A 144179-nucleotide genomic window follows, 5' to 3' on the forward strand; every position below is an offset into this window, starting at 1 on the left:
TTGACCTCTGAGCTGCATCCGACTTCGTTGAAACTTGTGAAACCGGCAGAGGCTAATGTGTGGAGGGGCTGGGGGCGGAATGGGTTGCCTTAACTTTCTGGCTAAGCAGCAAATACAGAATTGTTTATGTAAGTTGGCAAAGGAAAAGGCTGTAGGCCCTCAGGGGTTTATTACACTAGAAGAGTGCGTTTTCTGGAGGGCAGCTGAGTGAGGAGAACCGAGGGGCCTCAAAATAGTGAGCAAGTCACGCTTTCAAAAGTCACAGTTATAAAGGGATCAGGTTTGGGAAAGTGGTGGCATCAGACTCCACAGCCATGTTGGTTAATCCACGGCTCAGGAGAATAAAGGCTATGTGGCCCATGCCACATACTCCCACTCCTCCCACCCCCCCAACATGTCCTGGCCATAGTTCAGGGGCAGTTGGGGCCCCAGAACACAAAACAGCAGTGTGCTTCACTACTCTGAAGGAGAATATATTAAAAACTTCAGGGTTAAGACACCAGAGATAATGAGGCAAATCATCTCCCCCGGTTAGTCCCCGCCCATTATACTGAATGCCTCTCTCACTGCAACCACAGGTATCAACTAATGTGAAGAGCATACACGGCCTTGTTATTGTAGGGTTGCTTATGGATGCTGGGACTGCACATGCAGGGTTGGCATTATACAGTTCTTACAGAAGCGGGGCAGCATAGAGAGTTGTTCACAACATAGGTCTGCTTGTACTGGTCTCTGGTAGCACACTGGGTTGCTGCATCGTGGCTTGTTATTATAGGTTTGCTTCGCAGGACTGAGCTATTGAAAGTTTTCCTCCTATTCCCCTGCCCTCCCACCAGTCTTTGTTTGGAAAAAGATACAGGGAGAACCACCCAGACCTGACATTCCTGGGTCAAGAGAGCAAAGGACCTAGTTTGAGCCTCCTGAGCTTAATGCTAGCTCTTTAAGCTTGCTGAAGTGTCAGCAGAATTATTCTTAGTGTCTTTATGTGACACAGACTTGAAAGCTTTTGCTCTGCATTTGGCCAAGGCTCTGGATTGAGAGGTTCTGCCAAAACTCCTTGTTTGGACTGCGAACAGCTCAGCCACTAGACCCATTTACTATTCATTAAACTGTTTGGAGTATAGATTAACTTCTGGTCCGCCAAGTACAGATGAACTCCGGTCTCAATTTTTATGACTTTTTCATCTGCCAGGAAAGAGGAACCTAGGACACTTCGACAAGGGCTGACTCATTTCACTGTAGCCTCTGCAGGTTTCTCAATAGCCACCACAGAAATGCAGTTCGTCTTATAGCAATACTTTCATTGCATTGCAATAATACACTTGTTCTGCTAAACTTTTTTCAGCAAGCTAGTGATTCCCTACACCTCCCACGGTACGTGCCAAGAGGAACTGTTTTCCTCAATCATCAGCAGTGGAAATGAACCACTGCTGCCAAACTGGTGCCATACTACACAAATATCAATAGCTCTTGGGCTTAAAGTGCAGCCTTCACAAAGAATAACAAACAGATTGTCTATGCTGATTAAAGTCAAGTGCTAAAGTCAGACAAGCTGAATAGTTCTGACTGCTTTCATAAGTCAGTGAAAAGTAATTTGTGAGAGAGGTTATGACAGCCTCACAACAATCGAAATGGCCAAATTCTTCCCTGGTGCAACAGCCTTGTTGTCAGGGATTAATCTGGCCCAACTGTGACAGTTAAAAAATAAAACTGAAGCATACTGGATGGCTCAGACAACTGGGCTACAGAGCTCACTTAATGTTTAGCGGCCTGACTGAAATCTACGCTAGAGCCGAAATGACCTAAAGTTGCAATTGTCTCACAGAGATTCAGTGAGTGCTTTGAAATGAAATGATTGGTCTTAGTCCAGAGCTCAGTGACCAAACATCCACAGCACAAACACACAACTGGCACCTTTCTCAACGGAGAGGCCAAGGGCTGGAAGGAAGGAAAGAGGGTCATTGACCTTGGGCAAGTCACTTACTCTTTATTGTCCATCTGTAAAGGGAGCTTATTGAGTCTCCCTATGTCCAAGGTATAGTGTGAGGATAAATGCATTAACTATGGGAAAGGGCTCAGATTGTATGACTGTCTGTCATATCCAACAATGACATCACAGCATTTTGCCTCTCGTGGCTAGATAGGCAGAGCTGCGAGGAGCCAGGGCACAAACAGATGTCACATAGACAAGTGTAGGCTCCTACTGAAGAGTTGGCATGATGATTGGCCCTTTTTCTAGTCTGTCCATTCCTCTGTTGGAATTCAGGTAGTATAGTGCTAAAGGCTACAGAAGTAACTAGGTAGCTAGAATGGGCACGGGGATGCAACATTACTCCTGGAGGAGGGGCCTTCCAGCTCACTGGGCTGGGCTCAGTGTTTGTGTGTCTGTGAAGTTTGTATTGCTGCTGCCCAGACCATATATGGACTGTGGAGCAAGAGAAGACATCAATCCCAGGGCTGTCAATCCAGTGCCTCTACTCAGCTACTAACTACTGTAGAACTAATGACAAGGAAACACTAGAGGGGTGCCAGGCATTAAATGACAAACAAAGCTGTGTTTCTTTTATTGAAATAATTACAACCATAGCTTGGGAAAAGAAGGTGTACATCTCTTCAGTGAGCATGTGTGAGGGAAACGATCGTGGGCTTTTTGTAGTACAATTATATACATCTTTCGTCAGGCAAAGGCCATCAAGGTTAGCCAGGAATAAGAGGAGCCACAGATTGTGTCAAAAGCTACATGTACCCAACTGAGCTCAGTACACCTTGGAAAATGGGCTATTGTGCTCACCTTCTCCTCTGATGACATGCAATTTACCAGGAACAGCCAAAGAGCATGGGACAAGCTTCTTCCCTCGTGATTTCCAGGGGCATTGATCAGAGCAGTGATGGTGATTTCAACTGATTAGACATTACCTCCCTCTGCATTAGGGTCCAATCCTGTGAGGTGCTGAGCAGCTCCAGCAGTGGGAAAGGGAAGTGCTCAGTCACTTGTAGGAACCACTTAGCACTGTGAAGGATCAGGCCCTAAAGCAGTGAACAGAGATGCACAAATTCCTTGGGCTCTGCTTTTCTCTTCTCTGTCCTCCCTACTTTTACTTTAACATGATGGGTGTGGCAGTGTGGGGACCAGCTTTGAAAACTCCTGCAAAACATTCAAACCAAACACCCACAAACCTTTAACCTTTGTGACTTCTCCCATCTATAGAAACTTGTGATTCCTAACCTCCATCAAACTAAGGTGGCAGCCTCTTTGGAAGTGAGCTGCAGCATCCTTACCTTCTAAACAAGTTTGAACGGATCTGACCTAGCTGAGGATTTCAGGACGGCTCATTGAACGCAGTAGTTCAGATGCTCTGAGACTATGTTTTCACGTTTCCTGTCCTGATGAATCACTGGCAGCTTCATTATTAAATCCTCTCTAAAACTCACATCATTTGTACTTATCCCCAGATCCAGGCCTGCTGCAGTCAGTCGACACATTGGTGCATGCACTTCACTGAGTGGGAATTAATCACTACTCGGGGAAGCTGTAACTGTCTAACAGCTGCTGTTTTCTCAGCGGTATGCAGTCCAGTACTCGGACTGCATGGCAGCTTTCTGGCCAGAGAGGATTTTACTTCAGTATCCACTCGGCAACACTTCTCAACTACTTCCACAACTCCTTGGACATCATGCCAAAACCGAATCACACTCAACTCCTCATAAGAATGGTTAAGGATTTAATTAGGATCCCCACATTCACTGCCTCTATATCTGAGAAGGGAGTTTTTGAAATTTCACCATCAGTTAAAGTCCCCAGGAAATAATTATTTCATCCAGGACACTTATATAGGACCAGCCACTCGCTGAGAAGAACCAAGGAGCAGACCCTCAGCTAGTGTAAATTGTCATAGAGTAGAACCTCAGAATTACGAACATCAGGGTTACAAATTGACCAGTCAACCACACATCTCATTTGGAACCAAAAGTATGCAATCAGGCAGCAGCAAAGAAAAAAAAGGCAAATACAGTACAGTACTGTACTGTATTAAATATAAACTACTAAAAAAATAAAGGGAAAGTTTAAAAAGATTTGAGAAGGTCAGGAAACAGTTTCTGTGCTTGTTTCATTTAAATTAAGAGGGTTAAAAGCAACATTTTTCTTCTGCATAGTAAAGTTTCAAAGCTGTATTAAGTCAATGTTCAGTTGCAAGTTTTTGAAAGAACAACTATAACGTTTTGTTCAGAGTTACAAACATTTCAGAGTTATGAACAATCTCCATTCCCCAGATGTTCGTAACTCTGAGGTTCTACTGTAGTTCCATCGAAGACAGTGGAGCCATAACCGTTTACACAAGCTTAGGATCTGAACCAAATACTTGCTGGGAAAAGCCAGAAGAAGAGAAAGTGGATGCACAATAACAGATTAATATTGCAATTTTCAAGGTGCCTAATCCTTTAACTCAATGGAAATTGGGCTAGTGATTCCCTTAGGTGCCTTGGAAATCCCAGCCTCAATCAACAAAGAAAACTGTTCAATTTTAAGCCAAACTATGGGGGGGACAAGGAGGTTAGAGAAAGAAGAACTAGCTGTGCATTTTGAGTTGGGGTGAAGCATCATACTTTGGATTTCAATAAAAATTGGTGACAAAAAATTAACAACATTGTGGAGTTTTGTACAAACTTAAAAAATTTGCAGGGTGACTCAAAGCTTTGCTCCACTGTCAAGGATCCATCATGATTTTTTTTTTAATGAAATGTAAGATAAGTTTGCTGTTCAAGCCCTCCACTCACCCACACACGCTTATGACTTGAGACAAAACTATCAGGAGAGCTTGAAATTCAGATGAAGGTCTCTGTACAATTCAGTTAATTTAAAACTCTAGGGGAGGATTCAGCCCACTGGGCACTGGTCAGTTAAGTACCTTTTGTAGAAAAAAGGTAGCAAAGAATAAAAAAAACCCAAACCCAAACATTAATTACACATTAGCATCACTTCACACTTACTGACCCCACAGTCTGTTAGATTCTTCACACCTTGATTGTATTTTACAGAACATTTTCCCAACATGCTGTACAAAAAACAATCACAGTTCCCACTCTCTCCTCTCCTAGACAAATGTCTCTTCTGCAAATGCCACTTTCTCGCACTCCTCTGGAGATACATCCGTGTGTGGTTGGCTTTTGAGCCACTCCACTCTGCCCCGGATGAGTTCGCTCTCCACAGCTTCTGCATCCGCTGCATGGCAGTTCTTAGCCTCATCGTGCTTGAAGTATTCCCTGACGGTGTTGCGGATGGAGGCTGGGAGGATGATGCGGATAGTGTGGCTGAAGGCGTTGACGCTTTTCCTGTGGCTTTTGGCAGATTCCACTTGCTGAGCATCGTCCATCAGCCCCTCTGCAGGGGGAATGCTTTGGGGAGTCTCTTTGCACTCCACCTGCAGCCGCTGGCTCGTTGCTTCATGATGGTATCTCCTAGAGACAGACTGCAGCACCAAAGGGGTGTTCTGCCCATAAAACAGTGTCTGGGGTATTTGGACTCTTACTGTTTGTTGACTCTTGGACTTGTTTTGGTCACTGCTGCTGTTTGATTTGGTGCTATGGACGCTCACTGAGAAACCCTCATCCTCCTGTTCCATTGGAGACCCCTGTGGGCTTCCTTTATTTGGGGCCATGTAAAAGGTTATCTTGGTGCGCTTCAGGCTTTCCTGCCTGGGAGGGGAAACCTCCGGGCCTTTTATCTCAATGTGCTTAACTGATTTCTCCCTGGGCCCTTGCTGGCCAATCGCTGATGAGCTCTCATTGGTTGGGATATGAGTGGGGGGGTCTATTTTACATTCAGACTCCTTGAAATAACATTGGTTTCTGAGAGCTTGTCCAGAGCCCCTGGCACATTTCACTTGTCTTTCCTCTTCCTCCCAGTCACTCTCATTTAACAGGCTTCCCATGGCTGCCCCATTGATGGGCACAAAGCCCTTCACTTCCTCAATGGTATGACTGCTCCCCATGTCCCTCTGCTCAGACTTGCTCCATGAGTCCAAGTCACAAGGGTTCAAGGGCAAAGGAGATATCAAGGGCTTTTTCCATTCTTTCAGGGACCTCTGTGCTGTCTTTGGAGACAAGGCGTGGAGTCGGGTGGAAGTGCCAAACATGAAAGGCAGGGAGGAGACATCTGTGGGGCTGAAGGCTGAGGACTCAGAGCAGTAGGAGAAAGCGCTGTCTAAGGAGCTTAGTGAGGACGCTGAAGGGGAAGTGGTTGTCGAGGAAAGGCTGGAGAAGCTGGACCTGTTGGACAGGCTGGTTTTCTGAAGGCTGAGCTTCTTCACCCTAGAGCTGGTCTGAGGTGATTGACAGAAATTCTGCCTGGTCTTATTCAGCCCAGGGCTCAGGCCCTCATCAATCAGCTTCTGACTCTCCAGCTGCAGCTGCTTGAGCCTCTGGATGTAATCATTGTGACTATGCATGATGGTGGCATCACAGCTGGACTGGCGAGCCACCGGCTCATGGCACTGGGTGGGGAGCTGAGAGCTGAGGCAGACACTGGGCTCAGAAGAGCACCGATCCCTCGCAGGACTCAGTGAACGTATCGAGTCAATGGAGCAGAAGGAGCCCTCTTCCTCGAGGAGGTCATAGCTGTCTGCACTGGCATTCTTCCTGGTTTTGCTTTGGTAGCAGGCAGTGATCTCACTAAACAGATCCCAGTCTTCCTGCTCCTCTTCAAGTAACAAACCACTGGATGGGTCAAACATGGAGACGGCTTCAGGCACGCGATGATGGTTTGGTCTTTCCTGGTCACAGGCAGCAAACTCCATCTCATCAGAGGAATCAGTGTGCTGAGCCATGCCAATACCTGGGGAAGACATGCAGAGAGAATGCAAATTAACTCTTTGCAATTCTACAGAAATGCACATAATTATCTGTGTTCCTATCTACATGCCAAAGTGCCTATCAACTAGGTACCAAAGGGTATGTCTGCACTTAGAGCTGCAGGCGATATCCAGCTTGAGGAGACAAACCCATGCTAGCTCTGATTGAGCTAGTGTGCTAAAAATAGAGGGTAGCTGTGGTGGTGTGAGCGACAGAAAAGGCCAGCTGTCCTGAGTGTGTGTCCAGCATCGCAGATTCTCACTCCCCCAGCTCAAACTGCAGCCATACTCTACTGCATTTACTACTACAACTGAAACAACCGAGTACCTGCTCTTTGCAGATCTTCAAGTGCTTTATGAATGTTAATTAATTAATTAATTAATTCTCACAAGACTTCCGTGAGGCAGAAAGAGAATTATCCACCGTGTTTTACAGTTGGGGAAACTGAGGCCTGGAGTGGGGAAATGATTTTCTCAAGGCTACCCGGCAAGTCTGTGGCAGAAGTGGAAATGGAACCCCAGAATCCTGGCTCACAAGACTCAGGCTCTCATCATTAGACCACAGTCTGTGTGTATTCAGTAGAGGCAAATGGATCCCTTTAAATTCTGACTTACCAAGTCTAATTTTAGAAAATCGGTTTAAACTGTTTCACTTTAAAAAAAAAAAGCTGTTGGGAAATGGTGCTTGCTCCATGAATTCTGAGGCAAATTGTCTGTCAAACCTGGAGGAGCTGGAAACAGCAGCAGGGTAATGGAGAAGGGGAAAGCCAGCCAAATAGGGATGCATATCCGAGGTGCTGTGCCTGCATCCTCCAATGCCCTCGTCAAAACATAGGTAGGAAGTAGGGGGAAAGGACTGGCTGAGAATGAGTCCCCTCTTTTAGTTTTCACTGGACAAGGAGTGTGGGAATTGTAGCCTTCTTTGTAAGAGGCATTTGACAGTGGTTGTGAGTGACCAGACATCTCTGGGGAAGTGCCACAGCCTTACCCAGGAAATCCTCAGAGCTTTTTGACTTTTCTTTGTCTGGTCTTTGAAACAGCGAAGTGATGTCACCTCCAAAAATTTCTGCTGAGTTTTCAATCAGGAACTGCACTAACATGGCCACCTGCCAAAGGAGAGGAAACACTAGGGTCAGTTCGGAGAAAATATATCCACCTTTATTATCCTCCAAGACAAATTAGCCCAGGGAGAAAATATGATGATGCCTTTCTCTGCACAAATGCAACACTTAATCCAGAAGCTTCTTTTTGGCTCAGAAAGCTAGGAAGCATCTCTTCTAGCTTGGATGCTTGTGTATTAGTCATAGCCGGAGGCAAGAAGCTGGACTAAAGAAGGGTGAGCTGATACAGCAAATCCTGTGGTCCTAATTATTATTGTCATCATATCACAGGCAATATGTGTCATGATGTTAGATTTGTTCCTCTCTGCAGGATAGTGCCACCATTATTAGATATTCTAGATGGGAACACAGTTCGAGATGCTAAGTGCCCTCCTAGCCACTCCCAGCACAAGACGTCCAGCAGGGAAGTCCATTTGTTAGAGCAGATCATAACTTCTTTTGGTGCCTCCATCCCTGGAGAACCTTGGTGGTCAAGTCACCCCACAACAATCTGCACAGGGTGGTGGGGCTAAAAGGGGGTAAATTACTACTTATCTAAAGTAGTTTAACCCTATAGTTCCTTTGTAGGCTGCAGAGGAATATGTCATAGGAGACGGGAAGAAAATCATGGGCAGAATCCCACCAAGAGTATTTACCTTTTTTGTAGACCTGCTTTCCTCTTCAGGCCCAGTGGGGCTAGGAAGCCATAGCATGTTGGGAGCTATGCAAAGAGCCAGGTTAAATGCATTCATCTGATTCTCCCCTGAATTCTGCTCAATCTGATGCAGGACTCCGAACAGGTGTCTGAGTAAAATGAGGTTGGCTTCTGGGAGCTGCTTCACCAAACTGTCCAGGGAAAAGAAACAAAGCAAAACAAGGAGCTTGTAAAACCTGGTCCCCAAAAATGACAATTGACTTTCAAAAGCCCTGCCTATACTACAGGTACAATGGCATTTTTGTAACCTGTTTGTGACACACTCAGCTGACCCCTCTACAACAAATAGGATTGAGTTACATTCACCACACAGTTATGTCGCTATCATGTTTGTGCAATCACCCCTACCATGCTGTCTAATGCATTCTGGGAAAATTTGGACTTCAGTCCATAGTGCCTCAGCACATGCTGGAGGACACACATACAGACTAATGCCAGCAGCACAAACAGTGATGCATTTTGCTAGGACTTATGGTACAGAGATCTGAGGGGAAGGAGGACCAGCCAAACTTACCGTTTAAACCCCTTCCCCTGTGCTCAGCCAGGTATAGGAAGAGATTTGATATATAGGTTATGCCCATGTGATGTTAATGGACAAGTACTGCTCAATGTGCCGGTCTGAGGCAGGTAAATAAACTCATCAGGTCCTGATACTATGTCTGGCAGGCTACTCCTTCCTGACTATCACACTGATGTGGCTATCATTTTAACTTTGTGCATGCAAGAAAGAACCACCACAGTTAAGCATCTAATTCCATTTATACCCAATGGTACCACTGAGATCAAATCACTGTCTTTTCTTTGCTTGAATTCTAGTAATTATGGCTGATCATCAGAAAAGATTTTTTTTTTGGTAGGGGGCAGGGCAGAGGTTTGGTAAAGAAAAAAAATCTCATGAACAATTTTGTCAAAAATGTCAACACCTTTCACTAAAAAATTGTTTTGACGAAAATGTTCTGACCAACTCTGCTAGCAACTGGCATTCATAGGCATCAGCAGCCAGTGGATCAAGAGGAGTGAGCTGGACTAGAGCAATATGAGGAGTCTCTTAGAACATGGTAACTATGCTGTGTGGGTGGAAATGATACATGCCTCCTCAAGAGAGACACAGTGGGACATTTACATACCTTTTGATGGCTTCAATCTTATGCCCTCGATTTACTGTGTCCACGGCTTCCATCCACAGCCCGTGCATGTCTGAGGATAGAACACTATCAGGTATATTTCGTAGAAAATCCTGAATTAAATATATATATGCAGAGTAGTCTGGTCAGTTTTGAATTGTTTGTTTCATGATGCATAAATGTTCATTTTTATTAAACATAAGATAAAATGAAATGTGACACAAATCAATTCCCACAAGGCCTCCCTGCTCCCCATGCATGCAGCACTGCAAACAGACTTGGTCTGTGTATCGTAGAAGGAAAAGGACCATCTAATCCATCCATTGGCCAAAGCTGGATTATTCTTCATAGTACTGTACATTTGCCACAGGTGTGTCTAGTCCATATTTAAATGTCCAAACAATGGAGTTTCTATCACTTCCCTTGGGATACTATTCCACAGCCTAATATATGGCTTGAATTGGAATCAGTCTGAATGCCCCCCTCAAGCAAACAGTGACCTGGGGAGATTTCTACCCTGTAGGCTGGCCAACAAGTGGAGAACTGGGAACAGATTTCAAGTGCAGGCCTGAACTATTCTCATCTCATTTACACCTCAGTCCTCTAGTGCCTTCCCACAAGTTCTTCCACAATTCACTGGGAAATAATTCACAGAGCAGCTCCGCTTGCTGTAGCACAAAGAACTCCCCAAAGTCCTAGCGACATACACCAATGAAAGCAGTGCCGTGTGGACACAGCAGCTCAAATGTTGTACTGCAGTCTGGCTGCTTGCACTTGAGCTAGGTTAACTTGACAGGAATAACTTGAATGTAGGTAATTCAAGTTAACTCTGCAGTGCAGACATAGCCCTGATCAGTTTAACCCCTTGCTGTCTGAGGTTCTGCTGTAGTTTTGCATTAGAACAAGGATTCTCAAACTGGGGATCGGGACCCCTCAGGGGGTCAAGAGGTTGTTACATGGGGGGTTGTGAGCTATCAACCTCCATCCCCAATCCCGCTTTGCCTCCAGCATTTATAATGGTCTTAAATATATAAAAAGTGTTTTTAAGTTATAAGGGGGGTGGGGTCACACTCAGAGGCTTGCTATGTGAAAGGGGTCACCAGTACAAAAGTTTGAGAAGCACTGCATTTGAAGGTACAAAAAGGGATACTGGCCTGAGGGCAATATTCCTTTCTGCATGTTAAAGACCATTAAGGCAGCAAATCTTCATTCATGCAGGGGCACGTCTCCTTTCTTACATGTACCCAGCCATGAGATGGGGGCGGCGTATGCAGAATGTGCCCAATTAAAAATGCTTTCCCCTGGCTGGCAGGATCATGTTACTTCCCTCACTGAATGCAAAGTGCTGTGCTAGGGTATGGTTTTAGCCCAGAGGGCAGTATTGCTTGGAGTAACTTACAGTGATGACTGCTGCAGCCACAAAGACTGACTCGCCATCCACCTGGACATCATCTCCAGAGTTCAATTTCTCTTTCAGTTCCTTGCAGATCTTGGCATTGGCGGAGCGCCTGAAAATGCCCCTTGTGGAGGGACCTTCATGGTACAGCAGAAGCAGCATGTCCTAGGAGAAAGCCCAGCCCCAAGATAGATTTAAAAGGGTTTATCAACTGAACCCATATTGTGTCAGACCTCACAAACTAAGCAGGGCTAAGGCTGGTGTCATAAACAGATAGCTAAGGGTTAATGTCTCTTCCACCTGAAGCACCTGACCAGAGGACCAATCAGGAAACCGGATTTTTTCAACTCTGGGTGGAGGGAAGTTTGTGTCTGGTTCTTTGTTCTCTGTCTGCCTGCTTTCTCTGAGCTTTGGAGAAGTAGTTTCTACTTTCTAGTCTTCTGTTTCTAAGTGTAAGGACAAAGAGATCAGATAGTAAGTTATATGGTTTCTTTTCTTTGGTATTTGCATGAATATAAGTGCTGGAGTGCTTTGATTTGTATTCTTTTTGAATAAGGCTGTTTATTCAATATTCTTTTAAGCAATTGACCCTGTATTGTATCATCTTAATACAGAGAGACCATTTGTATGTATTTTTCTTTCTTTTTATATAAAGCTTTCTTTTAAGACCTGTTGGAGTTTTTTCTTTACTTCAGGGAAATTGAGTCTGTACTCACCAGGGAATTGGTGGGAGGAAAAAATCAGGGGAGATCTGTGTGTTGGATTTGCTAGCCTGATTTTGCATTCCCTCTGGGGGAATAGGAAAGTGCTTTTGGTTTCCAGGATTGGGAACGGAGAGGGGGAGTCACTCTGTGTAGTTTCACAGAGCTTGTGTCTGTGTATCTCTCCAGGAGCACCTGGAGGGGGGAAGGGAAAAAGGATTATTTCCCTTTGTTGTGAGACTCAAGGGATTTGGGTCTTGGGGTCCCCAGGGAAGGTTTTTCAGAGGGACCAGAGTGCCCCAAAACACTCTAATTTTTTGGGTGGTGGCAGCAAGTACCAGGTCCAAGCTGGTAACTAAGCTTGGAGGTTTTCATGCTAACAGAGGGACCAGAGTGCCCCAAAACACTCTAATTTTTTGGGTGGTGGCAGCAAGTACCAGGTCCAAGCTGGTAACTAAGCTTGGAGGTTTTCATGCTAACCCCCATATTTTGGACGCTAAGGTCCAAATCTGGGACTAAGGTTATGACAGCTGGTCAGCATTAGATAGGAGATCCTCAAGGAAACCTAGATGGTACAGGAAGTGCTATGGGTGACTCTGTAGGGGATGCTTTTGTTCATGATTTTGAATGAGTACTGAATCAATGTTATCGCACAGCAGAGGACTACTCCTCCTCCCCCCATACACACCTGGGTGATGGGAGCCTCAGAGATACCACAGATGACTGAGACAGAGGTGGGTTGATAGATGATATAGTCAAACTCATGCTGGGATTCATGACATAACCGCCCTCTTACCATAATAGGCTTGGGGAGGATTCCATCAGGACACACAGAGGACAAAGACAGGCCGAAGAGTTTCCGTGGAGTGGGGGGAGAATGTGATACTGGGCTGCCTGTGGGGGTGCTGGTGGTCCGGCGCAAAGCCCAGTCAATCAAAGATTTCTTCCTCTTGGTGTGCTTCTGCAAGGATTCTGAAATAGCCAAGAGCCCCTTGCGTTACAGTGTGCTCATTGTGCAAGGACTGTGCATTAGCCACAGGGTGGGGGTTAGAGTCATGCAGATGGGTTTATATCTATTACAGGGACATGTAATGTCAAAGTTTCTATGTCATGGACTGGAACTATATGGGAGTCTTGACTGGGAGAAGTCTCTTAAATCCAGTGGGCAGAGTAAGGTCAGTCACCCAATGAAAACCCACAGGGCAAATAGTTTACAAATATGCCATTGCATAGACAGCATCTAGCACGATGGGGCCCATTCTTGGCTGGCCCTTCGGCACTACCATAATAAACGTTAGTAATGATAACAACAGTCATTTATCTGCGGCGAAGAAGGGCTGCGCGGCCTTAATGCTGGGGACGCCATTCAGTCATGTGTCTCCTTACTGCAGTGCAGCGAGTAGCTTGGGGCTGGGTATATTCCCTAGCACTTTGAGGGCTGAATGTTCCAAAGGAGTTAGTCGCTGTGATGCAGTGTGCCACGATGCGTCATTTTTAGGGGCTTGGGGAAATCACTGCTATTCACAATGCCCGAGTTAGGTGCCTAGGCTCCTATACAGTGACGGGGGAGAGCTAGCCACCTTAGAATGCAAATCACAAAAGCCAGCAGGCTGGGTGGGGAGCCAGTGGCGGGGGGGGGGGTTGGTACTAATCTCCACCCCTTTCTAAGAGATAGGTGCCTAAGTCCAAGCTGCTGGGAAGTGCCTAACTCTGTTCCTGATTCTTAGCTGGGAACCCCCTTTTGATTTAAGGAGCCTGTACCATCTTAGCAACACGCAGGTGGGAGATGGAGGAGAGGAGGAGCCCAGTGGTCAGGGTACTCTCCTGGGATGCGGGAGATCAACAGTTCAAGTTCCCCTCTTTGAAGAGAGATCTGCCACCTCTCAAGTGAGTGCCCTACTCACTGGGCTGTGGGATATTTTACATATACAGGGAGTCCTTCAGTCTCCCAAGTAGAAGCTGTTGCACTGTGGGTTAAAAATGTTATTGGGGGGAGAGGCTACTGCATCATGTAAGCTCACCTAAGGGGGGTGGACCTGGTAGGCAGCCCCTGAGCACACCTATCAGATCAGGTGAGTTAGGCTGGCAAGTGCCTCTCTTCCCCTGTTTTGGGAATCACTCCAGGACTTAGTTGGGAGACAGGCCCCTGAATGCCCACAGGCAGGCAGCCATGCATATACCCAGAGTGAGAAACATAGGCACCTAGGGAACTTTAGTGCAAAAACTTAGGTGGTAGATGAGTTTAGGCACTTTCAAGGTTCAGCAGGAGTTTTGTTCATCACAGTGAACCTGAAATTGGAACTTAGGCGTCTAAAACACGGACTTCAGCACCTAACTTCTTTTGTGCATTCAGCCCTGAGTGATTAACTTATTCTATCTGTTGGTGACAGGGCCGGCTCTAGCAATTTCGCCGCCCCAAGCATGGCGGCATGCCGCGGGGGGCACTCTGCGGCTCGCCGGTCCTGCGGCTCTGGTGGACCTCCTGTAGGCGTTTCTGTGGACGGTCAGCTGGTCCTGCGGCTCTGGTGCAGCTCCACAGGCGTGTCTGCGGGAGGTCCACCGGAGTCGCGGGACCGGCGGACCGTCCGCAGCCACGCCTGCGGCAGCTCCACCAGAGCTGCCTGCTGCCCTCCCAGCAACCGGTGGAGCGCCCCCTGCGGCATGCCGCCCCAAGTACGCGCTTGGCGTGCTGTGGCCTGGAGCCGGCCCTGGTTGGTGAATACGTTATCTGTGAATCATCTTTTTTATTACGTGTGCAGCTCTATAGAGGGTCAAATAATATTCATCTAAGAAACTACTGGCGCATTTTTTGTCAATTGGCAAATAAATTTGTCATGGATAATTCTTGTATCATTTGAATGGCTCTAACATGGCTGTTATTACATGCTGAGTTCAAGGCATCGGTAAACCATTAGCCAGTCAATAAACAAAGACCTCAGAGACAACATGTCTCCTATGCGTCTTGGGAAGACCTGGTCAGAGAGCTGTATATGGTCTCTTTGGTGACACTGTGTGTGGAGCATAGCAATTCATCCAAGGGGATCGTAACTTTCTTTTGAATGCTAACCAAGTACCTAAAATTTGGTAATGAGAGCCAAAGTAATGGTTAAGGGTGAAGTCCTGCTACCACAGAAGTCAACGTATGTTCAGAGGGACCAGGAACAGGCTCTGATTTATGAAATGACAAAATCAACCCTCCTTTCACTGCAGATATAGTCAAGCTGAGAGTGTCTCTCTAAAATAAAAACATAATGCAACAGAAAGTCAGCAACTGCCACAGGGAGAGCTCCCAAGTCCTTTGAAGGGACACACAGTATCATCTGGGCTCTCACCTCTCCTCAGCTGCCTTGGAGCTTGGGGCCTGGGTTTCAGGATGAACTGACACTGCCTGTCCTTGGGAAGCTGATCCAAGATGGCAGCCTCTGTCCCATCAGCTAGGAGTGTGTTGTTGTTGGTTCCTTGGTGTTGGTCAACAGAGTCTCGGAGGCAGCTAAGTATGATGCTGAAAGGATGCTCATGACCTGTTGCGACAAGAGCCACAGAAAGACCAGGTGAGGATGCAGAACTCATGAATTTTATGCTGTGAAAGCAATTAGGGGACCCAGTTTGGTTTATAGTTGTCAGACATCCACATCTCTCAACTTCCACAGCAGTGAGTTGGTGGCAATCTCACCAGAGTCCAAGGACTGAATGGGCCATGGAGACTGAGCCCTGCTATTACTCCTTGATGTGCTTTCCTCTAGGTCAGAGGTGAGGTGCACTGCTGAGTGGCAAGGATTTGGGGAAGCCAATTGGCTCTGCTGTGCCAATGCTGCACATGCTCTGGGGTAAAGAGAAAAGTTTGGCTGAACAGGGTTTCAGCCTAGAACCTTGCACGAGCGCCAGTGTTCTCTCTAATTTTTCCCACGCATGTGCGGAATGAATTTTGTTATGTGCACCAATATGGAGGTCATGTGTGACAAATCACCTCCTTATTGGTGCACATAACAAAATTCATGTGGTGGGGGTGTGGCTGAGGGGTTTGGAGTGTGATAGGTGGCTCAGGCCTGGGGCAGAGGGTTGAGATGCAGGGGAAGAGAGGGGATGAGGACTTTGGCTGTGGGTGAAGGCTCTGGGGTGGGGCTGGGGATGAAGGGTTTGGGGTTCAGGCTGCACCGGGGCTACAGGGGGGAAGAGAGGACTCCCCCCAGCTCTCTGTCCCCGCAGCAGCACCTGAGCTGGGGCAGATAGGTGCCTCTCCCTGCCACGGTAGCTCCAGGGCTGGTGCCGTGGGATAGGCACCTCTCCCCTGGCTGCAGCAGCTCTGGGGCAGAGCTGGGTTGGTTGGGGCTGGGGGAGGGGAACCTCTCCCCGCTGTGGTAGGTCCAGGGCTGGAGGAGAGGCATCTCTCTTCACTGCAGCTGAGTGCCTGCGTGGGGCTTAATAGGCTGCTGCATGGCCACGCAGCTTAGAGGGACATTAGACGAGAATGACATTCAGTAGGGGAAAAGAAATCTAACGAAAAATGGAGAAGGATAAAAGTGAAGGTTCAGTTGCTTTTTCAGATGTGAGAAGTTGCCTTGAAGAACACAGACAGGAGTGTAAAGATCAATGCAGCAACTCTTAGATTTAAAATGATATGCTGGATGGCCTCACTAGGCATTCATGCCTCAGCCTTCCCAAATCTGAATACAGAGGAACACATCATTATTAAGATTTGAATTACAGTAGTGCTTAGAGGCACCAACTAGGATTGGGCCCTACTGTGCTAGGCCTGCATAAAAATAGTGAGAAATGAACCCCATTGTGAAGAGTTTACAGTTTAAATGTAACCCACACACCTCCTGGGTGTGGTGTTCTGTCCCCTCGAGTGACACTGAGACCACTTAGAGAGAGATTAATGAGTCTACTCTACAGCCCTAGCTAAGTGCCATATGGCTTGAGGCTCATGCATTTAGCTCCAGAGGCCCCAGGTTTGAGTTACATGAACAGATAGGACGGACAAGGGTGGGAGGGAAAACAGAAAGGCAAAGTGACTTGTCCAAGGTCACACAGCTGGCCAGTGGCAGAGCTGGGAATAGATCCCCCTTCTCTCCTGACTCTCAGTCCAGTGCACTATCTATTAACCACACACCCCTCCCCGAGGCACACATTCTGAGCTTGTTTATTTGTAGTGGCAGTGGAAGGTGGAAAGTTTACTTTAAGACCTTCCTGGGTTTGGTAACCCATTGTAATATTGGCCATTGGAGATATGAAAAAGGTTCCTGAAGGATGGAGGCTGACTCTTGCTGAGTGTGTGAGCACATGTGTATGTATGCACTGAAGGATGGGGAGAATTGTTTTCTTAATGGTTTCACATTATCAGATGTGAATACAATCTCATTTGGAAAGACAATATAATTTTATTTACTTTAAACAGACACCAAAGGGACATGCATCAAGCTTGATCCATCTACCTTTGGGCACACATTTGTGTTTTTATGGGGGTGTCACTATTTACATCCCCCCCATAAATAGGTCAGGACTGTTTTTAAAATCAATCAATCAGTCAAAAGCCACCAGCCCAATCTTAATTAGCCACCCTAGATAACACTCTATGTGCACCCCTCTATGTAACAAACCAGAATGTGTGTCCCTCTACCAGGGCCGGCTTTAGGCCTATTCCACCAATTCCCCAGAATTGGGCCCCGCGCATAAAAGGGCCCCGTGCCCAGTGAGAATCCCTTCCCTGGCTAGAGGCGCCTTTTTAATTTTTACTCACCTGGCGGCGCTCTGGGTCTTCAGTGGCACTTCGGTGGCAGGTTCTTCGCTCGCTCTGGGTCTTCGGCTGGCACTTCAGCGGTGGATCCTTCGCTTGTTCTGGGTCTTCGGTGGCACTTTGGCAGTGGGTCCTTCGCTTGCTCTGGGTCTTTGGTGGCGGGTCCTTCAGTGCCGCCAAGGACCTGGAGCGAGTGAAGGACCTGTCGCCGAAGTGCCGCCAAAGACTTGGAGCACTGTCCAGTGAATACAGCCCCACATGTTTTTTAACATGTTTTTTTTTTAAAAAAAAGAACAGGAGTACTTGTGGCACCTTAGAGACTAACAAATTTATTTCAGCATAGGCTTTTGTGGGCTGAAATATGCTGAAGTATGCTGAAATAAATTTGTTAGTCTCTAAGGTGCCACAAGTATTCCTGTTCTTTTCGCAGATACAGACTAACACTGCTGCTACTCTGAAACATTTTTTTTTTTAGTCATCCCTGCCAGGGGCCTGTTGAAACTGTTTGAATTGGGCCCCGCACTTCCTAAAGCCGGCCCTGCCCTCTACTCACAAGCTACCCTACTACAGCAACCCATTGTGTGAATTCTTGTGTTCACGAGGTATTCTACAGTCAACCAACTGGTGTACATAGCCTATACTAACTTTCACTATCCTGTGCTCACACACTGTTTACTTTAAACAGACACCAAAGGGACATGCATCAAGCTACCGTTGGGCACACATCTGAGATTTTATGGGAGTACATATCCTATACTAACGTTCACTACCCTGTGTTCACACGCTACTCTACAATAAAAATCCAGCAGGTGCTTCCCTTCACTAATGACCATAACAAGTAAGCATGCTCAGACAGCACTTGCGAGAAACACCAACAATCACAAACCAATGTGTGCTGCTAAGTGCTCACAAACAACCCTACAATACAATCTTATGATGATAACAAGCTCTTAAGAGCAAGCCTGCAATAACAAACCAGTGCGTTCAAGCCCTAGAGGAGAATGAATCCAGAAAGGAAACCACATCTCAATTTCAGTAACAGTGGGAAAGTAACTACTTTTTAAAATGATGAAATACTCATTAGAGAGAGAAGGTGGGTGAGGTAATATATTTTATTGGACCAGCTTTTGTTGGTGAGAGAGACGAGCTTTCAAGCTACATAAAGCTCTTCTTCAGGTCTGGGAAATGAAGAAGAGCTCAGTTTAGCTTGAAAGTTTGTCTCTCTCACCAGCAGAAGTTGGTCCAATAAACAGTATTAACTCACCCACCTTGTCTCTCTAATGTCCTGGGGCCAATACTTCTGCAACTATGCTGCATATGAAATACATTTTGACAGGCATCACTGGAAGCTGACTGTATCCAAGTGCAAAATTTATCCATTGGGGTATCACTGAAGCCATTACATGTTATGGTTGAACCTCAAAAGATTTAACCTAGGTAGCTAATCATCAATTTAGCACTCAGGGTATTGGTCAAAATATTGGATGTGATGCTTGGACCTTAAAAAGTTCTGTTCAGATATGCAACCCGCAGTTTAGATCAGTGCTTCTCAAAGTTGGGCCGCCGCTTGTTCAGGGAAAGCCCCTGGCAGGCCGGGACAGTTTGTTTACCTGCTGCATCCGCAGGTTCGGCTGATCGCGGCTCCCTCTGGCCGTGGTCACTGGTCCAGGCTAGTGGGGGCTGCGGGAAGTGGCATGGGCCGAGGGATGTACTGGCCGCCCTTCCCGCAGGCCCCATTGGCCTTGAGCGGCGAACCGCAGCCCGTGGGAGCCGTGATCAGCCTAACCTGCGGATGCAGCGGGTAAACAAACCAGCCCGGCTGACCAGTGGGTTTCCCTGAACAAGCAGTGGCCCGACTTTGAGAAGCACTGGTTTAGCTGCTTCAGAGCAACTTTGATCTGGACATTGTAACACGCAATAACACAGAGTGATTCTTTGTTCCCTCCCCACTGCTAGATCACATGTAGAATTCCAACTGTGTTTACGAGAGTAGCACAAGGGCAGCCTGTCTCTTTCAAAAGGATCAGTACTTCATAGCTCTGGTCATGTTAAAAGTATCAGGAGGACAGTGTACCTTCTGGTATTTTGGGGATTCTGGTCTCTGATAGGAACCGCAAAGATCTGAACATATATTAAAATAAAACCTAAAACAAATAACCAAAGTTTTCTGAACTTCAGAAAAAGTTCAGGTTGGGTTTGATTCTTATTTTATCCAAATGGCCCTTCCCTAAATATGATTCTATCACAGCGTCACACATAATAATAGAATTTGTTATGAATTGCTATGGGAAAGATTGGAGAGACTTGTTTCATACACTTTGCCAAAGTAAATACCCTGTCTAATTTTAATTGTACATTTAATCTTACTTCACTGTCTTGTTTTTGCCAATGATGCAAATATGAAAAAAATATATTTTTGCAAACTTCAACTTCGGTACTTTCTAAGATTAATGCCTGGAATTAATTAGACAAAAAACTGTGTTTTATTTTGTTTGGTGGTGATATATTTCTGAAATCATCTCACGTAAAGCTCTGATAGTGCCCTGGCTCTGAAACCCCAATATGAACATTTATTTTCCTTCCAACCTCCCAAAGTTTTTATAATCTAAACAGAAATTGTAAAAAAAAAAAAAAAAAAAATCAACTTTTCAAGTAAACAATTTGCAAAGGACAATTCCCCAAATGCCCTGTGTCTCCTTATGAGATTAGAGTGGGTATTCAGACTAAAGCAACACAAAAAGCCTTGTGAAATGAACCGTCTACTTAATGGGCTATGACCTCTTGCCTGAAAAACAATTTCTTTAAATCTGAGTTGGACTGCTTTGAAAAATAAATACCAAACAAGAAACATTAATACTTTGGGCTCTTGATAGCAGGCTTAAACATCACCAACAAATACATTTTAAAACACTTCTTCCTTCACTTACCTACCTGCCAAGACCTGCTTCCCCTGCAAGATTGAAAGCCATTGCTACCATTTAACACAACATGCTAAACGCAGTCCTTGTTATGCTTTAGGTGTTAGGGTGTGATTTGCTCCCCCAAGAAGTCAATAATAGCTGAAGGCACTCTGGACCTAGTGGGAGATGCTCAGCCCAGATTGATAGAGTCCAGTCTGGCAAGTCCTTTGTGTGTGTGTGGAGCAACCAACTGAAAGTGATAGACAGATGCCAAGAGCTTACACCCAGGGGTGCACAGCATTTCTTAACAATGGATTGTGAGTGCAACACTAGATCTTTAAAGAGTCAGTATGCAGGTTGAGATGGATTTTGCAAAGAGACAGAGATGCTTCCCTTATTCATTGATCATCATCATCATCATCATCACTGACCTGCTACATCAGCACCTACATGCTGCCATACTTAAATGAAAAATGGAAGTGCTCTTACCAATCAGGGGATAAGCAAGGTCATCCTTTCCTGATATTACCCAGAGATGGTAGTCACTTGGTCTACCCTGTGGATTGAGGAAGAGAAGGGAAAAATATAAAAGGGACCAAGGACTGAAAAGAAGGACCAGAGCAGCTGGACACAGCACACAAAACAACTGGAAGAGGTAACAGTGGAACAGGCCAAGAGTCAGGAAATGAATAGCTGTAAACATCTGGGGAAACAACCTGGTTAAAAGTGACAAGCTCTCAGAATCTGTTTGTCTGACATGCAGAGGAAGGTTAAAGGTTTGGGAGAGGGAGAGAAAGGTACTCAGAAGGATGAAAACAAACTAGGGTTTCCCCAACATCCACATAGAAGGCTCAGATTCAGGATGTCTCTTGACATATTGATCAGACATCATCACTCAATTCCAAGACCTCTCAGGAACGGTGGCATTTACTTGCTACAAAAGGGCGAGTGCAACACTCAGTAGGACCTTCAAGTTCAGAAGGTTTCTACGTTTTGCCTTGACTGACATGTCAGGTTACAAATATTGCTATTCAAATTCACACAGACACAAGTATTTCCTATCTCCCATCAGCTTGCATAATGAAGTGCAAGCAGACTTGCATAGTATTTTGTGTTCACTCATTATGCAAGTTGAAGAAAGAGATGAAATATTCATTTCTGCCTTAGACTGCAAGCTCTCTGAGGCAAGGAACATGACTAGCTATGGCAGGGGTAGGCAACCTATGGCACAGGTGCCGAAGGCAGCACGCGAGCTGATTTTCAGTGGCACTCACACTGCCTGGGTCCTGGCTACCAGTCTGGGGGGCTCTGCATTTTAATTTAATTTTAAATGAAGCTTCTTAAACATTTTGAAACCTTATTAACTTTACCTACAACAATAGTTTAGTTATATATTATAGACTTCTAGAAAGAGACCTTCTAAAAACATTAGAATATATTACTGGCACGCAAAACCTTAAATTATAGTGAATAAATGAAGACTCGGCACAGCACTTCTGAAAGGTTGCCGACCCCTGAGCTATGGGTATGTAAAGTTGCATGTTAATTTATGACACCATAGAAATGATTTTTTTAAATAATTAATAAGAATTGAGGCTTCACATATATGTATAGTCAATGTATTGCACAGCTACCCTTGGCATTAATCTGTTGGGATATTGTTTTGCCTCTCTTCAATATTGTGATGGACCACTACTGTTAGCAAAGGCTCAGCTGATACTAATAATGATTTGTTCAGTAATTTCACAGCTTTATTCATAACTGTTTGGAGATTCCTGGCCAAGATCAGCTGTGGTAGAAGTGGGTATAAATCTCTGGAAATCAATGGAGTTGCATCTACTTACACAAATTTGGTCCCTTACATGGAGGTGTGTTTTTATAAAGCTTTATATCTGCACAAACATATTATCTGTAGTCTGAATAAGACTAGTGTTCTAATGGCTAACTAGAGCCAGTCATTGTCCATTTTTACCAGACTTCATCATATCTGTACCGTACTGTAAAACAGATGTTGCCAACTTTCCAACAGAATATCTGGCAAGATGTGCAGTGGCTGCTTACAGGAAGTCCAAGCTGATTAGCTGTCCTCTTGATCACATTGTCTGCCGTTTCTGTGTTGGACACGTTTATTGTAGCGGTCTAGGCAAGGAAAACAAAGAGTACTTAGAAAGCTAATGGGCTGGAAATGGCGAGGGTTGAGGTTTGGTAACATTGTCATATGGCTTGAAAATCAAGGCAAGATGCTACTTTCTTGTAACTTGTTTAGGCAGAGTAGTGTCTGACATTGCCAAACATGAAGCAACGATAACACCATGAAGGTTAAGGTTTTACCACTAATTTATTAGCTTGATAATACACTGGTATTTTTACTGGACGTGGAAGGTTTGGACCAAGCTGGGAATACAGTAGGATCATTCCTAAGCACAATTATATTACAATGGAACAACAATGCTCACCACCTTCTTTCTATCACTTTTTTAACATGGTACACAAAAATAACACAATGGAAATGCAAACCACAGAATCCCAGTGGGACTTAAACGTCATGCTGCTAGAGATGAAACCCAAACTGGCAGCTCCACTGTTAGCACAGGAGTGAAACACAGTGCAGAACTCTAGCAATGCAATGGGATTTTGTAGAACTTAGTGACAGGAATATGAAAAAGGCAAGAAAATGCTCCAGCAGATAAACCGAGGTGACCCTGCCAATGAATCTACCAGGAACAAAGTATTCCATCTATTGCACCAGAAATGAGAGTTATTAGGCACTGCCCTGGTTGTAGCCACTAAAGATGAGGGGTAACACAAGGCAAAGAAATTAAAGCAAGTGGCCAAAAATAACCTCCAGAAATAGCTTTTTTGGTGACGCTAATTATGCCTGAGCCAACACTTCCTAATTTCCTGAATTGACCTGTCTCTGAAAGGGGCTCCCAATGGAAGAATCCAGAGGATAGATTGTGAGTCCTCTTTCAACACCCTCTCAAGTAGGGCCTAGCTCAGGAGTGGTCAACCTGTGGCTCTGGAGCCACGTGCAGCTCTTCAGAAGTTAATGTGCGGCTGCTTGTATAGGCACGGATTCTGGGGCTGGAGCTACAGGCACCAACTTTCCAATGTGCCAGGGGATGCTCACTGCTCAACTCCTGGCTCTGCCACAGGTCCTGTCCCCACTCCATCCCTCCCTGCCCCCTCCCCTGAGCCTGCAGTGCCCTTGCTCATCCCCCCTCCACCCCAGAGCCTCCTGCAGGCCACAAAACAGCTGATCAGGAGGTGTGGGGAGGGAGGGGGAGGTGCTGATTGGTGGGGCTGCCGGAGGGCATGGGGGGGTTGATAGGGGGCTGCTGATGTATTACTGTGGCTCTTTGGCACAGTACATTGATAAATTCTGGCTCCTTCTCAGGCTCAGGTTGGCCACCCCTGGTCTAGCTACTTTAGCAAGGATGCTGGATACATTATCAGCATAACAGCCTCCCCATACCCTCTAGATCTCTATGCAGTGTTGGTCTGATGAGTAGGTTCTGAGTTTTACTCACAGAAGTACAGTTGTCAGCATCCAGAAGGAGGATTTGGACTGTTAGGTTCTTTGGATATTCATTCTGTTTCATTTCATTGATTTGCCTGAAAATCAGGGGTGGAAAAAACAGAAACAAACACATCATAACAGAGTTTGAGAAAATAACTACAGAAAATGCATGTTAACACCCAATAAGGTAACTATCAAAAAGTGACCTCTTCAAGTTGAGGGTGTTGGTTAGTCCCACAACAGGAGATCCAGATGGATGCTAACCTCACAGAGAACGGATTGGATATGAAAAAATCAGAATGTATTGTGGATTATTTGGAGAATAGAGGTGACCTAAGAGTTTCAACTGCCTCTAGGATAGCTTGGGAGATTGTTCGGACTATCTGGGCCAAACTCTGCTCTCAACAGAAGGAGCATAAGTGACTATGCTACTGGAGAGGAGCTCCCAGCCTCCTGCTTGGGAAGTCAGTGCCTATGAGCAAGGAATTGAGAGGAAACAAGGCCTGTTGTGTTGAGACAAATTGGTTTAGAAGATTTGTTCAATCCTAGAAGACTCATTATATCCACCCATCCACTTGTCCATCTGTGTTCTAAGGGGCTTTTTCAATATAGTCATGGATTCATAGAAGTGATGGGCTGAAAGGGATCTCGAGAAGTCAACAACTCCAGCCCCCTGTGCTGAGGTAGGACCAAGTAAACCTAGACCACCCTTGACCTGTGTTTCTCCAACCTGTTCTTAAAAACCTCCAGTGATAGGGATTTCACAACCTCCCTTGGAAGCCTATTCCAGAGCTAAAGTACCCTTATAGTTTGAAAGTTTTCCCTAATATCTAACCTGAATCTCCATGCTGCAAATTAAGCCCAGTACTTCTTGTTCTACATTCAGTGGACAAGGAAAACAATTGATTTCTGTCTTCTTGATAACAGCCATTAACATATTTGAAGACTGTTATCAGGCCCCCCACACAGTCTTTTTTTTCAAAACTAAACTTAACCTCTAAGAAATGCTCCCAGTTCCATGCGCAGGGCCAGGTAGACAGTCAGAGATGATGGTGTAGAGAGGAGGGGTTTACATTCATTAGAAACTGGGGAAACTTTTGGGATGGGGGGAGTCTATACAGGAGAGCTGGGCTCCACCTAAACCAAAGTGGAACCAGACTGCTGGCACTAAACATTAAAAAGGTTGTAGAGCAGTTTTTAAACTAAGAGATGAGGGAAAGCCGACTGCTGCAGAGGAGCATGTGGATCGGACATAGACTTCTCTTAGGGGAGAGTCTGATGATAGAGAATCTCCAGGTTATAGTCAGGAGCAGAGGATGGAAGAGGATAATGTAAAGGCCGGATCAGATGATAAACAGTCACATAAAAAAGAATCTGGCACATCAGAAAAGGGAAGACAAATAAACAGGGAAAAGTTTTTAAAGTGCTTGTACACAAATGCCAGAAGTCTAAATAATAAGATGGGTGAACTAGAGTGCCTTGTGATAAAGGAGGATATTGATATAATAGGCATCACAGAAACCTGGTGGACTGAGAGCAATCAATGGGACACAATCATTCCGGGGTACAAAATATATCGGAAGGACAGAACAGGTCGTGCAGGGGGAGGAGTGGCACTATATGTGAAAGAAAATGTAGATTCAAAGGAAGTAAAAATCTTAAGCGAATCCACATGTTCCATAGAATCGCTATGGATAGAAATGTCATACTCAAATAAAAATAAAACATTAGGAATCTATTATCGACCACCTGACCAGGACAGTAATAGTGATGATGAAATGCTAAGGGAAATTAGAGATGCTATCAAAATTAAGAACCCAATAATAGTGGGGGATTTCAATTATCCCCATATTGACTGGGAACATTTCACTTCAGGATGAAATGCAGAGATAAAATTTCTCGATACTTTAAATGACTGCTTCATGGAGCAGCTGGTACGGGAACCCACAAGGGGAGAGGCAACTCTAGATTTAATCCTGAGTGGAGCGCAGGAGCTGGTCCAAGAGGTAACTATAGCAGTACCGCTTGGAAATAGTGACCATAATACAATAGCATTCAACATCCCTGTGGGGGGGAAGAACACCTCAACAGCCCAACACTGTGGCATTTAATTTCAAAAGAGGGAACTATACAAAAATGAGGAGGTTAGTTAAACAAAAGTTAAAAGGTACAGTGACTAAAGTGAAATCCCTGCAAGTTGCATGGGCTCTTTTTAAAGACACCATAATAGAGGCCCAACTTCAATGCATACCCCAAATTAAGAAACACAGTAAAAGAACTAAAAAAGAGCCACCGGGGCTTAACAACCATGTAAAAGAAGCAGTGAGAGATAAAAAGACTTCCTTTAAAAAGTGGAAGTCAAATCCTAGTGAGGCAAACAGAAAGGAGCACAAACACTGCCAGCTTAAGTGCAAGAGTGTAATAAGAAAAGCCAAAGAGGAGTTTGAAGAACGGCTAGCCAAAAACTCCACAGGTAATAACAAAATGTTTTTTAAGTACATCAGAAGCAGGAAGCCTGCTAAACAACCAGTGGGGCCCCTTGACGATCGAAATACAAAAGGAGCGCTTGAAGACGATAAAGTCATTGCGGAGAAACTAAATGGATTCTTTGCTTCAGTCTTCACGGCTGAGGATGTTAGGGAGTTTCCCAAACCTGAGCCAGCTTTTGTAGGTGACAAATCTGAGGAACTGTCCCAAACTGAAGTGTCACTAGAGGAGGTTTTGGAATTAATTGATAAACTCAACATTAACAAGTCACCAGGACCAGATGGCATTCACACAAGAGTTCTGAAAGAACTCAAATGTGAAGTTGCGGAACTATTAACTAAGGTTTGTAACCTGTCCTTTAAATCGGCTTCGGTACCCAATGACTGGAAGTTAGCTAATGTAATACCAATATTTAAAAAGGGCTCTAGAGGTGATCCCGGCAATTACAGACCAGTAAGTCTAACATCAATACCAGGCAAATTAGTCGAAACAATAGTTAAGAATAAAATGGTCAGACATATAGAAAAACATAAACTGTTGAGCAATAGTCAACATGGTTTCTGTAAAGGGAAATCGTGTCTTACTAATCTATTAGAGTTCATTGAAGGGGTTAGTAAACATGTGGACAAGGGGGATCCAGTGGACATAGTGTACTTAGATTTCAAGAAAGCCTTTGACAAAGTCCCTCACCAAAGGCTCTTACGTAAATTAAGCTGTCATGGGATAAAAGGGAAGGTCCTTTCATGAACTGAGAATTGGTTAAAAGACAGGGAACAAAGGGTAGGAATTGATGGTAAATTCTTAGAATGGAGAGGGGTAACTAGTGGTGTTCCCCAAGGGTCAGTCCTAGGACCAATCCTATTCAATTTATTCATAAATGATTTGGAGAAAGGGGTAAACAGTGAGGTGACAAAGTTTTCAGATGATACTAAACTACTCAAGATAGTTAAGACCAAAGCAGATTGTGAAGAACTTCAAAAAGATCTCACAAAACTAAGTGATTGGGCAACAAAATGGCAATTGAAATTTAATGTGGATAAATGTAAAGTAATGCACATTGGAAAAAATAACCCCAACTATACATACAATATGATGGGGGTTAATTTAGCTACAACAAGTCAGGAAAAAGATCTTGGCGTCATCATGGATAGTTCTCTGAAGATGTCCACGCAGTGCGCAGAGGCAGTCAAAAAAGCAAAGAGGATGTTAGGAATCATTAAAAAGAGGATAGAGAATAAGACTGAGAATATATTATTGCCCTTATATAAATCAATGGTACGCCCACATCTCGAATACTGTGTACAGATGTGGTCTCCTCACCTCAAAAAAGATATTCTAGCACTAGAAAAGGTTCAGAAAAGGGCAACTAAAATGATTAGGGGTTTGGAGAGGGTCCCATACAAGGAAAGATTAAAGACGCTAGGCCTCTTCAGCTTGGAAAAGAGGAGACTGAGGGGGGACATGATAGAGGTATATAAAATCATGAGTGATGTGGAGAAAGTGGATAAGGAAAAGTTATTTACTTATTCCCACAATACAAGAACTAGGGGTCACCAAATGAAATTAATAGGTAGCAGGTTTAAAACAAATAAAAGGAAGTTCTTCTTCACACAGCGCACAGTCAACTTGTGGAACTCCTTACCTGAGGAGGTTGTGAAGGCTGGGACTATAACAGTGTTTAAAAGGGAACTGGATAAATTCATGGTGGCTAAGTCCATAAATGGCTATTAGCCAGGAAGGGTAAAGAATGGTGTCCCTAGCCTCTGTTCATCAGAGGATGGAGATGGATGGCAGGAGAGAGATCACTTGATCATTGCCTGTTAGCTTCATTCCCTCTGGGCACCTGGCATTGGCCACTGTCAGTAGACAGATACTGGGCTAGATGGACCTTCGGTCTGACCCAGTACAGCAGTTCTTATGTTTTTATGTTCTTTCCTCATAGGTCAGGTTTTCTAAACTCTTAATTATTTTTGTTGCTCTCCTCTGGACTCGCTCCAATTTGTCCACATCTTTGCTAAAGTGTGGTGCCCAGAACTGAACACAGTACTCCAGCTGAGGCCTCAGCACTGCCAACTAGAGTGGGACAGTTATCTTGTGTCTTATATACAACATTACTGTAATATACCCCAGAATGATATTGGCCTTTTTCACAGTTGCATCACATTGTTGACCCATATTCAGTGTGATCCACTATCACCCCCAGATCCTTTTCAACAGTACTATCATCTAGCCAGTTACTCCCTATTTTGAAGTTTTTCATTTGATTTTTCCTTCCTAAGTGAAGTACTTTTCACTTGTCTTTCCTGAATATCACCTTGTTGATTTCAGACCAATTCTCTAATTTGTCAAGGTTGTTTTTAATGCTAAACCTGCCCTCCAAAGCATTTGCAACCCCTCCTAGATTGATGTCATCTGCAAATTTTATAAGCATACTCTCCACTGCATTACCCAGGTCATTAATGAAAATATTGACTAATACCAGGACTGATCTCTGTGGTACCCCACTTGATACACCCTCCCAGTTTGACAACAACTCTTTGAGTCTGGTCTTTCAACCAGTTGTGCATGCACCTTATAATACTTTCATCTAGATCATATTTCCCTAGTTGGCTTATAAGAATGGCATGTAAGACTGTGTCAAAGCCTTAGTAAAATCAAGATATAGCATGTCTATTTCTTTTCCACTATCCGCTAGGTCAGTAACCCTGTCAAAGAAGGAAATTAGGTTGGTTTGGCATTATTTGTTCTTGACTAATCCTTGCTGGCTATTCCTTATAACCCTATTGTCCCTTAGATGCTTACAAATTGATTGTTTAATTTGTTCCAATATCTTCTAATATCAAAGTTAAGTTTTCTAGGTGACACGTTGGAGGGACACATAGGGGGACACCAGCTAAAGGGGGGCACGCGACCTCCCATGTGACCTGCACATTAAGGACAGCTACAGTATTCTGTTGTATCTGTCCCACTGGTGACTGGAGATAATTTTTAAGTCTTCTGATGCTGGAGAATGAGTTCAGGATGATACAGGAACAGTAAGAAGGACATTTGCGGTACTCTGTAAACATAACGCTTCCAGGGTACTGCAAATGACTCCAAGATCTCTTTCTTGATGGGTAACAGCTAATTTAGGTACCATCATTTTTTATGTATTATTGGGATTATATTTTGCCACATACATTACTTTGCATTTAACATTGAATTTCATCTGCCATTTTGTTGCCAAATCACCCAATTTTGTGTGATTCCTTTGTAACTCTTTGCAGTCTGTTTTGGACTTAACTATCTTGAGTAATTCTGTATCTGCAAACTTTGCCACTTCACTGTTTACCCATTTTTGCAGATCATTTATGAATATGTTGAACAGCACTGATCCCAGACCAGTACAGACCCCGGGGGATACCTCTATTTACCTCTCTTCATTCTGAAAATGGACCATTTATTCCTACCCTTCGTTTCTTGTCTTTTAACTGGGAATGTTTTCAGGATCATCTAACAATCCTTAATTAAACTTAATGAGAAGCTTTTTGTTATCTTAATCACCCTGCCTCTTTTATAAACAAAATCCCTGCTCCAAGGGCAGAAGATGTTAACAGCACAGAACTCATCACATTCCGCACTCAAGCTCTGACTCCTGGATGCTGCTGGGCCCTTGCCCCCGGCCCCTCCCCCAGATGATTGAGGAGGGGCAGGTGACCCTTTGCCCCTCTCCCTCCCATGTCTCCCCTCTCCATTTGTCTGGGACCTCACCTATCTTCCAAGGGAAGATAATGGTTAATAGTTCCAAGGTTGCTTCAGCTAGTTCCTCAAGAACTGTAGGATGAATTTCATCCTGTTCTGCCAACTGGAATACATCTAACATATCTAAATATTCTTAACATATTCTTTCCAGATTTTGGCTTGCCTTTCTTCTCCCTTATTGATAATATTAATTATGTTGAGTATATGGTCACTATTATATATTTTTTAGTGAAGTCTGAAGCAAAATAGGCGTTAAACACCTCTGCCCTCTTGATGTCATCAGATATTAGCTCTTCTTCCCAACTAAGTAGAGGAACTACCTTTTCCTTTGTCTTTTTCTTGCTCCTAATGCATTTAAATAACCCCTTCTTATTGTCTTTCCTGGTTCTGTTAAGATTGCCTTTTTCTATGCTTACTTGTGGGATTACTGTGGGCTTTTGTCACTTGCCCTTTTGAGTCTCACGTGCCCCTTTGAGTTTCGCGTAATAGCTAAAGGCTCACACTGTAACCCAGATACTCTTACTGGCCCCCTTCTCCCTTCACAGCTCACATGAAGGCAGAGGCTGCTGACAAGGGATTCTCAAATGCATAAAAGGCCATTAGGAACACATTGAAGGGCAAGGGGAATGGGGTATCTAGCATCTAAACTCTCCCCCTAGCTGTTTATAAAGGATTATCAAGGGACAGCATAGCAAGAGGAGAAGGATGCAACTCTTACCACAGTAATGTTGAGAGCCAGCGCGCCTTCTCTTCGGGTGAGCTGAGAAGAAAAAGGCAAAATATTGAATAATGGCTAAATGACTAATGGCGTTTGGAGACTCTACCAGGCTTTGCTTATATTTAACCGTAAGTCTCAGTTCCTTCCTGGAAGCCCTAGAACAAAAGTGCAGTCTTTCCTGGTTCTGTTCTATTTTAACAAAAAGAAATAATAATAATAAAACCCCAAGAGCAGCTGAGCTGAACTAGATTTCCTGGCCAGCCAAAGGGGTGTTCAGATAAGGAACAAATATCTTTCTGTGACGGAGTTAGCAAGTCATGTGTGTCTTTATTTTATTGTAATGACCTTTAATTGATATTTTGTTTCTACTGTCATTTCCTTTCCTATGCTTACAATTCCTAGAAGCCTTCGCTGGCAGTATTGGTCACTAATATCTCCACTGCTATGGTTTGGATTAAAAAAAGGTCTATCTAGGTGACAGATGCCTGAGGCCTCCAGTGCAGGAATTGAGTGCACATGGCATAATAAAGTGAAAAGCAGCATCCCCACTGTTCAGAGAGGATGGAACAAGTGTGAAATGAGTTGGTGGATCCCAATTCCTTTGCTACCGAGCCGGTCGTTCAAAGCACAAACATCTGCAGTACCTTAGCACTGACTAGCACTCCTTGCTGGCTATCAGCCAAAAGGGCCAGGATTGAATGGTCCATGGAGACCAAAATACTCTCTTATCCCTGCATGATTGGAACACACTGGTGGACAAAAGTGTGTGAAGGAAGCTTGCAGTGTAGCTTCCCACACTGTACCAGGTGTGTGGTTCTCCAGGGCTGTCATTCTGGCATCTTTCACCCGCATAATTCATCTCTCCCTAATAATAAAATGTGGGCAGAAAAACGGCTGGAAGGGGCATACTCAAAGACAAAAAAGCCATTCTCACTGAACAGCCTGGAGTTCTTTTCAGAAAGTGCCATATGTGCCCTGTTCTCGTTTGCTGTCAGGTTAGTCAAGATGATCTTAATATGTGAATATTTACCCTGTATTTACCCTGCAAATGTTTTATTTTAAAATAGATTGGATGTTTTTAATGGACCAGGAAAACAAGTGTCAGTTGAAAGAACTCCTTCTCATGGGGAAGCAGAGATAAGGAGGGACGGGGGAAGAATTCATTGCACTCTTTAGGGTCCAGAGAACCGCACTGAACTGGCTAGTGTGCATATGCACCAGAGGCCTATTCTGAGTGGAATCAGAGCCTCTCAGTTTTGTGCCATAACCCCACTCCATCTAAGGTACTTACACAGCCACCATTACCATTGTATCTGAGCAGCTCACCGTCTTTAGTGCTTTTATCGTCACAATGTCCCTGTGAGGTACAGATGTACTATTAGGAGGAACTGAGGCCCAAAAGAATCTAGAGGTGTGTCTACATAGCCTGCAGCAGCGAGCTCCCAGCGAGCTCCCGAGATGACAGACTTGGGTTAGTGAGGCCTGTGCTAGCGCTCTGAAAATAGTTGTGTAGACAGGGCTTTGAAGCTGCAGTGGGGCTGAAGCTCAGGCTCAGAACCCAGCCTCCCACTCCTAAGCTTCAGAGCCTGAGCTCCAGCCTGAGACACAACTTCAAAGCACTGTCTACACAGCTATTTTAGGGCACTAACCTAAATCTGTTGACCCAGGCTGGGAGGCTCATTGCTATGGGCTGTGTACACAAACCCTAAGTAACTTCCTTAAGATCACAGAGGAAGGTTGTGGTAGAACCAGGACCTGAAGCTAGGTCTTGCACATCACCCCTGAATGATCCTTCTTCACTTTTCACTGTGTTGCTAATAGTTAACAGAAATTCTTCTTTAGCTCACTTAATGAGGATCTGTATTTTTGGAACAGGGGCTCAGAGTTCTAGACTCTCTGTCATCATTTAGTTCTAAACATGCAGAATAGTGATAGCTGCGAGACTGCAATGCAGTGGGTTTGTTACTGTGCCATATACCTGAAGGAGACAACAGAGTTGGTGGTAGGCCAGCCAATGACAAATGAATTCTCAGGGCTCATCTTTTTCTCGGACACTTCGTTGAGACAAGAACCAATCCATACTTCACTCAAGCGCACCTGCTTCTTCAGCTTCAAGCTGGAGGAGGACCTGGAATTCAAACCAGAGTTTGCTTAGGCTAATGAGACTGGCTAGAGAGAGGCATAGCACATGTACAGACCTGCTTCTCCATCTCCATTGATACATCTGAACTGATATCTAAAGTGTCCCGGTGCTGGGCCTCAGTCTTACCAAACCATGTGCCATACCATGGTGGTTTTGTGATTCAGACAAATTATTACCACAAACAAATAAGCATTGTTGAGACCAGCTAAGCTATTTACCTATCAGCTAAGTAGGAACTGAAGAGAACTAGCCAAAAGGTGAGTTAATTTTCTGTCTTCTGCATGGAGCCCCTTTCACTCGATTTCCTCAGCACTAGTAAGAATGCCATGTCACTTCAAGGAGTCACATGAAGCAAAGGGCAAACAAACTTAGTTCAGCTCATGTTGCTTTATGAAAATACAATGATAAATTAAGGGTAGACATTCCCAGCAGGGGCCAACACATTTCTGGGGGTGGAATGGGGAAGTTGCAAACTTTTAGAAGCCCCTTTAAAGATGAGGCTGTCCTGGTATCCTCATCCACAAATGCCCTTGATCTTGGCTGACACTGGCTACTAGGTGTATAGACATAACCCTTGTGTAGCTTGCCCACATTCTCTTACTTGGACTTGGCAATGACCAGCATGTCACTGAAGAGGATCAAATGTCTCTCCTGGGTCTGCAGTCCCATGGTAAGTTGTACCCTCTCATCCAAGATGAAAACAGAATTTGGGCTACTGAAAGCCCCGGCTAGTAGTCCATTGTCTGGATGAGATGAGGACAGAGTAATTTCCCTGGAAAAAAATCATTACATGAATTGTGCAATTATTGCAACTCCTGTAGATTTCGTTAATAACCCAATAGACCGATGGCTATTTCATTTCTTCTCACATAGGCTCAGACTCAGCTTAATGAAAGCTGGCTATATATTTTATACTGAATATGGAGGAAATCCTGAGGTCCTTACTCAGTTTTCATTTTATTCAGGCAACAGCAGTGGTGAGCTGGAGCCGGTTCACACCGGTTTGCACAAACCGTTTATTAAATTTTGAAGTAGTTTTAGAACTGGTTGTTAACCCGCTTCCCTGCAAGGGGGCTCTGTGGCTTTGATGGGCTCTGGCCAGGAAGTGATGTAATTCCTCCTGCGGGTACTAGGGGCGCTGTGCTGTGGGAGCCATGTGGGCTGCCGCCTGGCCCTGGGCACTGGCCCTGTTGCTGCTGCTGCTGCTCCCCCAACCCTTGGCCCTGGGGCTACCGCTGCAGCCTGGTGGGTCCCTGGGTGCTCTGCAGTGCCTGGGCTGTGTCCTGCTGCTTGGACTGCTCTGAGCCACTTTCCCTGTGAGGACCTGCCACCCTGCCCACAGCGAGTCCCTGTCTCCAGCCAGCCCCTGCTGCACCCCCTGCCCTGCTCGCACAGCTCCGCACCCCCTGCCCTGCCTGCAGCCAGTCCCTGCCACACCCCCTGCCCTGCCTGCACCAGTCCTGCATCCTCTGCCCTGCCCTCACCAGCCCCATACTCCCTGCCCTGTCTGCAGCCAGCCCTCCACCCCCTGCCCCCAGCCAGCCCCTGCCGCACCTCCTGCCCTGCCCGCACCAGCCCCGCACCCCCTGCCCGCAGCCAGCCCCTGCCTCCCCCTCTGCCCTTTCTCTAGTCAACCCCTGCCACACACCCCCTACCCAAGGCCAGTCAGCCCCGCACTCCTCTGTCTCCAGCCAACCCCCATCGTACCCCCCTGAGGTCCTGCCTGAAGCTGGCTAGCCCCACACCTCCCTGTCGCCAGCCAGCCCTGCACCCCCCTGCCCTGCCTGCAGCCAGTCCCTTCCTCCAGTTAGCCCCTGCCCTGCCTCCAGTCAGCCCCACACCCAAGTCTCCAGCCAACCCCGCATTCCCTTGCATCCAGCCAACCCCGCACCCTCCTGTCTCCAGTCAGCTCCGCACCCCTGCCCGGCCCACAGCCAGTCCTGCCTGCCCTGCGTCCAGCTAGCCCTGTCCCATGCCCTGTCTGCAGCCGGCCCCACGTCCACTGGTGCCCTGCAGTTCCCAGGGCAGTAATCCTGCACGCCTGCTTCAGTGAGGGGGGAAGGAAGCAGCTAGGACCCAATGGACCTCATTTCTAGTTCAGGCCCATCTTTTTAAAAAATAACTTTAGGTGGCGTTAACATACATCCATATTTTCCTGGACATGTCAGGCTTTTGGTTCTTAAATTGCTGTCTGGGAGGAATTTTTAAAAAAAAATTTAAAAAAAAATTCCTCCCAGGAAAATATGGACATATGGTAACCCTACTGGTACAAAAAATACATACTGTGGCACATCCCTTAAATCAGAACTTTTTACAGGGAACCAGTTAAGATTTTGGCAGCTTATCACTGGGCAAGAGGACTGTTATCTGAGTAAAGATCTCAGATTGTGATCCTATAAGTAGAAAAGGGGCTGAGATCCATGCATGAGGTCACTCATTAGCAGGGAGTGCAGGCAAATTTGCAGTGTAGTTGATCAGTTCCATTTTTATCAATGCTAGTTCCATCCACACCAAATTGCTTGTCCGTGCCTGGGCTGTAGCAGGATGAATATTTACTATGTATACTAGTTTAGTTCCATGCACCTGATTCAGGGATCTAGCTATAATTTTATAAAAACACTTTGAAGTTTACTGATTAAAAGCATTATAGAAGAGTTAGGTATTATTGTTATTGTAATCCAACTATTTTTTGTTGCTACCTTAGGCTGATTTGGGTGCAATATTTTGCCAAAGAAACAATGGCTGCTATATCTCTATTGCACTCAGCAAGCAGTTGCTGGGATTAAACTCGATTCCTTACTCATGCAAATGAGCAAAATGTAGTAACGCCACCATCTTACTATTCTTTTCCCTTCCCATCTCAAAATTCTCAAGTATGAATTGCGTATGCTCTCTCCTACTCTATTGATTTAGTAATAAATGCAGCAATGACACGTTGTGAAGAATCATCAGTAATGAGAGAGGTGGGACAGAGCTTCACTCTCTGCTGCTACCCTAGCTGTAGTATGTGGGATTGCCTCTGCTGAATATGCACAAGCGCTCTGCCCAGACTGTCTGCAAGGTCGAAGCATCCTTGGTGGTGTGAGTACACAATCAGTCCTCTTTGGATTTATTAGTCTCATAGAAATGGCTGTAAATGCACAACAGGCCAGACTCTGCCACCTTTACTCCTGTTGAGTAGTACTTTAGCATGAGTGGTCCCATTAAAATAAACAATACTGAACAAACTTTTGTATTTATAGGGTGATATTTTCAACAGCCTAACTCTGCAGCCAATACTCAAGAGCAAAGCCGCTCACTGGCTTTAATGGGAGCAGGGCTAAGCCAACACAAACTGCTTTTGAAAACCCCACCTGCAGAGTCCCCAAACACCTGCATTCTTGCAAGCCGGAGTCTCTGGCTTGTCCCAGCCTGACACGCTTATGCTCACAGACAAACACATAAGCCTGGTGCCTCTACAAGTGAAAAGATCAGTTCACTTTAAAACATGCCTATGAAAGCTTCCCGTGTGTGACAGTGGAGCAGTGGAGACAGGAACACCAAACGATCTCAGCAGTGACTTCTTAATGCTGGAGAAGTTACAAGGTTTGGTAAATACAACAGAAGAGTAGCAACAACAAAATAAATAAATAAATAAATAAATAAATAATTAACCAGTGCTCTGGTGGCCCAAGTAAAGATGGCATTGTACCAGCTCCCTCTGAGGCAATACATCATGAGAAATGTTTAGCGCTTCCCTCCTCTTGCAAAGATGTTCTCCAGCCAAATAAAGTCAAGAATTTGTTTCTCTTTTTTGAGTCAGTGTGATATGGGGGGATAGTGCGGATGGTTGAGGGAGAGAAGCAAAAGCATTTCTGAGATCACATTACTTGGGCAAGAGACGTAGATGACGGTATTTCTGCCATTTATTTTAAACCACCCTAAAACATTGGCTTCTGTCTGAACATTTCACAAAAGCAGGACTTACTCCCAAGCAGTTAAATACAGGGTGAAAGGAAATTGCTGCTCTTGGAAAGAATTGCCTGGTGCAAAATTTAAATCACTTAAGTTTTTATCTTTTAAACAAATATTTATTTTAACTAAACAAATCACTGCAGCAATGTTATTTATGAGGGTGTTATCAGAACCAAACAGAGAAAGAGCATGACATTCCTTTATCTGTTGTCTAATTGTTACACTGTGCAGGGTGGGGAGAAACTGCCTGAGCTCTAAGATGGTTATTCTCTCATCAAAGGGCTGTGAGGCTTGACTACTGTACAACACTTGATATTTCAGCACAGGAGTTGGAAGGTCAGTGTGTTCATACTTGACTATAAACACTGGAAGTCTGGGTGCTTTATAGCTGAAGAAACTAAAGTCAGTGGGGGCACTGGGTGGTTCCAGACCATGTAAGTGGGAAAGGGAGCTTTTCACATGAGGTCACCAGTTAATACATAGCCCGGGTTGGTAGCAAATTAAAGCTGTTACCATCTGAAAAGCGACTTGTATGAAATGAGTCTAGAAGAGCCTGTCCAGTACCTAGCGGAAATGTGCCCATAGCTCAAAACCAACCATCGTATTGACAGTTTCAGCAGAGAAGGTGAGGACAGAAAGGGTCACAAACACTGGATTCCCATCTGTCCCATGGAATGGCTGGGAATGGAAGCACATTGGTGGAATGATACAGAGAGCTCACTGCACCTGCTCTGAGCATAGGTGCTGACTGCTTGGATGCTCCGGGGCTGGAGCACCCACTGGCAAAAATTAGCGGGTGCTCCACACCCACCGGCAGCCAAGCTCCCCCGCCTCTTCCTCCACTCCTCCCTTGAGCATGCCGCATTCCTGCTCTCCCCCTCTCTCCCAGCACTTCCGCCAGCCACCAAACAGCTGTTTGGTGGTTCTCCAGGAGGGAGGGAAAGAAGCAGGGACACCGTGCACTCAAGGGAGGAGGCGGGGAAGAGGCGGAGCTGGGGCAGGGACTAGGGGAAGGGGGTGGAATGGTGATGGAGTTGAGGTGCTGCAGGGGTAGGAAGAGGCAGAGTGGGGTTGGGGACTTGGGGGAAAGGGTGGAGTGGGGGCAGGGCCAGGGGAAAAGTGGGGGTCGAGCACTCACCACTGGAGCAGAAGTCAGTGCCTATGGATCGGAGGGTAACTAACCAGGGCTGCCAACCCACCCTCTCTCACAGCACCTGCATTCACTTCCAAAGCTTATGCCTTTGGTATCACTGTACATCCCTACCCCTCTTGCTGGGAGACTGAATAATTGTCTCTGTGTGTTCCTCTCATCTGGGTGCCATTTTGATTCTTCTCATTTTCTAGATTTGATTAAGAGTTTCCAGACTCAAACCATTGCCTGTGATTGTAGAGAAAGTCCCATGTGGGCCCTGACCTGGGCCTTATCTCTCCTAAGCAGGTTGGCAATTGACTTCAGCAGGAGGAAGCCCAGCCCCTAAGGGCTTCTCTGTATCAAGAGACTCTGTTTTGACACTTGCCAATGCTGTTTTTCACCGATGGCTGCACATCACTGGCACCAATAACCAAGGACAGAGGAGTCCTTCAAGTGAAGGTCTGCTCTGGGCAGCTTGTATTTCCAAAGTTTGCTTCTGTCCACTTTTCCATTACATCAGTAACTTAGTTTCTTAGGACATCTCTGTTTCGGCTTCTCATACTCTTGCCTGTTGCTGGTTAGATGGCAGACTAAACAGCAATGAATCCATCAGGCAAACATTCATTGACTTCCCAGTTGGAATTACACAGAGAAGCTGAGAGAGGGTTTATCTCATTTAGAGCAGGGCAAGAAAGTGAAACGGATGACTGGAATTTTTGTTCTTTGTTGGTTTTTGATTTTTTTTAAAAGTAAAAATTCCTGATTTCTTTTAAGGGACTCACTGGTCATCTGTTGCTTGGCTTCCAGAGAGATTAAAGTCAGGCTGCTATAACTAACCAAATATTTATCATACGTGTGGTTTGGCTACTGACATACAAACTTCACCTTAATGTTGGCTGCTTTTCCATGCAGTAAAGGCTAGATCCTGACTTGACTTACACCAGTGTAAGCCCCGAGTGACTCCACTGAGGGCAACTGAGTTATGCTGGATTTACATCTGTGTAGGTAAGATCACAGTCTGGCACTACATGTTTTCAGCATCACATTTTTAAAGCATGTTCCAAAAAGGAAACTGGAACCCCTCCAGATGGGAGGTCTGTCCTGACACTAATGGCCCCTGGTATTGGCAGCTGAATTAAAACATGGATTAGCAAATCTATTTGATTTGATTTTTTTATTTGTAAAAAGGAGGCTAAAGAACTGGTGGGGATATTGGGGAGATGATTCCTTACCTGGAATAGGATTTGGACTTGCTGAGAGCTTTGCTAATGGCAGAAGAGGTGGAGCGTCTCCTTTGGACTATGGGCTTCATCTTCTGTGGGAGAAAGATATATTCCAGTTAGTGTAACCAGCACCCGTTCTGCACTCAGTTTACCACTGCAGCTCTGTTTACTGCCTTCTGTTTTTTTATATGCAGATTCTTTTTCTCTAGTTACCACTCACTGACCCTAGACCAAGAAAGCAACACGAATTGTGCTTCCACTGAAGTTTCACTTCCTTTCCTTGCTATTCAAATGGTCATCAGTTTTCACATTTACTCAAGAGATTCAAGATTTTCCTAACTGGAAATATATCCAGTTTTCACAGCCAAAAATCAAAGTGAGTAACAGTAATGGGCTGAAATAGAGCAGAGGAGAATTTAGGCTGCATATCAGAAAAAACTACCTAACATTCATGTCTAGTAGACAGTGGAACAGTCTGGTAAGAGAAATAATGGAAACCCCATTTGAAACTGGACTGGACAAAGCCATGGAGACTATATAGGGAGCAATCATCTATTGGTTGGAGGGTTGGATGAGATTACCTAATAGGTCTCCTCTATTTCTAATTTTGATGATCCATGGATTCAGCATACAGCCTGTTATTAACACCCCTAAGAGTGTGCCTTTCTTCGGAACACTCATCATTTTTAATTGTCTGAACCAGAGAAATCTTATCTGCCACGTGAAGTGACTATTGATCCTTGTCAGTTTGAAGGGTAAGGCCTCCAGTGAATGTGTGTGTGTTGGGGACAGGTCTTTTATTGTTTCAATAAATTTTGTGCTGAGGAAAGATGCCAGATTTCCAGCCTGGTGACAAATCCTGGTGTCATTAATACTACTTGTGGAGTAAAGCACTACTAACTGAGAATAAGGGTGGCAGAAAAAGTTACCTTTAACAGCTCAGCACCTCTATTTCCAGCTTTAAGAACCCAGTAGTAGAGAGTTTGTTCAGAATTATAAATCACAAGACATCGACATGGAGGGGATGCTCGATTAGAGAGGCAATGTTCCTTCTCTAAGGGAACATTCCACCAGAAGGACCACTAATGTCCCCACCATCCATGAGGTCAGCCAGGGATAAACTGGTTATCAGGGAAAGACACCTCTAAGCTCAATGAAAACACTTTTCTTGATAACATTTTTTTTGAGAATGCAGGGGAAAGTAAGTTTCTACCCTCCTTGTTTTATATAATAAAATAATAAAATAAATAATAATAACAATGAAAAAGCATATTTCTTTGTATAAAGCCAAAAGCTTGTTAGCTGTTTTGCAGTCACATAGGATGGCAAGGTTCCTGCCCCCAAAGAGGTAGCACTTTAAATACAATGTGAATACACTGCACGATCTTCCTCAAGAAGGCACCTTTTATTATCTGTCTATTGCCTAAACTATGCTCATCACCATGGTAACTGAACTCCTTTTCTCTTCCTGTAATCCCTGCCTCATTCACCACACACTTTTCATCATCTACAACAAATGAGGTGGGGAGTCCTGCAGATGAAAGTCTTCTTTACTTCACAACCCCGATTCATCCCCTAGAGCAGATCCATCCTGTGCACTAAATAAAGCAGGAGTCCTGTGGAAAAAATAGCGTGTGATCATGTAACTAAAGACTGGATCATAATGCATATGCACAAGGGGGCTGAATTAAGGTTGCCCAGACAAACTTAAGTCAGGTATTTCCTAACTTTCAAGTGTGTGTATATATATATATATATATATAATTATTAAGGTTGCAAAGTCAAACACTTGAAAATATATATATGTGTACCTCCCTCTTTCCCCTGATGTGACTCTGCTAAGCCAAGAGCCACTTCTGTCCTAAGAAGTTTCACAGAGGGAACTGAATAAAAATAACATCAGCTCAAAAATGTTTGTTTAAAAAAAGAAGAGGTCATGCTGAGAGGGAACATCTGGCTTTCAGAGGTACCCTAGTGGGATAAAATGTTCTTACAAAACATGATACAGTAAAGCAGCAGTAATGTAACATCTTAGGAAGGGGAGACTAGGAGGGGAGACCAGGGTTGGGGGTGGGCTCCAGCAGTCTTCAGTTAGAGATGTGACTAGAGTTAATGCAGTAGAGCAGGGGTAGCCAACCTGAGCCTGCGAAGGAGCCAGAATTTACCAATGTACATTGCCATGGTAATACATCAGCAGCCCCTGCATCAGCTCCCACCCCAGCTCTCAGTGCTGCCCACCCACAAGCAGCCCCGCTGATCAGCGCCTCCCTCTCCTTCCCACATCTCCTGATCAGCTGTTTCGTGGTGTGCAGGAGGCTCTGGGGGAGGGGAAGGAGTGAGGGCACTGCAGGCCTCACGCTCCCCCCTGGCCCATTGCAAAGTTGGCGCCTTTAGCTCCAGCCTGGGAGTCGGCGCCTATACAAGGAGCTGCTTATTAACTTCTGAAGAGCCGCACGTGGCTCCAGAGCCACAGGTTGGCCACTCCTGCAGTAGAGGATCTGTGAAGAGTTGATGTATATAGCCAACACTTTGGGGCACGGAAAATAATGTATCACCTAAAACTGTTTTAATAATATTAAATGAATCTGGCTCCTTTCAGCCCCCCAAAATCTCAAAGCACATTACAAACCACTGGTATGTAAAGGAATCATCTTCCACTGAAGTGCAGTCTCATCTGTGGCATAATGTGGCAGCTAGGGTGACCAGATGTCCCGATTTTATAGGGACAGTACTGATTTTTGGGTCTTTTTCTTATATAAGTTCCTATTACCCCTCACCCCCGTCCTGATTTTTCACATTTGCTGTATGGTCACCCTAGTGGCAGCTGTTTAGTAGTGCATATCAACACCACACAGGATAGACAGTGTGGAAGGATGTCTTACATCAATTAAAGTTCAGGCAGTCTGAATGTAATTACCCAAAGTGGAGTGTGGCCAGAATCCTTGGGAATAGCATTGTGGGTTTTTGGATAACCATACATGGTTTTATATCTTATCTGAACACAGGCAGCTCCAGCAGCACAGCAGTGTCAGAAGCATTGGATCCATTATGACTTAGCAGGAAGAGCATAACTGACCAATTCATCGACATCACTCCCAGCATCAGGTAGGTTACTTGTGGAGGTCTCATATCCATGTAGTGACCAGGCTTAATCTGAGGTGTTATGGCTACAGGAGGATATGTCTCTCACTCACTGACTTCAGACAAAATCCTTTTGCTGTATTGAGGCTGTTTTATTTGGGTCAGGCTCTAATTCAATAAAGAAAAGGTAGCCTGGATTGGATATCCATTTGAGATACAACGCTGGCTCTTGGCAAACTAGAAAAATCTCTTTCCCAACCCTGTACCAGAGTCACAAATTATTTTGCTGCCCTAGCCAATCACCTGTTCTGCTTCTGATAGCATTACCCAAACACCGCAATAAGGTGGTACAATGGGCAATCTGACAGGGGCATAGGAGGTGGACCTAATTGGCATAACTTTAGAAATATTTACGCTTTGGCTCTTATCTTCCTTGCTAGATGGAAAGAAATTACTGTTCAGTAGCAATATACTATAAACCTACAACTGTTCAGCTTTTCCTCTCCTTCCAGAGAGCATCGGGCTGTGCATCCCATTACCGCGCAGTCGCAGCTACCCCAGCCTGCCCCTTGTTCCCATGGCTCATGAAGCCTGGACAGTAGTAAGGAGCAGTTCAACTTGTGGAATGACAAATCCAGAATGATGGATTGCACTCTATGGGCCACGTTAAGATTATTTCAGAGTCCTAGATAGCATTTAGTCCCTATAAAAGGTTCATGAAAATTTTCCCCCACCTCTAACAAAAATGTTAATTTATCAATTCAAAGTAAAATTTCACAGCGCAGTCTGTTTTAAGACTAAAAATGCAGGAGGGGAGTCAGAAAAAGGAACAGTTACCTGTTTCTGCCTGGTTTTGAATTGGGGACATTTTGAGTGTTAGGTGAACATGGTCACCACCACACTACAGGGCTTTTGCATGTTAGGTGAATGTGATAACCACTACACTACAGGGTTTCTCTTTTTTTGCCACAGACTTTGCTGAATGCACAGGAATGTTTTCTCTAGCTACAGAAGCTACCTAACACAATGTCTATATCTATGGCCTTTCTGCTCATAAAGCGGTCATGCCCCTGCCCAAGACTCACACAGTGTGGAGTGCATGTGACACAGCAACCTGGATCGGTCAGGATCCCTAGTGAGGCATGATACTTTTGCCATTAAGCAAACACAGCAATTCTTTCCTGGCCTCTGTTACTGAATGCCTCCATGCATTACGCTGTGCCCTGTCAGTGCAGGAAGACTGCATGAGCTCGGAAAACATGTCATCGTGAGTGCATTTTTTTTCGCCTTCTAATCTGTGATAACCCCAGGGATGAAGATGATAGGGGGAGCGTAGAAACATTCCAGGGGGACTGCAAGGTCACCTGTGCTGCTGAGTTTGCCACGCTGGCCAAGCAGGAAATGAGATTCAAAAGTTCCCAGGCCTTTTTCTGTGTACCTGGCTAGTCCACCTGAGTTCAAAGTGCTGTCCAGAGCGGTCACAATGGAACACTCTGGGATAGCTCCTGGAGGCCAATACCATTGAATTGGGTCCACACTACTCCAAATTAGACCCGCAATGTTGATTTCAGTGCTAATCCCCTCATCGGGGGAGGAGTACAGAAATCAATTTTAAGAACCCTTTAAGTTGACAAAAACAGCTTCTTTATTTGGATGGGTGCAGGGTTAAATTGATCTAACACTGCTAAATTTGACCTAAACTAGTAGTGAAGACGAAGACTGAGGCAAGCAGGACAGCACAGGGAATCTCTGATGAACTCCCTTCCCCACAAAGGTTAAAGGAGGCTTTGAAATACTGTGGGATCTAGTGCATGGGTCAGGCAGCAATTCTAGGCCTACAGAGACCAGTGTTCCAAGTGTCAGAGACTTGACACACTGCCAGGTCCCAAAACCCCAAAAGGACTCCCCCACTGCCTCCTCTGTGCCAGCAAATTTCCCTGCTGCAGGGAGCTGCTGGGATCTTTCCTATAGTGTTCAGTAGAACTGGTCAAAAATTTTCAGTTGAAACTTTTTCTCAATGAAAATTCATATTATTGTTGTAAATGAAAATTTTAATTTCTTATGAAATTTTCCTTTTATTATGAAAAAAACCTAAAAAAATTGATTTTCAATAAAATTTTGAGGTTTAAAAACTTTTTTTTATTTTACAGTTGTATCTGTGAAAAATGTTTGATCATTGCTTTTTCATCGAAAAACCTGAAAAAAAATCTGAAAAATACTTGCTATTTTCCAATTAGTTGTAGTGTCTAACATTCACTTCTAGTCCTTTTGTGGTACAGACATGGATCATTAAGCACTCATTGCTCACTCAGACCAGGAGTGATATTTTGGTAATGGTTCAGGATTTAAAATAGCAAGTCCCAGATCTCTGAACAGTGCCATTTTCCTGTGAACATTTTATTTCCCAAGAATGCTATTATATAACTTGTGTTACTTATAGAACAAGGATATTATACAGCACACGTGAAGGCTGTCATGTTCTAACTCGTAAGCATGCTAAGCTTCAGTAATAAGGTGTTCAACAAGCAGCTTTATTCAATGCATGCAACTTGACTACAGCACTGCTATAGAGAACTGACTAAACACTCCCACAGTGGCCTGTGCCTGTATGTACTGGGTGTCACATAAAACCTGAGCTGGACTCTTTAGGAGGCTGTCTACTCTTTGGTTGTTCCAAAGTCCTCACACAGCACATGGACTGGAAAGTTACCCTCCCTTCACTATGTTCCATATTAAATTAAAACTTAAGTAAACAGTCAAAGCTCCAGTATCTTGCTTCAGACTTGTGTCTAGTTCACAAGAAACTCCAGGAATAATCTCAGGCTTTTTTGAATCTCTGGATGAATACAAGGCGAGTTCCGAGTATTCTCTGCCTTCATCAGGGCTGGAAATGCCACAGAACAGTCTCTCCCATAGTACCCCGGAGCTACTGCCTTTCTGTTGAAACGAAGAGTGGAGTGGCAGCATATACATTAAAATATAGCCCAGTCAAAACAAGTTAATCTCACTTTTATCACACCAGAAACCATTTGGGTGAAGGCACAGGTCAGTTATTTTATCACAACTGGCTCTCTGGAGGTTAGTTCTCACGTATGCTATTTCATTGTGGCCCAGTAGAGTACAGGGCTATGAGGCTGAACTGCTGGACTCTTTCCTTCTCTAGTAACAAATGGGGACCTCACACAGATGTGATGAGGATTCATTAGTTAAATGTGTTCTTTGAGTTTCTTGGGTAATGTGCTATGGATGTTAAGAGCTGGGCTCAAGAAGCCATCTGCAGTGCACAACAATAAGAATATTTATTGGTTCTACAAAAGCCAGCAACAAAGTTGTATATTCTTCAGTGCCATCCACTGGCACCTTGTCTATTAGATATTTGCATATCTCCTGACCTCTCACATACAGTGCACTCCTATGACAATAGAAGTACTAGTTCTGAACTAGCTAAAGTGCACGTGTATCATTGCCTTCTACTGGATAGAACCAGCAATGGTAAACTGTATGTCACAGACCCCATGCTGCTAACAACTAACAGCCATTCTCCTTTACCTCAGCTGGCAGAGGCTTATGCTTCTAAAGCCGGAGGATCTGAGTTCTACCTCCACTGTCACCACTCAGTTCCAACTGGCCCAGTGAGATGTCTGGCTCTGTTCCACAATCGTTATTTGAAGAGGTGGAGGGAAACTCTCTCCTGCATCATCTGGCATTATGTTGAGCAGCTGTTCTAGACTGAAGTGAGCACACTTCAAATTAACCAGGCACTTGAATCTGAAAGCTGTCACAGAGAGGCAGTATGATCTCTCCTCTGTTTTGTTGCCATCGCAACAGATTCACGTTTACTTAACATACTTCCAAAGTGCTTGAACACTTGCAACACTCCAGGCTGTGTTTGTACATTACTCATCCCAGAGCTGCCAATTTTAGCTGTGTATTTCTTGGCACTGGCAAGAGTTGTGAGTCTAATATCCCTCATTCCAAACCCATGTATGGCCTACAATATCAAGTCGACCTGCCAGTGCAAACTGGGTGTATTTTTTTACCTCCGCCCTATTGACCCCTGTGCTCAAGTGTTATTATCCAGACCTTTAACTTGGGATGGAGCAGAAGAAAAATACACCTGATGAGTACAGGGTCGATTTTCCTTCTGACATTGTACGGATAGAACAGACTTCAAGCAAGACATACTCGATGTGCCTGTGCCTTTATTAATGCATGGGTCACGAACTTTCTCCATCTGCCTTTCAGGAAAGAAGCACTGTGTGCTGACGTTATTCAATTTCTAGAGATGATACAAAATTCAGAGTTCAGATGTGATTCCAGACCTGAGCTTCTCTAGAGTTCATGGATGTTTGGATCTGGGTGTTTCCTGCACATCTTCACTGCAAAGAGATCTAACCAGGCCTAACAAGCCAAGGAGAGTCAGCCCAGGGCACTATTTGTGAATCCAGGTGCTATAGGAAGCAGTGTTGGTTAATCAATAAATGGTTTTAGAGAAGGGAGCCCTCTTTTCTCTGGGTATTTCTTCACTACCCACCAGATCTGCGGGTAGCGATCGATCCAACGGGGATCGATTTATCACATCTAGTCTAGACGCGATAAATCGACCCGAGTGCTCTCCCGTCGACTCCTGTACTCCAGCGCCGTGAGAGGCGCAAGCAGAGTCAACAGGGGAGCAGCAGCAGTTGACTTACTGCGGTGAAGACACCACAGTAAGTCGATCTAAGTACGTCAACTTCAGCTACATTATTCATGTAGCTGAAGTTCCGTAACTTAGATCAGTCCCTCACTAGTGTAGACCAGGGCTTAAAGTCAGTTCTCAAATACCCTGTAGAGGAGAGGCTATATTGTATATAACTAGATATATAAAATATCTAGGAGAGAGAGAAAACTAGTGTCACAGCAAGATGGTAGCAGTGGAGGTGTGCAAATTCACAATTTATATTTCACATGAATATCACCCCTCCTCCCCAAATTTCACTTTTCCCCAAATTTTAGGCGATATGAGTCAGTCTACAAAGAAAACTTGATAAAGCTCATTTCCTCCTTTCCTCCCCCCATGTCTTTGAAGCAAAGCCAAAGCCAGTTTGAACAATTGGTCTATTTTTCAATGGAAAAATAGGTCCACTTTGCTCAAAAGAATTCATGTACTAAAGCAAGGTATTTTGATTTGTAAGTTTGCGAAGAAATGTGAACTCTTGAGTAGTTTTGCATTCTATTACTAATATTACACCCCCTCCTGTTAAGAGGCACCCTGCTGCCAGAGGTGCTGTCTTTCAGATGAAACACAAAACCAAGGTCCTGCTGGTTCTGCATCATTACATTACATTACAAAGCACTTTGGACTAGAGTAAGGATGATGTTAGTATCATAAGTGACTTTTTGTTAAGTGCTTTCTGCCTACCAAACTGTTCCCTGCAGTTTCACTTGGAGAGTGTTTTCTGTGCAGAATTGTGGAATAATGTTAATTAACTAATGACTGTCACCCCAAAGGTGGCTGTATCACATTGATGGATTCCGTGATTAATTTATACACTGTAAAGTCACGGTGCAGATATAACATCATCATTCGGCTTTTAGGAAATTTCTAAAGGGGCTTTATTTAAGAATCAAGTAAAAGTAGATGAACAATAAACCAAAAACTTGGTTTCAGAGCCATCCTTATGAAATCAGTTGCTGCTTCCCTTCCAGTTAATAATGACTTTGTGTTACCAGCATCATTCCAACAAAAGTGTCTTGACGTGAGACTCTTCTGCCATCTGCTCCATGATGTTTTCTCTTCTGTTTATGTGAACAGAGGACGGTCTCGCAATGTGCTTTTAGATGTTCTATTTGCCTTTTATTTAGAGAATCAAGAGACCGAGGGAGTGAAAGAGATGAAGGCTTTGTGTGAATGGGAATCTGGAATTGGATCACCTTGAAAACAGTGACTGGTCATTTTTATGATGACGTATGTCTACTCAGTTTCCTTTTAAAGTGGCTTTAGGGCTGGGGAAAAGTGCTGACTTAAATACCATGGAGAATGAAGACCTGCTATTTACTTGCAGTGTGGAGTATAGGGCATATGGAGTAATAGTTAGCATGGGGGAATGGGAGCAAGAAAATCTTGGTTCTAGTCCTGACTGCTATGGTTCACTGCATGACCTTTGGGAAGTCATCTGACCTATCTGTAAAATGGGGATAGCAGTTCCCACACCTTCGAGCCCTCAGATATTCAGATGAAAAGCTGCTTCATCAGTGCAGCACAATCTACACACACTGCCACATGCCTCACTCCTGTCACAGCAGGATCCCCGCTGGTGGTATAAGAGGAGTGTTTTCACAGTCTTGCTCTCCTTAGTGAGCTGCTATTAGAAGAAGAAAAGACCCCCAAATTCTCATCCAAATGTGATTCTTCAAATAGATTTGTTGTGAGTTTGGGTCTGGAGCAGGGCAAAGGAGTGTCTGTTTTCTCCAAATCCTTTCCCCTATGCCTATCTGGTGAAAGAAACTATATTCAGCACAACCATGATGATGATGATCATTATGATGCATTGTTAGTTGATTTCCTTGCATTTGTCAGCAACAAATAGGTCAACGTAACCTGTATGGTGACAGAGCCTGGCCAGGAGCAGATTTTAATGAAATAGCCTGTGTGGGAAAATGTGTTTTGTATGAACCAGTTCCTGACACCAACATCTGCTTCCTGTACCAGCCTGCTAGCATGCACCTCACATCCTTCCAGGATTCTCTCACTAAATGCCACTGATCATGGAGAAGGCTGCACTGAGGTCCCAGTGGCCAGGGCGGGGAGATGCTGGCTCAAAGTGGAGGGGCTGAACCCCACCCCCCAACTTTTGATATTTGCTCTCAAGTGAGGAAGCGACGGTTGAGTGGGGGGAAAAGTGGAGGTGAAGATGACAAATTTCAACAAACACCTCCGAGTTAAATCCCAGGCTGGTCTACTCCACAAAACAAAGGACAAGGAACCAGATCCTGAGCTGGGTCAATTGGTATATAGCGCCATTGAAGTCAATCGCCATCAGCCAGTTCACATCTGCTGAGGAGCCAACCTGAAATCAGTGGATTCTCAGGCAAAACTTTAATTTCCCCACAGCTCAGAACATTCTTCTTCTGGTTTGTAAGGATAAGTAAAGACAATAAAAGAGAGAGAGAGAGCTTTGGAGAGAGGGGTTTGGAATTACACTGCTGCTTTGGCAGTTCCTGCGTTATCCCAGTGCCAGCACTGGGATATTTATGCTCAGATAGGAAAGTGAAGTTGATCTTCAGTAACAAGCAATGGCCAATAGTTGTTGCCCCTTTTGCCAGGACATTTCAGTGCCTGGCTTGTATAGGCAGCATAGGCTATAGTGGTAAAAAAGCCTCCACAATTGCTCCTGAACATATCTGAGAGTGCATTTTGGGGACAACAATCACTTGTAGGTGCAGATCAACAGAGCCCGATTCTCCCATCTTGAATCTTGAACTTTCATTTGCACATCTGAAGTGCTTGCAAAATGCCAACATGCAGCTCTGCCTCCTCTCTGAAAAGATGGAGGTGACAGAACAAGGTGCAAGGCAGGGGACAGTCAGGCCCCTAGAATTTAGACATTTCAACAACTTATTGTTCTTGCAAGCCTCTGCCCTTCCCAGCCCCGGGGAACTGCCACAACTAGCACCCCCCAAAAGGATTAAAGAGACAAAGAGCAAGTGTAACTCTGACCTCATCCCACCTGCTGCACAGACAGGGACAGGGAGCACACACTACCTCTTCCTGAGTTGAGAGGCAGGAGGTGAGCCCCCTGCTCAGTGAGGTCCTTCAGAAGGCACCGTCTCTCAGAGAAGCACAATGCTTCCCATTGTCTCACTTGAGTGGCTCAGCTCTATTCTTTTGCCAGTGCATGCCTCTGCCTCTATTTTTCAGACAGATTTTGCTGCTTGATGGTGTGATTACTTTGTGTTTGTGCAGCTAGAAATCATTATTATGACCAAAAATAAACCCTCATAAGGCCAGTGAATAGCTCAGGGAAATTTCTTCACGTACCTGAGCAGTAATGCTCAGGAGAATCATAGGTTGGGGAGTGCTGGCTCACATGAAGTGAAGACGATTAAGGTTTGTGCAATATGGGCCTCCATGTGCTAAAGGAAAGGAACTGGGGATGCTTTATATTTCTGCGTATTACATTCCCATGCACAGCATCCCTGGGGCTGTCTGCCCCTTGGCCATCCTGCATTCAGGGGCAGACTCCTCTGGCTGATAAGGCAAGGGATGGGAAATCAGGATCCCGAGTTCTGCTTCCCACTCTGCACTGACCCACTTTGGCCTAGATGCAGCCCAGACTTTATGTGGCTGCCAAGTGACGGGGAAGGGAAAAGAGGCTCCTTTCCTTGTGCAGCCAGTGGCAGGATCAGACAAAACAAGTGCCGGGTTTACAATGGCTCCAGTAGCTCCATGGAGCCGGGTCCATGCTGAGAAGGGGTCCTGGCCTGCTCTGCTTACACTGCGCCCCGAGATGCTGCTGTCTCCCCCCTCCCACCAATTGCTCCTCTTGGCCTGCCTGCTGGCTGGCTGAGGGCTCCTCTACACCCCTGGCCCCACTCCCTGCTCCTCTCAGCCCCCTGGCCGGACCCCAGTGCACCTCTGGCTCTGGGCAGTCTCTGCTTCCCACCACCTGTGGGGCCCCACCTATCTCCCTGGAGCTGAGCCACCTGGGACTGGTGCAGAAGCTTGGCCAGTCTCAGCCAGATGTGTGTGTGTGGAACAGTGTGGAGGGCTTGGTTTGGCCCCTCCAGGCAAGTGCGTCTTGAGGGACCCTGGCCGGGGCAGGCCTGGCCTGGCTGATCGCACCACTCCTGAGGGGATGGAGTGATTCCTGGCTCTGGGACCAGCCCTGGCTGCACTGCTGGCTCAGCCCAGCAGACACAGTCACCTCCCAGCAGGGCCGGTGAGTGCGGACGGGAGGCAGAGCATGGGGAGGTGGGTCTGTGGGGCGTCTGGGGGGGGTGCTGGGCTGTGAAGGGGCAGGGAAGAGCTATATGTGTTGGGGCACTAGGCAGTGGGGGTTTTGTGGGTGGTGCTGGGCAGTTGTGGTGGGGCTGGGGGTAGGGGGTGCAGGGCAGGGGTGGTGGTGTGCAGGGCACTGTGCATTTGTGAGTGGGCCCTGAGGGCCTCTGGCCATAGAGAGTCAGGGGGTGTTGGGAGGAGCGAGGGGCTGTGTAGCACAGCATGAGCCTGCCCCTGAGGGGAAGGGACATGCTGGCAGCACAGGGCTGGACAGGCCACTGTGCATCTGGCAACTGCCGGTTTGTAAATAGTGTCCTTGCACTGGGCAGAGTGAGGCCACCCCTGCCATGCAAGGCCCCATTGCCTCTGGCTGGCCGCTTGCTCTGGGGACTGACCTCCCTGCACCATGCTCCACTGTCTCCATGAGGGCCCACAAAAGGTTAATCCAGACCTGGCCAAAACTGTAGCCCCCGCTCTCAGGGAAGTGCAATGTTCTCACTGGGAGCACAGCTTTCTGAAAGCTTGTGAAGAAGGCAGCATCCTCCCCCCCTAGGGTGACCAGATGTCCCGATTTTATATGGACAGTCCCGATATTTGGGGCTTTTTCTTATATAGGCTCCTATTACCCCCCAACCCTTTGTCCTGATTTTTCACACCTGCTGTCTGGTCACCCTCTTCCCCCAATGCATTGGTGGGGTAGGGTATGCTGCAGCCTTCAAAGAAGTGTAGAATCTGTGTGCTCCCCTGCACTCAGGAGCACACTGGAAAGTACTCTGCCCTGTGCAGGCACCACATCTCTGATACTTCCTCTGGGGCACTGCCATTTCTCTCTGTCCCCAATGCAGGGCTCTGCCTATATGGCACAATCTACCCTTACTGACTATGGACAACTTACTTCACCTCACTTTCCCCATCTGGGGTTAATAATGTACTTCCCTGCCTCATAGGGGTCTCTGAGGCCCAGGTCATTAAATGTCGTGAATCTCGTTTTGATCCTGGGTTCACGGATAAGCCCGGGAAAATTCCTTCTTCCTCTTTGGGTGCCCAGAATTCTGGCTCTGCTTCTATTATCTGCAACCTCTGCTATTCTGCTCTCTCTGCCTCTGTGCAGTGCTGGACTTTGCCAACAAACATCACCCCTGTGTCAGATATTCCATCCCACAGCAGTGGTGGGCCTCTTCCCAATATTCAGAATACCCAGGAGAAAATGAAACGGGCTAAACTTGTGGTGTTAATCTGCCAGGTTTTCATTTCAGGGATAACAACATTTTACGGGCTGGAGGAGTCTCTACTTGCATTGAACTATGATTCTCTTCTTTCTTCAGCTACTCCAGCCCCAGGAATGAATGCCACATTGGGGTGTTTGTATTACACAAGGCTATAACCTCTGTTCCAGTGGCATGTGTGTATGTAAGTAGGGAAAGGATAGCTTTATAATAGACAAGCAAACCCCTTCTTGGAAAAAGGATGACTTGTTTTTAAGAGTTCCCTTTTAGTACATTACCTGCTTGTGGGCCAGCATCCAAACTGGCACAACTCTAGATGATCATGATCACGTTTCCACCATTGCAAGAAGTGGGATGCTGCCCAGTCTCAGCAAAGGTGCCATTGGTTTTTTTATATCTTCTCTAGACATACACTAATACTTTGCTTTTCTATATAGTCTTCCATCTGAGGATCTTAAAGCACTTTACAAATATGAATCAATTAAGTCTCACAGCATCCTTGTTACATACATTAGATAGGCATTAGAGTGCCCACTTTAAACATGGTGAAACTGAGGCTCAAAAAGGCTTAAGTAACTAACACAAGATAGCACAAAGAAGCAGTAGCAGAGTTAGAAAGAGAACCCAGGTCTCCTTACTCTAGTCCCCTCCTCTAATCACTAGAAACATTCCCCCACAATTATTATTACAATTTATTAATTGTAAACAACCACAAGTGAGACCAAGCCCCTGCCCGAGGACTTTACATTCTAATCCAGACAGACACCACACTAATAATGTAAGGAGTGTATGGGAGGGTAGGAGCAGACAGTCAGAGAAGATTAATCTTATACAATATTGTAACTAATCTTTGGCCACTCAGAAATTCCTGGCATCAGGGAGGATGGAACTCAGATTATCCTGCTTCAAAAATACAGACCCTTGCTACTTGAGCTGAAGGAGAATCTACATTAACAACAAACAGTATAGGGCATATGACATGGAGTTAAGAGTTCTGAATCATCCAGTAGAAGGCTGTGGCTCACATACATACTAGCCAATTCATATGACTATCCTGTAACTGTTGCCCATATTGTTGTTCTAAAAATCTTCCAATCACAACATCATCACATTTTCAGTGCTTTACTGTCTAACATCACACGTTAAAAATGGACTAGCCTAGCTGTGCCATATTGCTTCATGTCAGGTAAGGACATTTTAGTATTTCATGTTATTTCACTTTGAAAGGGAAAACTATTCTGTACTCAGAAGGGAGATGCCAGTGGAAAGCAGCCATTTTATTAGTTCTTGGGATGGATTTTGCCAGCAGAAGCATATGGTAAAGCATTAACTTTTCCCTACGAAGAATAGTCAGTCTTCTTTAACCCTTCAGCCTCTTCTTGGAGCCACAATTAGTCAAAGAAGGAAGCATAAATAATACTGGGTGGCAACAGCGTGTTATCTGGGGACGAAAGCCCCATCAGAGAGAGAGCCAGCTGAGGGTGAACTGAGAGCTAAGAAGATTGGTTGCATATATTTATCTGAGCTGTTTTACACAAGCTCATTTTCACTTGGCATTTTACTAATCGCTTTTCTTTACTTTTTTATTTCTCCAAAAGAAAAATCCAAATCCAAACATTTCTTAAAATATGCAAAGCCCGACGGTGCTAAATCACATCTGAAGGACGTGCTTTGAAAATAGCTTCATTTCCTTCCAAGAAATGGAACCCGACCAATTTATTTTAAAATGTTCCATATCAGCGGGTCAGGGAGGGGCGGAATTTATCTGCCAACAGCCAAGTGGGTTTTCCAGGACTGGGGAATAGTTTGACCCATACTATTCTGTTCCATTTCATCTCTTCAGCTCCCATGAATTGTTTATACCTGCAGGGTTATGTTCAGGATCCCTGGAACAACATAAAAATGGATGGTAAAAATGATGTCCTCAAAAGGACAAAAGCTGTTGCTGATGTAAGCAAAGCTCAAGCAAACAGACCTTCCGCTGGAGAGAACTCTGCCGAGGGCAACTTTGGGAAGGGTCAGATCCCGATCCAAACATCATGGTTAGGAACTGCCTCAAACTTGGCTAAGTTTGGTTCTGGGCCAGTGGCTACTAAACACAGCTTGATTGTATGAAAGCTTTGGATGCCTTAAGAAACACCTAGGGTTTCTCCCAGCAGACTCAGTGTTGCAAGGCGAGTTGTTCCCAATGCAGCAATGCTATACAAGCATCCTCACTGTGTATCAGTATGTACTGCTGTTTGTATCATGAGGCTGCAGAATTGCACTGCTGATATTAGAACCCTAAAAACAAATTCAGGAGTCTTAATTGCCCTGCAGGCTGCGGGATAGTTCTATGAGAAGTGTAAATGACCCACAAACTTGGTGACTGGCCACACCACCTAAACCTAAATAAGTTGAAGTTCTTTAGAAAGGAATCCCATAGTTCTGAGCAGAAGAGTAAGGACAGATATTATTATTATTATTTATATTGCTGTATTGCTTAGGAGTCCCTGTCATGGTCCAGAACTCCATGGTGCTAGATAGCAGTCACTTCATTATCTGGCATCACAGACAAAAAGATGATTCCTGCTGCAATAGAGAACTGACATACTAAGGAAGCAAAACTCCTGATGTTTTCAGGCTTCAGCCCATTGACACTGTGGTGATGGACAGAATCTGTGATAATTTATGAGCGCCTCTACTGCTGCAAACATCCAAGCCTTCTCTTTTCTCCATAACTCTAGAGGTTCAGCACTTGGATGTGTCTATCTGTATTTCTGGGGACATCCTATCAGAATAAAATACCATCCTGTACAGAAAATAAAAGATCAGACTGGAAGATACAATGGCCAATTATAGACATGGTGACTCTTAACAGATAAAGTGATGTTTTAGAATTGTTTATTTTCTTTAACAAGTAGCCAAGTGCAGCCTTATTCCTAAGCTTTAAAGGTTTTAGATCCTGGTTTTAGAGCCTTGTTTCTAAATAACTAGGATATTTCATTCTGTTCTATGTGTTTACCCCTAATGAACCAACTAATTTATGGTGCAGCTGGATGTAAAGTTTCCTTGCAATCCTCAGGGCATTGTATTGCTGTGCACTCTGCATTGTTATTATGTGGATTGTGATAGAACCTAGAGTGCCCAGTTAGAATCAGAGCATTGTATAAGTACAAGGTAAGGTGCCCTCTTCCTAAGAAGAGGCAGCTTGAGTACTTAGTCATTTTTTTTGTTTTTTTCTTGTATGTGTAATTTATTCAGTGGCTTACATTCTAGGATATTTATATTGGTGGCAGATGACCCACTAAGTGTTTGCTTCTGTTCCCGCAAGGTCTTACCATTGATTTCAACAGGATCAGGTCCTGAACATTTGAGTTTCAGTTTAAAGAGGCACTCAGAAATTCAGAAGCTTTTCTCATCCCTATCTGCCTGAGTAATTCGGCTGAGAGTCTCACAAGACCAAGCTTTTCACATCTTTCCACTTTGCATCAAAGCAATTAAATCAGAAGTTGGCAGGCACTAAAGAAATCAATAAGTAAAGACATCTTAGAAGAGCCCAGTTCTTCCTGTTTTTGGCCAGGTCATTATACAGCAAAAGAAGCCTCTGGAATGGGAGTTCATTGGTTTCTCCTCAAATCCAAGTTAAGAGGGCCACAAGAAGCAGAAAAAATGAAACATTAGTTTGTAAACTTAGCTAAATATTTAACATGCATAAAGCGCCCACAGGCTTTAGTTCAAGCCTTGAGCAGTTCTTAGTCTATCCAAACTGAGACTCATCTCTGATCTATAGGTATTAATATTTGAAATATTTGATACATTCCCTCTACAAAGGAAGGTTCTATTCTTCTGAGGTTCTACTGCCATACCTATTACTGTGGTATCTGAGTGCCTCACATGGAGATGTTTTTTTCAAAGATTCCAGGAAGTCTATTTTTTTTTAAATATTACCTTCCCTTGTCTCTTGTCTTCCCAAGAAAGACCAAGACAGACTCTCTTGACAGTGCAAGAGCAGCAAAGAGTCCTGTGGCGCCTTATAGACTAACAGACGTATTGGAGCATGAGCTTTTGTGGGTGAATACTCACTTTGTTGGATGCATGTCAAGTGGGTATTCACTCACGAAATCTCATGCTCCAATATGTCTGTTAGTCTATAAGGTGCCACAGGACTCTTTGCTGCTTTTACAGATCCAGACTAACACAGCTACCCCTCTGATACTTGACAGTGCAGTGTCTCTACTCTCATCTTCTTACTGCCTCCCTCAGGGTTGGAGGCATCTGTCAGTTACTTGGGAATGTTCTTTCTTAGGGAACTGTTTCTTGCTTCTCCAGTTGTGAAAGAGTATCTTTCATTTTTTTACATATTTATTATTTTTACCATTAGGCTTGGATGATTTCCAGTAATGAATATGCCCTTAAACAATTCCAAAGAAACAACCAAGAAGCCCTGCATGGGAAATCAATGCAGACAGACTTAAAAAATGCCTTTTAAACCTTTAATGAAGGCCGGGACTTTGGAATAGAAGCCCCTACTGTGAAGTTGGATGTATATATAATGGGAGGGAACTTATTGAATTTCTAGATATAAAAATTTATCAATGAATCCAATGTAAATTATGAACAGAGTTTTTTTTTCTGAAGTGCAGATAAATTCTTCACTGAACCAAGATTTAGCCAAATGAAAAAGTTGTGTAGCCGCCAAACCCAAGGAATGGAAGAATGTAACACATGCCTTTGTGCCTTTAAAAAAAACCACACACACTGTTTTTTCATCTAGCACAATTCTCTCCACTGCTTCCATATTAAAAATACAAATGTATGGACAGTTGGGTGGGCAAGTGGGTTTATTTCATGCTGCTCTACATAGGGAATCAAAGAGCAGTATGATTGCTCAAAGCTCCAGTATGAAACTGGAGACAAGCCTGTTGAGAGTCTTTGGATTAAGTTTAGAGGCGAGAGCAACAAGGGTGATGTCATGGTGGGCGTCCGCTATAAACCACCAGACCAGGAGGATGAGGTAGATGAGGCTTTCTTTGGACAACTAACAGAAGTTTCCAGATCACAGGCCCTGGTTCTCATGGGGGACTTCAATCACCCTGGCATCTGCTGGGAGAGCAATACAGCAATACAGTACACAGACAATTCAGGAAGTTTTTGGAGAGTTGGGGACAACTTCCTGGTGCAAATGCTGGAGGAACCAACTAGGGGCCATGCACCCTTGACCTGCTGCTCACAAACAGGGAAGAATTGTTAGGGGAATTAGAAGTGGGTGGCAACCTGGGCAGCAGTGACCATGAGATGGTTGAGTTCAGAATCCTGCAAAAGGAAGAAAGGAGAGCAGCAGAATATGGACCCTGGACTTCAGAAAAGCAGACTTTGACCCCCTCAGGGAACTGATGTGAGGCTAATATGAGGAGGGAAAGGAATTCAGGAGAGCTGGCTGTATTTTAAAGAAGCCTTATTGAGGTTACAGGAACAAACTATTCCAATGTGCATAAAGAATAGCAAACATGGTAAGGCAACCAGCCTGGCTTAACAGAGAAATCTTTGGTGAGCTTAAACACAAAAGAAAGCTTACAAGAAGTGGAAATTTGGACAGATGACTAGGGAGGAGTATAAAAATATTGCTTGAGCATGCACGGGTGTGATGAGGAAGGCCATAGCACAATTGGAGTTGCAGCTAGCAAGGAATGTAAAGGGTAAACAGAAGGGTTTCTACAGGTATGTTAGCAACAAGAAGGTGGTCAGGGAAAGTGAGAGTTTGGCTACACTGGAGAGTTGTAGAGCTGTAACCCGCCACCAGCGCTGCAACTTACTCACCGTCCACACTTGCAGGGCACATACAGCGCTGCATCTCCCTGGCTGCAGCGCTGGTTGTACTCCTGCTCTGCCTCGGGTATAAGGATTGCAGCGCTGGTGATGCAGCGCTGCTCCGCAAGTGTGGCCACCAAAAGCGCTGTAATTGGCCTCCAGGGTATTAGGAAGTATCCCAGAATGCCTGTTCACAACAAACCGGAAGAGTGGCTGAACTCCAGGCTCCCCGGAGCTGCTTATCTAAAAAACAAGCACAGCTCCTCTTTGCTCAAGAAGAGGCAGGCAAGGGAACTGCTTTGGAATATTCACAGCTGTTTGCTTGAGTAGAGAAGCCACACGGTGGAGGGGGTGGCGGGAGTCCGTGTTAGAGCAGCTGCTTATGTGGTCTGAAGGCTATTTAGGAGTGCATAATTTGCATTTAGTGAATAAGAGAGGGGTGGGGGAAGGGGTCGAAACTTTTAAAATGATTGAAGGTAGGTGCTGTGTATCTTCCAGTCCTTACAACTTGCAAGACAGGGAGCTGACACAGTGTCAGCTCCAAAAATCCACTCTCTCTGTTTCCCCCACGCTCCCTGTCACACTCCACCCCACCCCGCTCTTTTGAAAAGCACGTTGTAGCCACTTGAACGCTGGGATAGCTGCCCACAATGCACCACTCCCAACAGCGCTGCAAATGCTGCAGATGTGGCCACACTGCAGCGCTGGTAGCTGTCAGTGTGGCCACACTGCAGCGCTTTCCCTACACAGCTGTATGAAGACAGCTTTAACTCCCAGCGCTGTACAGCTGTAAGTGTAGCCATGGCCACAGGGACCCTTACTGAATAAGGGAGGCAACCTAGTGACAATTAATGTGGAAAAAGCTGAAGTACTCAGTTTTATTTTTGCCTTGGTCTTCACAGGCAAGGTCAGCTCCCAGACTGCTTCAATGGGCAGCACAGTGTGGGGAGGAGGTGAGCAGCCCCCAGTGGTGAAAGAACAGGTTAAGGACTGTTTAGAAAAGCTGGACGAGCACAAGTCCATGGGGCTGGATGCAGTGCATCCGAGGGTGCTGAGGGAGTTGGCTGATGTGATTGCAGAGCCATTGGCCATTATCTTTGAAAACTCATGGCAATCGGGGGATGTCCCAGGTGATTGCAAAAAGGCAAATATAGTGCCCATCTTTAAAAAAGGCAAGAAGGAGAATCTGGGGAACTACAGACTGGTCAGCCTCACCTGAGTCCCTGGAAAAATCGTGGCTCAGGTCCTCAAAGGAATCCATTTTGAAGCACTTGGAGGAAAGGAAGGTGATCAGGAACAGTCAACATGGATTCACCAAGGGCAAGTCATGCCTGACCAACCTGATTGCCTTCTGTGATGAGATAACTGGCTCAGTGGATATGGGGAAAGTGGTGGATGTGATATACCTTGATTTTAGCAAAGCTTTTGGTACGGTCTCCCATGGTATTCTTGCCAGCAAGTTAAAGAAATACGAATTGGATGAATGGGCTATAAGGTGGATAGAAAGCTGGCTAGAGTATCCGGCTCAATGGGTAGTGATCAATGGTACGATGTCTAGTTGGCAGTTGGTATCAAGCAGAGTGCCTCAGGGAGTTTTGTTCAACATCTTCATTAATGATCTGGATGACGGCATGAGTTGCACCCTCAGCAAGTTTGTGGATGACTCTAAGATGAGGGGAAGAGATAGATATGCTGGAGGGTAGGGATAGGGTCCAGAGTGACATAGACAAATTGGAGGATTGGGCCAAAAGAAAACAGATGAGGTTCAACAAGGACAAGTGCAGAGTCCTCCACTTAGGACGGAAGAGTCCCAGGCACAGCTACAGGCTATGACTGACTGGCTAAGCGGCAGTTCTGCAGAAAAAGACTGGGGATTACAGTGGAAGAGAAGCTGGATATGAGTCAACAGTGCACCCTTGTTGCCAAGAAGGCTAACAGCATATTTGGCTGCATTAGTAGGAGCATTGCCAGCAGATTGAGGAAAGTGATTATTTCCCTCTATTAGACACTGGTGAGGCCACATGTGGAGTATTGCGTCCAGTTTTGGGCCCCTTACTACAGAAAGGATGTGGACAAATTGGAGAGAGTCCAGTGGAGGGCAACAAATATGATTAGGGGGATAGGGCACACGACTTTTGAGGAGAGGCTGAGGGAACTGATCTTATTTAATCTGCAAAAGAGAAGAGTGAGGGGGGATTTCATAGCAGCCTTCAACTACCTGAAGGGGGGTTCCAAAGAGGATGGAGCTCAGCTGTTCTCAGTGGTGGCAGATGACAGAACAAGGAGCAACGGTCCCAAGTTGCAGTGGGGGAGGTTTAGGTTGGATATTAGGAAAAACTATTTCATTACAAGGGTGGTGAAGCACTAGAATGGGTTACCTAGGGAGGTGGTGGAATCTCCATCCTTAGAGGTTTTTAAGGCCTGGCTTGACAAAGCCCTGACTGGGATGATTTAGTTGGGGTTGATGCTGCTTTGAGCAGGGGGTTGAACTAGATGACCTCCTGAGGTCTCTTGCAACCCTAATTTTCTATGATTCTATGACCTGAATTTGAGAGTCAGGCTTGTTCCTTTCTCTTCTGGCGGGCAGGGGCTGAGACTCTACAGTACACCAGGAGAGGGGTGAGAAAAAGGAAAATATAACCATGCAAAGGAGAGAAAAGGCCAACAATAAACACTATGTGAGGCAGTAATACTTCAGGTCCATTGGGAACATGATATGATACCCCAGCTCCATCCCCATTTCCCAAAGATTTCAGATATCTCATTCCCATCCACTGAAATACAACCACCTCTGGGGTAGAATGCTGCAGCACCAACCTTCCCTTGCTCTTCCCCTAGGGGTGAGAAGCAAGTTCTCTTTGCATGAGCCATTGAATTTTTAGTCTCTTTCAGTACGTCTACACTGCAGTTAGTCACCCGTGACTGGCCCTTGTCAGCTGACTCGGGCTCACTGAGGCTAAGGGGATGTTTAACTGCAGTGTAGATGGTCGGGCTTGGGCTGCAGTCTGAGTCCTGGGCTTCTTATATTTTGCAGGGTCCTAGAACCTAGGGTCCAGACCAAGCCTGAATGGCTACACTGCAATTAAGCAGTGCCTTAGCCTGAGCTCTGCGAGCATGAGTCAGCTGGCATGGGCCAGCCATGAGTTTTTAATTGCAGTGTAGACGTACCCTCGGATGAGATTACCATCAAAAAGGCCATCTACTGCTATTTGCTCTGGTGGTTTCAGTGATGTGGACACCTATCTATTCGGAACTGGGATGAGACCCAGCAGTTCATTACACAGACATTTGCTTTCTTTGATTCATAAAAGCAACTTTATTCCTCTGCTAGGTTTCCCCAGCTCTATTGCATCAGAGCCCTTTGCAGAAGGTCATAAGGTTTATCTCACGAATGAATTATTTGCAAATGGAGTTGGTTTGTGGATAACTAATTCTTCCCTACCGCATGAGCTGTCAACAGAAACCCAATGGCCTTGGTACCTTGTGGGTTTAAGTATGTAGTAGATATTATCGCTATTCTGAGTCTGATGCGTCCCATGTATTTACATTAATTAAATCATTTCATTTGCAACTTGGCAATGGAAGAGAGCTTGAAAAGAGGCAGCTGTACACATCTGGATTTCATTAGAGTTGAACATTAATCTCTTTATGCCTTATAAGCATCACGTTAGTGTTATACAATTTTGGATTTACTAAATGGCATTCTCAGAACTGGCTGGTGGAAAAAACAGGCTAATCAGCAGTGACCCTTACAAAGTACACAGCATGAAAAGAAGTCCCCTGCTTGCATCACTCACCCACCTGCCAACTGGAATGGGGACAGCATGAATACTTCCAAGTAGAATCCACCTTCCAATGCCTGCTTAAAACTTGAGATATGCTTACGAAAGATTCAAGCAACCCCAAACTTTGGAAAGCAACATTCCAGAATCAAAACCTGGATCTAAACTTCATAATCCTCAGGGGAGTAACTCTGGATTTTACACAACCATTGTAAATAGAGAGAGGATTTGGCCAAAGAAGTGCCTTTTATTTTTGCTAGTTTTTGAGAGGGCAGCAAGAGATGGGTGGAATTGTAGGAGAGGCAGTTGGAGACATATCACTGAACAGGTGGTGAAAGACTAGGGTGGAGACAGAGGTTTGGGAGTGATCAGCATAGAGGTATTATTTGAATTCGTGCAAGGAACATGGAGTAAAAGAGCAGTGAGAGGGCTGAGAACAGACAATGGGAGAAGCTAATATAATGAGGTGAAGGAGGAGTTGCCCACGGAGGTGGTGAAGGAGAGATTAGAGAGAGATAAAGAGATCTGAGAGTATATAGTACTGCTAATTCTCAATAGGCTCATCTCAGGAAGACATTTTTTTCCATAGGATGAACTTGTATAAAAGAGTGCCATTGTGAATGGGGAGGTAACACCTTCTTCTAGAGCACCCACAACTGGCCACTCTCGAACTGTGTCTACACTACAACAAAAGGTGTGTTCTTAACTAAGGTTAGCTAAATCAAGTTAAAATAGCATTGAAGACTCGGCAACTCAGGTTAGCAGCTCGAGATGACAGATTGCAGGCCATCGGGCTGTTTTGATATATCAATTCTTATGTCTTTATTTCTAGTGCAGCATTAAAGAACTGTCAATGGGCAATGGGAAACATTGAGAAATGTTTTATTTCAAGATGATTCTGCTATTTTTCATATATTATTTTCTGTCTTCTGCTTTATCTGTTTGTTTTGTTTAGTTTTGTTTGATCACTGGGGGCATTCTTGTGAAAACAGAGTCAGGTGAAATTGGGAACAGTGCCATGGTACATTACCAGGTGTAGAAGGCCCAGGAATGATGGGAACAAACCCTAAAGAAGTGTACTGACTACCCCCAGAGTTCCACACAGCTCTACGCTTTATCAATCCCGCCAGTGTCTTGAGTGTTTTTGTTGCATTTCTCTGAATTCTTTGCAACTTGTCAAAATCTGTCTGGTATTCAGTACTGAGAACCTCAATACAACATCCCAGTTGCATTTGTACCAGACATATAGAGAGGGACTATGCTCTGTGATATGCTAGTAGTCATTAAATTACTCTTGTCTGCTATCTACCGGTCCTGGCAGTATTTCCCCACAACATACACCCCCCACACACAAATCCACAAAGTTCTTTGGCTTGTCATATCTCCAATAAAGGCTGCAGGCAACTCCAAAAACAGAACAAAGCAAACATTTCAATGAGAATGATGAAAAATAAGTTATCACAAAAACATCCTGTTTTCCTTCAGATTCTCTCTCTCTCTCTCTCTCTCACTATAGGCTATACTCCACCCTGCCTGTTTTCACAGAGACTGATTATGGGCACTGGGTTTTGGAAACTTTCTCAGTCACTTTTCCAATTCTTATCTGAACAGCCTGTTTGTTCACTATGGGGTGGGGGATGAGAGGTGTAGAAGGGGAAGAGAACGGGGTGAAAGAGAATGGCTCCCCCTCCCCCAGCACTTTCACGGGTAGTCTCTGACAACCTCAGTGAGAGGGGAAATAGGAAACAGCATCATTTTCTGATCCCAGTGACTGAAACATTTACTGGTAAATCTGGGCCCCTGGCAGTGATATATATTCCTGCTAAAACACACATGCCAGGCCAGCGCCTGTGTAATGGGGTTGATGATATCCTCTTGTACCACGGTGATGAGGGTACCCCTGAGAATATATATACATTAAAGCTCTAACCAGGGGCACCTACAGAAGGAGGGGTATTTGCTGACTTGCAAATCTCCAACTTTCATCCATGGGCAATGAATGATGTGCAGATCAGGCCATTCTTTAGGGACCATCTCTGAAAGACCACACCTACATTTTAGTTGCCAACCACTAGAATGATACCAGCTGACAAACACCTACTGGCTGGCACAATTCTATTTCCATTTAGAGATAGTAGTTCTGGAATAAAGTACTGGAGCACAGTGGGTGTGATGACTGCAAGTGAGGGTAGCATGGGAGTGAGTGAATGAGTGTAAGATTGGGGGCTGTGTGAATGCGTGTAAGTGTGTACTAGTACAATGTGAGTGTAAATAGGAGTGGATGTTTCTGACTGTACTACAGAAGTGTACAGATTTGAATGTGTATGTAGATTTAGTAGTGTAATATCAGCATGTGGGTTTCTGGAATGGTAGCATAGGTATTCGTGAAGGAGTGTGTAATTGGTCTGAGTAAGTGCACTGGTGTAATGTAGGAATGTGTGCAGATGTAATGTAGGTGTTTATGAGTGTACATGTGAATTGGTGTCATGTCGGTGTCTGAAGATGACAGTACAGATGAAATCAAGGAGACTATGGAGGCTGATGTCATATAGGTGTGCTGATATCAGATACTCTTGTGGCTGTGTCTAGGTGTGAGCGGCTGTAACATGCATAGTTGTCTGAGAACAGCAAATCAGCTAAGCAGTTTCCTTCCTTATTTCTCATACCAAGATGCAATTTGTATAGAACTAAACAATTCTACATGCAGCACAACAATCAGCGGTTAGACCCAATGCTTCCCCTAAGGAGCCTGGGGTGGAAAAGGACTAGTTTGCTACTATGGATTTTTTTTTAAAAAATGCACATATTTTAAAAAATAAGTCAGAATCCTACATAGATTATGAATAAGGGGACTTAGCATCTCTTGGCTAATTAGAGTGAATGTCCACTAGGTCTTCAGACTGGTGGCCAAAAAAAATTAAAAAAAACACTGATGTGTTCATCATCTGATATATGTAAGCAGAAGATGCAGTCTGACTAGTGTTTGTTTAGAATAGAAGCCCTTGGCTCACATCCATTGAAGTCCTGGTAGCAGTGTAACACGTTACCACATAGGAGATTTGTGTGCAGTGGGGGGGTAGTCCCTTAGGTATGTGTCTCCTTTCCAAGGCCTGTGCAGCTAAGGCTCAATGAAGAGGGGCAGATTGGAGAAGCACTCCACATTCAAACATTGACCTCAGCCTCATGCAATTGGAAATTTCAGGAGAACCTGATATTTTCTATACTTATTTTGGTTCTGGTCCCAGTTGGAACTCAGATACTGAGATGCTCAAAAATAACTTGAAGAAAAAGATAAGCTATATACAATTTTGTTCACCAGCAGAACTTTACAAAGCCTTTGACAACCCCTTTTATTTAGTTGCTAGAACACAGAGGAGCCAGAAGACACTGCCAGTCACTATATCTCCCATGCTGGCCATGTTCTAAAAACAACCAAGAGATTTCATTTCTAAATGTTTGCTATGTAATTCATTTTTGAATAACATGACTCAAAGCTAAATAGTAATACCCTGAAAAAGTTGATTTCAGCAAATTAAAAGTTTTTTTAAAGAGTAAACGTGATAGATTTTCTCTTCTCTTCTATAAGGCACATGTGTAAATTATTGGGAGTCACTAAAATATGCTATTACAAATTTTCTTTCAAGATCCATTTGACTGACTGTATGGACAATTAGATCTTGGAGAAATGTGTTTTGTTAGTTAGGATATAGTTCTTTTGAGAAGCTGTGCATATTACTAGTGAAGCTCCTTGCTGCTTTAGTGTGTCTCTCAAGTGAATTCTTTATTATCTGCAGGGCCACTGCCTGCAATATATACCCAGTCAAGCCAACAAAAACATTATGTGAGGCCAACATTACATGACACAGTGTTGTGAGGTGAGGTGGTATATCAAATCAGGCCTCTGATTTTTTTTTTACAGTTTAATTATTTTTCTTGTCACATTCCAGATGATGATGATGATGTATTATTTTAAAACTAATAAAGACATTACAAAATTAACCCAGCTTTTCTTTCAATTTTAGAAAATGTTCAAGTTTTGAACAAAAGTTCTGGAAGGTTATTTTGTTTGAATCAATTTGCCCATCCCTAATCCTGAAATTCCAGGGGCAAGGAGATACACATATTAATATTCCCTCCTACTTGCCTTTGCTGGCTGGATTTGCTGTCAGAATGATAGAGGAAAGGTGCTGCTATGGAGGATGAAAAGGTAGTGATGCCCCAATATGAAAGGGTAGGAGAAAAGATCAGTTCTGGCCTGGACACAGAGAAAAGGAGACCAGAAGTTGAACTTCAGTTCTGATGATATCCCCTCCAGCACTTTGTAACAACTACAGAAGAGACTGGCCCCAGAGAACCCACTGTGCCTAGTGCATAGTGAAACAGGACTAGGGAGGTATCATTAGTGCTGTGTGGATATACAGGCAGGGCAGCAATAATTAATAACATTTTTAGTTCTGCAAAGCTGTAGAGTCTCAGTGCCTTGATTTTGAGATCCCAGACACATGGGGCAAAACCGATAATCAGGCCATTGAAAACATAGCTATCACTAGGATTGCATTGCAAACAGGAAGCTGCAGAGCTCTGACATACCTCTCTTAGCTCAGAGTTCATAATAGGTTTAGATTAGGGTAGCCATGTTTTTGCGTTGAAATTCCCCCTCTCCCCCTGCCAAAAAAAAAAGTTTGTTATTTTTCAATGTTAAGAGATATGGCAGAGAACACAGTACCCTCCACCCCCAGCTGCTAGCATAAAGAGCTCCCATTGGCCCACTGCAGCTGTCCTGCTAGCACAATAGATGTGAAGCTTAACCTGCTATTTATGGATGGAGAACTGAATCAACCAGCATTTGAAACATTGTCATGTGATATTTATCTAGTACTTTACATCCCAAAGGATCCCAAACATTACTTAACATAGGAAACACTTCACCTACCACTGAAATGCAACCACCTCTGGAGTGGAACACATCAGTTGTTTCACAATAAACAGGTACACCACAGAACAGTTTCAGAAAGGAAGAAGAAATTTGTAGCCAAGTGAACCTGCAGGAGGGATTTGGGTTTGTAATAATCCAAGGCAGAATTTTGGTTATCCGGAGACCCGGGCTAATATCTTTACCAAAAATCCCAAGTGAAAAGCATAGAGTGGTGAGTTAAGCATTTCAAAGACTGTTGATGTTACTCTGAATCTAGTGGCATCTACACTTCTCCCTTTGACGCCAAATACCGGATTGTTTATATTACATAGTATTGATTAAATTATATCATGCCATCATTTGTATAGAAATAAACTATTAAGATCAGTGTGACACCAACAGAAACTGCATCTGCTCCTTTCCAGATTTTAGGGATAACTCACATCTTTTATTTTTAGCCATAAAATAGCCCAAGGGCTGATGGAGATTCATTGTTGAATATTAGTGCACAGTGAGATGGAGTAGGGAGATATTTGTATGACCTCCTGTTACAGCTTTCTAATGGAGAGAATGACAGGCAGGATACAGGCCAGCTGAATGGCTTGAGAAGTTAAACCTACCATGTGAGACAAAATAATACCTAACAACTTAGATGGAGGCACTGCAACTTGTGGACACTCAGGAAAAAAGACAACAGTTTTCAGACAGATTCTAAGTGGGAATAAACATGGGCTTAGTAAACAGAAGTGGTGGAAAGTTAAGCAAATAAAGCAAACAATGAAGTGGGTAGAAGGAATGTGAAAAAGACCAAGGGATTTGCTTACTGGTTCCTAGCATGGAAACACACAGTTTCTGCAGACAAATTAAAGCACATACGGGAGCCCCAAACACAACTCAGCTGTGCTTTCATCTCCCCTTTAACATGCCAGCTTTGTACTTGCCTTCCCCCACTCCTGCATCCACAGTCTTGGGTCTTCTTTGCTCTCTCCCTTGGGCAGATTAGCCTTCTGTTGAGGAGTCATCCTCCTGGCTGGGTGTTGGTCCTCCTGAGTACATGATTTATTCCCAACCTCACATGTTTGTCTATTGCCACAGTTAGAGGGGAGAGGGAAAAATCCCAAGGGGGGGGAGTTGTTACTGGGTCTATTTTACAAGTCCCAATTGTTGAAGTATCAGTCAGATAATCCTTGGATTCCGTTAGGTTCTGCCAGCTCCAGAGCACAGGAGCGAGTGACTAGAGCAAGTAACATTGCCTGCTTGCTTTTTCTGATCAGCTGAGAGGGGATCCAGCTAAGTTCCTCCTACTTGCACTGCCTAAATAAGGACACTGACTCACAGTTGGCTACACGGTGCTCCTTTCTGAAAGCACTTACTGCTAACAGCAATCTTGCTCTTTAACTAAAATGCTGCACAAAGTGAGCATAGAAAAGGAACCTGAACTCGGAGTCTGAGATCACAAGGAGATCCTTCATTCTTGAAATAAGGGGCAGGAGTCCTTGCTTTGCCAAATGCAGAACCCCTTGAGGACTGAATAATATCGATTCAGAACAGAACACGACACTCCTGAGGTTCTGGTTCTGACAAAACATAGCTCTGGGCTGCTTCCTGCTTTTTTTAAAAAAAGGAACACTGCACTGCCTTGATTGCTGCCAAGGCTGGGCAAGAATGACTTTCTAACAGAAAGTTTTCTTGTTTACACAGCACAGGCTTCCAGTGACTTAAAAATACATGTTCGTTATTCCACCTTCTTTGAAAAGCAATGGTTTGAATTATACCCTCCATTTTATTTAGGGTCTAATTCAAAGCCCACCAAAGAAAATGGAAAAAAACTCCTCCTGGCTTCAGTGGGCTTTGGATCAGGCTTGTATGAACTCAGAAAGTTTTGCAAACCCCTCAAAAGTTGAGGAGGTATGGGAAGGCTCTAGCAGTACCTCTTTTTCGCCTGCTGAATCCTTCTGCACATTCCAGATATTAGGAAACAACCTGGTCTTTATTAGAACAGCAAGCCCTTCCCCTAGCAAATCAGCCAGGCATTTCCCATTCTGTATTCTTTCCAGATAAACTCAAGATGTGAAAGCAGAGTGGAAAAATTCACACCACTGATGAAACCAGGAGGAATGTCATGTTTCAGGGTTGAGTGTGTGAGACAAACAAACCTTCATGTTTTCACCTCACATTTTTCTCCGTGTGGCAAAAAACTAAATAAAAAATAATAATAAAAAGGAAGGTAGTTTACTGGGGAAAAAGCAGACTATCTGTCGAATATGGACATTTCCACACAGGGTAAAATCTGCCATTTGTTCCAGAGTAGAAGCTGCACATATCTTTCTTTGACAAAAACAACCAAACAAAACCAAACAAAACAAAAAATCCACCACACATTTTAAAGCATTAGTGACATTGACCAAATTCTTGCCCCATAGTGCAGAATAAAAATTCACAAAGCCAGAATTGGTACCATTCGTGACTTGGTCTAGCAGCCAGTGGACAGCTATCTGCATCTGCATCATCCCAGAGTTGGCGCTAACAGGTACCTTTTCTGAGCAGACTCAACTGTGAGGCCAGGGACTGAATGGGCCAGAGATAATGAACAATGTCCCCACTCTGAGAAGTGGCCCCTCCATGTCAGGGGTGAATCATGGTGGCATTGCCCTGCTACTGCCCATGCTGTTCCCATTCTGGAATAGAAGACTACAGTCTCTGAGGCTGTTATCCTGGTACCCTTCACCACCAACTCTAGGTTCACTTTACCTTGTCACATGTGTTTGTTGAGTCTTCTCCAAAAAGAGTTTGCTATCTAATTTGAGAGAAGATACCATATCTTCCTCTAAGTTTGTGCAGCACCTAGCACAATGTAACCTCAATCCTGACTGCAACTTCTAAGTTCTACCACAATACTATGCAAATAAATAGATAGATATGCATGGATGCACGTGTTGGCCACACATTCATTCCTTAAAACACTATGGTGAGAGTGCTACAGAAATTCTTTTGAGAGCATAAATCCATGCAGTGATGACAGACATTCTTCCCTGAGACTATTTACATAATTCCTTCCCCCATGTCAATAAAAGTCATAATTACAGCACACTGCATGGATCTGAAACAACCTGCCATGGGAGACTCCCAATTTTCCACTCTTCTGTTCCTTTCATGGAGAATTTACAATCCACTGACCCTCTCCTTGAGGCTAAACATAGGTATGTGTCTTTTTAGTAACACTGTGTGAGAGAATCAACGAATGATAAACACAGTGGATCATAAAGAGCAGATTAATGGGAAAGTGAATGCATTTAAAATGCAGATCCTTGCTTTTGGAAAGATCTCTATGGATGTCTATTGCTTTGCTCCTTGTTTTTATTAGGCAAACATTTTTGGGAAGCTGTGGCTCGGCACTGGTCTTTGCCAGGCCAATGTCTTTCCAGCCTGTTTGGATGCCAAGACACACTGGTGAGGCCAGTATTGTTCCCTCTGGGTATCTACTCTTTTCTACAATTGGATATTTGACAGGAACATTGTGTCACTTGAGTAACTCACCACTTTTTTCCTCCTTTCTTTAAAACCAAAAAACCCAAAAAAACAGTGAACTCTGCACTGGTGAAAGGTGCCAGCTAGACACCCTTGGAGACTGAGCCCTGGAGTGGAGGAACCATCTCTGTATGTGAGAGAGTCAGTCAGTCTCCTTGGTCTATTCAGCCCTTGGCCTCTTTTGGAGCCTGCCAACAAGGAAGCCAGTTAATGTCAATTGTGTTTGTGGGCATTGTCATGAAGTGATTATTTATTAGTACTACCAAAATATATGAGGCTGGGGTTTTCAAAAGACCCTAAGGGAGATAGGTGCACAAATCCCATTGAAAGTCAGTGGCAGGCTAAAATCCTTAGGCACTACTTTAAAATACCAGCCTGGTTTTCTAATGTACCCCCCATCAACACAGTTTCTTGACCCATATATGTAGCTAAGGGATATGTGTGACGTTCCCCTGGTGTTATCTGGACCAGTGATCCCATAGATGCCCTGATGAGGTGTGAACTGCCCCTCTGCTCTTGGAGAGTTTTTGCTTGGGCTTGTTTTAAGCCATGAGGACACATTTTCAGCCTCATAACTATATACATGAAATTACAATCTATAATATTACTATAACAACAATTACTATAACATCACTATAACAACAATGCTCAGTGCATCATGAACCTTCTGAAGACTCCCGACATGACAAACTTTGCATTGGATACCACACAATCATTTTATAAGGATGAACATGGGGGTGTAAGGTGTTATGTCAGTTCCATCTGAGACTGGCCCAGATTCCTTGCATACCTCTTTTACCAATGGTCTCTAAAGTGGTCTCTAAGGTTCAGAGTTGCTGTCTGACAGGGCAGAGTAGTTTCATAGATTCTAAGGCCAGAAGGGACCACTGTGATCATCTAGTCTGACCTCCTGTACAGCACTGGCTATAAAATTTATCCCAAATAATTCCTTATGAAAAGGACATGAGAACTGATTGGATCCAAGTTTATTTATTTTGAAAAGTTTGTATCTCATGTGAAGTTTCCTTTTGAAATTTGCACTACAGGGAAACCTCACCTGTGTGTGGATGTCCCTTTTTGAGTCATTAAAGATGCCACTTGAGAAAATATCTTCCAAAGAAAACAAATACCAAGGCTGGGATACTTTCACATTTCCATCACTTAGATGGATTTCAATACTATAAAACATCTTCTAGACCTAGACTGTGATTAAAAATAGACTAGAACCTGAACTATAATATACTCAGATATCTTCCAAAAGAAAAGCTTAATCCTTGCCAATCTCAAGCATTCAAAAATCATGGGTCAGCTTCCTCCCCCCTGCCCCCAAATCGTTAGATTTAAAAAATAATAGTACATTTTGGGTTCTTTTTATTTGCCTTCTGGTACATCCTAGTTATGTTTTCAAGCTTTTCTCCCAAACCATGGGAATTAGAAATTTACTTTTAAAATGGAAGTTGACAGTCTCACATAAACATAGTATCATAAAAATGTAGGGCTGGAAGGGACTGCCAGATGTCATTTAGTCCAGCCCCTTGTGCTGAGGGAGGACCATGTAAACCTAGACCTTCTCTGAGAGCTGTTTGTCCAACCTATTCTTACAAACCTCCAGTTATGGGGATTCCACAACCTCCCTTGGAAGCCTATTCCAGAGCATTAACTATCCTTATAAAGTTTTTTCTTAATATCTAACCTAAATCTCCCTTGCTGCAGATTAAGCCCATTACTTCTTGTCCTACCTTCAGTGGACATGGAGAACAATTGATCACAGTCCTCTTTATAACAGACCTTATCATATTTGAAGACTGTTATCAAGTTCCCCTATTTATCTCCAGGAACTGAGGCCTTAAGAAGCATATCAAATATAATGAGACTTGCAATAAAATCTCAAGAGTTAGCAACATTGGTTGTCATCATAAATATTTGTATTGCAATACGTAGCCTCATTAAGTCCTGCATGGGAGCTAAGTTACACATAGTAGTAACTGTTTGCAGGTCTGGCTTTTATTTATTTTGCTGAATTTGCATGTAGTAGAATGAAAATGGCTGTCTCATAGCAAGATATGTTTTCATTAGAGCTAGGTGGCAAGTTTTATTCAAAACCATTTTTTTTAAAACAAAAATCAGCCTTTTCTTTAAGGAAATATTTTAATAGAAAAATCTCCATTTTGCCTGAAATCTTTTCAGCAAAACCTCCAAACCCTTAAAAAAACATGTTTTGTGAAAACAGAAAAACAATTTTTTCCACAGATTTTAGTTTCAGTTTTACATAAGACAGACAAAGCAAAACTACCTCATTCCCCCCCCCCCCGCAAAATGGAAAATTAAAAATAAAAAACATACAATCAACATATTTCAAACAGCTCTAATTTTATTATTTATTGTTGGACAATATTTATGAATATTAAGTTCTAGGCAGTGTTTGCAATAAGGCAAACAGGAAAAACAGGCCAGATGTATTTAGGATCCAAGACAATGACAGAGTTGATTGATATGACGTGGATTAATGACACCTAGGTAGATGACATCCTGTGTTTTTGTGTGTGTTTGTGCAGTGCCTGGTGCAATAGATCCCCAATCCTGATAGGGGCCTCCAGGCACTCTTCTCTCTCTCTCTTATGCCTCTTTATTCCATATAAAATATAGGGACTTCACCATTGTCTTCCAACTTTGGCGATACCCTGCTGCAGTCTTAGTTTCTGCCCATGTCACTTTGACAGCTTTCACTTCTGTTTCTATTGTACATTTCTATGTTATCTTTGGCCTACCTCATCATCTCTTGCACTGGGGGTTCCAGTCCAACCTCTGAGCACTACTACAATATTAATAATTAATAATAGGACCAAGTTTTGTGAATAAAGTGACTTTACAACTCCCTGAGGAACTCTCCAATTAAAATTTAAATCTCCTGCTACCTCTCTCCTAGCCTGATGGACAAAGAATGCTCTTTTTCTAACATTAAGTTCTTCAAGCTATCAGAGTTTGACAACAACTTTTACATTAATTATCAAGGCCCAGATCCTCAAAGGTATTTAAGCACCTAACTCTCATTGAAATCAACCGGAGTTAAGCACATAAATATCTTTGAGGTTCTGGGCCCAAAAGCTGTAGGTACCGTTTATTTACTACAACCCCAATAATAGTCTTGTAGAGTTCAGTTCTTTACTATGTTACCTGACATTAATTTACGAGGGGTGGGGTACCAGGTTTACCATTGTCTTGCAGATTAACGAAAGAGTATCAGCTCCCTGACTGCCTGTTCTCATAAACATCCACCCAAAGAATCCTCCTAGAAAAGCTCACAAATTATGGTTTTACATGTCCAGGTTGACGATACTCACGGTAGAGGGTTCAGAAATAGAAGAGCATTTTCTCAGAGAAGTTTGTTTTATAGTGTCAAAGCAGCTGTTTTTAGAATCAAATATGAGGAAAGGAAACAGATGAATCATGTGAAGGGCTAGAGTACAAAGGCTGGGGCACAACTGCTTCAGAGTAGAACTGGTGCCATGGAATTTAAGAAGGTTATTTCTTCATGGATTGTCTTTGCTCATGACTTTGTTGATGCAGTCCATCATCTGCCTGTCTTTCTGAATCACTCCACAATGTTTTTTCATGCTGTGTTCACCCGAAATATGAACACTTAAAAAACATTTTTTTAAAGATACGAGTGCTTCAAGCCAGCCATATTGGCTTCAAGCCTGGATATTACATGGAGGAATTTTCAGTCTTGGAAACCTGACAGCATCTATGGTCCCCAGGCCTTTGGTGTCTTTCAAAGGGACATTAAATGTCAGTGCTCAGTTGAAACTGCCTGTCCGTGAAAGCTCAAAACCAACTCATTCAAATTGTCTTTTTCCATACAAGTTTTTACAGAGTCCTGCAAAAATGACTTGGAAATCGTTTAACGTTCTGTCTCATTAGGACATTAAAACAAATTGTCTGACAATGCTTATTCCAAAGACACACACCGTGTAGTGTCAGATTGAAGGCAGCTGATATTAATGTGCTTCCACCCTCTGGGCCTTGCTATACTACAAATACAGTCAGCCAAAGGACCTAGTTACAATACAGTTCTCCGCTCTACTGGTTACAGCACTGTTGCGAGTTGTCACCTAGATTGGACTGAACCATATTCTGTTGCCAGGGTAAAACTTTGGACGTTTACCTTGATTACGGAACACAATTGAGATCCCATTTACTCTATAGATTAGAATAATTTTGTAATTGGATAGCGAGACAACACTGCTGTAACCAGGTCTTCTTGACCCAGTTGTGTTTGCAGTGTAGCTGTGCTCTCTATTTGATACGAGTGACTCAATAGCAGACTGATGAATGCTGAACAAAGGAGGGTTGCTTGGCAGGTATATGTATTTTTATTCATGAATTAAGTTGTGTAGTCATTATTTGCCTGCGTGAAGAATGTATTTCAATCGATTCTACCAATGTAAATGATAATTTGACCAGTTTCAATAAGGTCCCTACTGTGCCAAGGAGTCAAATACTGTAGCTATCCCTACTGTCCCTTTATGGAAGCCTTTAAGACTAATAATTGCATTTTCCATTTTGCAGGCTAAGCTAGGAGACAACTCTTATCATTATTTACTGTTTGTATTGTGCGTCACTGCCCAGAAGTTCCAGTCAGGTGTGAGCATACACAGGGGTCAGACAGCAATGTTTCCCTCCATTTATGGCACTTCACTACTAGCTTAGCTTCACTTTCACAACTAGCTAGCTCCACTATGTGGGATTTTTGCCTGCTCCTGAACCCTGAAGTAATAGGTTACTCCTGGAGGCAGGAAACTGGATTAGATAGACTACTGACCTGAGCTGGGGTAGACTTCTCTATCTTCCTATGACTTAAATTCATCCAATACACTGGATCTGATCTTTGATACCTAGAGGTTCACAATGCTGCATCCTTCCTGGTCAATGCTGCTTATAGAATATAGAGACTTGGTGACTGTGGCTGAATCTGATTCTCTAGCTAAATGTCCAGTCAGTTTCTGCTACAGAAATAATACATCCTATATGCGTTGTATAATCTGCTGGAGGAAACACGATATAAATCAAGTAGAACACATTAGCATCCTGTTTGCCTGGTTGTTCTCTGAGGCAGAGCTGAACTCAGGGCAAAGACTATAGGGATTTCTCTGAGTCTAACATCTCTTAAGGTCACTAAAGTCATCACAAGGCAGTATCTTTCCCTATGGTAAACATTCCCTTTGATTTCCTCCCTCACTCCAAAGAGCCAGTTTTCTTGCCAGAGTCTGTAATCTCTGAACCAACATTCTAGTTACATATTTTCCATGCAGTTTTCAGTAACTGATTTTTCTTAGGGTATGTCTACACTACTCGCCAGATTGGTGGGTAGCTGTCGATCTATTGGGGATCGATTTATCGCGTGTAGTGTAGACATGATAAATCGATCCCCAGTCGCTCTTCCGTCGACTGCTGAACTCCAGCTCAGTGAGAGGTGGAAGCAATGTCGACGGGGGAGCGGCGGCCATCGATCCCGCGCCGTGAGGACGCAAAGTAAGTGATTCTAAGTCGATCTAAGATATGTTGACTTCAGCTAAGCTATTCTCATAGCTGAAGTTGAGTATCTTAGATCGATCCTCTCCCCAGTGTAGACCAGGCCTTAGTCTTGATCTGTTACCTCAAACCACATTGTCACAGAGATAAGCATGCTGCCATAGAAGAGGTTTGCTGTGAGCTCATAAGGTATATATGTATGCATGCATTTTGCTATGTGTATGTGTGTGTCTGAGATAGCATACATGTGCAATCATGTTCTTGGGCTGACCGTCAGGCGGCTTCACTCTTTATGATGGGACCAGGAAGAAAGTGCAGCGCAAGACTATATCAAACAATCTGAAATGTACACATATCCTGGCACACCCAACTAACAAATGTAGATAGTGGGCATACATCTGGGGTTCTGAAGTACAGTACGGGCACAATATAAAGCTGGAAGGGCTGGAATACTGTGACTGACAAGTGAGTGTATTGCACAATCTGCCTTGCAGAGGCCAATGGGAAGGATGCTAAATGCACACAGCACTTGATGAAGACAGGCTGATAAACACAAAAAGAATCAAAGCACAAATAGCAATAGCCTCCCTCACTGCTTCTCTGGTCATCATACCAAAGAACATAATAGAGGGTTACACATATAGTCCATGGCCATCATGTGGGGGCGGGGGGAGAAGCTATGTTTTCTGTATTAAATGCAACCCCTCTATCCCCTTCCCCATACTAACAACCTATCCGCAATGATTATGGTGTTCAAATTGTACATATAAAACAATGACGACAAAAAAAAATCAGACTGCAAAACAAAAACAACCATCTTACTATGTCTGAGTTGCACATGCTGTTCAATGTAAGGGCTTGTCTACATTTGGGAAAATGCCTCAGTAGCTGGTGTGCACTAGCTTTTCTGCACTAAATCCCCGAGTGAACACTTGCCGGATCGGTGGGTAGTGATCGATCTATCGGGGATCGATTTATTGTGTGTAGTGTAATTAAATTGATCCTCAATTACTCTCCCATTGACTGCTAAACTCCAGCTTGGTGAGAGGCAGAAGCAAAGTCGACAGGGGAGCGGTAGCTGTCGATCCTGTACCGCAAGGCCTGGTCTACACTGTGGGGGGATCGATCTAAGATACACAACTTCAGCTATGAGAATAGCGTGGCTGAAGTTGACGTATCTTAGATCAACTCAGAATCACTTATTTTGCATCCTCGTGGCACTGAATCGATGGCCTCCACTCCCCCATCAACTTTACTTCCGCCTCTCACCGAGCTGGAGTTCAGCAGTGGACGGGAGAGTGATCAGGGATTGATTTATCACATCTACACTACACGCGATAAATCAATTCCCCGATTGATTGATCGCTGCCCACTGATTTGGCGGGTAGTGTAGACGTACCCTAAGTGATTCTATGTTGATCTAAGATGCGTCGATTTCAATTACACTATTCTTGCAGCTGAAGTTGCGTATCTTAGATCAATTCCCACCCCCCACCCCCCCCGGTATAGACCAGGCCTTATTCCACACTAAAAACACCTTTGTGAACAGTAGCTTAATGCGCTTGGAAATGTACTAATCTAAGTGTGCGGAGGAGCTAGTGTGCTTTAAATTCAGATTATAGCTTACTGTGCACTAACATCCCCATGTAGACAAGCCCTAATATAGTAAGCTACACTGTTAACCAGGCAAACAGGATTAGAAAATACTACATGGGCACTATGTGGCCAAATTAGTGTGGCTTTTGGGACCTTGACTTTTGCACTTCCGGCCTTTTTGTGTCTAACTGCAGTGTCAGTACTGGGTTAGGCTCCAATTCAGCAAAGCATTTAAACATGTGCTTAACTTTAAGCATGTCTGTAGTTCCTGTCCCACTGAAATCAAAGGCATTACTCATGTGCCAGCCCCTGTTCATTGTATTCCAGACGCTAACCTTGCAAATGGTTTCCCCATCTGTAAAATGGGGATAATGATACTTATCTTCTTTGTGAAGTGCTTTGAGATCTACTGATGAAAAATGTTACACAAGAACTAGTTATTATTAAATGAGAAGGATTTGGACCAGGTTTCAAAGCTTAAATGACTGATTCCCCAGTTCCTTGCAGCTTGTGTCATCATTTACATCTGTGCCAAGTGAGTGTAAAAATGCCATCAGATCAGAATACTTGTGTTTTACAACCCAGTTGGCACAGGTGCGAATGAGGATGCAAGGAACTGGGGAATCAGGTCCTACATCTGAGAGGTGAATGGAATAGAGGAAGACTATATTCACATCATATGCATATCCTGATAATACCTTATACCATTATCTGCCACATGGTAATTGCTCCAAGGTTGTGTGTGTATAACGTTAGTATAAATTAATAAACAAAATGATTAGAGGGAAATCAGATGTGTGACTGCTGTGTTTTCCCAGAGCAAGCACATACTTTTCTAAGCATGAGTGAATCTGAAGTGTGCTTACTCCCAGACTTTGTTCTCGGACCATGTGTAATGTCAGGGCACTTGTTATCCACGTTGCTGAGTGTCATCCCATGGGTAAGATGAAGGTGGTTTTTACAAACAATGAGTGGACACTGTCTGGCCCTGTAAAAATGCACGATGTGAAGGGAGAGAGCGCATGGAACCATCCTGGTCCTTCTGCATGCACAGCCCGGCTGGGAAGGAATCACAGTGACACCTGTTGTTCTAGCCTTCCTGAAGCAGGTTGGGGTTGGATCCATAGCTCCACTTCCTTGCATGCTGGTCTGACTGCTAGGGCTGGCACAGGCAGAAACAAAGGGGGTGGCAGAAGCAGCTGCATGGTGTCTGTCCTCCCAGTGTCACTAGAGGCATTTCAAAGGCAGCTGGAGTGTCTCAAGCCACAGCTGCTAATGAGGTGCCCCTCTAAAGCGCCCTCCAACTCATGCCAGCAGCTAAAAACTTACCTCAATTTTTATCTGGCTGTTTGAACATCTCATCAGCCAATGCGGCTGCCTCCTGAGGGCTCCCCACATGCCCTTATTGGTTCCAGATAGGTCTCAATGACTGGCCATCAATGGGAAAGTATGTGCTTTTGAGAGTACTTTTATTACACCAGGACACAGCCCATACGCCCTGGGCTGTCCCCATTGGCAGTTCCCCACCGCTGCCTCCTAAACATAATTTAGCATTTATAATGAGAAAAAAAAAAGTGAAAACTGCATCCTTTGGGCACCCTGGGAGCAATTAATGGAGGTTCATGAAAATGAGTTAGCTCATGTATTGTGCACCAGAAACGTGAAGCAGGTGTGGCTTAGAAGGCTCCTTCTGGGATCGACCTGCTTTCTTTGTAGGTCCTGCTGGGACTGACTCAGAGCAGCCAGCTCTGAAGAGCAGGTGGCTGGGAGGAACGAAGGGTCAGAAAAATCATGAATTCCTTTCTCCCTTCAAACCTTTGTCCATTTCTAGGATCAAAGTCTCCTGAGACTCTGAACATCCTCCAACCCCTGGCTGGTCATTTTCATGCAATTACAGATTCTGGCCAGCATAGGCCAGAACTAATACAGTATACCATGATAGCCTCTCAATATTTCTGGTTGAATTGGCAGGCTTAATAGGTTTCCATTAATCATCCACAAGGCTGGGTTCTGCTGAGCACTGAATCTTTCTAGATACACCCTTTCCTACAGCTGCCCTTATTTATGTTCAGTTAGAGATGGGTCCACTCTCTACTGGATAATGAACCTCAAAGTTTGTGTGTATTTGGATTTTGTTCAGCCATTACAGAGAGTGGGGTTGGCTGTGAAATAAAGATCTGAGATTGAATTTCAACTTCCCAAAGTTTGGGGATGTTTGTAAGCTGGGGTTTAGGGTAAGGACCATACCTTCTATGACCACAACTTCCACAGGTATCCTTGAGGGGACAGTATACCCCTCACCCTGTCAACAGGGCACATAGAGTCCCCATCCTGAATGGGATCTGTGGATACCTCTCTAATATAAATACTAAGCAACAATATCGGTAGGAAAGGCCATTTCTGTCTGAGACGTCTTAAAGGAGAAAATAACCATTTCATTTCACGGTCTATTTGTCTCTGACATGGCTGTGGGCAGAACTCAAGAGCAGTCACCGTTTAGGGCACAAATGTCTAGCTTCAGGAATTTATTGTGGGCTTCCCTATGTTGTGCGGAGGATGCAATACAGGGAACATAGCATAAGAGCCACAAAGGGTGGGCCAAGAAAAGGGAGTGTGGCTTAGACAGAAGCATGAAATGGCAGCAGAATGGGAGAGCAGCAGAAGCCACGACAAAGTAGAACTAGTGTCTCAAGTTGTACTGATGGCCTGTGACCCCGGACCCACCTCATCTTCCTCCCAAAAGTGGAATTGTATGTGAAATATTTATCTAGTTGTGAAACAAGCTGAAAATAGCATAACACTTCCCTTCCTCTTGCTATATCAGGCCTTCCCTGTGGACAGCCTCAGAATGGCCTTGCCTAAAAGGACATTAGCATGCAAGAGCAACTGACACAGGCAGGGCAGACAACTCAATTGGTGGCAGCAGGGCTTTCACTGGAGCCCTTCCAATCCCAGCTGGCTTTTGTTCACCCCAATCTAAAACCTGATGGGCCAGCCATGCAGACGGTCTTCCCTAGAGCTTCAGGGAGGAGCCATGATGTTTCTTAAGAGCTGGGCCCCTCCCACCATAGACCTGTGGGCATTCAAGCAGGTTTTCTGATCCTTTCATCCCCTCGCCTGCGAGAAATGGGGGGTAAGTTTTCTAACAGTGAGCTGCAGTGGCAGTATAACAACATTGCTGTGGGATACTTGCTGTTGCCCTTTGCATGTTTATTCTGTGCCACTTTCCTGATTTTTATGACGTGAACCTTTTAAGGTGATGAATTATTTGCTGGGGAAATGGATGGGTGGCAGTGATGGCTTCCTAGATCCTGTGTGACACAGGAGAGCTTCCTTCTTCCATGACTCTGCTGTGAGGGTTTTGACAGATTTCTAATGAAAGAGTGATTAATACATGATTCATAACCCTGATTCGTGACACCTTTTGTGCTGGGAAGCAGTACGTTTGCATTCCCAGCACACCTGCATTTTAGGGGAGTTGTGATTTTCTTGCATTATTCATTTTGTTAGATGTCTTTTGCATTGTCACCTTCGCTGGGATGTTCTCTCTTCCTCTGTTTTATTCATCTGTCATGTCAGTATCTACCCTATCTTCCACCACACTCTAATCTAATCTGTCTGCCTGCCTATGTGAACATCTGACTGACTATCATACAGCAAGACCAGCCTGGTAAGTGCTTCAGGAACTGTGGGCAGAATTAGACACTGCCAGCGGGGAAAGGCAATCTGCAAGCTGGACTGGCTGGCACAAAAACAGTTATTTCCCAAACCAAGAAAGTCTCATTGTTGCGCTAAGGGCAGGGCAGGCAGGAGGGAATGCGTGCGTGAGTGCAGAAATGTGCTGTCCTTCATGTTATTGAGGTCAGAGCTGCAATAAGTCTCTGCACTGACACGGACAAAGAACTCAAGTGCACACAAGCCCTAACATAACTAACTAGACTGGCTGCTCACTTCCTCTTCTAGGACAAGAGAGGCAGAGTGCTTCCTGGAAGCCTCAGCAGACTCCCTCCTGAATCTAAGAGCTTCAGATCCATAATTCCTCTGCTGGGGACACCTACTCGAATCACAAACATCCCAAGATTAAAGTCTTGCTGGGACTGCCCCTGAAAAGTAAGATAAATCCTTCACTATTATTCAAAGTTCCAGCTACAATCACATGCCCAGGTTTCTCATAGCCCTCTGCTGAGACTGCTCTTGGACCTAAAAACCTTCTCAGCTGGCCTGATTGAATCTGGCTAGTGGAAATGGTATAAGGGAACAAACTGTGTTTTGTGCACAAATATATAATCAGGGAGTCAAATCCTAGCCTCATTTACTTCTATACAACTTCTTTGAAATCAGTGGGACAGTAACAGAGTAACCTGAGATCAGAATTTGGACCAACATGTATAAAAACAACCCTTACCAGAAGGTCTGTTTCACATGGGCCTCTGCTTTTAATGTGAATCATGTTTGTTTCAGATATAGGGGCAGATTCAGCTGCTTTGGTGATGTAGTTCATCCATAAACCTGGTTTAACAGGCATACTGGGATTCTTATTTGAGATTACACATTATCCTCTTACACCAGATTTTATTTTATAAAATAAAATCACATGTAATAGTAAATGCTACAGGATGCAGACTAAAGTCATGTGAGTTACTAGGGGCCAGGTTCTGCTTTTGATGAAACCAGTGTAAATCAAGTATAATATGATTTAAATGGAGTTGCTCTGGAAAACAGAGGGAGCAGAAGGAGTTATTAGTATAAACTGGTATAACAGGAAATAATTCAGGTCCTGATTCTCCTCTCACTTTAAGCAGGAATAATTCTACTAGGTCAATGGAGTTACTTGTACTAGTTTTCATAAAAGTGGAGAACTGAACTCAGCAACTCCACACGGAAGATATTTGTGGATGCCCATGTCTCTTTTTTATGGTAAGAGTAAGGGATGAAAAATTAGATTTCTTTCCATGACCTGCCCCAAACTCCTCCTGTATAACTCTGCAATTACTCCTATTACAAAGATCCTGAAGCAACAAAGTCATTGTATTGATTTACTACATAAAAGATGGAGAAAAATTAGTGTAAAAGGAATGATGCCGCTCCAATGAATAAAATGGGACAAACTCAGCTCTGCCATGAGCTGAGATGCAACTCTTCAGAGTTTAGAGAAGTTGTGATTTCTTACAGCAGGGTGAATGTGACCTAGAGTAACAGAAGTGGAAACTAACAATCAACAGTTTAGTGGTTAAAAAAAAAAGGCGCATAAACTAACCTATATAGTCCCCACAGAAGTGGGTACACTCTGTTTATCTGCATTTACCCTCAACTACACTATTGCTGCTATTGTACTCCACTAGGCGATCTGGCCACATGAGTCACACCCACCCACAAGGTAACTGCATTGAACAGCATGTTATAGGCTGACAGGCCAAAATTTGTCAACTAGTTAACATTATTTTATAGAGAATGAGTTGTTCATAACCCACACCTTGTCAGCATTCCTGAACTGGGTAATGAATGGCTCCAAACACTAAAATATTCAAATATATGTTTGGACACAGTCTTCATCAGGGGAGTGTGTGTGATGTTTGTTTGTGCACCCATTTGTGATGCATGGTGTGTTATGTATTGTGACAAAGTTCCTCCTCTACCTTGGTGGGTCCTGCGCTTATTGGTGGGTTTGCTTGCCTCACAGATCCACCCTATGGGTCGGGAAACAGCCCAGAGACCTTCCCCTCTGGTAGAAGCCACAGTCCAGGTCTATTCCTCCTGTGTTTGATCAGGAGCTAGGAGGTTTGGGAGGAACCCAGGCCTGCCCTCTACTCCAGGTTCCAGCCCAGGGCCCTGTGGACTGTAGCTGTCTAGAGTGCCTCCTGGTACAGTTGAGCGACAGCTACAACTTCCTGGACTACTTCCCTTAGCCTCCTCCCAACACCTTCTTTGTCCTCACCACCTTCCTTCTGATGTCTGATAACGCTTGTACTTCTCAATCCTCGAGCAATACACCCTCTCACTCTCAGCTTCTTGTATGCCTCTTGCTCCCAGTTCCTCACATGCACTTTCTCTCCTCTGGTTCCCTTTGGCCTGACTGGAGTGAGCCCTTTTATAGCATCAGAGGGGCCTTAATTAGAGTCAGGTGCTTAACAGCCTCACCTGACTCTTAGCAGGTTAATTGGAGTTAGGTGTTCTCATTAGCCTGGAGCAGTCCCTGCTCTGGTCACTCAGGGAACAGAAAACTGCTTGTCCAGTGGTCAGTACATCTCCCTTCATCTACTTTGGTGTTCCCAGCTGGACTGGGTCTATCACAGTATGTTCAGATTTTTTGGCCCACTCAAAATATCTTTGGCTGGAGGCAGCTCTGTGAGTTTGAAGCAAGTCCAACACACCTCTGATGTCACTTTTGCCATTAGGTCACCATTCAGGCAAAATGTACAAGGCCTTTGAACACGTTGTTTTAACATTTTGTCTCTTATTTGATCCTGCTCCAGGCCAATTAGACTCCACCAAAGGAAGAAAAAACCCTCTGCTAACCTGGATTATAACAGCTGGGCACACAAATCGCATTCAGGGGCTTCTGAGATGGAGTGTCATCACTAGAGTGTGAGTTCGAGAAGGGTTCAACACCCACTGAAATTAATGGAAGACACTGCTGCCCAGCTAAATTCTGGTGAGGAATCAGTGGAATACTTTATTTGGACAGAGTATAACAAGTCACCAGGCAGCTGATTTTCCCTCTACAGGATGCAAATAACACATCAGGCCTGAGGGTTCTCTCTCTTCATTCTAATTGGATTCTATCTACTAACATTTTTATACCACACTTGAAGCATGGTGAGAAAGAGTCTGATTTAGAGATGGATCCAGTCCAAAAGCCCAGATTTCAGCACCCTGAAAGCTTTGAGGAAGTGCGGATCTGAGTCCAAGCTGTGTACCTTGGGGTCATTTCAGATTCAACTCATCTTCTTTGAAATCAGAGGGAGAGAAGCACAAACCCACAAAGGGTTAAAGTAATATGGAAAAGAATGGCCAGTGTCATGTTATGATGATGCAGGAAACATTGTTTTCTCCATGATAAACAGGAAACTTTGAATGAATTTGATAAAACCTTTTACATTAAAGAGAGAGATACCAGCTGGCAGATTTATATTTTTATTTTCTTTTAACACTCCTCAAACCACCAGGCACAACAGCAGCTCTACAGCTCTGCTGCCTCCAGAGAGCTTTCCAAAGATGCAATGTTTATTTGTTTGAAAGGAAAGCCAGTACTGGCTGAACTCTGTCACCCTCCCTCGCCTGGATCAAAATGACTTTTCTGCTTCAGATGATGATGCCAAATTCGTATGCACAGTTAACTGGTAAATAATATTGTGACCCAAAAGCTCTCAGCTAGAAGACACAACATGAGAGTGGGGTATCCCATTAGTCAGCATGGGGCATCTACCCCCTCCCTCTCTTACCCTTCCCCACGATCTTCTCCCATCCTCCCCTCCACAAATACACATACGTGTCTCCCTCACACAACACCCTGCCTTTCACACAGACACACACACGCCCATCCCCTACTCTCACACATATGTACCCCTCCCTCTCTCTAGAGCATATGCAAAGAAAGGAATTTCCTTTGATTGTCCATACAATCATTGTAAGCTCCACCCATCTCCTGTTTATTTGTTACAACAACACGTTGAGTAGTCCTGCTGAGGGGCACCCCATTGATAGCCCTACAGAACAAGTCTTCTGATTTCCAAACTGTGGACCATGGACTTCTCTGCCACTCCAGAGAATGAAACATGCTCAGAAGGGCACAGTGAGGGATTGAGGTGTTGGTAGGGTCTCTCCCTTGCCAGAGGTCTGCAGATTGAAAGTCTTTCTTTATCCCCAGGCAGGTATAGCACAGACAGCAGCAAGAAAAGCTTCTCCCAGTCACCCTTTAGGTCACAGACCCCCTGACAATGACATCCTCTGTGACCTAAAGGGATCATGCTTGAGGGTGAGGAGTTCACTCTCCGTGGAGCACGCAACATTTGTCACTCTCAACAAAAGGGCCAAGGGGGGCAGTGAGCACTGACTGTGGTGACTGTAAACTGCTCCAAGCCCACCAACTCATTTCACGTAGGCCACCAAATGGCAACCAAGGGCTGGATCCTCAGCCAGTGTATGTAGGTCAATAGAGCTACAGCAATTTACACCACTGAGGATCTGACCTAGAATGTCCTTTTAAAAAGCATATACTTTGGGATGAAAGCCACTCTGCAGAAAGTTGTTCTCAGATCATTATGATGGGGCACATATCACCCATATGTTCTAACACTCTCGGGTCATCATGATGGGACACACCATCTCTATGTTCCGATGCTCTCAAATCATTGTGAAACTACACATTTTCTTAAGTAAATTCTCCTTCCTCTCTGAAAAGAAAGTTCCACAGTGCATACTGTTTTCCTAAACTGTTAGGAAGCAGTGTAGCAGTGTTTACTACAACTTTCTCTGAATAGTTCTAGGACAGTGGTGTCAAAACAGTTCTTCCCTGGAAACTAGAGCAGAACTATTTCTAGTTTTCTCCGAGTTCTATTTGATCTCCCCCAGTATAGGTCCCAATGACAGCCAAAGTCAGAAGAAGTCATTATGTAGATGATAGCAATGCCTACAGGCCCCAACCAAGAATGGGGCCCCCATTGTGCTAGGTGCTGTACAAACATATAGTGAGAGACTATGCCTGCCCCCAAGACCTTACAGACTAGATTGGCAATGCAGAGGGAGGGTGGTGAGGGAAAGAGAAGCACACATAGGTGGAGTGGTTTGCCCAAGATCACGCACCAGGTCAGTGACAGGACCGACTTCTCCTGACTCTCAGTCCCATACCTGCTCCCCTGAGGCATACTGTGGAGGAGTGCAGATGGGTTGAAGGAGCAGAATCTCAAGGCTGAGACATGTCTTTACCTTGCCACCCTCCTCTCCTCTTTATCTGTTTTGTTTGATACATTTTGCAGGGGATCAACGCCCAGCTGAGATAAGAAGAAATGAAATCCTCTTCCCTCAGTCTATTGTTTACAGCTCCTTCCTGAACTTTGAGGTGGCAGTAGTGGCAGGAGAAATGGAATAAAAATCAGGCCGAACCCATACAAAAGCAGCGAAAACAAAATGCACATGGCAAAGCTGATTGTCACCTGGGAATAGTTTTAATAGACAAACTTGGCATCACCATCACTTCCTGCACATGAACATCTCTTTGAGATGTCTATGTCCTGAAACAGGGATGGGGGCAGAAGGAAGCAGGAATTTTTTATAATGAGTTGAAGGCCACAGAGATTCTTGAAGCTATTCCCTGGAAATGCCTGACCACTGCTTTTCTTAAACACTGCACGCAGGAACAGCCACAAAACCCATAGATCTTTCATGAACCCAACATCCATCCATACACTAGCTGCTGACATCCTGCCATGCCAGGGCATTTCCCAAATTCCTACTCCAAAAGAGGGAATTGAACTGTTTTTGAACAGTGATTAGCACAGTCAGGTTCTGGTCTATGATGGGTTCCTAGGCACTAAATACAAATAACTAAACAACTACCCACCCATACACCCACTGCTTGATAAACAGGAACATGCTGAACACATTAAATTCCTTGAAGGGACACTGTGTCTGTGCCAGAGACACTTTTTGGACAGTATTTGTGTTCTAACACATTGGGCCAGATCCCTAGGTAGTGTCAGTTGACACTGCTCCAATGACTTATCAATTCCATTTCTGTCACTGTGCTGCACACAGGGGCTTCTTAATACTTGACAGCAACAGCAGGAAAAAGACTCTCATCCTACAGCTCTAAAATCACAAGCCCCTCCCCTGGGAGCTGATGGAGAATCTCCAATGGCTGCTTATAGTACGGGATCTGTGTCTCACAGCCAGGACATTTCTCTGTCTGGGAAATGTCCTCTCTCCTGTACTTAATAGATTGAAATTCCAATCCATCTGATAGCTAGTGCTCACCACAATCTGTCAGGTAAAGGTGTTGTTGGGGCCAAACATACACCTCCAAGTAGTGCAGATTCTGATTCCTGGGACACCCTGGACTATTCTAGTCTATGGAAGACATTTGGGATTAGCTTCTGTGGCAGGAGGAACTAAATAAACTTCTCCACAAACGTCTTTCACAAGCGAGCCTGCTGGAGCAGCTGCACTGAGATGAGTGTGGGTGTTGGGGGAAATGGGTGCAAACACATGCAACAGGATAAGAAATTGTTGTGCCAGATTACCCTGCAGGCATGTTTAGGACAGCTTGCTGCCTGAAGGCTGAAATGAACATATTAATCTGTATCGCTAGCTGCCTGCTGGAGCACATGTGCATCAACAAAGAGAGACCTACCATACAGGAAGCATTTGGATAACTGCAGGGATAATTGTTAATTTCCCTAGCCATTAGATGGGATCTCTTTGATTGTTCGTGTGGGCAGAAACACATACACAAAGCAATAATATGTAGGAGTGTTGGTCTGACTGTCTTAGAGACTGAGCCAGAGCCCATTGCTGTCAAATGAAAGTTTTCCCATTGATTTCAAGAGGCTTGACTCAGGGTCTTCAAGAAAGAACGAGCGTACATACACACACACACATTCTTCTAGTCTAACTGTTTAAACAACCAGGATTACATTTACAAACGTATTTAGGTACCTAAAGATGCAGAGAGGCCGGGCTTTAGAAGAGTAACTAAACAGGTTAGGCACCTAAACCCAAATGAAATTTAATGGGATTGAGGCACTGAACTCCAGAACATTATGAATCCCACTAGGTGCATATCTACATCGTCAGGTGCCTAAATAGCTTTGTGAATCGGGCTCCTTGTGTTCTCTGTCTTGCTCAGTATTGTTGATGGAAACAAAGTGAAAACAAGGTTCTTTCTGTTTCCCATGTGGCTGTGCCCTAGGGGAGCTCTGTTCAGAAAATAAAGCTAAACCTTTGTTCCAAATTCACACTAAAGCCAAAACTTTGAGATTCAGCAAAGTTTGTTTTGGGACCCAGGACAAGGGGTCCTGCTCTAGTCTGTTCATACCTAGAGATCTACACAGATCATTTGGTAATTCAATAGTAATATAATAAAATGAACCTGTGTAATCTATAAAACTAGAGTGGGAGAAAAATATTCAAGATCAATTTTTTAATAGCCAAAAATGTCCAACATTTCATCCAAGAACCCATTTGGGCCAGAAATTTTTGATTTGAAAATGTCACCATAGTGTCTCATGGGAGATGTAGTTCAGGAGCTTGTACCCTCATTGTCCTCAATGTGTCAGGCTTCTTGCCTGGACTACTATTCTCATGATGCACCATCTCCCTGTACTTGCTAAGCTGCATCATAGGATATGTCGTCCAGATAACAATCCTTACATATAGAGGAAAATGGAGGCATGAGGTCTCTGAACTACAAGTCTTATGAAGCACTGAAGTAGTATTACAGAATTTAAAATTTCTTTTTTTGCGTCAGTCTGTCATCACCTCCCCACCCCCAATTTTGGGGTGTTTCCAGTTTTCCTATACAAAAACAGTTTTGAAGTAAAGTTTCTGGGCTAGCATTATATAATTTCCATGTGTCCCCATCGCTCACACTTGGAAATGTGACATTAGGATAATTTTCCAGACCAATTCAATTATTCAGAAAGGTGTATATAGCTCCAAGTTCTGACCTTGTGCAGAGAAAATGCTATGAAAAGTTATTCTCACAGGATTTCCTGCCTTGTAGGAAGAAGGAAATATCAGGACTCTAAGGACAGATCTGCTTCTCATAGGATTCTCAGCCCAGTTCTTCAGATGCCAATTCTTTCAAATAAGTTTGGATTAGAGATGGGTGTGAAGCAAACCGCGCTGAACTGTGGAAACATTGGAATCCAGATCACAACTCAGAATCCTGCCCCTTGGATGTCTCTCTAGTTCTGATCAGTATCAGAGTTGAACCCCATATTCAGCCTTTTGTAAGTTTGCGCATTAGGATTGTATACGTGTGGGTGCTTTCCCAAGGCAGTTTAAAAACTTCACTTGAAAAATAGCTTCTCGGGTTACCTTGAGAATAACTCAGTCAGCAGAAAGTGATAAAATACTGATTAAAAAAAATGTAGAGCATAGACTGGGGCAACAAAGATAAACAAACTAGAAATTCATTTACAGGGTGTGCTTTGGGCAAGCAGATGTCCCAGCAGCAATCAGGTTTTCTAAGAATGCTGTTCCTTTCTGCCTCCGGCTTGGGGCCTCTCATTCGGTCACCTTTGAACAATATTTTAGCAGGTGCAGTCCTTTTCCTGTGCTTGTTATTGCTGTGAAGCCCGTGCTGGGAAAGGGCTGAATGAAATGTTTATGCATTTACCTGCTGAGGGACAGGACAACAATGCTGAGCTTTGACTCCAGGATCACTAATTGGGAAACAATAACTAGGATTTTGACTCCAGATTTAACTGATACTCTGCCTCAGGTTCAGAGTTTGCAGTTTCAGATTCAGTTTTACTTTTTTAGGTATTTAAGATCCTTCATGCTTCCACTCCATCCTAGGTAAGCAAAATAGCATATGTACAGTATACGCACCCCTCTCAGCTCATTGCTGTCCATCACCAATATATCTTGTTTTTTACATCCTGTAGTCAAATCACCTTGTGATCTCAGAAGCTTAATAATGGTTCAATCTGGGGAACCTTACTCACATGAGCAAGTCTTACACATACAAGTGCTTTCATTGATTTGTTGGATTGGGATCCAAGTTAAGCTAGGTTGGTACTTGGACGGGAGATTTCCAAGAACCATTTAGAAGAAAAGTTGGCAATTCTGCAGTTGGCTCATTTCCTCTGAGTTAGTGTCATAGCAATGTTCGAGTGTGGTGCTACTGTGCACTATTGTTCTGGAGATGCCATTTTCTTATTAGGTGTAAAATTGTGGTATTAAACATTTGTTATAATTAAAGACAGCGTAGCACTTTCCACAAATATAGGCAGGTGTTAACCCAGTGTCCTCTTGAAAAAATTCCCACTTAGCCTAATTCAGTGCATCAAAAACTCCCTTTTAGGGCCGTCAAGCGATTAAAAACAATTAATTGCAATTAATGGCATTGTTAAAAAATAGAATACCATTTAAGTATTTTTGTATGTTTGGATTAATATATTAATTTCAATTACAACACAGAATACGAAGTGTGCAGTGCTCACTTTATATTTATTACAAATATTTGCATTGTAAACAACAAAAGAAATGGTATATTTCAATTTACCTAATACAAGAACTGTCGTGCAATCTCTTTATAATGAAAGTTGAACTTACAAATGTAGAATTATGTACACAAAATTGCATTCAAAAATAAAACAGTGTAAAACTTTAGAACCCACAAGTCCAGTCAGCCCTACTTCAACCAATTGCTCAGACAAATACATTTGGTTGTAATTTGCAGGTGATAATGCTGCCCACGTCTTGTTTACTATGTTACCTGAAAGTGAGAACAGGTGTTCACATGGCACTGTTGTAGCCAGCATCGCAAGATATTTACATGCCAGATGCGCTAAAGATTCAGATACCCTTCTTGCTTCAACCGCCATTCCAGAAGACATGCGTCCATGCTGATGACCAGGGCCGTCCTTACCCATACACAAAGTACACAGCTGCATAGAGCACCAGGAAACTGTGTGCTGCTCCAGCCTCTGCCGCACCTCTTCCCCAGGCCCATTGCCTCTTCCCGCTCCTGCTCCACCCCAGCCCTGCCCCTGAGGACTGCAGCAGGGCCAGGACTGCAGTCACTGGCGGTGGGAAGTGCAAGGACCCGGCCTCAGCCGTGCCACCGGTGTGTGCTGGGGGGCAGTTCACCCCTGCTCCCCAAGCCAGCCCGCCTCCCCCCCGTGGAGACCTGGGGCCCCACAGTCCTCCCCCTGAGGGGCGATGCATAGGGCCCCAGATGGCTGGTTCTGCTCGATAACAATCCAAAGCAGAGCAGACCGAAGCATGTTCATTTTCATCATCTGAATCAGATGCCACTAGTAGAAGGTTGATTTTCTTTTGTCATTCGGGTTCTGTAGTTTCCGCATCAGAGTACTGCTCTTTTAAGACATCTGAAAGCATGCACCACACCTTGCCCCTCTCAGATTTTGGAAGGCACTTCAGATTCCTACACCTTGGGTTGAGTGCTGTATCTGTCCTTGGAAATCTCACGTTGGTACATCCTTTGTGTTTTGTCAAATCTGCTGTGAAAGTGTTCTTAAATTGAACATGTGCTGGGTCATCATCCATGATTGCTATAACAAAAAATATATGGCAGAATGTGGGTAAAACATAACAGGAGACATACAATTCTCCCCCAAGAAGTTCAGTCAGAGTTAATTAATGCATTTTTTTTAAATGAGCGTCCTCAGCATGGAAGCATGTCCTCTGGAATGGTGGCTGAAGCATGAAGAGAATATAAATATTTAGCATATCTGGCCCGTAAATACCTTAAGAACATACATAACATAAGAATGGCCTTACCGGGTCAGACCAAAGGCCAATCTAGCCCTGTATCTGTCTACTGACAGTGGCCAATGGCAGGTGCCCCAGAGGGAGAGAACCTAACAGGCAATGATCAAGTGATCACTCTCCTGCCATCCATCTCCATCCTCTGGCAAACAGAGGCTAGGGACACCATTCCTTACCCATCCTGGCTAATAGCCATTTAAGGACTTAGCCACCATGAATTTATCCAGTTCTCTTTTAAACGCTGTTATAGTCCCAGCCTTCACAACCTCCTCAGGTAAGTTCCACGAGTTGACTGTGCGCTGCATGAAGAAGAACTTCCTTTTATTTGTTTTAAACCTGCTGCCCATTAATTTCATTTGGTGACCCCTAGTTCTTGTATTATGGGAATAAGTAAATAATTTTCCTTATCCACTTTCTCCACATCACTCATGATTTTATATACCTCTATCATATCCCCCCCTTAGTCTCCTCTTTTCCAAGCTGAAGAGTCCTAGCCTCTTTAATCTTTCCTCATATGGGACCCTCTCCAAACTCCTAATCATTTTAGTTGCCCTTTTCTGAACCTTTTCTAGTGCCAGTATATCTTTTTTGAGGTGAGGAGACCATATCTGTACACAGTATTCAAGATGTGGGCGTACCATGGATTTATATAAGGGCAATAATATATTCTCAGTCTTATTCTCTATCCCCTTTTTAATGATTCCTAACATCCTGTCTGCAACACTGTTTACAAAAGTGCCATGTGAATGCCTGTTCTCACTTTCAGGTGACATTGTAAATAAGAAGCAGTCAGAAGTAGCTCTTAGGAGTCCAGTGGCACCTTCAAGACTAACAGATTTATTTGGGCATAAGCTTTTGTGAGTAAAAAAACCTCACTTCTTCAGATGCATAGAGTGAAAGTTACAGATGCAGGCATTATATAATGACACACGAAGAAAAGGGAGTTACCTCACAAATGGAGAACCAGTATTGACAGGGCCAGTTCAGTCAGGGTGGATGTAATCCACTCCCAATAACAGATGAGGAGGTGTCAATTCCAGGAGAGGCAAAGCTGCTTTTGTAATGAGCCAGCCACTTCCAGTCCTTATTCAAGCCCAAATTAATGATGTTAAATTTGCAAATGAATTTTAGTTCTGCTGTTTCTCTTTGAAGTCTGTTTCTGAAGTTTTTTTGTTCAGGAATAGCTACTTTTAAATCTGCTATAGAATATCCAGGGAGATTGAAGTGTTCACCTTCTGGCTTTTGTATGTTACCATCCCTGATGTCCAATTTGTGTCCATTTATTCTTTTACATAAAAATACATACATTTGCAAGTTACACTTTCACAATAAAGAGATTGCATTACAGTACTTGTATGAGATGAACTAAAAGATACAATTTCTTTTGTTTATAATTTTTACAGTGCAAATATTTGTAATAAAAATATAAAGTGAGCACTGTACACTTTGTATTGTGTTGTAATAGAAATCAACATATTTGAAAAATGTAGAAAAACATCCACAAATATTTAATACATTTCACTTGGTATTCTATTGTTTAACAGTGTGATTAAGACTGATTAATTTTTTTTCCTTGCAGCTAATTTTTGAGTTCATCGCATGAGTTAACTGTGATTAATTGACAACCCTACTCCCTTTTCATGTAGATACAGTAGTATGCTCCACTCTTACATATTGTTACTTGAGAGCTTGTGGATCCCATTACAGTGGGAGAAATGATCACTTTAGTAACCCTTCCTTATCTCACTGGAGAATATTTTTAGGCTCAATTAATACATGCAAAGTGATTTGATATTTTTTATGGGACGAGTTTGAAGTATCAAGTTCATTTGTTTGATTCCCTGACTCTACCAATCTTACCATAAGGATGATGAACTGCCCTCAAGTTATTTTTCTGGCATGTTAGGCTCCAGACTTCCTTCAGCAGCAGACACATGAGTCTTATTGTTCAACTGATTTTCTTCTTGAACCACCAAAAAAAAGTCTTTGCTGCAGCAGATGTAAGAAGGAAAATATTCCTTTCCACATTTGTTTGAATTCAGGTGTGTTTTGAATAAGATTCCAGGGCCACAATGAGGTCTTTGTCTATTGGTGAGCAGCTTGATCCCCAGTTCCAAGACTAGATGGCAAATCCTGACATTGTGTGGTACTCTGCCTTACCGAGCTAGTCCCTGAACCTGTTAAGAGCTTGTTCTGTTCATGCCATAGAGGCATGCAGCATGTAAGCTTGACCTCTTTTTCCATGGATGTGAGCTAGTAGGGGATGGGAATATTGAAGTAGGTTCCACTAGGGTACTAGGAATGGCTGTATGAGGAACCAAATAAAAAGCAGACTCCGATGAGGGGCTTTCCCTCCCCCCCCCCCCGGAACTTGTGACAGTGACTATCTATGCACCTCTGCCATCTACCCGGACAGAAGATGTTAGACCTGCTCATATGTACATCAGTGTCCTCTGCTGACAGAGCTAGTAGATTTGTTAATTTAGGTTCAGAGTGCATTGGGTTATATGTCTGTTAACTGCTGCCCAATATGGATGGGAGGGTCAACTTGCTTCTGGATGCTACACAGGTTGGCTGAAATTGTTGGCAGAAGTTCTCAGGGAGCTTTGAGGCCATATACTCCCTGTACTGGTATTCCTTTCCCCTTCCCACCCAGTTAAAGTGCTACATATTTTGCATGACTGAGAACGTAAGCAATGGTGTTATACTGCAACTCTTACTCATGTGAGTCATTGTGCTGACTTCAGTGAGGGGGCATTGACATAACCAAATAGAACTGCAGCAGTGCACCCAACAGCAATGTTATTGAAAAGATGAATGTAAGAGCAACATCAGAATTTTTGTGATATTGACTCCAGTTTTATATATGTTTTTATATAATGCTGAGCACATGATCAAAGCTCACACAATCTTTTATGAATTTTCCCAGCTTCAGGCTGAAGCTAGCCAAGGCACGGCCAGGCTAAAAGGCTCCTCCCAGACCTGGAATTCACTGGGGGAAAAAGTCTCCTTGGGTGCCTTATGGTCAGACCCTGCAGCCTATACTCACCCAAGTAGTTCCATTGAAAGCAATGGGATGATGCACATGAAGGGCTGCAAGACGGGACCCACTATGATGATGGTTAATAGAAGGCACAGAACTTTACAGGGCAAAAAAATAAAAGCTCCATCCCCCTGCCCAAAACTTCATCTAATTCAGACAAGCATAATGCACATGAGAACAGATAAAGCTAGCTTAGTTCAGTGTATTTAATGAGTCAGAAAGCCTTAATGACCATGACAAGTGGCATGGCAGTACAGTCAGCAGGAGGATCAGTGTAGAGAGAAGTGGGTTTTAAGAGAGCTTTGAGGAGCAAGACCATTCTTTAACTTAAGGCTCTTTTACAACCATAATGTACCAGTCAATATTTGTCTGGCTGACCAATTCGAAGAAGAGAAGGGTTGATTTCAATTAAAGTGGATTAACAAGAGGAGGAATTGTATTTATATTACATCGACTTTTGCTTGTGAGTGTAAGGTCAAGTCTTAGATGACTAAGACGTCCTTTTAAATAGGTTTTGTTTTAAAGAAGACAAGAGACATTTGAGGCCCAGAGTGAAAGAGGATTAGATCCCTTTTAGCCACCCCTTGGGCTATGACTGCCAGGTATCTCAGAGCGGGCTTGTCCACTGCTAGTTTCTGTCCTCTGACTTTAACTGACATTTCTCCCACCAGGGTGAAACCTGGGAGAGACACACTATCCCATCTAGTTTCAGTCAAAAGAGGTAATGATACTAGAAAAACAGCACTCATGCTGTGGCAGCACCACACTACATCTCAGGCTAAGTTTGACAGAACCAGACACTTCTCTCTCAAGTGTCTACCCTGGTCTATCAGGCTAGATAGGCCCTTGGTTTCATCCAGTATAACAATTCCTATGAGAGGATCAGTACTGACACAGGAGACCAGCTTCATCAGAAGTGGACAATTTTAAAACCATAATTTACATAGCAAGTCACTTTTTTGATTTGTTAAAATTTGATAAACAGTGCCAAGTTCTACATCCACAATAAATAAGGGCCACATTTTCAGTGGAGTTCGCCCTGGCCTTTACAGGCAACTCAGGTAGTTTGAAATCTGCATGCAATCAAGAAATGCAAGCGAGCTGCATGCCCAAATTGCAAGGATGTTTGCTGTGTTATGTACGTATTGGGTTTTAGTGTTCCAAAGGGTGCAGAACACTTTACAGGACAGATGCCATGGCTAAGGTTAAAAGAGAGCAGGGGATACGCAAGAAGAATACAGTTGATGAAGATCACTTGAAATGTATAGCATGGAACAACTCTATACCTCATTAAAATCAATGGTCATGCCCATGCCTGTCACGTGTTTACAAGTTAACTCAATCTTTTTTTTCCTGAGTTTTTGCATTATATATACTAAATCACATTGTTAGGAGTGTACACACACACACACACACACACACACACACGTAAGGCAGTCAAAAAATGGTTAGAGATGTTGAAAGTCTAAATGTTTTGGCAAAGGCCCCTTCTCACAGTGATTCACAACACTTGTTTGCTAGTCAAACTGTTACAAGCAAGTTGTCCTGGAAACCAAACAAGTTTAGTATTAAGTGACAGTTACTTAATAGGTGTTATTTATTTCTCCTAAGCAGCATGTTGCTGGCTTAGCTGCTCCATCAGAACCCAGTAAACTTCTCAGCATGTTGTTGGACAGTTTTCAAAAGGTAGATGTGATGGGCCAAATTCCTCCCTAGTAGAGACAACAGCACAATAACTGTAGGTCTTCTGGGAGGTTCAGGAGAGCTGGGACACCAAATCTCATCTAGGAATAATCTCTGGTGGCAAAGCAGGTGCACCATGGCAGAGGCAAACACTGTAAATGCTTCAGCTTCTAGCACCTTGGGGGACCCCCAATATGCATTCCCCAACTGCCTTCAAACACTGCTCTGTCCCCATAGCCCAAACACAGCCTGTGTGACCCACTGTTCCCCCTCTGGCTTCCAACTTCAACAGAATCTGCCCCCACTGACCATCCATCATTTCCCTGCAGTGGAAAAGAGAAGCAGCAGGTTCATCCAGAGAAGATTTGCCACGTGCCCTCTGTTGACGTTACCACTCACAGGGCTCATTACAACTTTGCTGGTTACACCAGAGAAGAATATGGCCCTTGAATGTGTTGTCCATTCCTGGATAGAGCCTTGAGCCAGCACTCTCCACAGGAGCGAGATGGTGGGTATTGGGAAGAATCCAATCCCTACCTTGACCTTTTGAAGAGATCTTAGGAGTCATTTATTGGTTGTGGCTATGGCTGAAAGGCAAGGTTTGAAACTGCTGTTTACTATACTAGAGACATCTGCATTTCAGTTGCTCAACACATCCCAAGAAAAGAAAGCTTTGAACTGTTACACTGTTGCACTCTCTTTTAAGCTCTTTTCATAACTCCTCAAGAAGGGAGGCAAACAGCAGAATGATGGCCTACTCAATGCCAGAAGCACCTCTAAAATCGCTGCATGAGAAAGTTGCACCTTTATAGCTTGAATTGGCTTTTTAACAGATATAGTTTGATCAGTGCAAGAGGATGTGTCGACGTTTCAGTATAGGAGTGGGTTATTTCAGTATCATTAAGGCTGTAGCCTAATTGTTCCCAAGGCTAACCTGAAATAAACCACTCTAAATATGAAATAAGGCCAAAATCCTTTAAACACTTAAATATGTGATTAATTCCACTGCTGTGAGCTGCTCTATTGAAATCAATGGAGCTACTTGTGGTAGACAATTGAAGCATGTGCATAAGTGTTGCAGGATTGGGGCCCCAGGAGTGTCCACAAAAGCTGTTTGCATTGGTAACTATGTCAGTTTCAATTCAGTCCTTTTGTGATACAGATGCAGTTGTCTTGGGTAGACAAGTCCCAGCCAGAGAGCTACATTGAACTCAAATCCAGAAACCTGTGCACGGTATAGTCAGAGATTCTGTGACAATAGAATGTGCTGCAGATTTTACCGTTCAGCAAAATTTAAGTTCTCTTTTAAGCAAAGTGTATCAGAATCAGGTCTTACATTTCTATCTCCTGGGACTGGAAAGATACATTCAGTTCGCACTTAAAGAGCCAGCTGCTGCAGTGCTGCCTTGAATCTTTCTTGATGCAGATGGAAGAATGGTTCTGACAGAGAAATGAAGTGCCCATTTCACCTAAAATGCATGTTAAAACTGAAATCTAGTGATGACAGAATAAGTGCCAGCACTGTTAACTATTTAACCAGCCAATGTGTTCATCTGTCATTGCTGAATGCAGTGGTAGATTTTGACGTAAGCAATAGTAGAGTTGTTAGTTGCAGGGGGGAGATTGACTAGGGGTTTAAGGTCTGCAGCAAGTTTCAAGCCACTCTGACCTATGGAGAAATAAAGATGTTTCCCCTCTCCACTGTCAAATGCCTCAGCAACCTCCCATGCCTTCGTAAGGCCTCAAAGCCCCACTTCCCTACCCACTTGCCAAAACCTTCCCCCAGACACCTTCTGTTTATGGTTCAATATGGCAGTTTCCTCCAGTATCCTTAGAAGACCTTATTGAATTACGTTTAAGTATGTTTGGGGTCCGTTGTATTAATGGAATGGTGTGCGTATTATTGTGGGCCAGGGATTGTATACAAGTCCATACAGGAAGGTGAACCCAGCTCCTCCAGGAGATAAGAACAGTGTGTGTGTGTGGGGGGGGGTGTGATTAGGCTGTAACACCACCTGGGGGGGCTCTCATATACTAGTTCAAACTGGAGTCTTCATAGGCCAACAGCCAAAGAAAGGACTTTTGGATAAATAGCTGGAGTTTAAACTGACTCAAGGTCTTCTTTCTTATCCAGCAAGGAGATGAGGCCTTTTGTTAAGCCTCCCATGCGCCCAATCCTTCCTGGGGACGGTTGGAAGGACTTCAGCCTATTAAGGCCCCATAAAAAGGATGGGTGACTGGTAAGGGTTTAGGATACATATAATAGCTTTGAGTTTCTCTGTAATGCTTGTATCTTAAGCAAAAGCATCCTTGTTTATAATGGGCTGTGTGGTAACTTAATTGTTGGCAGTTGCCTTGTTCACAGACCTCAAAGAGAAAGCAGCATGCAGGAACTAGCTTTTTTAGGCAGTCTGGTTTGCTGGAAATAACCCAGCATAGGCTAGGAACTATGGAGCCTGGGTAAACCCCAATCAGAAGGGGTAGGGGGAGGGGAGAGAGAGAGAGAGAGAGAGAGAGAGAGAGAGAGAGAGAGAGAGAGGTGGAGGCCTATCCCCACATGAGAGGACAACCAAGGAGCCAGGAGCTTAGAGTGGGTGCCCTTGAGGGACCAGCGACAAGGAATACAGGTGTAGTTGCCCTGAACTCTGACAGTGTAGCTAAGCATGTGAATACATAAATCTAGAATACAATTGTATCACACTCTGCATGGTCCAAGACAGACAGCAGGGAAAACTCAAGTAGGGTACAAGAGTTCACAGCATTGATTGGGGCAGTTCCCCACACACCCTGGGCAGAGGATCCCCTGCAAGTCTTATTAGGCTCATCAGGCCTCTCCCAGCTGGTAGAACCTGCCCAGTAGTCTCTTTAGAATAAAAGAAAGGAAGTGTCCCATGAGGAAAACAAACTCAGTAGTCTCATACCAGGCCTACCTTCTTCCAGAGAGCTCTAGTAGTCTGCAGAGGTTCTAGGCTAGTTCATTTCTCACAAAACCAAAGCTCTAGTCTCTTTCCTGGCTATGTAGCTCTCCTCTTCCCTTTTTAACTTCCCCTCATTACCTGAGAGTGAGGGCAGGTGTAGTAGGGTGGGGCTGAGTGGGCCCACAACAGCTCGTTAACCCTTGCTGGCTCAGTGTGGGGTTGGTATACCCCACCTCACCAATAAAGACTGAAAATTTTGGTCCAGCATAAACTAAATTGAGTTTTGTCTCAAATTCAGTGACAAGGAATAGAGTACTAGTTATATAACTCAGGTTTATTGTTAATTTAGTGAAAAAACTACTTTATTTATTTGGAGCTGCCACAGGACTCAGTCTGAAGTGTCAGAGAACTCAGAAGGTCTGGCTGCAAACTGTATATCCAGCTTCCCATGGGGGTACGTGAGGCCTTGCCCAAAGCTTGCTCCCATCACTGTGTAATCATCAAAGTGAGCCTGCCGCTGGACTGAGGGCTGCAATTCTGTTCCAAGCCATGTAGGCTCCTCAGGCTTCCAAGAGCATGTATGCAGCGAAAGAATGAACCATATAACTCAGGGCTGCCAGCCTGTCCATACCAGCTCTTACCATCTCCATTTTGGTACATGGTCCAGGTATTCTCAGACAGTTCTAAGGAGCGGGAGGCAGCAAGCTGGAGACTGTGAGCTATAGCTCAAAGCTTTCAAATGGATCCCAAAATAATCTAGTTGGTTCTGCACCCTGAGCAGCCAATTTAACAGCTATAGTATTGGGCCCTCGAGTACAGAGGCATGCAGGCTCCCATTAGATTGTTTAGTATGGCAGCATCTCAGTGCCTCAGGACCCCACAGTGCCATGTCACTATGAGATGAGATTGCAATGATGCATCCTGATATGACTTCACCTTTCAAGTATGCAACATCTTTGCAAGTTCTGTTCTTTCCCTTTCCTCATTCAGGACTCCTTTAACCCAGGCATGTTGCTGAGGACCCACAGTATTGCAGTGCTTGGCCTTCTGATTTCCATTTATCAAGCAATATCACCCAGCAACATGCAGCTGCACTACAGGGCAGTGAGGCCAGAAATGGTAATTGGGCTTCCAGCAAACAGAAACAAGACAGCCAAACAATGACTTGATCATTGCCGGTGACTAGAGTGACCATGGGCCACAGACAGATGCCGCTGTGCCTTCTCCAGATGGTTGCAGCAGAATATGGGCATTTTGCTTTCAAGAGAGGAAAAAGAAAAAAAAAAACCAAAAACCACATTCTAAGTCTTGGTAAAAAAAGGAACTGGTTTATTTATTCATTCCCCAAATCAAGTAATTGAATAAAAATGGGAAATTAAAATTGAAAGTTCATGTACTTGGAGTTGCCACAGAACTCAGCCTGATCTGGATAAGCATAAAAAGTGACTGAGGGAGTTGGAGAGGAACAAGAGACACTCACAATAGAGAGATGATGTTTTTTCCTACTGTAGTAATAACCAGTGCCTGTTGTGCTGGGCACTCTACAAACAGCTAGGGAGAGGCAGTCCCTGCTCTGAAGAGCTCATAGTTGAGTTTAGATGGAGATGGCTGAAAATGGTACCCTGGTTGAGACAACCTGCACTTGGGGAGGATGTTTGGCCCTTGTTCTTAAGTTTGTGGTTACAGAGTATCTCCCTAATGGGTCTCACTGGAAGCTTGGACTTGAACATCCCTGAACTTGGGCAGAGTTCTGACCCAGATCCCATTCCCCTGGCTTAGACACATGCATGCCTACCTGCAGACTGTAGAGCCACAGGAGTCTTTCCCCATACCTACACAGGGGAGCTGGCATTCAGACCTAGGGGCAGTCTGGTTTTGAGCCTTTGCTTCAGAATGTGGACAGAAATCTTCAATAGATATTTCTGTTCTGCATTTGGAACAAAGCAGGAGGATGTCTCCATCCCATATGATAATGTAGAAGGATTGGAAAGTTCACCATTGTTAACAGAGGAGGATGTGAGGTGGTAGCATCTGCTAAAATTAAGTATTTTCAAATCAACAGGCCAGATTGATTTACATCCAAGAGTTTTAAAGGAAGCAGCTGGGGTGCTCTCTGAACCACTAATGTTCATTTTTAATAGGACTTAGAAAACTGGGGCAAAGGCCTGGAGGCCTGCCAATGCAATTCAATATTTAGAAAGGGGTGATCCAAGAAACTATAGCCCAGTTAGCCTGGCATCCATCCAGGATAAAATAATGGTGTGGTAATGCAGGGCTCTATCAAAGAAGAAATAAAGGGTAAAATATAAGTAATGATGGTCAACATGGTTTCATGCAAGGTAGAGCTTGTCATGCAAACTTTAAAAAAAAAATTACAGGTCTGATTGATACAACATATTGGGATTTCTCCAAGGCAATTAACATAGGACCACATGATTTAAAGTTTGCATTATATGGAATTAACAGAGTACATATTAGATGGATTGAAAGCTGTCTCACTGAGAGATCACAAAATGCAGCTGTTAATGGCAAGATATCAATGAATGCAGCTGCTACTAGCAAGTTCCCCAGGGTTGGTTTTTAGTCCAGTGCTATTTAATATTTTTATCAATAATTAGACTATGATGTAAACTCTTTGATAGCAAAACTTACAGATAACACAAAGGTTGGTGAGGCAATAAATACTAAGAAAGATGGGTTGCTGTTACAGATTTGAATTGACTGTTTAAATGATCACAGCCCAACAAAATGTGTGACCAAGGTTACGCATCTGGGAACAAAGAATGCAAGTGTCACAGAGCATGTCATTCACCACCAGATTGGCTCTTCCTCCAGGTTTCTCTGGGAATTAGCTCAAGGTTGACGCCGCCATCCCTGGTCTGCACATCAACACTGCTTCTCCACAGGCCGGCTGCAGCCCCTCTCGTTGCATCAGGAACCGCAGCAACCTTTTTGTGGCTCAGTCCTCCAGCCATGTCACTGTCTGTGTCCCCCCACCCACCTTTCCAGGGGAGGAATAGCTCCTCAATAGTTCAGCCACTTCCCCAGTGGTGACTGCAGTCAAATGTCCTGCCACTTCCTCAGTGGAGAGTGAGGGTGGACCTGGGCCTGCTCACTACTCTGGGTCCCAGCCCACCCAGGGACCCTGTGGATCACAGCCTCCTGCTGCACCTCAAATTCCTCTCACTGCTGCTATGTCTGTCTAGCCCACTTGCCCATAGCCCTGGCACTTTCTTCACCCATCCTCAGGGTGCAACTATTCAATCCCAGCAGCCAGCCAGGAGCTCCTCTTGCTCCCTGCCAGAAGTAGCTCTGTCTAAGGTGCCACAAGTCTCTCAGCCTTCTAAAGATACTATACAATCTTCACTCCTTGAGCTCCCAACAGCAACTGACCCTACTCTGCCCTGAAGCATTTTTATATGGGCCTGCGGGGCCCTGATTGGCTGTTCCTGACAGCCCCTCTCCTATGGGCTGCTTCTCGCACAGTCTGCCTAGAGCTCTATTAAGCCCTTCTCTGCCAGTGTGGGGCAGACCTCCCATCACAGCAGGTTATACCTAGCGGATGGAAGACTGTCTTGGAAAGCAGATAGATAATTATCTCAGCATGAGCTCTCTGTGAAATACCATGACTAAAAGGGCTGATGTGAACCTTGGATGTATAAAAAGGGGAATGTCAAGTAGAAGTAGAGAAGTGCTCTTGCCTTTGTACACAGCACTGGTAAGACCACTACTAGAATACTGTGTCCAGTTTTGGAGTTTGCACTTCAAAAAGGATGAAGAAATACTGGCGACAGCTCAAAGAAGGGCAACAGAAATGATCCAGGAATGGAGGTGATGTGAGGCTTAAAGAGCTCAATCTATTTAGCTTGTCGAAGAGAAGGTTGAGAGGTGATGTGACCACTGTGTGTAGATACTTACAGATGGAAGAGACAGCTGAGCGTTGCGGGGCAGGGAGAGAAGAGAAGGGTTTTTTCAACCTTGCAGACAAAGACATAAGTCTAATGACTGGAGGTTAAAGTTAGACAAATTCGACATTGAAATAAGGTGCAATCTCCTAGCTGCGATGGGTAATTTACCATTGGAACAGTTAAGCAGCGTTGGTGGCGGACTCACCCTTTGCTTGAAGTTTTTAAAACAAGATTAGCTATCTTTCTTAAAGACATGTTAATCCAGCTTCTGGGAGAACTTCTGTGGTCTGCCCTGAGCATGCTTATCATAGTGGTTCCTATGGCAGTTAAAGTGTGTGACAAATCTGCGTATTGAGTGAGGGACAGGAAATACTGCTCCACTAATACTTGGAAAACACAATCTGTGGGTAATGCATGACTCTCTTTTTCATTTGAAGTAAGGTCAGAGTTCACTTGAGATGCATATGGCATTGAGTGGTGGGATTCTGTAAATTCCTTCTCCTTGCACATGAACTTCCCTACACCCTGATTCATGTTCCAGCAAAGGAAACATTGGGACAATGTGTTAAATATCAGGGGGGCATCAGGAAATGTCTCAACATTCGAGGTATGTGACATGGTGGCTGGGTTTTTTTAGATTCGGAACTGGGCTGGGCTTCCTGATCCTCTTACACTAAGCAGCCTGCAATTTAATTCCAAGTTGTGACTGGAGAGCTCTTGGAATGAGAGCCACTCAGAAAATCATTTCACACGTGCCAAACAATTTCCCTGGTGAAACAGAGGCTAATTAGAGTAGGAATCAAAAGCATCCTTTGGATTCATTTAGACCTTTGAATTGTACGAGATCACATTACAGGAGAAGTGTGGGGTGAAAGGAAAGGGTGAAATGGCACCTGGGCTGGCATGCAAAGGAGCAATATTGTAACGGTCATTAGTTGGTGCATGAAAAGAGGCCAAGTTCTAACAGGCCCAGCGGCATGAAGGCAAAAAGCCCCTCTGCTTGCAGGCATTTGTTACAGCACACCACACTAACCCTTGTCATTTGGCTATACGGAACCAAGACCACGTGGCCATTACAGATCTTGTGTAACTTTTTGCAAGAAATGAGGTCTCACCAATTCAGGTAGATATAGTTGGACTACCTAAAATTTCCCCTGAAGTTTCAACTGAATTCAGAATAATTCTTCACTTTCAGGAGTACATTGTTGTGTAGTGTTGCTGTATGCTGCAGCCCTTACCGACCTGACTGGGAGAATGGCTGAATTAATGCTGCAAGGATGTGCCTGAACCCAAACCCCAGATCCAAGCATCCCAACATTTAAGAAGAATAAACAAACAAGGAAGCATGTGGCGGGTGATCAGAATTACTTAAAAGCAAAGAGGAAGATTGATTTTATTCTTGTGCCAGTTCACTGTGATTAATGGATTCTCCTTAGAGGTCCTTTGTGCTCCTGGGGGGCATTAGAGTCTCTCAGAAAAGTAAATTATAAGCAATTGAAACTAATTGATAACACCTCATTTTAATATAGTACTTTTTATCTGTAGATCTCAAAGTGCTTTAAAAAGAAAGTCGGTATCATTTGTTCCATTTTACAAATGAGGAAAACTGAGGCACAGAGTGGTGAAATAACTTGCTCAAGGTCATCCAGCAGGCTGGTGGCAGAGTCGGGAATAGATTCCAGGTCTCCTGAGTCCTAGTCCAGTATCCTATCCTCCAGCCCACACTGCAAGTACCCCCACAAGTGAGCAAACATATACATGCATATTTGCCTGGATGCATACACACACATACAATCATACAACCCTCTCTGCCTGCAAGCCCTGGAAAACTAATAATCCATGCCCCTAATTCTGTCTGGAAGAGCGTATTTTATTGCTGGGTGGGGAAGCTGGCAGCCAAATGACTCTGGCTGAACAGAGCAGCTCAATGTACTGTAGGAGCCTAACTAATTGCCGTATTGGCTCAGCGGTGGGGGCGGGGGAAGAAAGTGTGCCAGGGAATATTGCAAAGCTGAGCTTTCAGCCTTCCACCCTTTAAAGGATGAAAACATAAAGGAAGGTGTCAGAACTCAATTTGCTTTGGCATAGAGCGAGACAGAGAAAAAAATACAGCTGGCCCAGAGTCAGGGGGTTTGTACACGATGCAGCCAAGATGATGCTCTGGGCTTAGGAACAGAGGAGCATTTGTGTGTCTCTCTGCACCCACTGGGCTGACGCTTGGTGTGGCCTGGGGGATGATTGTGGTGGAGGAAGGGTGGCTCTGCCACATAGGGCTCCTGCCTAGACCCCATCCCATGTCCCACCGTGTAAGGAATTTTTTTATCCTCGCTTCAGAATGATGGGTGGGGGGGGGGGAGGGGGAGATGATAGCATTCAGCTAAGCAACCTTGTCTGTTTTAACCCTTGATATACTGGCATTTGCCAGCCAGCCAAAGGAATGATTTAAGGGACACACATTAGGGATGGTTAGAAAGAACTGTAATGGAGCTAACTTACCGGCCAATGTGTCCCCTCATGGCCTTGTAGCAGCTCCACCTGTTTCCTCCCACCAGACAACTAATTGGTGCTGAGACACTCTGTCTCTTCTCACAATGCTAGCCCTCCAGCCAAGTCATTCTTAATCTCACGCCTTCTGAGGTAATAAAGAGTCCAACTGGCCAAACGTCCCTTGACCAGTATTGGCTCATCAGTCCCAGCCTGGGCTCTAGCGTGCTTGTCCTCTCTTCCTCAGGGAGGCTTTTTTACCTCCTTTTCCTAGGCATGGTCACAGAACCTAGGCCCACCCTCTCCTCTAGGTTCCAGCCCAGGGACACTCTATTTAAGCAGCTAAGACCTGCTACTGATAAAGCCTTTCTGCTTCCCTTGGCTGCTTCTCACCTCCACCTGTCCACGGGTACCTTTGCCCGGACTATATCTCCAGCCTACTCTGTCGGGAAGTCTGATTCCTTGCACAGTTCTTGCCAGTCTGTTGCTGAGGAGCCTCTTCTTGGCACAACCCAGCCTCCCCAGCAGCTGCCTGGAAGCCCTTGGCACTCTGCCCTTTTCTTTCAGGGCCAGTCCTAAGGTACACATTCCAAGCTGCACCTCTCCTCTCTTGGTTCTCCTCTGTTGTCCCTACAGACCTTCCTTTATAAGAACTACCCAGGCGGGTTATCCCTGGCTGGGTCTAATTTTTAATTACCTGTCTTCCCTCCATGTGCCACAGAATTGGGCTCCCTAGTTGCTCTTAACCCTGTCACTGACAGGGTGGGGGTTATACACCCCCATCACAAGAACCAACTCCTACATCATAGTTGGTGAAGCCCACCCCTCTACTCCCCACCACTATCCTCAAGACTATTTTTCATTTTCACTTCTGCCCCTGAACTTTCCTGTTCTGTCCAGGACTGGAAAATCTAAGATATCAAGAGGCTGCTCTCATAAACTGTTGAGCCTCATTTAACAGACACAAGTAGCTTGGAGATAATTTAGCTGCTTAACTCAACTGATGTTAAAATCTGAACCTGTCAAGGCCTTTATGTCTCTAACATATGGCCACCATCTTCAGAGGGTTAGTGGCCTGTAAGAAAAAAAGCTTCCTCCTGATAACTGTCTTCAAATTATTTTACTTTTGCTGGAGTAGTGGGGAATGGAATAGGATAGCATAGAAATAGACAAGATTTAGTTTTAGATAGTAATCCTGCTTTCATCTAACAAGTCTGAGAAGGCATCTTCCCACTTGCAATTCTTGTGTTTGGGTTTCTGCATATGGAAACTGTTACTTTGAATTATTACAAATAATTACTTAGTGACACTGGAATTCCTAGGCACACAATCACATTGATATTAACCTTCCTTCCCCCACACTGCACTAACTCACCCTGGTTACACTAAAGACATCATTTAGTCCTGTTCAGTTTTCATGTTGAAAGGTTTGGCCAATGCCTGCAGCCTCAGGTTGCCACTTTTGGGAAAGTGAGTTGCATGCAGGATAGTCAGTCACAGCAGCTTTTACAGGACAGAGGTATTCTGCAAGGCTGCCGACAGCCCCTACAAACCTCATGAGGGCTGAATGGTCTGAGAAGCAATCAGAATGCTTTCCTTGATCCATTACTGCCCTGGGGAAATCATTTACTGGGGCAGTAAAATTTCCTTACATAAACTATAAATGTTTATACAAAATCTTGAACTTCTCCCAACAATCTGAAAACTCTCATCTAACTTCACTTTTTACAAATATATTACAAGAACCGAAAGATCTGTCCCTGCTACCCCCACACATATTATTTGTGTTCTCGACTACTAGAGCTTTGGATACTGGAGCAATCTCCAGAAACATTTTCCACACTAACTGCAAAGCCTGACCAGGTCAAGTTTGTTGGGATACACCATCCCCTACAAACAGTTAAAAGCATCACTCCATGCTGGGATCTTACACACACTCGTTGGGCAGATTAAAAACATCATCCTATAGAGACAATGTTCCAGTATTCATATGGGTGAAGGACATAGTATTCCCATCAGACTGGTAATTGTGTGGCATTAAGAGCATAAGGAGGTGGTGTCAACTCATAGTTGAGTAACACATTACCCTACCACACATTTGGAGAAAATGAATAGCTGTTTGTGATCCCAGGGCACTGAAGGATTAACAGACATAAATTAGGAGCCCCCATGACATGCTCCCCTCTGCCTCTCTCCACCAACAGAATGATGAATTAAGGTGGAAGGGAGAGAAGAGAGAAGCAAATCAAAGGCCCAATCCTGTGAGGCACTGAGTGCCCTTGACCCTTCCAGGTCATTGAGGTCCCATCAGCACTTTGCAGGAGGTGCTCAGCACCTCCCAGTCTGGGGCTTCTCGTCTGTAGACCCACCTCCCAATTCTGACAACAGGAAGGAAAGGCTGGAGGGTGAGAGCAGTGCTCAACTCTTCTCATAGGCAATCAAAGCTGATCCAAGCCTCACTGGCAGCATTAACATAAGATGGCATTTCACCCCTTGTTTGAGGAGTGAGATGAAATGAGAGTCTCTTTGAAACCCGCTGAGGCATAGAATATCAGGACTGGAAGGCACCTCAGGAGGTCATCTAGTCCACCTCCCTGCTCAAACCAGGACCAATCCCCACTAAATCATCCCAGCCAGGGTTTTGTCAAGCCTGACTTTAAAAACCTCTAAGGAAGGAGATTCCACCACCTCCCTAGGTAACCCATTCCAGTGCTTCACCACTCTCCTAGTGAAAAAGTTTGTCCTAATATCCAACCTAAACCTCCCCCACTGCAACTTGAGACCATTACTCCTTGTTCTGCCATCAGGTACCACTGAGAACAGTCTAGATCCATCCTCTTTGGAACCCCCTTTCAGGTAGTTGAAAGCAGCTATCAAATATGTGGGACAAGCTTGATTTTCAAAGGTCCAGCTTTCAAGCCCAGCCTGTGGGAGGTATCAGTTTCCCCAGTTTATTGTGGGCACAATGATGTTACATCTATGTGTGACAATATTATAATAAATCATCAAGTAGTGAAGACACCAAGGGCTTACCATAGTGTGCATATCCCATTGAATTCCTAGTAATTAGAGCAGAGGTACTGCAAGCCAGGACTCTCAGGCTCTATTCTTGACTCTGCCAATGATTTGTTTAATCTTGGGGAAATCACCTCTCTATACATCAGTTTCCCCAGCTGTAAAACGGAGATAATTATACACACCTACCTATAGAAGGGCAAAGTATTCCTATAACCATCAGTCTTGGAAGAGGAGTTAGAAGGTTATTTATTTTGGTGTCTGGGAGACTGGGGTGCACAGCTGACCGACTCTTTCTGCTGAAGATATTTAGGCCATCTGTGGTATTTTGTAGGCTTGATGCAGGTGGATTTTGCACATATGGGAAAGGCCCAGTGCTGGCTTCACTTTTATGAAATTTGTCAGTGAGGAGAACGTCTGGAGCCATGGTATGGTGCAAGCATATGTTGAAATGGATGAAAAGTGCACTGGCCGCAGGGGCTGTGATTTCTGATAGGGCTGCAAGACATGCATAGTAGCAAGGCCACAAAAGAAGTGGGGAGGTGCTGCTTGGAATCGTTCGTTGTATAGCTCTGAGTGAACAGTGCTGTGAGAGCCACTGCTAACCAAAGAAGGATTTGAAATATACGGTGCCCATTTAATGTGCTCCAATAAATATTTCTGGGGTTCTACAAACAAGGTGATGTGACACTTGCCTTCACAGTACTTCCCTAAAAGCAGCACTTCTGGGAATGAAGATAAAGGTCCCCTTGAGACCCCAAGAAGACAGGCAATGGACCCAGGCATTAGTGCGCAAAGTGAGTACGCAGCAATGCACAGAGCAGGTTTTCAGGGATGCCCATAGCATACAAACAGCTGTTCCCAGAGCAGATAGCTAGTGGCATCCAGTTAGCCAGGCACTGACACTCTCCAGGCATCCTATTTGAAGGCTGCTGAACACCCCAACTTTAGAAATCCAGCTGGGTTTGTCTCTTGATCTTTGCATATTTAACATTTAATGAGCATGACTCAAGGGAACAAGGTATGGAGCCTTTCATAGCAAAGTCATGGTTCTAATCCAACCCAGGATGGGTAATGGATGGAAGTCAGTGCCATGTGAAAACTGTTTCTTGGGCTCTGCAAAATGAGTTTTTGGATCCTGAGCTAGTTTCTGGTAGGCAGGTGCCCAGGTCACTGAAACCACTCTAACTAGCACCGTTGTTGGCAATCTTAGAGATGCCAAGGACTGACGAGACCAACAAGGCTGAATTCTTTTCTCATCCCTCAATGTGGTCCCTCTTGCTCAGGAAGGAATCATATTGGCTTGTGTGGAATGCTTGCATTGCTGATGCCCATGCCTGTATGAGTTCTCTGGCCCAAGTAATGTCATCTCCAGTGGCATCAATTCATCACCTTTCTCCAGCGTTACGTTCACCTAAAAAGACAAATTAGAAAAAAAAGTAATAGAAACGTAGCTGCCACAAATAGCAGCAATAATTTTGTAGTAGGTTATGCATGAAAAGGCTTGTCCAAGCAAATGAAGGTGCAAGTCAAGCCTATAAATTCCCAGATTAGTGCTGATTCAATTTCAATACCTCTGTGTGATACAAAATACTCATTCCAGACCTCAGAGCAACCTGGCCGGATTAGAAATTGCTACTGTGTACAGTGGCTTGGAAGTGCCAAGAAGAGTTAATAAATCTTGAATATTTAAAAACCCCTACAAGAGAGGTTCATTATATAGATATAAGAAACAAACTTAATTGCAGGAGATCTATCAAAATGTTTATGAACCTTCAGGTGTGTAACATAAATCCTGTCTGAGAAGCTTTGTGGCTGAAGGAGATATGCAATAAAAATGTTAGGCTAAACAAATGGGCAAAGGGGGCATTGGGAATATTAAACAGACTTAATATGCATACGCTTGGGTTAAAATAAATCTTGGCCATGTTTATCAAGCCTCACACACCTTAGTATTTGGAATGCAAGTACAAAATAATAAAACTAGACTCATGTAAGATTTCTCACTCTGTGGCTGCTTCCCAGGACATCCAAAGAAAAGGCTGGTAAGGCACAGTGCCTCCATGTAAGAAATGGAAAACTTCACAAACTGTCCAACACTTTGACATCACTGCCCAGAATTATAACAACTTTATGCAAGGTCTATGGGAGTTAGGTAATGGATAGACAGAGCTGAACGAAATACCTGTTTGCACCACGTTAGTGATGGCTTGCAGAGGAACCAATGGAATCAGTCTGCCTCTGGAGTTCTCTAGGTCACAGTCATAATGATCATCATCATAAGTAGCTTTTATATAGCATCATAAGTAGCTCTCATATAGCACATTAGATCCACAGATCTCAAAGACCTTTACAAAGATAGAGACGCTACCCGGAAAGATAATGGAGCAAATAAATAAGGAATCAATTTGTAAACATCTAGACAATAATAAGAACGTAACAACGAACGTACCGGGTCAGACCAAAGGTCCATCTAGCCCAGTATCTGTCTACCAACAGTGGCCAATGGCAGGTGCCCCAGAGGGAGTGAAGCTAACAGGCAATGATCAAGTGATCTCTCTCCTGCCATTCGTCTCCATCCTCTGATGAACAGAGGCTAGGGACACCATTCTTTACCCTTCCTGGCTGAGGTGATATGTGATAAGGCTGAGGTGATAAGGTGATAAGTAACAGACAGCATGGATTTGTCAAAAACAAATCACGTCAGACTAACCCCTTAGTTTTCTTTAACAAGGTAACAAGCCTTGTGGATGGGGGGAAGCAGTAGATGTTGTATATCTTGACTTTAGTAAAGTTTTTGATACTGTCTCACATGACTGTCTCATAAACTAACTAGGGAAATGCAAACTACATGGAGCTACTATAAGATGGGTGCAAAACTGGTTGGAAAACTGTTCCCAGAGAGTAGTTATCAGTGGTTCATAGTCATGTAGGAAGGGCATAATGAGTGGTGCTGCAGGGATCAGTTCTGGGTCTGGTTCTGTTCAATATCTTCATCAAGGATTTAGATAATGGCATAGAGAGTACACTTATAAAGTTTTCAGATGATACCAAGCTGGGAGGGGTTGCAAAATGATCTGGATAAACTGGAGGAACGGTCTGACGCCAGTAGGATGAAATTCAATAAGGACAAATGCAAAGTACTCCATTTAGGAAGGAACAATCAGTTGCACACATACAAAATGGGAAATGACTGCCTAGGAAGGAGTATTGTGGAAAGGGATCTGGGGGTCATTGTGGACCACAAGCTAAATATGAGTCAGTGTAATGCTGTTGCAAAAAAAGAGAACGTCTTTCTGGCATGTATTAGCAAGAGTTTTGTAAGCAAGACACGACAAGTAATTCTTCTGCTCTACTCTGCACTGATTAGGTCTCAGCTGATGTAGTGTGTCCAGTTCTGAGTGCCACATTTCAGAAAGGATATGGACAAAGAGTCCAGAGAAGAGCAACAAAAATTATCAAAGGTCTAGAAAACATGACCAATGAGGAAGATTTTAAAAATTGGGTTTATTTAGTCTGGAAAAGAGAAGACTGAGAGGGGACATAAGTTTAAGAATGTAAAAGATTGTTACAAGGAGAAGGAAGAAAAGTTGTTTTTCTTAACCTCTGAGGACAGGACAAGAAGCAATGGGCTTAAATTGCAGGAAGGGAGATTTTGTCAGGGTGGTTAAGCACTGGAATAAATTGCCTAGGGAGTTTGTAGAATCTAGATAATACTTAGTCCTGCCATGAGTGCAGGGGACTGGACTAGATGACCTCCCAAGGTCCCTTCCAGTTCTAGGATCATCATCTCCATTACTGAGAATGGAAGTGGCTTCTTCTAAGGCTATGGCTACACCACAAACCAGAGGTGTGATTCCCCTACTCATTTACACACAGTCACACTAGCTCTCATCAAACTAACTTGAGTATAAATTACACTGGATCAGTGGTAACACTGGTAATGGCAGCAGAAGCACTTCTGAGACGTGCAAAGTACAATCTGGCCTGAAGCAGTGGAGGCATACATACCTACCAGCTGCTACCTGGCTTATACAGGAACACTCCTATTTACACCCACACCAGTTCAATGAGAGCTGGCACAGGTATATGTACAAGAATTGGGAAATCACACCAGTAGCTTACAGTGTCAACATAGCCTAAGTGATATGGTGAGTCAGTGGCAGAACTGGGGCTAGAAATCAGATCTTCTTCAGTATGATGCCAATTAGAAGATTGAGCTTTCCCCACATATTTCTGCCAATGCCTCTCAGTCCTAACTTGCAACCTCTTTTTATTCCAATCTTGAGTTTCCACACAACTCATTTCTAAAATATCCCTTGCTAATTTGGTTTTGACCATGGGTAATCTTTCTGTGTCAGGCCTGGGCTCCCTTGCTCAAAGCCCCATTATTTCACTTCAGTCCTTAACTGCTACTCTTATTTGTTGTTCCAGTTCTAGATTGCCTCCCCTAGTACTCTGCCAATGCACCTTGTTCCTGACCTACAGCAACCCGTCACTTATGTCAGACTGTGTAGTGGTTTTGCAGACAAGTGTCCATCAGAAAGCAGGATGGGAACCACCAAAAGCATTCAACTGAGCCAAAAGAGGTTTTGGAGATGAGCCCATGTTCTGGTTACCAAAAAACAGACATGGACATGGTGTACCAGGCCTTCCCAATCCCCCACTGGAGGCCCCGCTGCTCTGCTGCACCTGACCCCAGGAAACAGCTCTCTGAAAACAAAAGAGCTGTGAGTATTAGACCTCCAAGCTTGCCTAGAAAGGCATTATGAGAACACCAATTTTGTGAACCATTGAGATCTGCCCTCCTGCAGCTAGAAGGATTGGGGACCAACAGCCAGCCAGCCAAGGCCCAACAGGCTGAAATAAAAGGAGCTGCCTGCTGCTAGCAAAGCAATTCTTGGCTGGAGCAAGGAGGGATGCTCCCTAGGCCACAGACACAGGAATCAGGGTGGGCCAGGGTTCATTGCTGGCCACAACTGGTGCCAGGAGTTCAGGAGGAACCCTGCTGAGCTAACTGTGAAAAGGGAATTAAGCCCAGATGGGTAAGAAGTCATTTTAGTTATAATTAATCCTGAAGGGAAAGGAACTTTTTCCTATTTGAGGATGTTGTGTCCTAGACGGGGTTTGGATGTGTGACCCAGCTGGAAGGCTGAGCCACGGAAGACCTGCAGAGACTGACTGATAACCTGCAGAGGGTACAGGGAGCTGAAGAAAATGGCAGCACCATGCCCGGATACTGGAGGGAGGGAGGGATGCTCGAAGACATGTAACTCACCATAGGCTATATCTTCAAATACTAAAAATATTGGAAATGTGGGCAAACAACAAAATCTGGAAAAATGCAAGTTAATATGGCTAGAGAACAATAACCCAAAGTACATTTATTCAATGGAGGGAAGATATAGGTAACGTTAGTGCTGCAAAAGCACTGTGTTCCATTCCATGCTGAGCAACACATTCCCAAACACTTCAACCTCCCTGGTCATTCAATAACAGACCTCAAAGTCGCAATACTCCAACAACAACAAAAGTCCAAAAACAGACTGCAGTGAGAAACTGCAGAATTGGAATTAATTTGCAAACTGGACATCATTAAATTAGGCTTGAATAAAGACTGGAGTGGATGGGTCATTACACAGAGTAAAAAGTGTTTCCCCATGCTAATTTTTCTCCTACTGTTACTCACACCTTCATGTCAACTGTTGGAAATGGGCCATCCTGATTATCACTACAAAAGTTTTCTCCTGCTGATGATAGCCCACCTTAACTGATTACTCTCATTATAGTTAATATGAGAACACCCATTTTTTCATGTCCTCTGTGTGTGTGTGTATATCTATATCTATATCTATCTTCCCACTGTATTTTCCACTGCATGCATCTAATGAAGTGGGTTTTAGCCCATGAAAGCTTATGCTCAAATAAATTTGTTAGTCTAAGGTGCCACAAGTACTTCTGTTCTTTTTACATTACCAAAAAGATAGTGATAAACGGGAAGGAATCTAGCAAAGAGCAACAAAATGACTAGGGGACTAGAGGGAAAAAAAATCTCAAATAAGGATGAAAGGAGATTTAAAAATGGATCTCTTTAAAGAATGAATAAGGGGGCAAATCTATATCTAATGTATAATTGTTATCTCTGTAGTAGGTAGTACCTGATAATGGTCTTTGAGAGGTAAATATCAAGCATGGAGAACTGTTTATAATGACCCAATGGGATATAATAAAGAGCAATGATTGAAATTAAGAAATGGAAAATTTAAGTAGAATACCAGGAAAAGTTCATGTCAGTGAGATGTATTAGGCTGTTAATAGTCTCTCTGAAAGAAAAGTTGTAAATTCCATCAGATGAGAAATGTAAAAACTTGTCTTACGCAAACCATAGTAAGCATCCAATAGGGAACAGTACTGCGTTCGCCCCAGTGAGATGGACTAGATGTACTAAAGATCTTTTCTCATCTTTAACATCTGTCACACATCTATGGAATATCTCAGACATGCCAAACCACAGGCAAATTTATATCAGTTCCTAATCCACATACAGAGAATAGGTTTGAAAAAGTCCTCGCTGCAAAGTCCACCAGGCTTCAAACTGTCTGATTTGGCTTCCAGAAGCAGCAGAGATTTAGTATAGTGGTGAAAAACCACCTGGCTCCCCAATTATTTTCCATTAAGCTGGATCCTCCCGTAGTGACAAAAACCCTCACAGAACCCCAGTGAACTGTCTTGCTCTGTAACTGCCTCAAGTGGGTGTAACCTAGAACTGTCAAAGAGTAAAAAAAAAAAGATCCACAAATATATCATGGATGAATATAGTAAGTCTGGCTCACTTTCATGGGGGGGGGCACATGCTCTTGTTTGTTATTCAGGAGTTTTTGCATGGCTGCAGGGTATTCACAAAGACACTTGCACTTACTGTATTTATATTTACAGTGAGTCTCCAGCTTCCCCGTTTGCAGGAGAGGGAAACAGTGCAGTCAATCCCGCCTACGTTTGCCCTCCTTCAGGCTTCCAATCCTCTCCCCCAGCATTTCCTTCCTGTTTGCTTATATAATCCCAGTTGCTGGAGTTGCTTCCCCTTCAAGTAGGTCCTCAGCTGATGCTCTACTCAGAGAATTGATACCCTCTGTCAACTACCTGTTTCAGTTAGGTCCCAATTAATATACACTGGTGGTTATTAGAGTGACAGGGTGCTGAGTTAGCTCCTGACTCTGCACTCTCTGTTACATGGCCCCTAGTGCAAGATGACAATATTAACTGGAGCTGATTTCCCAAAACTCCTGAAAATGGCAAACACTGAGGGCATACCTTAAAATTTCACAAGAGGGTTACAAGAACAGAGCCGAGCTGCCGGTGAACATGGGAATTGCTAGGGCCCGCCAGACGTCTCCAAAGCCCCATGCTGCTAGCCCAGCGGTCTCCCTCTCTACGTGTCTCCTCCTATCCTGGCATGCTGGGGATGCAAGTGTGTATATGCTGGGGCCTCTTCAGGGCAAACAATTTCCAGCCATACAGGCAATTTCAGGCAATTTAGTGCATGTTAAAAAAAGGCCCAACTATTTCAGCTTTTTGCTTTAGTTGATGTTTAATAAGGGTTAAGCGGATTTTATAGTACAACTAGAAATCCTATGTATATTCTCCAGGCCAGGGTTAAAAGTCCCAAATGTTTGCTTTAGAACTGCTTAGATATTATGGTGAGAGGTCTACATAAATTCATTAGATAGATAAATGGAGTATTTGCCACTTCCCTTGGGAGACTACAACTTACAGGTTTTACCACCAGAGTATTTTAACCTGATATACAGATTGTGCAAAGGAAAACAAACATTCTCCCATTACTCCCATCTATAACCCTTCAACCACCATAAAGAATTTCTTCCAGTCCTCAGGGCTGGCTCCAGGGTTTTTGCCGCCCCAAGCGGCAAAAAAAAGATCCACGATCGTGATCTGCGGCACTACCGCTGCTGTTTCAGTCTTCGGCAGCTGGTCCTTCCCTCTGAGAGGGAGTGAGGTATCCGCTGCCGAATTGCCGCTGAAGAGCCGGACATGCCGCCCCTCTCTGTTGACCACTCCAAGCACCTGCTTGCTGGGCTGGTGCCTGGAGCCGGCCCTACCCGTCCTTCAAACTTGATGCTTACACCAGGTTTATGCAAGCACTGTTGATGTACTGCTTGAGCTAAATCCAGGACCGTCCTTGGTCATAGGTAGAGTACACAGCTGCGTAGGGCACCTGAAAATTTGGGGCACCACTGAGTCTTAGTGTCCACCCTACTGGTTTTCCTATTCCTTTCCTGACCCTGCCTGCAGGCTCCCACAGCTGGCTGCTGCAGCCTGAGGACTCTTACTCTGGAGGGGATCTAGTAATTTAAAAGTGAAAAAGCCTGCCAGCCTGCCAAACCTATTAGCACAACATTGAAACTGTTAAAGAGCCATTTGAGTGCTAATGAAGCCATTTAACAGGCATTCGCCAACCCCCAGGTATATACTGTCAGTTTCTGAATTTATTGACAAATGCAGTTGTGCATTACTGTAATATTTACTCAGAACATGTTATAGTCTATAGGACCTTAGTTTAAAATTTGCTTTAAAAACATGTCATTGGTAAATATTATAAATCACATCTCTAAAAAATCCTTGCATAAATTATTAGATGCACAGTCATCTTTAGCTTTAAATGCTTGGATCTTCAGACATAGTTTTTTAAATAAATTCTTCAAAAGACCACCTTTATCTAAAATACACATTTGAATTACTAGAGTAAAAAAAATTGCTTCCAAAGTCTTCCTGTCCATCTCTTTCTCCTTTAACCCCCCTCCCCACCCCCCATTGAAGAGACCCCTTAAACGAACAACACCTCTTTCCTTCCAGATAGATGGACAAAGAATTTCCCTTTCTTTACTTCTGACTATCTGATGAACTAGTTTTAAGAGAACCCTTCAGCAAAATCAGTACCTAGTAAGATAGAACATCCTTTATTATGCCTATAATTTTTGGAAACATATTTTTTAAAGTTGATGAAATTTCATAAACATGTCTGTTATGGATATCACACAAAGTAAATTAATGTTCCCTTTTTCTAAAAGCAAGGAACATTGCTATGAACACACTAAACCTCTGTGAATGATTAATTTAAAATATTGTCTTTGTTTCAGTGAGTTAAATATGTAGTAATCTGGAATGATTACTTTATGAAGACTTAAGAGTACATTTAAAATATAAAATCAGCTTAGAAATACTGATTAAGAAAATGTAAAACAGAAGGGCTGCATCATGTATGCCATATTTCATGTTGTATTCAGCAAGACAGTTGACTTACCCTTACTACAAAGGGTTTGCAAATAAATCTAACAAACTTTAGGGAATATCAAAATACCAGTGACTGACATTTTTTATTCTCAAATTTAGTGCTTTTAATTTGGTACCTTCTGCATGTCTAGTCTACACCCAGGACCAGCGCTAGGGGTTTGAGCACCCTAGGCGCACGGCAATTTCGCCGCCCCGTGGGCTGGTCCCGCGGCTCCGCTGGAGCTGCCGCAGTGGTACCTGCGGAGGGTCCGGTGCTCCGTGGCTCCAGTGGAGCTGCCGCAGTCATGCCTGCGGGAGGTCCACCGGAGCCGCGCGAGCAGCCGACCGTCCACAGGCATGACTGCGGCAGCTCCACTGGAGCCGCGGACCAGCGGACCCTCCGCAGGCACCACTGCAGCAGCTCCACTGGAGCCGCCTGCCACCCCCGCCGGCAAAACGGCGCCCACCAATTATTCTGGCGCCCTAGGTGATTGCCTAGGCTGCCTAAATGGTAGCGCCGGCCCTGTCTACACCCATCTGGCATATAGTGGAAAACATGCCCCATTTTCTTTAGAAAGAAATTGCAGAAGAATATTTTTTTCAAATGTCATTTGCTTCATTTGGGTTCCTGGATTTGGCTAGAAGGGGGTGAGCAGGGTGCGGGAGAGAAGAGGAGCAGGGAGACAGTGGGGAGAGGGCGGGGCCTAGGTGGAGTGGGGCGAGGCCTGGGGTGAAGTAGGAGTGGAGTATGGGCGGGGCCACATGCAGAAGATGTGGGCTGGGGAGCTGGCCTTCCCAAGCGGCAGCTTCACCCACTGCCCATGACAGCAGGTAAGAGTGGGTTGGCTCCCGCATACTCAGCGTGCACTACAGTCTCCTTAGGCAGAGGCCGTATTCACAGAGCTGAATGCACCAGTGCTGCACATTCTGTGTGAAAGAGAGGGTACAGGGGGTGTCTCCCTGCAGGGAACTGTGACTCTCCCCTGCCGTGAGGCAGGCCAGGTGTCTCAGTATCCCTTACTGCTCCCCACCCCCCACCCCAGGCTACAAGCCTGGGCTGCTGTTGGGGATAGGGGCACTAGTTTAATAATACTGCATAGGGCCCCATAAATCCTGGCTAAATCCCTCCCTAATGTAGCAAGGTTAAAGTCACTACAATCAGCAGAGTTGTACAGAGTGCATCTCAGTGCAGAATTCAGCCATGTGACTTTGTTTCCTGGATCAGAACCTATAATAAGCTGCATTCCTGGAATTAGAGCCTTTCCAAGGCTGTTCTTGTGCCCAGTGACTCAAAGACTCCTTGCCCCCAAGGAAACCCCTCCTCCTTCCTTTTGTAAAAAAATAAAATCAAATCAAATCAAGAAACAGTGTCTATATAAGAACTGTTAAAAATAAAATTAAATGATGGGTCCTAAATAGAGCAACTTCCCTGTTCCAGACCAGACGCTGTTTCAGACCAGTGGAGTTTTCCACTTTCCATCATCTATCTCCTTCCTGCTTTGCTGAGACCAGGGTCTGAACGGCGTAACACAGCAGTCTGACTCTGCTGGGTCTGGTGGAGGCGGGATATGATTCTTACATTATCCACCCATTTCCCTCCCTTGCCAACTGCAATATTTTCCATCCAACAGCATGTCTAGTGCAAAGGGGCCTCAACAAGCTCAGCTGAGCGATGATTTCTATCGTAGCTCTTGTGCCTCTGCCTCACTGCATTTTCTTTCTTTGCTATGCAAAGCCTAGAGGAAGCTGGCAGCTTGATGCTGATCCACTGAGAGAAAGAGAAGGTATTGAGCTTTGCCTTGCCTGTCTCTCCCTTTGGCCAGCAGAGTGGCTTCTGTTTGTTAACACACCTGGTGAGACTGTGAAATTAACCACATAGAATCACAGAACCATTGGGTTAAGACAGACAGTGAGTGTCATCTAATATAACCCCCTGTCAAGATACAGGGTTTGTTGTATCTAACCATCCAAGACACAGTGCACAAAAGAACATTAACACCCTAGCATTCCCCTTTCCCAGGATTAAAGCTCTGAGATTGGTTCAGGCCTCATGAGAGTTCAAAGCCAGGCCTGGTCTATACCTAGAACTTAGGTCAACCTAGCTACGTCACTCAGGGCTGTGAAAAATTTCATGCCCTGTGCAATGTAGTTAGGTCACCCTAACCCCCATGGTAGGTGCAGGAAGAATTCTTCCATTGACCTAGGTACAACCTCTCGGAGAGGTGGATTAGAAGCAATGGGCTTAAATTGCAGCAAGAGAGGTTTAGGTTGGACATTAGGAAACACTTCCTAACTGTCAGGGTGGTTAAGCACTGGAATAAATTGCCTGGGGAGGTTGTGGAATCTCCATCATTGGAGGTTTTTAAGAGCAGGTTAGACAAACACCTGTCAGGGATGGTCTAGATCAGAGGTAGGCAACCTATGGCACGTGTGCCAAAGGAGGCATGCAAGCTGATTTTCAGTGGCACTCACTGTCCTTCTTAAGCCAATGGTCACTGGTCCAGGGGGGCTCTGCATTTTAATTTAATTTTAAATGAAGCTTCTTAAACATTTTAAAACCTTATTTATATAGAACAATAGTTTAGTTATATATTATAGACTTATAGAAAGAGACCTTCTGAAAACATTAAAATGTATTGCTAACATGCAAAACCTTAAATTAGAGTGAATAAATGAAGACTCGGCACACCACTTCTGAAAGGTTGCCGACCCCTGGTCTAGATAATGCTTAGTCTTACTTCAGTGCAGGGGACTGGACTAAACGACCTCTCAAGGTCCCTTCCAGTCCCATGAGTCTAAGATTACCTACTCTTTCCATCAACGTAGGAAGCATCTATGCTTCAGAACTATAGTGGCACAGCTGTACTGCTGCAATAAAGACATTCACAATGATTGTCTCTGAGATTGTTAGAGCATACAGCATGGTGCCCAGGTGTCTCCTGGCTTTCCTATATAATTTTCAATTCATTGCTAAGTCCTTGGCATGGTGGATACCTTCCTAAAACCAGCATCTCTGCACAGAAAAGGCATTGTCCTTCTTCCTCCAGTACTTTTAACCTAAAGGTCCTTCTGAGACAGAGGCTGAAGTCTAATTCTCACTGAAGTGCTATGTTCACCTAAGGTGATAGTAAATATTTATATCTACGAGCACTCAGGACTTAGGGTTTATATTTCAAATAACGCATGCCATCTCTAGTAGTGGATGCCCTTTCAACACCATTTTGTGGCATCGATTCATTACTGACCTTTAGCTGTGTGGGATTCACCTCTGCGGCACCTTCTGCTGTCGTTCTGGGAATTAGCTCTTTCATAGCCTTGGTGTGCCCTCTGCAGGCCAGTGTCCCACTGCCACTGGGCCCCCACATTCCTCCCTGGACTCTGGTGCCCCATTATCTGGGGTGCCACCCCCTGGCAGTAACCTCTCACTCTCAGGATCTCCCCTCCCCAGGGAACCCCCAGCCCCTATCCCCACCTCTCCTCACTCATAAGCTACTGCCAGTCACCAACTAGCCCCCATTCCCTGGGGCAGACTGCAGTATAAGCCACTCATCACAGGCAAGGTTGGGTTTGGACCTGCTGCCTCTGCCTAGCCTGGGCTGTCTCCAGGAACCCCAGTACCTGTTTGGCCTTATATTAGACCACAGCCTGGGGGTTTCCAGGCCAGAGCTCCCCCAGCTCCCTTGGCCTTCCCCCATCCCTGCTCCACTCCAAGTATCTCCTCTAGCTCCCCAGCAGCCAGACCCATCTCCCTCTACAATTAGAGGAGACTGTGTGTCTGCCCCTGTCTTCCCTGTCTTTTATAGGGCCAGATGAGTTTGGGGCATGGCCACAGCTGAGGCTGCCTCCCAATCAGCCCAGCCTAGGGCTCCCAGTCCCAGCCCTCTCCAGCTAGCTTTTAACCCCTTTCAGGCCAGGAGCGGGTGACCACCCTGCTACATGACCCAAGAGGGAAGAAGAATCCTTATTGAGTCTTGGACACTACATTCTGTGGCACGGAACCCCCTAACATCATGCTACATATCCAGGGATGTTTTTTTACCTTTGAGTTTTATTTGTATGTAGATCCTCCGTGCTTTACAGCAGAGTACAAATAAAAGCTCCAAAATCTTGCCTGTTTTGCAGGGGTTGGAAAAATGAATAGGTTTAGGGGTGCTGCCACTTGTGCTCCATATAAACAGCTGCACAGAGAAAACCATTTGCGGTGCACAATATACATATGTGCAGACAGAGATCACTCTTGTAACACTTCCTATCCAAGATCATTCATAATAGTCTGCTGTCTGATGGGCTTCAGTTCCCATCTCAATAGATTTGCTAATGCTGTCTCCTTGAATTCTCATCCTGTAACAGGTGTGATTCTTTCTGTACAGCTCAGCTTTGCTCCAGTTTCAGTCCTGCTGGTTGCAGACATGTGTGGTGCGGTAGCAGGTTGCTGATGCTGATTTCTTGTCCGTCCATGGTTTTGTTTTCAGATTCCCTGTATCTCATTTGTGTCTTGTATGAGTTTTGGGTCTATATCCTATGCTATTGACTCTTTTTTTAAAGAAAAAAACACCAACCCACAGTAGCTTGGTGCCTGATCCGGAGAATCCTGCACACCCACAACTCCCAGCAAGATGAATGGGAGCATCCAGTGCTCAGCACTTCTAAGAACCCAACCGCCATGTGTAACACTAGGTAGTCAGTTCAACAGAAAGGTATCAGAGCCAAGTCACAGACTGTAGCCCAGAAACAGGTTTAGCAGCCTAGATTTTTAACGGTAGGCATTGCTGCACTCAGCATTGCAACATTGAACAGATTTAGGATCCTAAAACTCATTTTCAAAAGGAATTTAGGCATTTGGCCTAAATCCCACTGATAGTCAATGGGGTTTAGGCTCCTAAGTGTCTAAATCTGATTTGAAAATGAGATTTACGCTCCTAAATGTGTTCAGTGTTGCAATGCTGAGCCAGCAATGCCTAAATACTGTGAAAAATCTTGGCCTAAATCTTAAAGAGGCTGTGCTATTTTATTTAAACTGCCTTAATAATCTGTCTTGCACTGAACAGGGCTCGGAGTCGATCTGACGTGCCTGGGGGAGCCAGTCATCTAGAAGAAGGCAAAGCAGGGCCAATCTCACAGAAGCTCTGATATGATGTTCCTAGAGTATCCTTTATTCTAAACAGTGAAATAGTTTCCATTATTTGCAGTGATGAGCAACTGCACTTGCATAGCCTGGTCCTGAACTTACTCAATATCATAGAAGCTCAGGCGCGGTGTATCTTATCAAGCTGTCCTCCAGTACACCTCAAAGAAGTACACCCTTTGTTTCCTGAGCCATTCTCTCTTGCTCGGTATGTACCACAGGCCAATAAACTTGAAGTAACAATTTCTAAAGCACAGTGATAGCCTGCAGTTATTGTTTCATTGTGATTGTTCGGATTAAAGGTAGCAGACGTAGCCTAGCTTTAGTGGAGTGAATTTAGCACTGATAAAAAGTGCAGGCTCGACAACCAGGGAGGCTGATGTCCTCAGTTTAGCCATAGTTCAGGCAACATGAGTGTCCCAACATGGCCTCAACCCTGACCTTACAGAAGTGATCTATTAATGAGATTCTTGCATATACGTAAGTAGTTAATGGATAAAGTGCCAGGAGATGGTGCTCAGGAATAAGTAGAATAGTTCCTGGGTTCTGTAGAACCAATATATGTTTTTGTTTTGCACTGCAATTGGTCTCTTCTGTGTCACTCTTTACATGTAGCTCTTAAGAACTTGTTCAGGCCCAGGAAACTTCAGGGTCCATGATCTAGTCCACCCTGGCCTTTCTGCTGTAATTGCCACTGAGCATGGCCGTTTTAATAGTCATTTTTACTCTCGGATATCTGCCCAGTAGGAACCGGACTGAAACACACCAGCTCATTCTGTATACGAAACAGAACAGTTGTCTGATGTTTATGCTTTTTTCATGCTCATAATTGACCTGGGCAAGAGCTGAACTGGTGATCCAACAATAGGCCATCACTGAAGCTGTTGCTTAGTGTCTCAAAAGTCTACTGTGTAAGGCGGAATGGCACTTGTTCACAGCCACCGAGCTTCCTCTTGTCCAGCTGGGTCAGTGCAGGGTTGTGGTGGCTTTACTCTCCAAAGCAATGCATAACCTTGAGTCCTTAGATACTTTATAAATGCAGCTTCAAGAGTTATCTCATATTCCCTTAAGGCATTCCCATAATTAAGGCAAGGAATGGTAATCACTCGTCTCTGCAAGAGGGAGAACTTCACTGAGAGTGCATATGAGGGTGGAGGAAAGAAAGGGGGAAAATTCGGTGGGGTTGGGAACTTCATGGCTCAGGGGACCCTTCCTGCATGGGGATGGGAGTTAATGTCAATCAATGAGTATTTTTCAAACAGACAACTGCCAAGGTTCAGGCTGGTTTTTATAGAATATGAATGTGATTTTCCAGAAATAAAATATCTCAGCATTTGTGTTTGTGCTTTAGGGCTAGTTTATTGCCTCCAGATGCCATTTAAGAGGCCAAAATAACACGAGATCTCATTTTTTTCAAGGTATTTCCACCATCAAAGCAGCAAAATGCCTCACTCGGCATATTTCACTGATCTCTCTATTTACTTCTGACGTGCCCTCACCACAGCATGTGAGCACTGGTCCTGGATCTGGATGCCTGCAATGAACTGTGCAGAGACAGTGGGAGCTGCGTATGCAATGCTCACTGCAAGATCGCGAACCCAAGTTTGCAAATTTTGCACTGTCAAGTTTCTGCGAGCTGCTGACCCTCCTTCAACACTGATATTGAAGTCAAGGGACACTGTGTAATGTTTGCCCTTTGATTTTAATGAAATGTTCATTGCAGACAGATATCCAGACTCAGGGTCAGATGCATCCTTCTGGGCATAGCTGCCCTTCTACTATTTTATTAATAATTTCCTTTACAGGGTGTGTTTTTTCCTTTTTCTTCTTCTTTCCATTAGTGCCACGCAGCTTCCTATGATAGAAATTAACTTAAGGGAAAAAAAATAAAGATGAAGACGCGGGAGCCAACACATCTGTCAGCCAAATGGTCTCTCGGAAGAATGGCGCCCCAATTTCCAATCCCTGAACGGCACTTTTTGTCTCTTGCGAGAGGGTGAGTCTGGACTGGTGCCTAGGAACCAAACAAGAGCTAACCAGAGTAAGTCTCTGTGCTGCTAGCAATACAGGAAGAGGCGGAATTTCTGTGGAATCTCCCCCTGTGTCCCCCCCTTCCCCCTTCTGGTTTCCTGCTTGGTACATGTGAGCAACAGAGACTGCTTTTGTATTGGAAACCAAAGCAAAGCTGCTATTCTGGGATAACCAAATTGGAGACAAATAGCCTACGGGTAACCCATCACCACTAACCTTACTTTAACCTTCTTTGTGGTGTGTAGTGCAGCCAACAACTGGTTTGGTTTCTAGTAGCACATTTAAAGTCTTCCCTCTTTTTCTATGTCTCTCTGTATTAGGCCCTTCAGTAAAAAATTATCAACCATCCATCACCGGCCAAGTGGAGAACAGAGGAGGCCAATGTGGGAAACAGAACTGGAGATCACACACACACATGCAATGCCCCCCCACGTAGAGGCTTCTCCCTCCCCCGCATTATTCCTAATTATTTATTATGTGCTGATCTGTAGTCTTCATTCAGGCAAAACTATCACTGAAGCCCAGATAAGCTTTGCAGAACAAGGACTGATTAAGAACTTTCATCCAAGTCTACTCTTATTAAGGGAATGAAAATTAAAAAGAAAAACATTCACCAAAATGTTTCATTCATCCATAAAGGATGCTGGGTTTGGTCCAGTTTGATGTAGGGAAGGGAGTGGTTTGATTTCAGCTGAGCCACTTCACTGAGCAAAAAGTGTATATAATAGAGATAAAAGCCTATTAAGCCATCTCAGTACAGTGCAAAATGGTTTCCTGAAGTACATACTTTGCCGCTTGTCCTATCCATATTAACATGACTCAAGTGATGGGGCTTCCTCCCACCCTTTCCCTTGGTAAATGATCCCAGATTTCATAGATCTTGCTTTTAGGAAGGTTTTCATGCTGGATTTTCATTTTAAATTTTCTTTTGCTCAGTGTCAACCCATTAGTCTGAGATATAGAATAGATCGTAATAAATAAATACATAAATAAATAAAATAATGCCAAACCCACAGAGAAATTTATTCATTCATGTTTGTAAAGCACGTGGAGAGCACAGGATGGCAGGTGCTGAGGAAGGCAAAGATTTTTTATTAATAACATATAGCACCTTGCAGACGATGAATGAATATGCAACTAGAGTTGGGCAAAAATGTTCCACCCAAACTTTTTTTGGTGAAAAACGCAAATGTGATGACACCAAAATGTTTTGAGAATTTGTGTTGATTTTACCCTGCAAGGAGAAAGGGTTCTAGAACCCAGGCTCCAGCCCAAGTCCAGACGTCTACACTGCAATTTTATAGCTCTGCAGCCTAAGGGTATGTCTACATCTACAATTTTGCAGCGCTGGTTGTTACAGCTGTATTAGTACAGCTGTATAGGGCCAGCGCTGCAGAGTGGCCACACTTACAGCAACCAGCGCTGCAAGTGGTGTTAGATGTGGCCACACTGCAGCGCTGTTGGGCGGCTTCAAGGGGGGTTCGGGGAACGCGAGAGCAAACCGGGGAAGGAGACCAGCTTCCCCGCGGTTTGCTCTCGCGTTCCCGGAACCACCCAGCAAACCGCAGGGAAGGAGACCTGCTTGCTCGGGGTTCGGGGAACGCGAGAGCAAACCGGGGAAGGAGACCAGCTTCGCCGCGGTTTGCTCTCGCGTTCCCCGAACCACCCTGCAAACCGCAGGGAAGGAGACCTGCTTGCTCGGGGGTTCGGGGAACGTGAGAGCAAACCGGGGAAGGAGACCAGCTTGATTACCAGAGGCTTCCTCAGGTATGCTGGGATACCTGCTTATTCCACGGAGGTCAAGAAAAGCGCTGGTAAGTGTCTACACTTGATTACCAGCGCTGGATCACCAGCGCTGGATCCTCTACACCCGAGACAAAACGGGAGTACGGCCAGCACTGCAAACAGGGAGTTGCAGCGCTGGTGATGCCCTGCAGATGTGTACACCTCCTAAGTTGCAGCGCTGTAACCCCCTCACCAGCGCTGCAACTTTGTGATGTAGACAAGCCCTCAGTCAGCTGATATGGGCCAGCCATAGGTGTTTTATTGGAGTGTAGACATTCCACAATGACTGTTGGCTTAGTTCAAGTTAATGACTCGAGTTACTTTGCTTGAACTAGCCTTGTTTGAGTCATAGTGGACTGAGATGGTATGTCTATACTGCAATGTCAGCCCAGGGTTAGTTGAACTCAAGTTAGCAGACTCTGGGTGTGTTAACCTAGTGCTTGAGTATTTACATTCATTTGTAACACCAGGTTAGGAATTGTCCCAACCTGGGGCTCCAGTGTCTATACTGAATTATCTGGGCCCAAGTTCAACCACCTATATCTCAGATTTCCTAGTTCCCTCTCAAAATATGGCCGTTCTAGCCCTTTGTTCGTGGCGTAATGTGGAAAAACGTGCCTGTCCAGAAGACGAAGAAAGTTGACTTGGGGCATTTGTGGGATACTTTTGGCGGACCCCAAAAGCACAAGTCCAGTGGGGCTGCATCTACACTGCAAAGCAATAGGGCTTGAACCCTGGCTCCTGGCTTGACTCAGAATCAAACCCTCCCCCCCCATGGGGTCCTGGGTCCAAGCCCTGGATTTGCATGATTTGTGTGTAGATGGAAGGAAGTTAGGCTTGAGCCTGAGTTTGAACCCTAATGTTTCACTGAAGTGTAGATGTACCCAGGGTGACCACACTGGGAAACAGCAGTGGGAGTTACACATAGTGATTGGATTAGCAGTCAATGAGGTATACATAACTTGCTGCATCCACACTGCATTGCTAACTCCGGCTTCAGTAGCACTCACATGCCAATCCCACTCCCCAACAGACCAGCTAGCTAGGGCTTAATACATGGCTCAATTCCAGCTAGAGATTTTTGTTTGCGGACAGAAGTTGGGTTAGGAGCAAAACTCAATTTATATCTCAAGCTGACACTTTAGTGAAGACAATCCTCACTTCCAGTCTTTTGCTTGGTTCTCAAGAGCCTGCTGCACTGAGCTAACATTGTGCAATTGTACTACAGAAGTTAAACGTCACTGGAAGTTATTAAAGTGAAAATGGGTTATTATTCTAACCTCTGGGCTGACAGGCTGATTGGTGTAACCTCAAACTGGCTGAGCTAGTCCTGCTTGCACTTGGCAATTGAAAGGTGGTTTTTAAACTGATTTCACGTCTCTCCAGTTTTTTGTAATAATTAATTTCAAATGAGTATAGTGCTGTGAGTGAAGGGAAAATTCAACCCAACAGACCCCAGAATCTATCGGGAGAGTAGTTGCAAGAAGGAAGGATAAAACATATAAAACCAGGATGACAAAACCACATGACAAGTGTCTCCAATAAAGTAAGGAACAGTTACTAGGTGGGGCGGGATCGAGGCAAATACAAATGCATTAGGACATTTGAGTTGTCCACAAGGATTTAAAAAGCAAACAAGCCCCAAATCCTCTGAAGCTCTGCCAAAGAATTTTGCTTTAACAGCTTCAGCAATAAACTGCTGCCAAAGGGTAGGAATTGTGTGTCTGTGGAGGACAACGAGGATGCTGGATAAGGACACCTACATATCCTCACAGCAGGTATGGCACAGATGGCTGCAAGTTCAGTATCTTGCGGGTAGCACATTGAAGTCTTAATGGCAACAGCATGAATAATAAGTGAGGTCATCAGGACTAATGTTATTACAATAAATACCACAGGAATTAATCACTATTGAGCCATAATGATAACAGAGTGTGAGTTAGTAAGTTATCTGTCAAGGCCTCCCAGTTCTCTGCCCCCTCCCCACCCTTACAGGCTAAGGCTGTTTGAATGTGTCACAGAACTGTTTCTTTACTAACCGAATAAGTAGACTAATTTAGTTACATCAAGGGTTACTATCAGGTAAGAGGCCTCCAAGTTAGGTGATGTAATTTTTAAAAAACGCATTTATGAAGATAGATTATTTTGTGTATTGTTCTTTTTTTGTTTCTATGAAAATGTATTCTGGGGTCACTGAAGAGTCCACTGAAGTGATGGGAGTCTAAAAGGGATTTGTCATAGTTGTGTGAGGGACATTACAACCGGCTAGTGCATCAGAGCCAGAAGGTGTAACTGACCAAGCGAGTTTCATTCTCTAAACTGAGTGACATGCAATAAGTGAACATGTAGCACTGATGGTGAAAAGGAAATAAGAGCTTTAAAATTCATCCCGAGTTACTAACTGAAGTTGTTGCCTGCTGGGAAAATGTGGCAAAATATAAAAATCCCGTGAATAGTTGCTCTTTTTAAAAATAAACTCAGTTTGATTTTCTACATGTCCCATTTATTCTCTGTCCATGAATATTCTAGGGAAAGAATTTTCTGATAGATATGTGTATGGAAACATGGGTTTCTAGCTGAATGTTGAAGAATATTTGCTGAAAACAAAATTGTAATTCATGATTGGAAGCAGAATTAAGCTCATCCAGTCAGGGCAGACACGTACCATGTGATCTATGTGTCCTAGTAAAACAGCTCCAACTTTGAATCGTGAGCATTGGCAACGAACGAATTGTGAAATGACTACACAGCCAAATAAAATAGACAAAATCATGATCTGGACACAGACAGCTTGCAAACAGAGAAAGAGGTGAATTTTCTTAAATAAATAATTGATTATAAATTATTCCCTCTGCTCTAAGGAAAGCAGAGTTGTTTGAAATATACTAGATCTTGATGGCATGTCTTCCAAAACACAATAAAAACGTTGCTTCCTACACACATTATTTTCTTTTAGCTGAATGATCTCAAACCTTTTTCAATGTATTTTTTCCCACCAAGTGTTAGTTTATAAGAACAACCAGGAGTGAGTCCTTCCCAACATTCCCAGGGCTGATTCTGCTGCTTCCACAGTGCTTCCATCCTCTGCCAATGCCAGGAGCCAAGGACCAAGCTGAGAACCTGAAGACGAACTCTTTGCATGTCAGCCCTTTGCACTGTTGCATGGAGGACCTGATCTTAGTTGGGGCCTGTAAGTGCTAAACAACTAGTGATAAATAATGCTGATGATGCAGAACATCCCTCCCAGTGCTCTTTGCTGACCCCCAAATACTTTTTCACTCGCACAGGAAGATCCCCCTCCAGCACACTCTGAACAATTCTCTGCCCTGCTGCACACAGCTAACATCGTCAACATTAGTACCACCCTGAGAACTGTTCCTGCTTGTTCTCTTTGCACTGTGTGTTAACTATTCACCTCATCCCACAGCTTTGAAGCAAATGCTGCCAGCTGGGCTCAGTGCAGAGAGATCACATCAAAATGACCTGAATGGAGGAGCTGACTTTCAGCCAAAATAAAAAAAAATAAAAAGTACGGCATTAAAACCATTGCACAGAAGTTAATGTTACTGAAGTTTTTTTTTTTTAAAAGAAGAAAACACAGCTCATGGGAGGGTCCAAGATCCCCAACCGTCCTGTGATGTCCCCATAACAGTGCTCTGACAGTGAGGTACATGAACTCTTGAGTTTTACTGATCCATTACATCAATAAACAGCCAAATCAAAGCCTTCAGTCCAACTCGGGAGGGCACCAGACTCACTCCAGGCACCTTCCACATCTGTTCTTACAACCTTCCCCATACACCTTGATTCTGTTCCACTGAAAGCAAAGGCAAAACTCCCATTGACTTTAATGGGAGCAAGATTAGGCCAGAGTTTACTTGAGGGCTGCTCAGCAGCACTGGTCTATGATGAACACTTGTTAAGTATTGTAGAGTTGCGTGTAAATGCTGTGCTGTGCTGGTAGGTTTGTTTTTGTCAGGTTGCCTGTGAATGCTATGCTGCATATGGCGGTTTGTTACTGTAGTGTTGTTCATGAACCTGGGTTGTGCACATTGCTTTAGTTCGGTGGTAGGGCCTGTGAATGTTGGGATATGCACCTAGGTTTGTTTCTATAGGGCTGCACAAACATAAACTCCATAGTGCTCATGCTGCTTTGTTATTTGGAGCGCTGCTCACAACAGCTGGACTGTGTACAGCTGATTGTGACTGTAGTGCTGCTGAGTGGTGCACACTGGTTTGTGTTATTGGGCTGTTCCTGGCTGCTGTGCTTCTAGCATTTCATTTTGGTTTAGAAAGGAAGAGCACCGTTGCTTGTATTTTGGAATTAGAGACATCTTTAAAGCATTATTGAGCCTTGGCTAACAAGCAGGAGAAAAAGACCGAACACATTTTGGAATAAGCCTTGACTTGGCCGCTTTAACCACAAGCCTCAGCCTAATTCTTCATCACACAGGGAGAACTTTGAGGCAAGAATCCCATTTGACTGCAATGCCTTTGCTTACTTTGCTGTGGGTCTTTCTTTGATCCATGCCTGTAACTGCAAAGTGAAAGGGTTTAGAACTATTTGTGCTTGATTTTCCCACTGCCAAAAAGATGGCTTCCCCATGCTGGTTCCCCCCAGGATCCCTTCTTCCATGTGGGCAGAGAGCAGAACAGCTGTTCAAGCAACTGGAAACCCGAGGATGCAAGTGCATTCAATTGTTAATGCTTTGAGGATTCCGCCAGCTACAACAGCAGCACCATCTAGAGCTTTGAACTGTTCATGCACCCACTTCAACCTGTCAGCCCCTAATGCCAAACGCTTTCAGATCCAAAACCTTTCCCCTTCTCCAGCTGTGCTCTGAGAGTTCCCAAGGTCTGGCTCTGTCTAATTTCATTCCGGGGCCTGCAAAACCCATGTGAAGTTCTGATTAAGATGTAATGGCCAAGCTTTTCGAGCACTGAGATCTAGAAGAGCAGGAGTGCTGCAGGTGAGGAGTGAGGTGCATCAGCCATTACAGCTGGTCAGAAAGTTTGTTTGTGGGGGAAATAGGGTTTTTTTGGGGGGGAGAGTAGTGTTTGTTTTGTTTGTCAAATGGGATTTATTTGAAAATGAATATTTTTTACATCAATTTTGTTTTGAAATTGTGGTAAAATATCCACATTCTCAGAGTTTGTTACCCACTCCTCCTTTTTCCCCCACTGGAAAATGTGGAGGAAAAGGTTAAAACTGAGAAAAAGTTGGGGGAAGAAAACATTTTATTTCACTTACTTACTTTTCCCACTAAAATAATATGAAAAAAGTGTTAAAAAGTGAGAGAAAATTATACTTTCCTCTCAATTTTTTTAACTCTCCCCTATTTTTCAAGTGGAAGAATATAAAAGGGAGAAAAATTGGGGGGGGAGGTGAAATGTGTTGGGTTTCCCCCTCATTTTCACTCCCTTTGCCACTTTCCTCCCCTTTTTCAAGTGAGAAAGGAGTGGAAGGGGAACCTAAAAACCAGAACCTACTTTTTGTCAGTTTTCAAAAAGGAAATTGAAAAGAAAATTTTGATTCTGAAACATGTTTCTTTCATTTAAAACAATGTTAAAGATTTTCATTAACATTTCATCAGTAAACTCTTTTGTTCAAAAATGTTCACTGGGAAAATATGACTTTTGCCTCAGCAGACCTGGGGAGAGCGGGATGGATGGGAGGTGCAGCAAATTGGAATAGCGGCTGGGTGCTGCAAGTCAGGAATAAGTTGTATCAAGAGAGTTGTGTGGGGAGTAGACTATCAGGAGCTGCTACAACTGTGAAGTGCCTTAGCAGATCTGTGCAGCTTACATAATATGTGCCTCCAGTTTGCCTGATTCTGTCCAGCTAGCCAATGACCCCAACCCTCTCGCATGCACAAGCTCTAATGCACTCAAAAAAGATTTTAAAAAGAAGTTGGAGTGTGAAGTGCTGATGCTCTTGTGACCCAACTGCATCCTCCCCACTCAAACTTCTCCTTGCATATTAACAATGCCCCTTGCTCCCAGTGCCCCCAGCTCCTGCTGCTATCATGATCTGCAGGAGCTTCCACCCCTCCGTGCTTTCATTCATTTATGGTGAACAATTCTGGCTAAACACTCCCCCATCTCTGCTCACTATCATCAGCCCTCCCTCAGAAAGCTAGAAACTCTCAGGCCAGCTCAGTCCCTCACTTCATTTCACACCCTCTTGGTTCTAGCACTGCAAAGAGACCATTTCCTGCTGGGCATGCCACAGGCTGACTCAGTGGATGACACCTGTTCCACCCAATACGTGTATGCAGCATGACTAGCATTTTGTTCATGCATCTCAGTTTTTTCCCCAGGTTTTCCCTTTCTTTTATGTTGGGGGGGGGGGGTAAGTAGTAATTTATAACCCTGGTAGACACACACGCATAAAGATACCACTGCAGTCTACAGTCATCGTCTGAAACACCACAGTGTCAGCCCTGTAAGCTGTAGAATTTGTTTGGTCAGGACAGTTGTGGAGTATGCAACTCTGTAAACGAGGGAAAGGTGCTATGATTCTGGCTTATGTGCAGTGCCCCTTTAAGGGCAAACAGTCTCCCGATTGCGTGTGCTGGGGCAGTGCTGTGAGTGAGTTCCAGCTAGATGCTGTTTTACGGTGAGTCTCACACATAATGTTCCCTCTCGCAGAGACTTTATATTTGGTCTTTCTTTCTTTCTCTGTTGCTTTCCTGAATAAAAGTCATCCAGACTGAATGCGCATGTTTAGCTCTGAGTACACAGAAGCCATAACACAGATAAATCTTGCTCTGCCAAGTTAACAACAGGGAGTCAGATCCATCTCTGGAAGTGATTGGAGTTGCATGAAGGATACATTTGGCTGGAAGTATCTAGGCTGGTATTTTCAAAGAAGTCTAAAAGTTAAGAAACCAAGTGGGATTTGGGCATTTTAGACACCTTTGAAAATCCCACACCTAACACCTAAGTGAAGTATTTCCAAAGTGAGTGTTTGAAACCAATCCTCAAATTATTAACTATTACACTGCCACAGCGATGAGGGGTCCCAGTCTATATTAGGGACTGTACAAACAGTTGTGACCTTGGGTCTGTTACTTAATCTCTCTGTGACTGTTTCTGTCCTCTTTATGTTTCCTGTGAGCTCTCCTGGCCAGTGACAGCCTCCCCCAATGTGTTTGTGAGGTGCCTAGCACAATGGACCCTGATCACAGCTGGGGCGCTAGGCTCTGCTGAAGTATAAATAATGAATAATTACAGTCCTTGCCCTGAAAAGTGCTTACCATCTACAAAGACAGGTGAATTATGAAGGGTAAGGGAGAGACAGAAAATATATGTAATATGCAGGAGCGGCGCCAGGGTTTTTGGCACCCTAGGCGGGGGTCCTTCCACGCTCCCGGTCGTTGGCTGCAGTTCTGCGGCAGGTGGGTCCTTCCGCGGCTCCTGGTCTTCGGGGCACTTTGGCGGCGGGTCCCGGAGCGAGTGAAGGACCCGCCGCAGAATTGACGCCGAAGACCCAGAGCACGGAAGGATCCCCCGCCGCTGAATTACCGCCGAGGGTGGCAAAATGCAGCCCCCCCCAAATCCTAGCGCCCTAGGCGACTGCCTAGGTTGCCTAAATAGAAGTGCCGGCCCTGGTAATATGTGCAAATTTTATAAACATATATAGATGTTTATGTTAAAAATGGATTATAAACAGATAAAGTATCATCTTTCCTCATCTGCCGCTAGGCTGAGACATCATTCAATGGAAAGGGCTCGTTTCTATTAGGCACCATGGCATGAGCAGGGATTTGAAGGAGAAGGTAGCAGCCCCATGGTTCTGGTCAGGGAGAGCGTTCCAAGTATAAGGGATGGTGTATTCTCGAGGAAGCAGGGAATCATCCATTTCAGGGAAATGCTTTCCCTTAACAATTCCATCAACTGCATGACAGGTGAATAGGGTGACCAGACAGCAAGTGTCAAAAATTGGGACAGGGGCTGGGGGTAATAGGAGTCTATATAAGAAAAAGACCCAAAAATCAGGACTGTCCCTATAAAATCGGGGCATCTGGTCACCCTACAGGTGAAACCAGACTCAGTCTCTGACTCAGAGCAGCCCTAAACTCTGAGTCCATGTCTTGCTGTAGCCTACTTCCTGCTAGATGCCTGCAGGGTCTACATGCTGACTCTGTGCCACAAGGGGCCGCACAGCGGAGGGCACTGATCACGCAAGAAGCTGATAAACCAAGCTAATGAATATGTATAGTTAGCATGACTGGATGAGCTCTCTGTGTGCTCAGCTCTGCACAATGCAGAGGAAGACAGGTTAACATCTCAAATATACAGACAATCCTGTTCAGGATCTTAATGCACCGAATGACCACAGGAAGATCCATGCTCAGGACACTGCCAATTTTTCTATTCTCATATCTTAATGAGGCAGATTATCATTAGTGGCCTCTGCAAACAGATCATGATGTAGGGGGTAACTCGAATGATGACAGGATGCTCAATTGTTGCATGTGATTGACCAGAATAGTTCTGATGCAAGTGTTCATTGCTTGGCTTTGAGGTTGACACAGTCAGGCCAGTGAGGTTTCTTTAATACTGGGCTAGGGTTTACACTGGGTCCTAGCAGAGCATTGCCACCAACATGATGATGCTGAAAGTCACATTTTTGGTGATGGGAGGATGGTCCCCAGAGTGAATGATTTGGTAATGCTGATTTTCTCTCAGAGTTCATTGTTTTGGTGGGATTGTCTGGGAATGTCTCTCTCTCTTCAACCCCCGTCTCCACCCTCCCCTCTCCCTCCGTGTTCTGGATTCCACACACAGAGACAAACCTTTATTTGCATTATTTTTGCTTGTCCTTTAAAAACACCATTATAAATAAAGCCCAGCCCCTTGCCTGAAAAATCCTCCTTGCATTTTCTGCCCAGCAGCTCTTTCCCTGGGGACAGCACAAGCCCAGGATTGCAAAGAATGTTCCCATGCAGTTTACACAGAACCACCCATCATGGAAATAGAGTCTCTGGCAACCAGCAGGCCAGCAGAGGTTTAGAGCAGGCAACTATTCCTCCACCAGACTAGAGCAATATCCCGCCCCCCTGCTCCAAACTGCAGAGCTCTAGGGGGTCAGCCAGCAGAACTAGGGAATGACTCTGTGGATGGGGTGAGATCGGAGAAGTGTGGAGGCTTTGCTTATGTGCTGTTACTTCCCAAGTTTTCTGTTGGTACAGGCAGGAGTGTGCAGCAGGGTTTGTGCAAGTGCCAGAGATATAGTGAGACTTAGGACAGAGACTCAGGACCAGTCTCCAAGCTCATGCACAGACATTTCACATATGAAACTGATTGAGCTCCATCTTTCTCCAATTAAAATTAATAACAAAATTCCCCTTAATGTCAGAGGCAGCAGAAATTACATAACTTTGTTGTAAGGCCTAGTGCTGCATCGTCAGCAATTCCTTACTAATGCTCTGTGGACTTGGAAGGGGATGACTTCTTCCCAGAAGAGAGCTCAGCTCCTATCCCTCTCCGTGCCTCTCCACTTGTCCCTCCCTGTAGTGCAGAGCCACAGATACATGGAGGTCTCATGCAGTGGCTTCCATGGAGCCAGAGAGAGAGGAAAGGCAAAGCCTCACACCTTCCTCCAACAAATACTGGTCCATTCCCATTGCTCTGGCCCTGACTCCCCTCTCTGCTCATTGATGCCCCTACCAGGGCAAGGAGCAGCACGTGGAGGAAGCTGTCACTGATAGAGCTGTTCAGATAGTGTCTCTCTCCAGCAAGAAATTCACGGGGGTGGGGAGGAGAAACGTGCGTGGAATTCCCAGACAATTGACCCCAAACGTGCACCAAGTGCATCTGGCATCTTGATATTTAGTGCAGTTTACAACCAAGTGATTTTGAGGAGAAGGAAGCATCTCTGCCAGACTTCCTGCTGCTGCTACACAGAGAGTTCAGCAGCTTGACAAGATGTGAGTAAAGTGAGCAATAGGCTGACAGGGTGTAAGTGTGAGTGTGTGTGTGGGCTAGATGTTCATCTGTGTCACAGCAGTATGCAGTGCAGCTAGAGTGGGAAAGAAAGGAAGTTCAGCCACTAGCAGCCTCAGAGCTGCGCTAAACTGCACAATGGCTTCCCAGGAGACCTTCCAGCACCCAGAGATAGCTTCACTCTGGCACACCCTCTTTCCCCCAGTCATTCTCCCCCTCCAACCTAACACGCACACATTCCATGCTGAGGCAAGGAGGGACGTGGTGAGGACTGACTACTAAAGCTGGCAGAATTCTTTTCCCAAAACCTCTCTTTGATGAAAGTTTTCACACAAAGCTTTCTGCTTTTGCAAAATTTTCCACTTTCTCATTAAAAGTTAAGTTTTCCACATTTTGAATTTTCAGTTTTGGGTCCAACTCCTCCCTTTTTTCCTTGATTTCTTTTGGTTGCTGAATGCAATAGCATGAATGATGTCTAGGAATTGGGGTCATTTTTTCTTTTGCCACTTGGTAACGTTTCAAAACATCCTCAACTTTGGAAAAGTTCCAGAGTGGCAGAGGAAAAATTAAACTTGAAATCAGCCACTCTGGAACTTTTCCAAAGTTGAGGACATTTTGAAAAGTTATGGAGTAGCAAAAGGGCAAAACAAACCCCCTCAAACATGACAAATATAGATAAAATAGGAGAAAAGGAAGAAAAAGGGAGAGAAAGCAAAATTGGATTTGTGAAAATTGGAAATTAAACAAAAAATCTGGAAAAAAACAAATAAATCTCAAAATGGAAACGACTTCTACATTTTTTCATGACATTCCTTTTCCACTTTTGGACCAGATCTACCTGCTACACCAGCTCTGTGCCCATGTGCCAGAGGATCTCTATGGAGCATGTTATGGTGGCTTTAAGGCTGCTTTGTGTCACAGAATGTCATAAAGCAGACTTGATGGAGGTCAGGGTCTGACACCATGTGTCTGCATATGTGTATCTATGTCATCAGTACACATATACCTTTGTGTGTGCATTTGTGTATGTGTGAGACAAGGAAAGATCTTTTACTGGACCAACTTCTGTAGGTGTGAGAGAGAAACTTTCCAGCCACACAGAGCTTCTCTTCAGGTCTGACACAGGAACTCCCACCATCATAGTAAAACCCAATAGATTGTTTAGCATAAGTAGTTAACACATATTGTAAGGGACCATTCAAGGTCGAGCGGCCCATTAACACTTTGTCAGTCATAAGACAAAAAAGAGGGGATTAGTGGGTTACAGACTGTTGTAATAAGCCATAAATCCGGTGTCTCTGTTCAGTCCATAATTTTTATTGTCTAGCAGCATAATGAATTTATGCTCCCAGGCTCGTCTTTTGAAAGTGTTGTACAGGTTTCCTTTGAGGACAAGGACTGAGAGGCCAGATGTAGAGTGATCACTTTGTGAAAAGTATTCACCTGCAAGTGATAGAGATTTTTTGTCTTTTGTCATTTTCCTATGTGAGTTCATTTGAATGGGTGTGTGAGAATACATGTACATCTGTATGTGTGTGCGCATGCATGGCTGTGGGTGCACATACATGTCAGTGTATGTGGGCATGTATATGTCTGTGTATTAGTGTAGTGGTAGTGGTGTAGAGGTAAGAAAATAAGCGGGTAAACTATCCTTAATTGAACTCCATAATCTCCAGATGAGAAGCGGGTTTACCTGAGTTTACACTGGACTACACTGCAGTGAGTATGGATACGTAACTGATCCATGTGTGCCTGCTCAAGATGTGGCTTTGCTGCCTCATTGAATCCACTTTCCCTCCCATTTTTCTTTCTGTTGGAAGCTGTGGCACCATCTTGTGTTGAGCAGATGGAAGCACACATGCTGAGAAAACTGAGCCAACTGCTGAAGGGCCTAAGGGCCTGTCTCCTGGCATTCTGAAACAGCAACACGGTTTGTCTTTGGCTATATTTGGCACCAGTTCAGCGGCATGTGGCTAGCACTTATTGTCAGCAGTGGATCTTTCTTCCATTGTCATAAGGGGGAATGGGGTAAAGAATGGCAGGAGCCCACAGGAAGGGATCCTGGGTTAGCTAAATAAGTGAATGTCCCTTCCCCACCCTCCCACCCCAGTTTTTCTTTGAAGGAGAATAGAGAAGTGAAGCAATCAAGCGCTATGCTGGTGGGGAGTGTGAGTCTTTGCCTTTTTGATTTAAGGCCAATACCATAAAATTTGGGTGCCTAAAGTGAGGATCCTAAATAGGGTTGCCAACTTTCTACTCATACAAAACCGAAAACCCCTTCCCCGCAGCCCTGCCCCTTCCATGAGCCCCCACCCCTTCTCTGAAGCTCCACCTTGCTGACTCCAGCCCCCCTCCCTCTGTCACTCACTTTCCTCCACCCTCACTCACTTTCACTGGGCAGAGGCAGAGTATTGGGGTGCAGGAGGGCGTGATGGCACTGGCTGGGGCTGAGGACTTTGGGGTGGGGCCAGGGATGAGGGGTTTGGGGTGAAGGAGGGGGCTCTGGGCTGGGGGTTGGAGTGTGCGTGGGGGGGTGAGGGCTTTGGCTGGGGTGTGGGTTCTGGGGTGGGGCTGGGGATGAGGGGTTTAGGGTGCAGGAGTGGGCTGGGGCAGGATGTTGGGGGGAGTGGCCTCCGGAAGGGAGTTTGGATGCGGGAGAGGACTCTGGGCTGGGGCACGGGGTTGGGGTGCAGGATAGGGCTTGGGGTGCGGGATCCTGGGAGTGCTTACTGCGGCTCCTGGGAAGCGGCCCCCAGCTCCCTGCAACTCTAGATGCATGGGCTACCAGGGAGACTCCATGCGCTGCCCTTGAACCCTCAGGCGCCACCCACGCAGCTCCCATTGGTCACGGTTCCTGGCCAATAGGAGCTGTGGAGCTGGCCCTTGGCACAGGGCTGTGCACTGCGCCTCCCTGGCCACTCATGCATCTAGGGACTGCAGGGACCTGGGAGTCACTTCTGGGAGCCTGCCTTAGCCTTGGGCCCCTGCTGCGCCGCCGACCGGTCTGGAGCAAGTGCTGACTGGAGCCAATGACCAGAGTCCCTTTTCGACCAGGTGTTCTGGTCAAAAACCAGGTGCCTGGTAACCCTAATCCTAAAAAGGCGGCTTCGTTTTCACAGGGGCTGAGCATGCACAGCTCTCACTGATATCAGTGGGACTCAGCACATCTGAAAACCAGCCGCTTGGGTAGTCTAACATCAGGCCCCCAAGTATGACAATTTTGACCAAATGCTTTAATCATTTAATGGGGTTCTTTGGGCGGGGGAAGGAGGTGGGGAGGAAAAGAGAGGAAAGAAATTGATAATGATGTGACTCCAGCTGGTCAGCCTCCACACTCCAACTCTGTACTTAGGCTACGTCTACACTACAGCATAAAATCGAAATTACTAAAACCGGTTTTATAAAACCGATATTATAACATCGATTTTATGCGTCCACACTAGGGCACATTAATTCAGTGGTGTGCGTCCATGGTCCTAGGCTACTATTGATTTCTGGAGAGGTGCACTCTGAGTAGCCACAGTAAAAGAATGAGACCAATAACTTCGATTTCCGTCCACACTAACCCTAAATCGATATAGTAATATCGATTTTAGGGTTACTCCTCTCGTTGGGGAGGAGTACATAAATCGATTTTAAGAGCCCTTAAAATTGATTTAAAGTGCCTTGTAGTATGGACGAGTACAGCGTTAAATCGATTTAACGCTGTTTAAATCGATTTAACTGTGTAGTGTGGACCAGGCCTTAGTCTTGCCTAGCACCATAGCAACATGCACACATCAAGGACAAGACTGTCTCAACTCAGAGTCCTGCCTGGGGCTGGACATGGCAGCAGGTGCTGCAGGAAAAATTCATGCTGATTGAGATTCCTCCTCAGGCTTCCAAAGAAAGCACACACCGCAGTGACATCTCTGCCAGCAGGTGCATCATGCGTTCTGTCTATGCCAGGCCAGCTCCCCATCCCCTCCGACCTTGTCTAAACAAGATTTTAGCCCATAAAATCTCCTCGTGGTGTTTCCACTAGTCCGGCTCCACCAAGCAGAGCAAGCCAGGACATTGGTGGCTGTTGGCGTTTTACCCACTGTGTTATCTAGATCAGTGGTTCTCAGTCTCTTGGGGCTCACGACCAGTTTGTAAATGTTTATGGTCTGTCACAACCCAGTAAATAGTTGGGGTGTGGAGGCCCTGGGGTTGTTTTATGTGGGTCCTGCCCGCTCGTGGGGGTGAGGGAGGTTGGGTCCTGCCCAGCACGCACTCCAAACTGGCAGCTCCTGTGCGGTGGGGCTGGCTGGGCTTGGCTCTCCACTCTGGGCTTTGCAGCCTCTGGGGTTGCAGCTCTGCTCAGGTTTGGCTCTGCCCCCTTGACTGGACCAAATTTGTGAGAGTGGAGTTGTGACCTGGCTCATGGGGTTGCAGTGCCACTCACTCAGATTTGGCCTACCTGGACTGCTGTCATCACGACAGCTGGGCCAGACCCGAGTGGCATGGGGACCCCAGAGGTTCCAGTGCCTGGAGCAAGGAGCCACAGGAACTGCCACATGACCCTTTGAAACATTCTGGCAACCCAACCTACAGCTTGAGAAACCCTGATCTATTCTGCAGAAATTTTAGGTGGAAAAAATTAGAGTAAACATAGCTTAAGAGGGACTAGTGCAGGCAGCAGCACTAGCATGGAGCAGTGGCTTTGCTTCCCCAGTCGATATTTTATATGTGCAATTGTGTTTCTTGCATTCCCCAGAAACAATCTGCCCACCTGCCTGATTTTAGTACCCAAAGATCTAATTTATGTTTCACAGACATTTTGCAAATCCATAAGCTAAACAAATGGGATAAAATACAGAAGTTACACTACACAATAGGCTGAATCAAGCTATTTAACAAATGAGTCCTGGCCCCCAATGCGTTCAGCTCCCAAATCCATGCTTGGGTTTCCACAACGTAGCATTTGCATCTCTGTCTTTATCCAGTAGTACTGTATGAGCAGTACTATGCACAGCCAGAAAGTGTGCTGTGTTGTGCATTAGTTCATCACCCTTAAATATTACAACTATTCATAAAGTGATCCAGCCTGTTCTTAATTCTACACTCAATGGATTCACATAGTGTCTGCTGTAGGAAGTGTCACCTTGTTTATAGATTGTGACTACACTGATCTTGAATTTCAAATGCTTGCTGGTTCCTACATTATGGGACAGTGAAAAGGATGCATTGACCAGTTTTTTACCAGAACTTGCAGTGTTTTAATTACCTTTGTTGAGGGAGAAACTCTGTCTCCTTCCTCCAGTGTTACTTCATCTTCCTTTCTGAAGGAGTCTTTGCTCCATCCCTGAGCTGCGTAACTCAGGTTAAGCAACTCAGCAACTTTAATTACTGTATACGTGATTTTATACTTAGATTGGAAACTCTTTGAACAGGGGCTGTCCTTTTGTTGGGTTTGTACAGCACCTTGCACAGTGGGGTTCTAGTCCATTACTGGGGCTCTTAGTTGAGATCAAAATACAAATAATAATAACAGTACAGCAAAATGAGCTTATCAGTCTTGTGGCTTAAATACGTCACTGTTCTGGGGCAGAAGAATGATACCCCCATGTCTAAGCACTGGCTTGCTGCCTGTACCTCAGCACTGGCAATTTCATAAGGAGCATTAGCAAGGAACATTATAGTTTGCTCCCAGCCTTTCAGTGGAGTGTCACCAGGGCTGACATTGGCCCGTTGTGTTTTAAAGAAGGAAACTCAGAACACGCCATCCAGGGGCCAATGATGTGAGACCAGTTGGTTTGTTCGCTGGGTCCCAGTTCAGTTCCTTCTTGCAGAGATGTCACAAATAACCCAGAGACTGCTCTGTTTGTGGGCAGTCTCAGGAGAGCTGCTGAGGACTGACTAGACCCTGGGAACTGCTCCAGGGCAGGAGCATGGTGAATTGTCAGAGCAGCCTGACCTTGCACTGCCACTGCCCATCTAGTTGGCAAGGAACTGACTTCAGAATATAGCCCTATACTATTACAGGGAGGCGGGTCATACCAGTACTAGATAGACAGATACACAGACATGACTTAGTACAAAGTTGCAGCATAAGTTTGCTTTCAGAATTTCTAGGGAAAGTAACAGCCCTGTAGTGAGCGAACACGAACAGAGACCCATGCTGTCAATTTCACCAGCACAATTTTTTGGGGCCGAAGTCTTCTGCACATCTGTGGAAGGCCCTGACCCAGCAGGAACAGTGGTGGTTCTGCTGCAAAAAAGCAAGATTGGGAGATGACCTACAGGGGATCTGCATCGCACCATTCGTTGCAGGCTACCTATGCAGCAATGTGCACAGGGTGCCAGGGATAGGGCAAGGGCCCAAGCCACAGGATAATTAATTTTGGAGCCACTTGGCACTCTTCCTCCATGAATGTGGGGAAAGGGGGGCACATCAGCCACAAGGGCTGCTGCCTTACAGCTGCCAGAGTGGTATAGTGCATAAGAACGGCCGTACTGGGTCAGACCAATGGTCCATCTAGCCCAGTATCCTGTCTACCAACAGTGGTCAGGGCCAGATGCTTCAAGGGGAAGGAAGAGATAGTGGAAGAACAATTACAGAGTGGCTCTGGAAGGAGCACAGCAGGACGGAGCCCCCTCT

At 44.4% G+C, this 144179-nt stretch overlaps 1 protein-coding gene across 1 annotated transcript; it reads right to left on the reverse strand.

Moving 5' to 3' along the window:
- Positions 1-2535: 2535 nt before the first annotated feature.
- On the reverse strand, positions 2536-68472 carry LOC127056588 (rho GTPase-activating protein 20-like). The gene is made up of 15 exons (XM_050964624.1): positions 68155-68472; positions 39449-39531; positions 33732-33902; positions 32966-33115; positions 30988-31029; positions 24052-24136; positions 22583-22660; positions 21011-21077; positions 15217-15405; positions 12681-12856; positions 11187-11348; positions 9791-9900; positions 8605-8794; positions 7837-7954; positions 2536-6832 (listed from the first exon to the last, which is right to left on the reverse strand). Exons 1-15 carry the CDS (start codon positions 68233-68235, stop codon positions 5094-5096), a joined length of 3441 nt encoding a protein of 1146 aa, XP_050820581.1. The 5' UTR covers positions 68236-68472; the 3' UTR covers positions 2536-5093.
- Positions 68473-144179: the final 75707 nt, after the last annotated feature.

Source organism: Gopherus flavomarginatus, chromosome 8 (assembly GCF_025201925.1).
Source record: "Gopherus flavomarginatus isolate rGopFla2 chromosome 8, rGopFla2.mat.asm, whole genome shotgun sequence".
Classification (NCBI taxonomy): domain Eukaryota; kingdom Metazoa; phylum Chordata; order Testudines; family Testudinidae; genus Gopherus; species Gopherus flavomarginatus.

Excerpts from the sequence above, each read along its gene's own strand:
- LOC127056588 (XM_050964624.1), bottom strand. The coding sequence starts at position 68,235 with ATGACTCCTCAACAGAAGGCTAATCTGCCCAAGGGAGAGAGCAAAGAA. Across the intron at positions 12,857-15,216 it reads TCCAAGGCAGCTGAGGAGAG|AATCCTTGCAGAAGCACACC; the intron begins GTGAGAGCCCAG and ends TGGCTATTTCAG. Across the intron at positions 9,901-11,186 it reads TGGCTGCAGCAGTCATCACT|GATTTTCTACGAAATATACC; the intron begins GTAAGTTACTCC and ends TATTTAATTCAG.